At 34.0% G+C, this 144,179-nt stretch overlaps 3 protein-coding genes across 3 annotated transcripts; 1 reads left to right on the forward strand and 2 right to left on the reverse strand.

Annotated features, from left to right (window-relative positions):
• Window positions 1-5,759: 5,759 nt before the first annotated feature.
• LOC137400564 (receptor-type tyrosine-protein phosphatase T-like) lies at window positions 5,760-74,018 on the reverse strand. Its single transcript, XM_068086891.1, has 34 exons — window positions 74,009-74,018; window positions 73,299-73,517; window positions 71,315-71,518; window positions 70,395-70,628; window positions 64,518-64,635; window positions 60,670-60,860; window positions 57,777-57,865; window positions 52,195-52,320; window positions 44,920-45,118; window positions 40,267-40,376; window positions 37,710-37,893; window positions 34,918-35,021; window positions 32,347-32,524; window positions 30,562-30,632; window positions 30,064-30,274; window positions 29,328-29,434; window positions 28,812-28,980; window positions 27,811-27,922; window positions 27,259-27,484; window positions 27,027-27,075; window positions 25,083-25,222; window positions 24,742-24,829; window positions 24,553-24,626; window positions 24,072-24,108; window positions 22,567-22,667; window positions 21,935-22,060; window positions 18,088-18,234; window positions 17,896-17,992; window positions 17,219-17,286; window positions 16,128-16,250; window positions 14,127-14,255; window positions 11,574-11,716; window positions 8,141-8,276; window positions 5,760-5,834 (listed from the first exon to the last, which is right to left on the reverse strand). The coding sequence occupies exons 1-34, from the start codon at window positions 74,016-74,018 to the stop codon at window positions 5,760-5,762; spliced, it is 4,395 nt and encodes a 1,464-aa protein (XP_067942992.1).
• A 2,543-nt stretch (window positions 74,019-76,561) lies between these two features.
• On the forward strand, window positions 76,562-77,602 carry LOC137400565 (protein GVQW3-like). The gene has a single exon (XM_068086893.1). It carries the CDS (start codon window positions 76,562-76,564, stop codon window positions 77,600-77,602), a length of 1,041 nt encoding a protein of 346 aa, XP_067942994.1.
• A 22,731-nt stretch (window positions 77,603-100,333) lies between these two features.
• Window positions 100,334-101,113, reverse strand: LOC137400567 (uncharacterized). Its single transcript, XM_068086894.1, has one exon. It carries the CDS (start codon window positions 101,111-101,113, stop codon window positions 100,334-100,336), a length of 780 nt encoding a protein of 259 aa, XP_067942995.1.
• Window positions 101,114-144,179: the final 43,066 nt, after the last annotated feature.

Consider the following 144,179-nt stretch of genomic DNA (forward strand, 5'->3'; position numbering starts at 1 on the left):
ACAATACGGGCGCCTCCCTCCCATTTATTTTTGATCTCCAACTATGTTGTCATGAAATCAATTTTTACTTTTTCGTATCGGTCTCAGATTCTATAGCTAGCAAATTAAATATGGATACTTGTAGCTATATACGTATGCTGAATAAAAGTTTATAGTAAAAGGAAATGTAACGCAAAAAATGAATATTTGCTCTAGCTTAAGTACTTTTCGCAAAATTTCTCACGTTGAACGCTGACCTGAGAGAAGTCGGTCATCATGTCTGTTCTAAAAGTTGTGAGAATGTTTTTGGCTAACCGAATTTTAGAGTCTTTGTTAATTCGACGTACGTAAAAAGCACATCAACTGCCAAATTGGAACTCGGGCAAACATTTTCTTGAATTTGGATGGTGAAATAAAATTTGTACGATGAGGTGAAAATCTCACCACGTTCAACTTTTTAAGGTGAAAAGATCGTATACCAGGGTAATCATAACCTGAGGATGCACTGTCTTGTGAAACTTTGCATCGTCTGATATTTTTTACCAGTGGTGTACGCGACCCATGCACCTGTCAGCAGTAAGTACAATGTTCCGTTATTTACACATTTACTGTGATAAAGGCATATGTGGTGGTCATTCTAGTAGAGAAATAACTTTTATGCAGCTTTTAAATTTGAGTCTTCATAATTGCTTCAGCCCGTCAATGAAACATTGGTTGGTAATTATAGAAATATTAACAAGTTACGACAGACAGTCAGACATTTTTGTGAAATGTAGAAAAGTAGGCTGTACAAATGGGGGCATAAATTTTACTGTATTTTTAGTGAAATAGATGTTGAACTGTAAAGTCGGTAAGGCACTAAGTATAGCTACATTTCTCACTATCTATATCTTTTTCTTGGAGCAGTGCGTGGTGTAAACTATTTGGTGGCCAATTTTAGTTATGAGTTGCAACTAAGTTTATTAAATCAATGTCAAATAGCAAAGAGAAACAGTGTGCTCCTATATGCGACTAAATTTTTCTTTTGATAAAACAATATACTTTTAGTTAATTTTCGCAGATGCACCAGCAGTCAGCACACCGTCTCAATAAGTTTTTGTTTCTATTCAATTTCAATTCAATAGCAGCAGGTATAATCAAGCCAATCTAAACTTGGTAGACCTCTGTATACCAAGCGCGACGTCGGGTGAGATCCTCATTGATCTCTGCGTTTGACAGCGAGATCGTTGCATTGTTTTAACTGTAATTTGTGCCTGTAATTTTTCAGCTGTTTTTTATAATGAGAAATATCTGCAATTATTCCGCATGCTTTTTTTTCTGTAACACGCTACATTTTCTGTAAAAGCTGTAAATAGTTTCACTTGAAGATACTATATATCAATTGCTTCATCATAGTAAACAACTATTGCTCACTTTTATACATTCTATTATACACACTTAATCAGCTATTGTCGCTCTATGTCAATTTATGGCAACAGTTCAATTTTTATGTATATGTTTACCTTTTACTGACTTTTCAAACTTCAAACATATTTCAAAGCAATCTCTTTAGGGTAGCTCGTAAAACCTTGTTAATTGATTAATATTACTGCATACTAACATATTACTTATGAAGTAGCTTTTAAAACCCATATATAATTTGCTATAATGACTAAAACCGCTTTCTGATATTTTAATATTTGTATCCGTGTTAATGCCAGCAAAGTCTGGGTGACTCCTTCGCATTGTATGACATCAATCTTGAATAACCTGAAAAGTGTTAGATAAATACACACATTAAATACATCTATTTCAATTTGCATGTCAGCATTTAAAATAAAAGACGTACTGTATATTGTGAAGGTGCAAAGATGCTCTGCTTTTGTTTTGCAAGGCTTCTTTTCTTAATAGGCGATCCAGATAAGCAAGCTCTACCGCTTTTGTCTGAGTTCCAAGTCGATTCCTTCGTTCTTTTGTGTTGATTTGCTTGGAAAAATTGGGCCAGTAACTAGTTGCTCTAGAGGGGATCCACCGAAGTAAAATTTTAAAGCCAAGGGTTTTAGCAGCTCCTGTCATGCACTGTCTCGTTATTATTACTTGAGAAAATTATATCATGTTTAGAGACTGACCAGGACAATGGAAGTGGACAATTTTTGCAAATTAGCTTCTGCATTAGGAGTGATTTTTTTAATTACTAGAACTTTATCTCATGCATGATTTGTGAACAGTTTTAAAGCTACATTTGTTCTATAACTGCAAACCGAAGTTTTGCTACATTTTAATGGTTCGTTTTGAGGTTAATTTGCAGGTGCTTGTGACCTAGTAGCTGTAATTTGATTCACAGCATTTTCTGAGATTACTCAGCGGTTTGTTTGGCTGTGAATCTGTTCATAGACTAGCATATCATGTCTAAACCTTTTTTGGTTGAGAAGCACACAAGAACAGCCATTAATGCTAATGGTTCCTAAGATTGAATGTTTGAGTACAGCGCTTGGTTGTTAGTTGCGTTTGTCTCAAAGATAAAACAAGATGTACTTTTTTGGTATGGTGAACCGAAAAGTATAAAAAAACAATCTGAATTTGCTTCAGCAAAATTCACACAAGCCTCACAAGGCTTTGCTTGCTTGACTTGTGAATTTGGTTGCTGCCATCTTTCAAATTATGATTTTATTTTTCTGCCTAAAATTACTATTATAGAGAGCATTGTCTTCTTACAAAGGGTTCATAAGCTAATTCAACATCAATACTAGAAAATTCAAAATATTTATCACATTTTAGGAAGCAACCAGTACTTCTCTCTTTTTGGTCATAACTTTTGATCCATATGTTAGAAAGCATTCCAGCAATTATTGTGCCACAGTTTTGTTTTCAAAATGATCATAAAGCATTGCAAGTGAAGAAATTTGCTTAAAGGATGCTTGTTTATTTTGGATAATATGGAAAGCTTCCGATGGCCAGTAGTTCTTAGTTGCCTGCCAACTCGCGATTAAAGACACACCTAGTGAAAAAAGAAAGGAGGAGTACATTGGAAACTAAAACAATTATTGTGTTTTCTATAATGGCTTTTTAAAGTTCTGGTAGAACTAGAGACTTGCATGTATCTGAAAAGTTACCTATAAAACCGGCGTGAACCTGAAGCCAGTTTCATTGTTGCACTCATGTCAGATTTTATTCAACATGTGATGAAGTTGTGTCTTTTAGACTTGTTAATTGAAGAAGAAATTGATGATAAAAAAAGTTGAATTGTCTGACAAGACCGACAGCAAGATTATGCCGTGGGTTTTTATTATTATTTTATTATTGCCATCTTTTAGGCAGATACAATAAAATTAGTCGAACATGACTGTACATACTGCCGAAAAATTGCCATGTCAGACTTAAATGGCATTAATATGTTTTCCTCATTACAGATAAAGAAACAACAAACATTAGTTTAGAAATTCAGGCACTAGTGACTATAAATAACTTTGCTGTCGTATGCTGAAACAAAAATGAGCTCATGTACTTTCAAAGAACTGGATCAGATCTATGTCATGTCTTAAAAGCAGCAAACTTACCTTCGAGATACAAAGCCTTGAGCTATAAAGTTTCTGCACAAGAATTTTGAAGCCAACAAGTACCGTATATGTTTTCAAAAAAGACATTTGATTTAATAGTATATATTTGTCATTAATCAATGCATACCTAAAATTTGTCAAGCACATGATAGCCAAAAGTCAAACAAAGACAATGGAATACCGAAGCCACCAAGTTTCAAGGTTATTGATGACTTAATGCAACAACATGTTTGGTATATAGAGGCCTACTAACTAAAGATCAATTTTATTATATTTGATATTATTTGTGACCTTTATACTTTTACATAAACTGATGATTTTCTTGCTTAAATTTTGTTAGATGAGGACAAGTAAACAGCTATGGAAAGTGTGTGTAGCTGTTGCTGCCAATAATTAAGAAAATGTGAAATTTGCCATCAAAATATATGGGTGATGGCATTTGATCACACAACAACATTTTTGCATTTTGCATTGACCGAATAAAGACTACTGCTTTATACATGCAGCCACAAACTAGCCAAAAAAAATGAAAGGAAATTTGAGATGTAATAAAAACTTGACAGCCTTAAGAGTTTTACAGCTAATTTACCAGTAAAGATACTGCAGTAAAAATAATTTACCATTGGTACATGTTATTAGTCTATTGTTGCAAAAATCGGCTGACTGCAATTACCCAAAACACCAATTGGCCACAGCCTTACTCACTTGGTAGAAAGGCCACTGAGAGAGAGAGAGAGACAGAATATGAGAAAGATAGAGAAACAGCTTGGCTTTACCAGACAAGAGAAGCTATCCCTCTACAACTACTCTCTAAGACTCCTGCAAGTATATTAGAGTATTCACCACCTCTAGTGAAAAGAGTGTGGTTCAAGCTGGCTGACCAATATTTTGACTGACCAACAAAACACAGCTTGGTTGCAGCCTTACCCGGCTAATAGGAAAATAGCTCAGGCCTGTCGAACCAAGAGAAATGGCTCAGCTCTACTCGATCGAAAGAAAATATGAACGACTGACCAAAAGAGTGACCCACTGGGTGCCAGCCAGCCTGGGAAAAACCTTCACCATTCATACATTCACTTTTACAACCAGATGTCATCTAGTAGCAATCGGTCAGTCTGCAACTAGATGCCGGCCTCAAAAAGACCGCCAGGCTTCGGCTATTGCGTAGTGGGACCTGCTGCATATAAAATAGGCCAAACGTAAAAATAGTAAAGCATTGAGAGCAATCGATTTGCATTTTGAACTATTTTGCAAACTCTATTTTATATTTATGCATGATATATCATTATACTACTAGAACTAATGAGTGATTTTAAGTTGAAAGGTAAAATAATGCAGCAGATCTTTTACACCATTCTTCAAAAAGTCGTCTTCTGGTTTTTATTATTTTAGAATTTCTATCTAGCACCTAATGTTAACGAAGCTGACTGGAGCTGACTGGAGTTGCCTTATCTATACATGCAACTACTAAGATAATTAGAAGATGCGCCTAATCAGAAATAAATGCTTACAAAACAAAACTTTGCACTCCTTATTGCTGTTGCATGCCACTCAGGCAATTGTATCTGTTGCCTACCGCAATCTCAGAAAGAACTCGGTGGTGGTAAAATTTCATAATCTAATATGAATTGTGATAGTTTATTAAATGTAAAAGCCATACCATCAGCCACTAATATTGATAAATTTTGCAAGGACTGTGAGAAAAAGAGTTAATCATCCACATCCTTGCGAAATTTCAAGTGAAAGGTAAGCGCTGTAAGAACAACTTCTCCACTGTACCAAACACTGGGTGGAGCATTTCGGAGTTTCTTTCAACTCAAAAAGCTAGAGGCACTCTACAATTTATGAAATAAAGTGCTTTTACCACTAAGCTTTAAGAACTTGGGGCAGAATAGGCTCTGCATATTTTTATTTGGGTGTCAATATATTTATTTTAACATAAATGCATTTATACAGCAGCAGTTTACACAGGGAAACTTATTATATTGTTTGAAATATGCCACACTAGCAAAAATATCTGTTTGTGTTAACTTGATTTTGATAATGAGCTCAAGTCTGGAAAAAATCAACTATAGTTTACTAAATGTATAAAATATAAAAATATTGAGAAGTTAGTAAAGACAAACACACAAATGTTCTTTTCTTTAATCAGTGGTATAAACTAAAAGTACACAAACTAGTATTAGTAGAAAAGTTAGTTGTATATTCCGTCCAACGAAGTGCAGCCGAGATAACTTTGAAGGATTATGTGAAGTTTGCATACTCCCCAAAAGCATTCATGTAGTCCTTTAAAACTTGGTACAGGAAAATGTACTGCTCCTAAAAAACATGCCAATGTGTGGTGCACAATTTAGGAATAGTCATATCCGGCAAAAAATATTTAGAACTAAGCTCATAAGAGAGCCTCTAAATTTTTTAACCAATCAATACAATGGTGGGTAGAAAAAACAAGATATGCTTTAAAGGGTAGCTGGAAGTACCAAAATATTCTTACATTGAGGGTAGCACGTTGCACTTTGTGTGGTGGTTAGCACAATTTGTTGTGTTTTTTGCTAGAATAGCACAAATATCAATACTTTATAGCTGAAAAATTTGTTGAAAAATCACAAACTTTGCACAATTTGGACAAAAAACTGCAGCATTGCTAAATAGTTATAAGTAAACTGCAGTTTGTAACTATTTTATCTGAACACTTTGTGCTCGAAAATTTTTTTTATAAACGAGGAGTACTCGGTAAGAGGTTTCACACAAATGACTCTTGAGAACAGCTAACTTTTGACTGATTAAAACTTTATTTTCCATTTAATTGGAATTCACACACATAAGCATGCATGTCCACATGCACACACCGACGCACACACACACACACATGCACGCACACACACACACGCGCACAAACACACACACACGTGTACAAACATGCGCACACATGCACACACACACACGCACGCGCATGCACGCACACACACACATGCATGCATGCACACACACCACACCCACCAACACACATACACACACGGAAGCACACAGATACACATCCACAAACACAAACATACAAATGTGCACATGCACACACACATACGCACACACGCGCACATACACACACACAGACACACACACATACACACACACACCTACGCACGCACACACACACACACGCGCACGCACGCACGCACACACACGCACACACACGCACACACACACACGCGCACAAACACACACATGTGTACAAACACGCGAACACACGCACACACATGCGTACAAACACGCACACACACACACGCGTGTACACATGCACACACACGCATGCACACACATACACATGCACACACATACACATGCACACACACACACGCATGCACGCATGCACACACACCAAACCCACCAACACACATACACACGCGGAAGCACAAAGATACACATCCACAAACACAAACATACAAACGTGCACATGCACACACACACGCACATACGCACACACACACGTACATACATACACACAGACACCCCCACATACACCCATGTGCACACACACACACGCACACACACCCGCACACACACGCATGAGCACACACGTACACATGAACACACACACACACATACACACACCCACAGACACACCCACATACACCCATGTGCACACACACGCGCACACACACACACACGCACACACACGCACACGCACACACACGCACACACACGCACACACACATGAGCACACACGTACACACGAACACATGCACACACACACGCACAGGCATGCACAGGCACGCACACACAGGCACACACACGTGAGCACAGACATACACATGAACACATGCACACACACACGCACACAGGACACCTACCCACACACATTTACACACATGGAAGCACACGCATATACATCTACAAACATACAAACGTGCACACGCACACATACATGCATACACATATGGACATGCAGACGCGCACACGCATACGCAGATGCACATCGATCGATTGATGCAGTTCTATTAAAATAGTCTAAATTTGCATTAAAGCCTATAAATATGGCACAGACTTTTTATACATATATATTTCTAAAATCAGTTTCAAAGTTGTATTGTATCATCTATGATTTTGCACAACCGAAGGTTGTAGCACAACATTTAAGTGAAGAAAGTTCAATAGATTGGTTAACTGGTAGCCTTGACACCATATATCCTTGCTTTACATTTGCTGGAAAAATACCTCATGTCACAGCTTAGAGCTTGCATAAACGGTTTTTGTCACAATAGTTGTTTTTATGCTCTTTCAACATCGAAATCATAGATATAAAACAAAATTGCATAATTTTATCGCAATAAAAATATGTAGCCTTGCCAGCCTGTAAGTTAATTTCTTGCTATTTTCTGCCAGAGAACAATAAAGAGAAACAAACAGCCACATGTAGATGCATAGTTGGTGTACATACAGTATAACTATTTAGGCAAATTTGTTGTTCAGCAAACATACCTATCACAAACTATCACAATTTAACCAATTACCAATATTCTCTACAGAATAAAGCTTATGCTTAGAAGCACAAACTGTAGCTATTATTTAATACTAATCCAGGTACTTAGTCAAGTCAAGTGACAAACAGTGATGCTCATCAAACTCACCATAGTGGGGATGAACTGTGGTCTCCTCAGTTTTGCCATAATAGTAGAGTAGTAAATATCAACCATTTGCTCTGTCTTAAGCTTTTCTATGGCGTTGTAGGCACAGATAAATATCCCACATTTTGTACTTCCATCCCTAAGTACATGTAATTGAATGTCATTAGACCATAGATATATAAACCTAGATTGGCCAATAATAGCTATTCCTATCGGTTGCCTTGTCAGACTTAAATAGCATGACGTAACGTCATTGTATTGTACCTCACGCTTGACTGCACTGCTGGTAACAATGTAGCTTATGAGGAGAACTTGACAAAATCACATTTATTTTCACATAAAAACCTTCTTGGATACATAATCCAGTAAACTAAAGCAATTATGTGATAATATCTGATAACCACCTTAGATTAAAACTATAAAAGGTATGAATTGTTGCACACAAATCATGAGCCATCAGGGCTTTATTTGCCACCGTCTCCTATCCCTATTCTCTCCTTTCCCCTTCTCCAAAGAAGAAGTGAGAAGGGGAAAAGAGAGAAGGGGAAAAGGAAATGGGGGGGGGGGGCAAATAGCCCACTCACTCAAAGAGCCAGACCCTGGCTAGGTAAATAGACTAATATCATGCTGAACTAAACATGACTAAATATGATGAGTATGCAAGTATGTCTTAAGTCAAAAATGAGACAGAATGATTATTTTACAGCTAGCTATGTAGCTGGCTAGGTCACCAAAGCTGAAATGTAATGATTGTATCACTAGCATCGTAGATGTTACCAACTATGATGTAAACCAAGCAAAAAATTCCCTAATCACATTTAAGAATCGTGGTGGCTTGACTTTGTCTTCGCCTGTGGTGATTGAGGTTTGCAACCACAGTGAGAAAGCAATGAGAGTGTTGCTTAGTAGTGCTGGATTGGTGAAAAACTTTTCCAGGTTAGCACTAAGTGCTACCATGGAGAAGTTGCTGAGGTTGAACATCGTGCTATTGTTTAAAGGTTGACTTGCAATAAAATTCACATTACAGTTATTTGGTATCAAAAGATTCACCATGTCTTACTCTGTTGTGTTGTAGGTGCCAAATATGTGGAAATTTGATTACAAGCTCTTAAAAGTTAAAAAACGAACAGTTAATCGCAGCCACACGAGACCGCCGTAGTTTGGATTCGCTTTCCCAAACGGCTCAAATAGGACGTAGTTGTTACAGGATGGTTTCTGTTTACACTTTCATGCAACCTCATTCGGCAAAATATTTTTATAAATATACTTCACGCATTTAATAAAACCATGTCTATTGTTCTTACACGTCTATTTTATCGTCATTGTAATGCTGTCACTTTTAGCACTGATATCTTATAACTTACCGTAAAAAATCGTTAAACTTTTTAACCTTAACTCGAAGGAGTACATATTATTGTCTGATAATCATGACGAGCCTGTTGGTCACCTGTGATAACCGAAAAATGCTGCAAAAATTATTTTCGAAATATTGGGTCACGCGATCAGATGATGACTTGACGATTGAATAATGCCGAAACAAAACTGTAAAGTAGCGAGGATCTATATTTAATACGTGATATTCGGTAAAACCCGAAGTGTTTGTCATAAACTAGTGCTACGATAAGTTTTATATTTAGTTTTTTATTGGCTTTTCAATTCACATGAAAACATCACATGACAAGACGATAACCAAACTGTAATGTCTACGTCATCGAAATAAAGAGATTCCAATCTACGGCGGCTTTTCATTTTTGAGCTTTTAAATGCTTGCAATCATCTTTCCACGTATTTGACACCTACAACACAACAGAGTGAAACATGGTGAATATTTTGATACCAAATAACTGTAATTTGAATTTTGTTGCAAGTCAACCTTTAAGCTAAAAAGAACGATCCACCTCAATACTATTGAGGCATTTACAACGAGAGCATCCTGAGGAATTTAAAAGCGCGTCTAAGAACCTTCAATCCAGCAAAATTATTTTATTTTTAGTTTCTTTCACTAATACCAGAAGTTTTAGGGAAGTGATGGATTTTTGTTTTCCACTATGCAGGGTTATCTATTTCTATATTTGTAAAGTATTTCTTAACTAATCTCTTGTTGATTATAATAGCAGTTGAAAATAAAATTTGTAATAAAAACACTAGCCAAATCATGCCATTAATCTATCACCCATTGAATAGCATAGATCCACCAATGTCTAGCCATAAATTGTAGATTGCATCTATAAACCAAGCCACAAAATATAATGATTGGTGTGATAAGGGTTTCTTCTATCTCAGTTTATTGATGTAACAACATTAGGCTGTAATAGAACTATCTCTTAACCTTAAATGAATAAAAAATTGTGCTGACCCGGTCCGACCCGATCTTGGCCCTCAATGCTGACCCCGAGTCTGGTCCGACCCTGCATTCCTTGGTCTCGTTTCAGCTCTAGCTAAGAAAGCCATTGGTTCCATTTCCCTGATCAGATCAAAACTTCACAGGCTCATCATATTTCGTCATGTTTAGTTCAACATGATATTAGTCTATTCACCTAGCCAGGGTCTGGATCTTTGAGTGGGTGGGCTATTTGCCCCCCTTCTCTTTTCTCCCTTCTCTCTTTTCTCCTTCTCACTTCTTTTTTGGAGAAGGGGAAAAGAGAGAATGGGGATAGGAGAGGGTGGCAAATAAAGCCCTGATGGCTCATGACTTGTTCGCAACAATTCATAACTTTTATAGTTTTAATCTAAGGTGGTTATCAGATATTATCACAGAATTGCTTTAGTTTACTGGATTATGTATCCAAGAAGGTTTTCATGTAAAAATAAATGTAATTTCGTCAAATTCTCCTCATAAGATTCATTGTTACCAGCAGTGCAGTCAAGCGTGAGGTACAATACAATGACGTTACGTCATGCTATTTAAGTCTGACAGGCTTTTTCCCTATTGGCCAATCTACATGTAGGTATATATATCTATGCATTAGACAGGCTTATCAAAGTTTTAAACTATTGGTAGCAATGTAGGAGTGGTTGGCTGGTTTAGTAGAAATTGAACATGGTTTACCGTTTGTGTTGGATGGTCACGAAAAAATAAAGCAGTGACTAGCAAACTCTGTACAAGTGCATTTCAAAATATTTTAATGGTGGGTTTTTCCACTTGTCTGAGAAAAATAAATGTCAAGTAACAGTTTATTTTTTAAAAACAAGTTTAAATATTTTATCAGGAATTTATGGTACAACAGTTTTTGCACTATTGACATGGAGCCAGCTGAGCGGGATTTCCTTATTATCACCACATTGCATAATATCTGGTTGATGCTATTTTTTAAAATTTTGTTCCACCTGAATCATAAAATCATCAGGCATTAATTAATTAACTTTTTTATAACTTTGTGTGACAATTGATTTGTGTACTTCAAAAAAGTTTAAAAAAGACTAGTTACTTTCTTACAAGCAAGTCACACATATTTTCCCATTAGGCACTTTTTGTTGAGCAGTTTCAACTTCTCTCTGTAGAGAAAGAATCATGTTGGTAGTTGGTAGTGTCACAGATGTCCAGTTCTTCAGAACAATCACTTGAACATGCTTGGCATCCTGAAACACAGAATATTAATTAAAGTTACTGAACATAACCATCTAACAGTTTAAAAATATTATTCATGTTAGTATGTGGCATTATGTATGCAGTTTGCATAACTAATATTTCTAAAATTCAATGCTACTAAGTTATATAGGTTAGTTTTGTTAAAAATTTCTCAAATTTCGGTGCTTTTGCTTGTAAAACAAATTTTTATTAATTGAAAAAACAGAAAAGCAAACATTATGATCATAAAAAACCCTTTAAATCATGATAAGTACTTACAATCATAATTGATAGATTAATTCTTGGAAATAATAATAACCGACAATAAATAATTCAATAGTTTTTTAATATTCGTTTCAAGCGTTTCTAGTTTAATCTGTTGAGCATTGCACTGTTAACTCTTTCAAGATGGGTTTTTGTGATATTGCGGAGTCTATTCACGCACCCAAAACAAATCCTAACATTGCTGGTTTTTAGAAAGATTTTGGTAAAATCATCTTACTTATCATTTATGCAGCAATAGACTTTCAGCTTGGTTAGGAATTATATAGTCAGTAGGCCTACTACTATTTTAAATTTATACCATATTCTAATAGCTCTCTTTTGGCACTTGTAGTGGGTGCCAAAATGATTTAAATTTATTTCTGTGGAAACTATTCAAAATCGTCAAAATGAGTTCTACATAAAAATTAGTTTTCATGCTGATGTTAATTAGATTGGTGTTAAAATTTTGTTAGGTTATAGTAAAGCAAAGATAAAATTGCAAGCCTAGAAGGTGAAGTTAAAATAAATGAAAGTGAAAGTGAGGCCAAAACTCTTAACTAAGTAGGGTAAATATGTTTCTTCAATTGCTTTTATTTTGGTTTTTATAAGTTTTACCAACATTTCTTGCATCTGATTTTGTCTTTATTTTTAGCCTTTCATAAGTTCTCAGTACTATTTATCTCAAGAATTGTGCCAAAATGGTTTCATACCATTTAATAGAGTTAAACACTATCTTTATTTGGCTTCCAATGAATAGAAGTTCATAAATCATTTTCTATGGTATATAAAAAGTCATTTTTGTCAAAACCTGTATCAAACCTACACACACAAGATCAACAAAATTTTATATATAAAGATTTTTACACAAAATAAATTTTAAAAACTATTATAGCTTTATCAAAACAAATAAACTTTTTAATAGCTCAAACCACATGCAACTCAGATTATGAGGTCTTCAAATGTCAACTGCAAGCAAAATATATCAGCTAGAAAAAAAAATTTTTTTAGCAATCAAGTATACCATGTTTATAAACTTTGTGCCAATGTTATTTATTGGTCATTTACAAATTAGAGGTAAATTATTACAGATTCTTCGCATCACTGTTTGAGATACATTTTTGTTGCTAAGTAGCGCTGTCTATGCAGCACTTTCAGAGCTGTGTGTGCTCAGTCATCAAAGGGTTCAATGTTTCCTTGATATTGCAAAAAGTTACACTATTAAAAATGAATAATTAAAGTATATAAAGTAGTGTAAAAGTATTTACTTTTTATAGTTTTGGATACACAGTTACCTACAAATAATTTTGACCAGAAACATATTATCTTACTGCACGTCATATTTTCTCATCGACAAAATATTTAATACCCTGTTGTTGTTATTTTCAAATCATATTTTAGTTTTTAACAAAAAAGAATCCCAACTAGGCTTGCCCTAGTTTCTTTCTTTTTTAATTTAATTGAAATTCTGGTTGCAATAAAAAAAAGGAGCATATAATTGAAGAATTTAAATAAGTTCCAAATTAATGTCTACTACCAATACTCATTTGTTTAGTTTTTCTTTAGAAGATTAGTGATGCAGTAAAGTTTTTAGTCCTATTATCTGTAAATGGTTTTAAGTAATAGAGCGTCGTGTTTTTAAACTAACATATGATGTTTTTTAATGTTTTATTTTACACAACAAGCTATTTACAATTTAGTTTGATTATATGACAAAAACTAGGTTACTCTAGCCTATAAATCATTTATTAATAGTTGTGGCAACTGCTTATATTGGCGCATGGATCTGTCTGCATTTATTAACAGGTAACAAATTTTAACTTTTTCGGTTGTAAGAAATACTTATACACCTTATTAAAGGAAAATGCTACTGTAAATCTTTTACTGTTGTAAGTGCTACCTCAAAGGAAGTCAGATGCCACATACTTACACTATAAGCATGGAGAACTCAAAAGCACACCCAATCTTATAAAAATTAGAAACAACTCTACAAGTCATACTCTTACAGTATTCTACTAAATAAGAGATTTTTTTCTGAAGAGCAGAATATATAAAGAATAAACACAGAACCTTCACAAAAATATAAATAAAAGTACAGCAGTATGTCTGACAGCAGAAGCATCAAATGTGAAGTGTTTGTTATGCTCAATGAGTACATACTTCAAGTCCTTCCTTTTCAAAAGAGACATTGATAAGCTTGACTCCTTCCCTGTCAGCCGAAGTGAATCTTTTAATTAAGAATGGCTCCTCTTCTATTGCTGTCTCATCTTTCATTGGATAAAATGCATTCTGAAATAATAGTAAGTAAGACTAGATTGATATTTCACTTGAGTATAATGAGTGGAGTTCAAACAATGCTTTAATAACATTTTGAAAACCTGATAAAAATAACTTTTATAATTTATATTCAAAATGACTAGCTGAAATACTTTAGTATGTTTACATCTTTTCCGCAGAGTCACTGTACATGAAAGCTTACGCTAAGTTTATCTTGTGTTTAGTGAATGCTGGTACTGTTGCAACTCATATATTAATCTCTCTAATCAAAATGCCATATCACTCATAGCTGCCTCATTCTTATATTATTCATAATATAACAAAACTAAACTTGTAGAAACTTTCACCATTTTCTTAAAAGTATGCACTTGGTCTGCGACATGAAACGTCTGCAACTAGTAGTTGTTGTATTCTTGCACATGCATGCTACCAAAAACAAAAAACAATTCTAGCGGTCGGAACAAGTTAAAGTGGTGAATCAATACTCACCTATTTTTTAATTTTTTTCCTTGGAGTGAGAAAATTAGATGAGATATGTTTGAAATTGCCAATGAAGTAAAATTTTCAGAATAACGTTTTTTTTTATTTCAATGGATAAGCAAAACTCTTTGCTAGCTATTTATGATCAATAAATTGACTTATTATGATGCTTTATTTGCGACTGGTTACACACAAGAACTAATTTTGTCAGCATTTTAAGTGTAGAGCGTTAAAATTTTGCAAGCAGACAAGGTGACCAAAGTAAAATTGCAAATGTTACCTTGATTAAACACAAAACTGTTTAGGTATTTAATCCAACCTCTAAACTATAGATGAACAAAGAACTCCTAGCTATTTAACCTCACATTTGATTTTTACATATGCAAGTAACTGTTCTTAGTTTACTCATACCAGACTCATGATTAAAACATGATTTTATTAAAAGGAGTTCGGAATATTTTTAACACCATAAAATTTAATTAAAAGAAATTTGTTAGATAAAAACTGTTTACCATAATTGAAATCTTCAAAAATTTTAAGTCAATCATTATTTTATTTTACATAAGTAGAGTAGTAAAGTTAAGCACACCACTGATGCAATAAAATTATTTCAAAAAGCAATAAACTTGATAACCAGACAAAACACTTGATTTTATACCTTTCCAGCATCATAAGCAACGATTAAATAGTTTTTATTGCTGCTTTTACCTATTGATGCTAATATAAACCTATTATTCATTTTATGTTCCTCGTTGTTTGCCAGAGAGCAACTTTGTTGAATTTTAAACCGGTTCATATCACAATAGGATTAGCTTGAGCAGCAACCATTAATTCTACAGAAGTTTACAATACACCAAAATATAGTAATAGTAAAACACTTTGATACATAGCTTGTTGGTTTATTAAAAAGCTGTGAAGCCACAAAACCACAATTATTTTAAGCTTACTAAAAATGTGTATTTTTCTTGTTGCATCACATCATTTATTGTAGTCTGGTGAGATTATAGAGATATTTAACCTATGAACATGTAAGGACTTTTTATAACAATGATGATTTTAAAGATAAGCCGAAAGTAATACCGTCCAAACCAAAGAAATGATAATATTATACTTTTTCCAAAAACAATTGTCATAATCTATAAACATGAAATGAAAACTGAAAACAAACTTGGCTAACTAGTCAATCACATTATTTTGCAATATTACTATTGCATTTTTATGAATCTTATCCATAGACGAAAAATAAAAAAATGAAATGGCAATGGACTATGTCATAAATCTCTCTTTTAGATTGACTTATTATAGCTTGTTTCTTGCATTCCTTTTCTTAATACATATATTGCTGCTGTGAGTCAATGATAAATCGATTTTAACAGAACTTCACTCAGGTTTGTAATCCCTTACCGGACTTGTCTCTAGCTGAACAATAACCGAGATTTCCAGCTCTAGTATTAGCTGCCAAAAATCAGGAGTGGTGATAGATAGTGGCAGCTGACTGGCTATCCATTGTTTCTTCTCTTTGTAACCCTACAAAATTAAAATTATCTTCAAATATAAAGAAAAAATGAAATAAATAGATGCACTCAAACATGACTAAAATTTTGAGAAACTTTTTCAAAGCTGGCATAGCCAAACTTGCAGTCAATTCTGCTAGTTGCATTTTTAACGCTATATTACTGAGTTTTTAGCAGCATGTTGCAAATGGTATTATTTACTCAGTTTATAGCATAGCCAATAGAAAAAAGGAATGGCTGAGGATGCTTTGTGTCTGTTTAATGAATGGTTGTTTACCATAGTTAAATACAGATTTATTTAACTCATTAAGTTAAATAAAGATCTTCAATTGGTGTGATTTGATTTATGTTTGCCTAAATAACATTTAACTGATAACCACTAGAAACTTTATGGTGCAATATTTTAAAAATATGTTTCAAATTTCTGTTGGTCTACCTACTATAGCTTTGTAAGTAACAGAGTTGAATAAATCTCTAACATAGCATACCCATACAAACACATGTGCTTACAAAAGTATGCGCGTGAGTTGGATGCAGATGCATGGACATGCTCATGCTAGCTATATATACAGGTAGCTATTAAACTAGCATGCTATGTAGATTGTCTATACTGTTGTTTATGCATTATGCTAAAGATTCACTTAAACTTTAGCCACTGCCATGAGTAAACTAATTCAGATTTACACAAAATAAGTTTGCAAAACTGTTAACAAGTATGAGGTTTAATAATACATAATATAATTTCATCCAAAAATCACTAATGACACACATGTATGTATGTGCAGCTTGAAAATACTAAAAAACTTGTGCGTTTAAGCATTTTCAAACATGTATGGGGGCCTACCAATATTCCTGAATAGAAAATGCATGTAGTAAAAATCAAAATGTCAAAAAACTACCCCATCATTGGAATTATATAACTCAGTAACTATCAACTAAAGTGGCACCAGTAGTTAATAAGTTAATAACACTTCTACTTACATCAACAAGTACTGCGTTTACAAAATTTCCTTTGGAGTAATTCTTCAGATATGGCATGGATGAGTCAGCTATAAAAGATACAATGTACATTATAGCCTGCACTATTGTCTTGAAATGGAAAATATCAGGAACAACTAGCATTCTTTTTGTGCAGCTGAGTGCTACTATATCTGGTTTGGACTTCTAGCATAACAAATAAATCAAAACAAGTTTTCATATCTGTGTAATTTTACCAAATCAAATTTTAAACAGTTGCTTGCGGTATCATTAGTTAATTGATTGACATTTCACACCAAAGATTCAAATTAGGCTAATTAATTCTTTAACAACTACAGAAAAAAGCAAGATGTGATGACAGGTATAAACTGAGGTCATAGAGTTCCTAAAACATAAATTGCATTATTAGCGTATAAAACTTTAATGTAAAATTATTTGCCTTACTTCTACGTGTTTGTCATATTAAAAATGTTCAATTTACAGACTCACTGCTAGCTTACGCTTTACCAAGTCTCATGGGATCCATAGAAAAAAAGAAGCTACTAGGTCAAAATGAGATACCAAAGAGTTACAAAACTAGAAAAAAGTATAATGATTTGTGACCATTACAAGATTAATTCAATATTTACCTTTTGGAATGTTGATGACGATGTAGTACTATCTTAGAATAAAAAACTTACGTGGAAGTATCTCAGAGAATCTGCTTTTATCTTGATTTATTGGAAGCTTTGCAGTGTCATAGCTCAAGCAATGGGAAGCTGTTCTTTTCATAGCATGCTAAAAGTGCAAGACTAATATATGTGCATGACCATTGAGGAAGTGCTAGGTTGGTTTGCATAAAATTACTGACTTAAGACTAGCAATTGACATACCTCAAACTCTAAAGTAATGACATCTTTGCGTTCATCTTTCTGCTGCAGGTGTGCCTGGATCTTGGTTTCCAGGTCATAAGGCTGACAAATGAATTTCTCAGTTTCCAGTGATTCATAGAGAACGTGGTGTAGCAGCACATACTGTTCCTGAAACCAGTATTTTCAACTTTTCATCAAAGTTCGTTTTTCATCTCTGCTCAGCTTAAAAAAAATTAATGATGTTATGTGGGGTCTAATTTTTTATTTGCTCCAGTTAATTATTAACTTTCAAACATGCATACTTTGAGATCTACCAAAAACCCCAGACTGCATTAAAAGTAAGTTTTGAATCTCAACAAAATTCTGCTTTAACATTTCAACTTCAAAAAAACTACATAAACAACTTAACTTTATTAGTAACGACAGAGGAGTTAAAATAAGGATACATTGTTACAGTACTAAAAAACCGAGTTCGTTTTTAATCTTTTTGGTAATTTGAAACTTGAAACTGGTAACTTGAAAAACAACACATCTAAAATTATGAAAAACAATTTTTTACCGAAAATAAAAATGTAACCTACTGCTCACATGTCAAATGCACCCTCTTTTGGTATATTAACAATCAGATTGGACATTTCATAAAATTTATATTGTCTCGAGGTAAATAGCTATAACTTAGTATTATCCGCTTACCACAGTCTGTATCATGCAGGGTCTTCTCTCTCTCATCATTTTCACACACTCAAACATGTTAACAACACTTTCGGCTTTAGCTTGGTCAATCAGATAGTCCAAGGCAATGTAAGTACCGGATCTTCCTACTCCTGCACTGTAATGTTAATATCGCAAGTTTAAATTTTAGATGAGAAAACCTGCTGCTCAAGATATTTGGAGTATATATATCAAAGAAAGTAAATGAGAGGTTGTGGAATAAGTGTTTTAAATTCAAATTACCCTTGTTCGAAAGAAAATTACAAAAGTTTTGCACAGTTTCAGTGTCAAATAAGTGAATGACTAGTGCAAGTTACATTTGTTTACTGATAATATTTGCCAGAATTCAGAAAATTTTGAAAAGGTAAACAAAACTATAGATGTTTCCCCCTTAATCACAAGTTATCGGTGTGCAACGAGTGGAGAACTGTGTTTACTTGCTAAAAATTGATCAGAAAAGAAGTTTTGGAAAAAGATAGCTAGATCAGATATAATTTCTACATGAAATAGGTAATTAAAAGTACATATCAATCAGGAGGCTTTCATTTTGTAGAAAACAACCTCAAACTCGGAACACAATACTCAAAAATCAATTTCCTTACGTAATGGTATGTTTTATCAAAAAATGTAAGGGTCATTAGTGGGATGGGTTAAAACTTTTTAGAAACATTTCTAGCTGGCAGGTTTTGTTTTAGCAAATACTGGTCTGTAGCATAAAACTTCGAATGCAAATCAAGAGCGCATTAAAATTAAAAATACATTAAAAATGTGTCTTAAAATCCATTAAACTTACTTGCCATAAATTATTAATGCAAAAACAGAACCGGAAAGATTTGATGTTCATTTTAAACCTTAAAACATTTTTTTTTGTAGCTTGAAGACCAGTAAAAAGTAATATGTTTAGTTTTTAAGTTCGATTAGCTGTTAATTATAACTCAAAAGAAAATTTGTTTTGTAGTTGGTAGACTCCGTAGAAATCAAAATATTTATTTTTCAGGTATGATTAGCTGTTAAGTACGTAACAATAATTGCCTAACACTTATTTTTTACTCTCCTATAATTAAAACCATATGCTTTATATTACAAGCTTCAAGTGTAAATATTGAAATAAAAATCAAATAAAAACTAATCAAATAAGTTATTTGCAAAAGGGATTGAAGATTTTATAATCCAAAAATCGTTGCAATATAGTTTCATCAATTTAATTTAGTGCCGCTGCATGAAAACAAATTTTTATAAGTATTTGTTTGAGATTTGCTGTTTTTGTTTGTAAATATATATATATAAATATATATATATATAAATATATATATATAAAACATATGTTAAAGGTTGACTTGCAACAAAATTCACATTACAGTTATTTGGTATCAAAAGACTCACCATGTCTTACTATGCTGTGTTGTAGGTGGTGAATACGAGGAAATGTGATTACAAACTCCTAAAAGCTCAAAAACTCAAAAGCTCAAAAGCTTAAAGTCAACCTTTAAGAATCAATTCATGGCAATAACTCTCTACGTACTGCCTGTAATAAGATACCCAACACACATAATAAAGTGGACTGAGGAAGTCATCAAGGAAACAGATATAGTAATTCACAAACCGCTTACAATACATGGAGCGCCCCACCCAAAATCTGATACTAATAAGTTGTATCTCAATAAGAAATATGGAGTAATGTACTCAAAAGTGTGCAACAGACAGTAAAAAAGGATGAACAAAGCATTACAACTTATCCAGTCTCAAAGGCCACCGCAGATAAAATGCTAGCTGACATTCAATCGGCTGCTCTGACAATTGAGCTTCGCAGTGATGACGAGGAACTTCACTGGCACATGAAATATTTTCGTGGTGCTTACCACTGACAAATATCAAAGTTTAGCGATCTCTACCAGACATACATGTATATGTGGCTGAACAAAGGGAACCTAATGATCAATACAGAATTGCTATTCATGCAGCACAAGAGCAAGTGCTCTCAACAAGGCAATTTTAAACGAAGATCTATCACACTAGAAACAATCCTAGATGCAGACTGTGCCAAGATGCACCTGAGCCCATCCAACACATCCTCAGTGAATACAAGCAGTTAGCTGGAAACGCATGCCCTGAGCGGCATAATCATATTGCATGTGTTGTGTACAGAAGTCTATGTGATCAGCATGGTCTTAATAAACCACAAAACTGGTGGGAAGCTCCTGGTGGAAGCTTGTTTTTGGAAACCAAACTTGATAGCAAAAGCAAAAGCAAACTTAATATTAACGGAAAGAGAAACAAACTTAGCTAAAAATTTCTGCAAACTTTTCAAGCACAATATGCTCTATTTATGTAACATGCAGCAAATTCTGTGCAAATTATTTTTCCCCAAAAGTAATTTTTAATTAGCATATACTCAAAACGCAATTTTTAGCTAATGTTTTTGCATTACCTTGCTTTGTAAAATATGAAATTAGCATCACCGCTAAGGTCCATTTGAATGGCTCTTTAAAATGATGCTCGTGCTGAACTAAAATACAAAACAGTAAATCTATCAGTTTTAAAACTATTCTTGAGTCAGCAGAGAGTGAAAAAATCAAAGCACTGGTGAAAAACCAAAAGCCTAATTGATCTCATGTAATTACTGTGGTGGACTGTTCAATGAGAAACTTTGCAAATATATATTTTATGGAAAGTATAGGCTGTCAAAATGCTTGAGTGCAAGTGAATAAAAATCCCCTTGTATATATTATTTGTGAGAAAGAAGACTTTAACATATTGTTAATTATAATGTCAATGATTCTAAAATATCATTCCTAACTCAGACAAAGAATCAAATATGTGTATGCGCAAAAGATGATATGGGATATCAGAGTAATATCTGCGTCAGACCTGCAGTGAACAAGGAGAGGCCTGTCACTTGTACGATTGATAGTAGTTGTCACTAGCCGGTGGAAGGACACGAAAACTTCCATGTTTGGAACTCCATGGTCTGGCCAAGTTAGGTAGTTGAAATGTGGGATGACTCTTGACTTACCATTCTGAAAAAGTAAGAATAAATATTGTTTGAGCTGTGGGCAATAACTATAATATTAATTCTTATAATGATCTAATTTAAAAGAAAATAAATAAATATGCACCCACACAACTAAATTTTTAGGAGTTACTAAAACCTACTAACCAATGTAACTTTTAGTTGGCTCATAGCGAAATCTGAGTAGGTCTCACTCGCCTTTAGTTCCACCTGAAAATCTCCAAAGACCTTGACATGCCCTTTATGCAGTGGCCAATACTGCTTGCATTTCATCTATAATTAATAAAATTTTATAGTTGATGCATGAATGGAAAGCATACAAATCATTACCGCATAAAAAGAGTCTTGCAGCTACAAAAAACAATATATGTAAAGTCTACCAGTTTAAGGAGTTTTTCTTTGTGCACTTCACCAAATGAGTGAGTCCATAAATTAGTAGCTAGTCTCGCTGTCTATGTTATCATTAGAAACAAAAGCATTCTACATGAAAATTCAAGAACATATTTGAATTTAGTTAAATACAAAGCTGATAACTGAAATTTTGTTGCCACCGGCATGTGATGTTTCATTGGAACAGCCTATTTTGGTGTTGCCACTTTTAACAAAAGTTGCATCAGATCAGTTTCTAAAGAGTAGACCCACTGTTTTCATTCTTGTTAATCATGTTAAAACAATGGCTTTAGTTTATGCAAGTCCTATTCTATGTAGTCTCTTTTTCTTATTTAAAAAAAACTACATCATAAGTTCAGCAATTTAAAACAAATTAAAAAATATTGTACCTTTGTTTGTTCTATTGCTCGAGTAACCATGACAATAGCACTTGGTTGCTGCTGCCAAATCATTAGCCAGAAATCATTAACGACAGCGTCAGTAAACGGTCCTAAAAGTGAGAGAAAAATGATAAAAAGAACAATTTACATGAGGTATAAAGTAGTTTCACTACCTTTCCGACTATGGTTTAAATTTAATGCCACTATAAATCTTCAGTCATTGCACATTTTTTGTTGGTGATGTCCTCATTCTACTTGGAGTAAGAAAGTTGATAGCTTTGAAAGTTGTTTTAACCTTGAAAACTACCTCTACTAAGATTTTATGATTAAAATAGAAACCATGTTCATAAAGAAAGGTAGGGTTTTCAAACTAATAAGAACATACTAAAATAAAACATAAACGTTTCTACGCAGTTTTGGAATGAATACGAGTAAGAAAAAGTTTGAATATATACCTAGTATTATGGCTGAATGTATAATGTAGCTATGCAGATGGTAAGATATATGTAACTGCACATTAAGAAACAAGTCTGTCTATTCTAACAATAGCTTGAAATAGATAACACCATACCTAAATGTAGGTGTGTTATGGTAGCTTTAGTAAACACATCACTCAACACTAGAAAGGATACAGTTGTTGCTGTAAACTACTTAACTAGTACTAGAACATGTAATTAGGTATTTCTGTGAACAGCATTGCATCCTAAAATTATTAGAAAACTCTAAACATGCCTTCATGCTTTTTGTCAAAAAATACTCACAAAGATGCAGCCTTTAGCTCTAATTCCTTAAATACTTTCAGATTTAGAAAACAAATTTTTATGTAAATTGACTGACTTTATATTTTTATCAAAAAAATTAATTTTGTTAAGTCCAACCTTGCAAAAAGTCTACCCAAAATGCTGACAGAAATCTACATGCAAGACTACACTTCCGGGTAATTCTAAATCCTTGATTTTAGCATAGCATATCTTCCATTTGTTTACTTGTAATTGATATTGAATTAGTCGTTAAGCAATTTTATTGTAAGAGAAATGTTACAACATGGTTGTATGTATTATCATAGTAATAAACTACCAATCTACACATAAATATCAGTGTCTGTTTGTCTGTGATTTGGTCTGTCTATCTATAGCTATTAAAATCTTGGAATGAAGAATCCGTATCGCATAAGATTTGACTTCGGAAAATTCCTTTCACTAGCCAATAAGTTAACCAATCAAGCTATGCAAGATGCATTGGGTTTATTGGGCAAAAGGAGTGGTTATCTATATTAAAATATGCATAGCGACTCTGCATCATGTTACAGTACAATGTCACTAAATCTTGCTCTATATTATTAAGTTTGGCAATACAGATATTAGTTTGCTCAAATTAGCCATTGGCAATGTGCCAGGCTAATGGCAAGTTGCGGGCAACTACATTTCTGATACTGTTTATAAGCAGTTTTAACACCTGCGCAAAGTTGGGAATTCCGCTAGTATATTATAAAATATAGCCCTGGCAGTAATTACCTTGAGCAGCAATGTACTGTGCCTCTCTCCCATAGCCCTACAAAATGTCCATTTTTATTAGCAGATTGAAAAAACTTACTGAAGGATTGAGTTTTCAAATTTTCTATATTACAAATCAGCATTTATATATGTGTACATTTATCATTAGATATCATTGATATAAATGTAATATGAAGCAAGCTAAACTTATAAGGTTTCCAAAAATCAGAAATTTTTCTTGTTGCTCTGATAAAAATGTGAAATATGTTGACATCTGAAATTTTTTTGAGTATTTTTTTTATTGCAATTTTGTTAATGCTATTATACTGTTTTTTGCTATTTTCCATGTGCTCAGCCAAAAATGAAATAAAAGCTGCCTTTACAGGCATCAAAGGCTTTTAATCGCTGAATACAAAGGATTTGTAATAGGAGAAAATTTGAAAGATGATCGCGGGGCACAGCGTCATAACATATTTCTAATAAAAATTCATATTTAGCTAACCTTCATAATAGATGCATTTATGAAGTCCGACTCATTTGGATCAGTTCTCTCCAAGCAAACTCTGTATTTATCAGCTGAAACAATAAAAATTACATATTTTAAAACTATTAGTTTTATTTTTTCTTATGTGAAAATGTTTTATCTACTAGAAATACTACTAGAAATGACATCTTAAATCTCGATACTTACATGGATACAGTCCCTTGTATCTACACTTTCCTTTGTTCTCAGCTGTTAAAGCCACATTCATTGTAGGAGCAGGCAGTTTGTGAAGCTCCTAAAATATTCTGAGCTGCATGTTCAAATACTCCTTACCTGAGCTGCTGAGTCTTATCAGTATAATAACTGTTCACCACATCCTAGCTATATTAAAACTTATAAAAACTGAGATCAAATGCTTGAGGCTAAAACTAGAACCTGTTTCTCAATTATCAACCCTCAAACTTTCATGGTTAAGATATCTTTGGACGATCACTACAATTTCATGTGCAAAAATTATGCTAGAATAGTGCCTTAGTTTGTGAACCAACCAATTTATACTGTTCTTCAATAAGTTCAATATGAGTTTTGATGTGAAACTCCAGCTCATCAACAGCAATAACCTTAGTCCTATCTTCACTTCTTGTAGGGTTTTCATACAACATCTCATCATTTGCTTGGACTCCATCAGCTGTAAAACTATGTTATCAGTCAAGTGCAAAGTAACAAGTAATAGCATGAAAACAATGGCTAGAATTTGTTTGCCTGGTTCATGTCTTGGTTCCAGGTTAGGTTCTGCGCACGGTAAAGAATTTGATGGTGATGCTATTGGCTGATTCGCTATTTGACTAGGTGCAAAAGCTTCATCAGAAGGTGAACCTTCTCCTTGGTCCAGGCAATGAAGTTCTGTTGAACTTTTCAAATCACTTTGATCATTGTTTGCCGAATGTCTTCTATGCCTAGAAAAAGTGTTGATACATATTTATAATATTTTGTTCAGCGCTGAACTTTTTTGAATTTTTGACATTTCATGTATATCTACAATGATTGCACTTCATCAGGCTGTTAAAGATACTGTCTTCAAAAATGAATCCTAATTAATGCATTTATGCTCGATAATGAGCAAAATTTGTAATGACAAAACTTTTTTAAATTCCAACAAATTGCAACAACAGCAACATGAGCTAGCTTCTTAGAATTCATTATAAATAAAAATTAGTAAAAGAATTATTTTATGGTTCAAACTTAAATGATTAAAAATTTCATGAAGCGCTTTTAGTATTATAGGCTGAACTAATTTGGCAAAATGCTATAGCAAGAGCAAATACTGAAAGTTTTTATTTTACATAATTGTCACCCTTGAGTAGTTTTATATGTGACCGCTAAGCAAAATTACATTCCTATTCAAGTCAAATTAAAGCGATTGGGTTTTTCTTGACAAACCTTACAAAAATGTTTGAGTGATCTATTTAATTACAATGTGTTTTTACCTCCATATTAAAAAGATGGTTCCACCAATAGCAAGGGAACCTAAAGCTCCGACTATGGCTCCAACAATGGTTCCAGTTGAATTTGGTTCAGACGGCGCTGAAAAATAAATATTTTTTATTTTCAATAAAAACATTTGTTGGGTATTATTGTAGTACAATCTGTCTTATCAATATTTATCTTAAAAATAAACTTGGTTAAGAACGTTCAGTGTTGCCTTTGGTAGTTTGCTGGTTGTATCGATGATTTCAAAAAATGTAGATATAATTTTATGCGATTTGGCTAAATATTTTTGCAGTGGAAGTAGCACCAGTCTTCTTAATTGTTGGGGTGAAATCTTTTACATACTTCATTAGCTATGAACAATTGTTTAAAGTAATATATTTCGTTAGTATTGCTAAATTTTATCAGCGCCTTGCGATAATGTGCCACCAATAATTTCCACATATTTTTCAAGCTAGATATTTTTATAACTGAGATATTTTGTAACTGTTTGAAGATGTGAAAACTGTATATTGTTTAAAAATCATGTCACTTTTTTAATAGTCCTTAGATGACTGGTTAAAACTTGAATTATTGTTTGAGCTGAGCAGTTTAGCCAGTAACAAAAACACGATTTTACTAATTAGATCAAATTTAGTGGCTCTAAATACTAAATTCTGGTTAAGAATTTAGGTTAAACACATTTTTACTGTAAAACTGAACCAACAATATATTTAATGAACTTATAGCAAAATAATTTTAGCACTATTATTTTTCCATGCAAATTAATTCAAAAGTTAGTTGCAAACAAATGTTTTTTATATTATGATCGATGAAAAAACAAGTTGAAATTTTTATTGGTACAAAATTGTATGCAGTAAAATGTGTGATGGTTGGCGATTGTTGGACAGTTTTTTTCTCAAACCTACATAAAGTGCCAATACATGTAGTCAGATCAAAGTTAATGTCAAATAAAATTGCTTGATTAAGCTGAAACGAGTTCTAGCAGACGTAATTCAACATACCAGTAACTGTTTGTGGTTCAAGGACCATAATGAGTGGTTCATATCCTTCCTGCAATATTTATGCATATTATGTCCCAAAGTTTGAGTGATTTCAAAAAAATGCCTTTTTTAGATATGAGATATGATTATATATAGCATAGTTTTGCTGAGGTTTCTCAGATATATACTGAATACTGACCAAATTACATTAGACTTGAAGCCTTTTAAGAAAAATTCAACTTGAAGTACTTACCTCCACAAAAACTCGTACTGCCAAATACACGTCATAAGTTGCCCCAAAATTAAGAGAAGGATTTCCATCGGATCCGTCTCCTGCTATAAACTTGTATCCACTTCCAATTTCAGATGCAGGAATAGTTTTAGCAACATAACAATTTTTGGCTGAGACTTGGGGACAGGCAACTTCAGTAGAAGATCTTTTTTCTCGAGACTGTTCTGACAGCATAACTAGGTAGTCACTGCAAACAACATGCGCTTTAATTTTACGACTTTTCAAGTATCTGTTTTGCATGCACGATGTTTAGTACATCAGTAAAGGTTTACGACTATTAAGTTTTTAGTAAAGATGTGGTCAGTGTCGGAAGTCTATGCAAAAAAAGCACCAGTTGAACTAAAGGGGTTTCTGAAAGCTAAAAGTGTTTCCTAAATCCATGCTTCAATAAATTTGATGCTTGCTAAAATCAATATAGTTTTGACATAGTTTTGAAACATAATTGGCTTTACAAAATATTATATCTGCATTTAAATGATGCCAATCTAAGCATGTTACAAAAATGTTTCTTACCTGACCTCTACATTTTCCAACAGTACAGGTCTGATGGTTATTGTCACAGTTGGAAGCTTAACCTTTTTCGGAGGCTGATTGATAGTTGGTTGCATGTTTCCTGCATTTTTCACTGCAGTGAATCAACATACATAGACTGAAAGTGAGTTTTTTAATAGCCAATAATTAGGTTTCAATGTATAACTATCAACTTACGTAGTATGAAAGCATATTGCATGCAGCATCAAAAAAGGCAACAGAAATTAAATTAGTTTTGACTGCAACGCAAAGGCATTTCTATATTCAAAACTAGGACAAGTATACTCTATGTATCAATGCACTCTGGTTAACTTCAATAACATAGTTAATAACTCCCTTATAAGAATAAGCAGAACATAAGCACCAAGTATGGTAAATGGGTTGTGTCGTTATCCTGGCCCATTCAGCTCTTTACCTTACATTACAGTAACATTTGATAAAAGATATCAATTCTTAGACTTGGAACAAAAATTTACAAGTCATTTTAAAGTTTAATTTACAAAAACTGATGTGTTTTAAACCAAATCAATGGTTTAATAAAAAATTGATTTCATACAAATTGAAAGCAACTTCCAAGTAGTAGTAACCCTAAAAAAGTTGGCAAGTGGCAGCTTGCCTACCGGCTTTATCAGAGAATAAATATGCCAGCTTCAGAATCTAGGTATAATAATTTCTATGAAATTGAGAAGCAGTCTGAATTATAAAAATGTTCTAGTTAAATCTTTTTGCACTTCGTCAGTGTTGCTTGTTAATTTTTTTGATAAAAAATGTATGCAGAAAAGGATAATAAAAGACTTCAAAATTTACTAAGGAGCGAGGAGAGAAATTCACCCTTATTCTTCAACTAATAAAATGAAATTTTCCATTGAAACAGTACAGACAAAAACAAACCATCGATCACCTAAACAAGTTTAAGGATTCATCATGTTATTTATAAACTCTAACCAAAGTTTAAAATTTATAACTTGCTTCATAGAACTTACATTTTAACTGAGTGTAGCTGTAGGCAGTTGTAGCATTCCCTGGTCCAACTGAGTTTTCAGCCTTAGCTGAACAGCTTATTTTTGTTGCAGATGGTAACCCAGAAAAATGGCCAAATGCATTGCCATCTGACTGCATAACCAGTTTTTCTTGACCTGTGTAGCAGCTCAACTATAAAAATAAATAGGCATGTCTAAGTGACAGATGACAACTACTCTTAACATAAAGACAGAAATAATAAAAATTAATTACACTTATATTTATCATACAATAAAGTTTATCTACATTGTAGTAATTACATCTGAATGCAGTAAAGCATATTTGAGATCAATTCTAGTTATTGAGTGCTTGAAAAGATACACGTATGATTGTAATAAATAGGTTTTCCGGTTGTTATCTTATCGGGTTACACATATTGATGCTATTAGAATGCTTTGATCAATTGACGTGTTTTAGATGTAAAAACAATCAAAATTTGGAAGCAGTTAGAATACTAATTAAGCAATAGGCAAACTTACAAAATAACGTTTGATGATACCATTTGGAACTTCTGGTTGAGTAACATTGATAGAGACGCTATCTGAAGTTGATTGTATAGCAATGATATTTGGCTTTCCAGGGGGATCTAAATACAAATAAAAGACTATTCATAAGTAGCTGTGCAAATATATGTATAGTAGATTTGTAACTGTAACATTATATAAACTATATTTAATTATTTAAAATGTAACAAAGTATTTGGGACTTTTATATTATTGCACAAGTGTTAAACATATTGTGTCTATAATGAAGTTCAATTTAAAAATTAATTATTTTAACTATAGACACATATTTCAATTATTTTGATAACTAAAATTATCTATGACACTTTACAGCAATGTTGTTGCCCTCAACCAAAACACACATGTAGAAGCAAAATATTAAAACGTTGAGCATAAAATTGTACAGCTGCTAAAATAATGCAGTCTAATATATTTGACATTGTTTATCAGCCAACCAAAGGTAAGCAGCTCCTATTTTGTAGACTGAAGTGGTATCATTATATTTTAATACACACAATTAACATCTAGCCTTATTGACAGTGTGTAAAGCTTCTTAAATATTTTCTGAATATGTATTTTAAATTTGTATATATATATTTCCACTCTTTTGATAAATATGGTTTCTAAAAACTTGCTTATTCTCAATACTTCAAATTTTAGTTGCAAAAAGCATGAAGTTGTATAAATGTATGCATGAGAACAAAAATCTGACCTGTTTCACTTGTGAGAACATATTGGATGCTTTCTTTCTTTAGGTTGGCATTGTTAACAGCTGTTAAAATCACCGAGTAGCTGGTAAAACCTTTCAAATCATTAATGATGATAATCCCATGAGTCTCAGTAGTATCATTGTAAAGTAGTGACCCATCACGGCTAACAGTGATGACATAGTGAGTGATGCTATCACAATAAGGAGTTGACTCCTAGAATGTCAGGAAAGGACACAGTAAGCAATGTTGTAGTAAAAATCAATTTGCTTTTGCAGATGAACCTTCTTGAATATGAAATAAATTAAACTCGTTGCAATGTGACAGGTTTTACGACATGAAACTTATTAGTATGTAGTTTTAAGACAGCAAAATAACATGTTTCTGAATTAAAACCATTAAAAAGTAACTATTGAACTTCTAGCCATTTCCTAAATTATCTTAAAATTATCTCAAAATTATTTCATGTGTTACAAAAAAACCTTGATACAGTAATTTGTTACCTCAAAAGAAATGTTGAGAGATGCTGATGAGTTTTGAAATGGAGTAACGTTAAATTTGGGACTTTCAGGACCTAAAATAATTATAAAACAAATGATGTGCAGAATGCTGAAACGATGTAAACGACTGAAGCTGATGTGCTGTATGATCAGATATGCAAAGTTGTAAGTATCCAACTATTGTGAAAACTATATGCTGGCTAAACTATTGCAAAATTAACAAGCTTGTGATAATATTATATAAGAAAAAACTCGCTAAAATTTAAAGATTGTTTCTTACTGATTCCTATCAACAAATTATACCACATTAAATGCACACGCTTACAAGATTTCAAAATTGTTCACAGTTCATGTTTTCCGGCTACCGCCGCAACTATTTTGTTAATTTAAGGATTTGTACACAACAACCAAGCTTATTTGACTTTGCATTTTTTTTAAATTTATCGTGTGTTTAACTTAAGTAACTGTGGTGGAACACAAAGTTTCTATCCTTCTTGTACAGTTTCTAACTGGAGTTATGTTCCCTTTTTATCCATTTGTAGCCACGCCCCTAAGGGAGGCTGGTCTTAGCATCTAATTTGCATAATTTGATGTACTTAAGGCAGGGCCTCGGCTCTTTATTTTCGTTCAATACATGCAGTGCAATTGAATCATACTCTTTCTGCTACCTTAAGCGCTACCAGAACCACCCCGGCATATAGCTATCTCCAAAGACCTAGTCTATGGACTGTGCTGTGGAGATAGACTCATAAGAACACTGTCGACCCCTGTCAACCCTGTTGACCTCGTCGACCTCCGATCGACCTTGTCGACCTAGTATAAAACCTCTTTGGTGCAAATCTCTTGTGTAAGGTGGTTAATGTTGACCGGTGGAATAAGCTGACCTAGTCGCCTCTGCGTGTTGGTCACGGGAAACCAGTACACAGCCCTGTGAAGGGTGAATGCAGACCGGTAGAGTAAGCCTACCCAGTCGCCTCTACGTGTTGGTCGCAGGAACCAACACATAACTATGCAAATGTACTCATTAGAAAAGTTAACTATCTGAAAGTGTAAAACAGTGACTTGTTAATGTTTTGTTACATAAAAGTATGGGTTGCAAAATTATGTACGGGAAAGTCTGATTTGGACAGCTAAACAGCCTTCAAGAGTCAACTCTATATCCGTGAAGAAAATGTGACCATGACTTTAAGAGTTATCTTATCTTTCATTGATTAGGCTATAAAAAGGATGGTGTCGTAAAAAGCTCAACTAAGTATAAAGATTGAATGTAGTAAAATTGTACAAATCTATGCTGAATACTAGCAAAACCTTACTATGGATGCATCACTAACTACATATGGTTATCTACTAACATTCTGTTTAGAAACAGAGCTTAATATAGCTGGTCACTAATATTAACAATGTCAAAATTGGCATAGAAAAGTGTATAACAAACTTGAAAGTAACTAAGTGACACTGTTTTATAGCTAACGACGTTATAAGCAGTACATGTAGAAGCGGTTTTTACTGATGCGGATTTCTCTTGATGTTAAAACTTTTTTAGAAATTTTTTCATCATGTAGAGATATATTAAAGCTAAACACTCTGAGAGCTGAAGTTTTTATAATATGTAGCAAGGCTGCATCAGTTTACTCTAAAATCTTTTTGCTGACATGAATTGTTGATATTCGAATAGTTTTATATTTTGTACCAACTGTTAATTTTAAACATTAAATTTACTTGTTATCACTTTTTCTAGATATGATTCAAACTGGCTACAATTTGCCTAAATAAAATATAACAACTTACTGCCACAAGGCATTTGTAGGTCTACCAGTGCTCTAGGTCCTGTGCCTATAGAAGTTGATGCTTTAACTCTGCATTGCACTCGGTCTCCAGCATCATAATCACAGTATACTGCCTCATTGTCTTTTGTTTGAGTCCATTCTTTGTTTTGGTTGTCATTTTCAAATTTGTGGCAAAGGTGCTGTAATTACACAAAAAGCTTAGTTTTGTGCAACTAAATAAGTAAGTATGTAAGTTTGTTGAGAATGGTTTCAACAAACATTATTAGTTTAGATATATAAAATACATTTGTTTAAAATTTATTACCATTTGTCATTCAGCAAACAAAGTTAGCGAACGAGCATTTTACTATTTTCATAATTGTAGATTACTAAAATTAAGTAAATAAGGCTTTTAAGTGCTAGACAGACATTTTGTTAGCTATCAATATCCTAATCTTGTTTTAGGTGCAATTGGCTGTTCATTATTTTTTGTGAAGGCAACTATAGCAAATTTTAACAAATCAGTAATTTGTGCTTTGCACTACTTATCTTAATAAAAAATAAGCAATTGTATCATTGTTATTTAAAATGAAATTTTAGTTAGGTGAGAATGAATTCAACACATTATTAGTTTAGATGTATAAAATACATTTGTTTAAAATATGTTACCATTTGTCAATCATCAAACAAAATTGGGGAATGAGTGTTTAACTATTTTCATAATTGTAGATTACTAAAATGAAGCAAATTAGGCTCTTAAGCGCTAGACAGGCATTTTGTTAGATAAGAAAATCCTAATCTTGTTTTAGGTGCAATTGACTGTTCATTATTTTTTGTGAAAGCAACGATAGAAAATTTTAATAAATCGGTAATTTGTTCTTTGCACTACTTATCTTAATAGAAAAAATAAGCAATTGTGTCATTGTTATTTGATATTAAAAATTTCCAAAAAATTTTATTGAATACATTCTGTTGTTTTATTTGTTCAGAACACGTTTTTTAACTGATTTGGGGATAAAAAATACTGCATTTTACTTGCTTAGTTCAACCAGTGTTTTTACCTACAGGGCACAAACTTCTCAGCTTCGCTAGCAAATTTCAGTTTCATTTACTAACCAAATAAACTTTTTTACCCAATAGTTAGAGCATTATATTCTATTCGTAAACTTATTATGGCGTTATATAAAAATGGAGTGAAATAGTTTTCATATTTGTAATATAGAAACCATTTATACTTCTCACAGCAACTCTTTAATAATTAACTATTGTTTGCATGGCAGGTTTTCTGTAACTATATGTGATCTATAAACTCTAAAATAAAATCAGAACTACCGCTAACACAATTATACAAACTAAGATGAAAATCTGTTTTGATTATAAATTACAAACTGGCTACATGGCAGCTACTGCTATCACTCAGTTTTTTGTAAGTAAAATAAAAGTAGAATGAATTATCCAACGTAATATTCTATCTTACTGTCACTCATTTAAATCATAGCCACTACTCTCTTTATTGATGAGCTTTCGTGGCTGACAAATAAAAAATAATTTGTCTAAATTTCATTCTTTAAAATTGTTGGTTTTTATTGAACATTTAAAAAATCTGTAGTCGTTCCATCTCCTTGGAGTCAGTTTTATTTGAAACTTATTTATGATGGCTCAAAGAACTGTCGATTTTAATTACCCACTTTTAAATCTTTCTCAAATTTTTAAAAATTATAAAGTGCAATAAATATTTGTAAGCTTTTTATTTTAGGTTACACCACTACTTGTTTTAAATGTGCAAACTTCTACAGAATAACAAAATTGTGGAAAAGCCGTTATTGACACAATTAAAATCTTAAACACGAAATAGCTTAAGCCTATCGCACAGAGACAATTAAATTTGCACCACTCAGATACTAAACATTGCTTTGTGACAGTAAAAGAGAGCAGGCTGACAAAAAAGTCCATCGATAGTATAAACGTAGATATCTGAAATCAGCTTTGTTTGAAATGTGCTTTAGAAACTTACAAAAGACTTTAATATTTAGCATTTTTACACAAAAAATGTGACCTTCCAATCAATGTAAAATTTAAAAAAGCTAAAATGCAGTAAATGTAGTAGAAAGCCTTTTATGTTTAGTTAAAATTGCAGTTGTTTAAATCGTTCAAACTTTCAAGCAATCAAAAAATTATGTACATGCAATTATTAGGATAATTAGACTTTTGGTCGTTGTAGGGCTCAGACTCATCAAACTTAGCTTATTAAGTTGACATGGTGACCAGCTAAGCTAATCAGTGACATCAGCCTTCAATGGCTTTGCAAGGCCTCCAAATAGTTGCGCCAGTTTATAACCTTTGCCATTTGTAATTGAAAAAAGTGAACAAATCAATAGACAAGCCTACAGATGCATGGACTCATAGACAATTTTCAATAGTAATAAAGATTTATTAAGTATTCACTGCTACATGGAGCTGATGTAACTAGTGTATTTAGGTTACTTTACACCAGTATTTTTGTGAACTAAAAAAATTTCAGAAGTTTGACTGAACAGAGTAATTCATAGTTCTATAGACTAGATATAGTAGTCAAAAAGTAATTATCACTTACTGAATAGTTTGTAATAAATCCATTGGAAGTAAGAGGCTCCTCCCACATTATAGTGACACATGGTGTATCTTCTACATGTGTTAATTTGCTAGGTTTATCAGGCTCTGCAATACAACACTAGTTAATAAGAACTTTTTATAAAAAAGTGAACACATTTTAATTGATTACCTAATAAAATACAGATGCTTCTTTATTTTTAAACAAGGATATTTATAATGTTTAATAGCATTTTAGGCATCTTATCAAATGCTCCTAAAAATTTTGAAGCTGTACATCAAGCACTGTTATTCTTGAAAGAAAACAAAATTTTCTGAACTATCTGGAGCGTGTTATATTTAAAACTACGCTGTGATTGCCCTTCTGTTTTTAACAAGCTTATGCTATATCTGTTTAAAAGCCTTTACAAGATGCATGTGTATGAGAACATGTATCAATATTTTTTTTAGGTTATTGAAGTTGGTCACCGACCCTGCTGATAACTCACTATCAATCCAGTTCATTAAAACAGGAACAATTTGTCACCAAACTGTCTTATTGGCATCAAGTTGTGGATTGAACTCTTTTCCTGCTGCTCGGCAGCCCAAAGTGCCAACCACGATGAAAACCCAAAAAAAATAGAATATTACACCACTAGTATTCTGAATATGAAATAGTAACAAAAACATTTGTTCATCTAATTTTGAGCAATGATCACTGAGAACAGTTATATTTATGTAATAAGGTCAAACAGTACAGCTCAAGAGAGAAAAATTTGGCTGCACTTACATTGACAAAAATGTATAGTGTATTATACTCGGAGCAGTCAGAAAACTGGTAGATGGTTAGGTTTTAACATTAACTTTTCAGTGAATTTTTATTGTTCAATATCTGAAAATGGCTTTAAAAAAACTGAGAAAAATTGAAAACGTTTTATTCAATACAGTATACAAAATACATTCGTACATAAGAGAGCCTTTTCAACTATCATTGCTTATCATGCTTGCTCGAAATATATCACATTTAATATCAAATACTAATTGTGGTGAGCCAATTATTTTAGACAGAAGTAAATTTCGTAAAAGATCTGCATTGAGCATATAATTTAAGGTTTGGTGATTGTATATGAGTTTAGTTTCACATAACTTAGATTATTGTTAGTTGCATTAATTAGTTGTGATTGAATGCTAACTATTGTTTGCTGCTCACCTGATTAAAAGTGACAATCATGAAGGTAAAAAAACTACAATATCAAAATCTGGTTACATTACAAAAATTACTACGTTGAAATTCTTAAGAGTAGGTAGCAAATTTTTCTTTGCCTAATGCACCTATAATGTTTCACCTTAATGTTTAACTTTAGAGCTTTTCCTTTGATTTTAAAATTTTAATCTGTTAGGCATTTGTAATTAAACTGAAGTTTTTTATGAGCTTTGATTATATAAAAAAATTGCTGGCAAAAACTAAACTATCTTATTATAATACTACCAGGGCAAGTTAAGATAAAAAGAAAACTTTTCCTAAATCCAATTTTAGTACTGGTGAACTTTTTCAATGAAATGTCAAAAAACAAACAATAGCAGACACCAATTACATTGTAGGTAAGAACTGACAACTAAGTAAAAAATTATTAATTTTAGTGGCTGTGTTGGCTATTTTTCCATATAGTCAGTACTAACTCAGAGATTTTGCTGGTGAAAAAGCCGTTTAGATGACATATCTATAGTTATGAACATGAATAGATAAATAAATTAATTCTTACCTTATTCTTATTTTAATCAATATTTGTTCCAAATTTAATCATGTTCATACTTCTCATTACTGTACAGAGAGCTCAGAAATGAGTTTAGGTAGTTTATGTATAAGGCATGACAAGTAAATGACAATGTATTAAAACAATCTAGCATACTTTTACACTAAATTAGAGCATGACAGACAAAGTTAAATACAAACAAAGTTGATGAATTACTATATCAACAGACATTTCCATGATCAAAAGTGAAACTAAAAGGAAAAAAACTCTAAATATTGTTGTTACATTCATACTATTTTATCATCACTCAAATATTATAACTAGCTATGTGGAATAAATAAAAGAATCACGAAGAAATGCGGTAAGATTTGGTGAAGTATATATTTCACCACATTTGACTATAATGCAGCATAACTAGAAAATCTGTTTGGGCTTAGAAAGAGAAAAATTGCAATGTCAGCAGGACAACGCTGATCAACGTATTTTGCTTGAAGTGGTCTATGAGAATAAAAAAACTTACTAAATGTTTGCTTCATACATTTATATAAAAATAGTTTTCAATACATGCTGCAAAAATCAAGAGAGCTTGAAAATATATTTTCATATGCTTTATAACAAAGTAAATCTATTTAATGCTTTGTGTGTCAATGATTAGCTTAAGGTTTGATTTTTATTATATACTAAGAAAAGTTTATCCACTGACGTTTTAGATGAGAGAAAAGCAATTCCTAGGGCTGAAGGTAATTTTATTCAGTGAAAAATAATGATGTATTTGTGAGAAACATTTAGTCACTAAATTAAAATACCTGTTAAAAAGATTTAAAACAGTTATAAACCCATTTTGGAAGGATATGGCTTGACTATTGTTTGCGGTTTTAAGCTTGAAGTAAGTGATGTTTCGTATTTTTGCTAGTCGACTGCTATAGTTTTTCTTTGTTTCAAAAAGTTTATATCTGCTTAGATAAGTTTTATTTTAAAGTGTACCAAAATGAAACTGAATTAGTTCAATATTTAAAAAGTGACTAATTTTTTAAGGTGTATTCTTACTTCAGCCAATACTTACTTGCTTCTCCAGTAGTTATTGTATGTGATTGGAAGCTAACAAATCCTTTATCATTGGTTGTCTTAACAGTAAAGTTGTATGTGGTGACTGGCTTTAGATCATTAAATGCAGAATTTGCCTGGAAGTTTTCATTGTTAATCTTGTATCTAAGTTGGGTCAGGCTGTCGCAGTTGATAATTATTGTCTGAAATATATTACAGTAAGCAGTGTAAGAAATTGATGTAAATACAGTGATACTCACAAACATGATAATGAGATTCCTTTTTTTAATTATAACAGCTTTACTTTAAAAAGGAGATTAAATAAATACCTCGGTATTAACTTTAATATCAACGTCTCTGCTATTGGTATCAGTGTTGTAGTCATCAACAAAACTCAGCTCTTCTGTAAAACTTGGAGCTAAAAATTAAAGTGGTCTATGTTAACTGTTGAACAAATGTTTGAGGAAATTATTTGACATAAATTTGTACTGGTGAAGTGGTGGTCGCAGGCACTATATTTATAGAGCCATATCGTCAAGCATCAGGTGATAGATCATGAATTTTAAATCGAACTAAAGCACATCAGCTGAATGTTATGAAATATGATTTTTTAGCTGTGTGTGTAAAAACATCAGTGCTATTGATTTTCTAACAATTGCAAAATAATTTCATGTAATCGTGGTGAAATTTGACTAAAGTAAAAATTAAATCGCCAATAAACCTCATAACACTTTCTTATAATTGTAACAACATAGGTAGACATATTATTCAAATGCAAATAGTAAGATCCTAAATTATCAAATTCTTAGCAGTTTTAATGAAGACAATTAGAACATTTGCTTAATCGTTGTATATTAAACACAGTTGCAGGAGGAGCTGCAAGAATATTGAAGAAGTAAAAGTAGTGAAGAAATGTTTTAGCATGAAAATGCACAGCAAAGGGGACCTAACAAAAAAGTTCAAACTTTTTAATAAGATGAGTTAAATTGTGAAACATTCTTAGTAGGTTGCTATCAGCTAGCATATGAAATACTTTGCATTTTGCAATAGATTAAAAAATGAGTATATGCAATTTAATTTTAGTTTAAATGCTAAATAATTTTACAACAACACTCAAGAAAACCTAAGGTTGTCAAGCATTCAATGCCTTGTCTTAAATGTTTCATAATATGAATGAAACGACTATGCATATTGAATAATCTTTAAAACAATTAACATTAATTTTCATCATGAGGTGTATTTTTACACAGCCTATGACCCACACTGCTCCAAAAGCACCCGGTTATGATACAACAAGATGAAATAAAATAAATGTGATAGAATGAGAAATTTACTTGTGGAAACTTTTTTAAATCTTTTGGCATTAACCCCTTGTGTTATCTTTACAACTTTTAACACTTTGAAAACACGAATAGCCATTTTTCGTAACTTTCAACATTTATGTGAAAGCAAGATAGCCTGTGTTACAGATACAACAACTTAATGTTATTTCTTATACAGTTGTAGTCATACAAGCTTACAACTGTTTACAAGTGTTAAAATCATAGGTCAAAACTATTGAAAGGGCAAGTGCTGTGTTTTTTTGTGAGTTAACAGCTATTGCGCAATAACTAAAGAATCCAAAATTTAACTGTTTTTCAAAGATCATAAAACCTTTTAATTGTTTATCATAAAAATTAATAATACCACTAATGATGTTGAACTTCATTTGTTTGTTTGTTTTATTTAATTACACCACCTAGCAAAAATTCAGCTGAGCATGAAACTATGTATTGGGCTAAAGCATACAACCTATACAAGCAATTTATGTAGTGTACAAATCTCTACTTCATAAACTGTTACATGTAGATCAATTAAATTTACCAGCACAAAGTGTCTTGGTTGATGCAGATGCTTCACCATTTCCGGCACTGTTAGTAGCCCGTACTGTACAGGTAATATCAATGTATGGTCGATAACCACAGAATAAATAGCTCATTTGTCCATTAGCAGTTATAACAAACCCTTTGCTTCCACATTTGTACTGAAATATGCACAAAAAAGTATTTAAATGGTTATCAACACAATATTGTTGTTGCTATGCTGTTATTACTCAACAAAAATATAATGCTTCAAAAAAAGTTAACTTCACGAAAATTACAACAGTTCATCAGAATTAGTAATTAGAAATATTTTGTACAGAAAAACTAATTGAATAAAAATTTGTGTTGCCTGCTTAATTTTGAGAGTTCAAAGACTCTAATAAGAAAAATGCTGACAATGTGCCATATATTTAAAAGAAATACAAACTTGAATTCTGAACATTATAAGGTTGTTTTAGGATAGAGTGTGAATGTACAAAATCTTGAAAAAAAAATTATGAAGAGTTTGAGAGAAACTGAGGTGTGTTGTGTTTGTAGTTTTAATTAATAATTTTAAATTTTGATTGATGACATTAAAATGTTGGTAACAAACGTATATCAGATAATGAATATCTTAGTATGGATTGGTCACATAAATATTGGAAACAAAAGTAAAACAAAATGAGCAGAGATCAGTCAAAAAATATTTAATACAAATTAACTGTGCTTACTCACCTCGTAGGATGATATGTTACCTCCAGAGTATGTCGGGTTCGACCAAGACACTGTCACACAGCTAGAGTTGGTTGCTATGACATGTATATCATCAGAGACAAACTGTGGACCTAAAATTAAAAAAGTTATAGCGAGACTTACGGAGCAAATGTTATTGTGATTAAGCAATGCAAAGGTCAATCCTCGAGACAAGGGATATTTTATTAGAATATTGTGAAGGACGAGACTATACTAACCATATTTTTAACACTACTCTTTGTGCTTGTGCTTGGGACAACGTTATTCCTAGTTTACTTTATGTATATTTCTTTACCCAGTTACATAATAATCTGGTAAACCTGTTACGTAATACTACATTTTTGGGCCTGCTAGCACACCATTATACCTATTGTCTGGGCCTGCGAAGCAGGCCTGATATAACACAATGGATATTATATAATTGTGGGCGGAGTAAGTAGTATAAAAGGAGAAGGCATAGGCCAACTCTTTGGGATTCTGCTTACGGATTTGATACTGTCAAGACGAAGTTATACATGTACTGATATACGCTAAATACACTATACTTATTCTTACAAACTGCCTGCGTTTGATGCCTGCCTGGTCGGCTTAATAAGGATCCTTCTGCCAGAACTGATCTGGCTTCAGGCACGAACTGCTTTGGGGAGACACCTAAGGAAGGCTAGGGGTGGGCTGTGTTATGATTGGACCTAATCAGAAATGTGATAGCATTGGAGATCAGGCCCTCCAGTAAGCTAGCCGGGACCTGAATTAGCCAAGATAGGGTCTCAGAGAGCAGGCCGTGCTAGCCTTCCAAGTGAGCCTGAACTGAGAACAACCAGCCGCGGCCTGATTCGACCACTAGGTGTGTCAGGCAGGCCAACGAGGGGAAGGCCCAGTGTTCAGACTGCACTGCCATGCTAGGAAAAGTAAAGCTGGCTCAGCTACCGGGGCCAGACCTTTACAATATTGTAATTATAAATTGCAAAGCGTTATATACAATTAAGGTCTACCATGGGTTCAATAACAGCACTATCTACATGTTAGAAAATAATAGTTTTCAAACTCACATCATCTTTGACAAATAAAACAATTCTAAAGCTTTAGAATATAAATTCTAGTTTCAAAAACACTCAATAATCTAAAAAAAACTGCAGTATGTGCAGTTGGTAAGGTTTCTCTTTTTAATTGTACAATATATATTCATTAATGAACTAGGAACTCTACTATGCTTTATTTTGGCAGATCCCTGTGAGAAGACTCTTTACAGCTCTGCAGACAAACTAGTCAGTGATAACACACATTGTTTACATGAAAAATTGTGATTTTCTAAAAAAATTTAACTATGAGTTTAGTAATGAATTTGGTCCTATCTTCTGTAGCAATTGGTTAACTACTAAAACTCATCAATGTCTAGCTTTTCATCTAAATTTACCTAATCGAGCTCCTTAACAGCAAACTAAAATCACAACTACAGTATGTACTGTGGTATGCGCGTATTTAGGAGTCCTTCTAAGTGCAATGATTATACTGTTTAAAACAGCTAAGCTTATCATGTTAGTCATAAGTTTGACCCGCATACATACCTAACCATCAAAAATCTCGATTTTTAAATATGGAAAACGTTATAAAGACATTATTTTTCAGTGCATGTAAGCACTTGCCGCATTTGTGTATTTAGTGGATCTGTGAAAAATTGATTTGGAGGCCTAAAAATTATAGATTATCAGCCAAATTGCTACATAATCAGAAGTTATTTAGGAGTTGAGTAAGCGACAACCAAAGATATCCAAAAAATTAAATCAGGGTTGACTTTTGAATTTAATTAAAATTTATTTTCTGTTACTTTTACTTTTTGCTACTTTCTCTCAAACCTATTTTAATGATTACAATATAAAATTCATTTTAATGGTGAAGCATTGATTCCACACTTTAATAACCTTTGATTTCTATCTTCGCAAACTTAATGGCTACCTTTTTTGAACCGGTTAAGATCTGTAAATGCAGACAGTTGGAATGCTAACTCAAACATGAAGTGAAAAATGTCTTGTAAATAATATGAACTTAATCCCACGACCAAACAAGAGTGAAACGATTGATTGGTCCCATGATCAAACAAGAGTGAAACGATTGATTGGGAGAACTATGATAAATGCACATGTGCACACAACTCCCAAATTCCTAAAAGTAACCCATCTGATCGGATTATACAAAAATAGACAGATTTATTAAGACAAAAATCGTCACAAAACGCTTGAAAAGCTTCGTTTAATAAAAGTTAAGACCGGGAATTGAAACGCCGAGCGACAGAGAATAGAACGATAAAGTCTTGCCACAAATCGCCACAAAACGCTTGAACAGCTTGGTATATTAATAGTTTCGACCGACCTACGAAACGCCAATAAAGTCGTGCAACAGATAGTAGAACTGTTTACTGTGTACTGTTTGTGTACTGTTTGAGGCGTAGACCGATTTACAGGTACGAAAATGTGGTACACAGTTTATCAGCCTACGTTTTTGTCCAATTACCGAAGGTTTTTCAAATTATCTAGAACATCAGCCAGATTTCTTTACATCTTATCTACAAGGTAGGGCGTTACTACAACGCCCTTTTATGACAAAAATATTTCTTTATTTCACTCCAGTTTGCATAAAACTTCCAGACGCGTAAATGCCAACGCTTGCTCTCTGTTACATATCGCTGTCAAAACCATTCTACATTCATCACAACACAACCAACTTTCAAACTGTATATTACACATCAGTTTGCCGTTTAACTTTTAATATTGCATTTCAGAGATATAATAAACATATTTCTTTATTGTTGGCATTGTTGTTGTTAGTTAAATTACGTACAGTAGGTTAGGTCTACAGCTTGAATTAATATTTATTTTATTATTGTAAAACATAAGTTTGAGATAGTTAAGTATTTATTTTATTAATATTTATTTCTGTTACATATTGTTGTCAAAACTGTTCTGCATTTAACACAACTAACTTTCAAACTGTATATTACAATATATTTTACTTGTAATATTGCATTTCAGAGCTATAATAAACATATTTCATTATTGCTGTTGTTAGTTAAATTACTTACAGTAGTTTAGGTCTACAGCTTGAATTAATATTTATTTTAACCAGCAACCAACTTTCAAATTGTGTATTACACGGCAGCTTGCCATTTTACTTTTAATATTGCATTTCAATATAATAAGAGATTTAATAAACATATTTCATTATTGCTGTTGTTAGTTAAATTACGTACAGTAGGTTAGGTCTACAGCTTGAATTAATATTTATTTCATTATTGTAAAGCATAAGTTTGAGATAGTTAAATATTTATTTTATTAATATTTATCTCTGTTACATATCACTGTCAAAACCGTTCTACATTCAACACAACCAACTTTCAAACTGTATATTACAATATATTTTACTTTTAATATTGCATTTCAGAGATATAATAAATATATTTCATTATTGCTGTTGTCCCACGACCAAACAAGAGTGAAACGATTGATTGGGAGAATTATGATAAATGCACATGTACACACAACTCCCGAAAAATTATCCGTAAACGACCGTCACCAAACCCTTGCAACAAAATCCTATCAACAAATTTAACTATTTTTCAGTAAAGTCGTTAAATGATAATAATGATACAAAACGCATATAAACCTATTTAAATGTGTTACCAAGCCTTTGAAAGGTTACCACAAATTCCTAAAACTAACCCATCTGATCGGATTCTACGCAAACAGACAGATTTTTTTGGACGAAAGTGGCCACAAAACGCTTGAAAAGCTTGGATTAATAAAAGTTAAGACTGGAAATTGAAATGCCGGGTGACAGAGAATAGAACGATAAAGTATTGCGCGTTTCACAAAAAAACGTGCACTTTTCACCAGTCTATAGCATTGTCGAATTGCCGAAGGTTTCGGCAATTAACATAGGAGTACAGAAATCGTTTCATTCTTGCCGATTTCAATTTTTTCATTTTCAATTTCATTTGCCGACATATTTGAATACTTTTGCATTCTAACTGATGTCCAACGCAGTGTCAGTAAAGCAAATGACGATGATATTTTTTTAACATTTCTTATGAGATTATTACAATAATTAATTATAAGTTTGGATGACTACGGAACAATGACTATGTAGTACAGATTTTTTAAAAATCTATATAAATATCACAACTTCGTGATATTGTTAGCTATGCCATTTTGAAATGTAAAAAAAATTGTGCTTTGGTTTTATATTATTACTATATAAATAATATTGTTTATTCTAATAATATCAGTGCATTTTACTTCTAATATTGGCCAATATTGCATTTTTCTTTTTGCAGGAGAGATATAAACATATAATCTTTTCCTTTCATTATTGCTATTTGCTGTATATAATAACACCCACACCCAGTACATTACAGCTACCATTGCAGTTATCCTATTTGACTGCTAATATTGCATTTCTCAACCATCAGTACCCTTTCTTTTTCAAATATCTCTTTGGTCGTGGGCTGTATGACAGTGGAATTTCTAGTAAGCATTACTAGTGTATGACTAAGGAAAGTTCCACACATATTGTAAATAGTGTAGATAGTTCTGCTTTACTATTGCTATTAACATTCAAGTAATAAATTCAGTAAAAACTTACTCAGTGCATCAGATCTGCCTGTAGTAACAAGCCAATCTGAGCTGCCACCTCTGTTCCTAGCTCTAACACGGAAGGTATATGGTACATCTCCATCAAGGTAAAATAAACTAGTTAATTCTTTCTGCCATGATGATCCATAACCTGGAGTTATATTATATTTGTATTCTGGTTTTTCATTGCAGTTTATATTGTTTGGTACCTAAAATAGGAAAAGCACTGATTAGTAAAGACTTTTTGGATTAAAATTACTTCTTGTGTGTGTTTATTATTTGTCTTTAAATCTGTTTTCTGTTTGCATATCCGAGGTATTCACCTTTTAGCATGCATACCCGTTGGTTAGAAACATGATATTACTGGATTAATTCGTTATTCAGTTGTCTAAAAGTCTTTAGAATTTTAGCAATTTGATTTTATCAGTATTACTTCTTGATGTTTTATCTTTATATATCTTACTTTAGACCTAGTTACATATTTAAATACTCCTTTTATGTTGTATGTGCATTTCCAACATTAGTTAAACCTCAAACTGAAAGATATTGTCTTGTCTATGCTCATTCTGGTTTCACCTTTTCATTATTTTTATTGCAGCACAACCCGTGGTAACATGCGATATGTGTGCTAACTTTTCAAACATCACTATATGTACTGCTACATTCAAATTATAGAATATTTCTACTACTAGCATTCTTGAAAGCTAAGACAATGTAAAAATACACATACTAATTTGTTTGCATTTTCTTTTTCAATCTATCATTTGTGTTTCATTCTCCCTGTAAATATTTGCTTGTAATTTGGCTGCAATTTCATAGATTTCATTTTATTGAGTTGTTTGGTAGTTTTCACAGTCTGATGTCATAACAATTATTTAACAATAGGTCAATAAGAACACTATCGTTCTGGGCTCTTTAGTACCAACCTATAAGATCTAAGATATCACAGTGTTTTAAAAGCTATTTTCTTATAACATTTAGCAAATGAAAAGAGTAATATTTTGACAAGCATTTAACTAGAAGTCTGAAAGAAAATGCGCTGTTTTTGTCAGTGACCTTGGCAAAGAGTTTTGTGACACGATTAGAATGAAATATCTAAATCTTTATCAAGCTTGTTTCTGGAAAATAGTTTTGTAACTGGATTACAATGCAATATCTCAATCTTCATTAAGCTCACCAGGGCAAAAGTGTAAACAGTTTTACTTGTTTAATCCTTGCTACAAACTAAAATGACTACTGTAGTCATATGATATTTAACACAAAAAAACTTAAACAAAGAAAACTACAAAAATTAAATATTTTAGTGGCATGAAAATGTTTTTTTCCTGTGACTTTACGTGGTCAAACATAAAACTTTAAACTTTTCACAAGCACTTTGATGAGTAAGACAAATTGATCTAATATAATCTCTACCATGAGTTAAGAGACTTTGTTATCTTGAACAAAAATGAACCTTGGTAAGTTATGAGAAAGTACTGAACAAGGAACCAACAATTATTAAAAGAATCGTCATAATATAACTTTATTTCAGTCTTACATGACAAAAAACATTAGTGTGTTTTGAAAAAAATCCATGTCTAAACTAAGCGTAGATAAAGCTTTTACAGTGTTTCATATTCCAAGTTACTTCCAATAGATATCTGGAAATCTGAGAAAATTTTGTCGTAAACTTGAAAACATAGGCAATTTTTTAACTTCATTTGAAATACCAAAAGTAAACTCCTAAGATTAATCTTCTACATATCTTCTGATAAAATAATACTCGTGTTCATCAATATCCATACCCTACAGGATGAATTTATTCGCGGAGTTATATTTCGCGAAAATTTCCATTTCATGCATACTCGCGGATTAATTTATTCGCGGCTGAAAAATGTCACTTTCTATGAAGAGTTAATTCTATTACAATTAGCAATACAGTTAACCCTACGCATGCGCAGATTGCGTGTTTCATTTTCTATTTAGCTTACAACTACTGGTGGATCGTGCTAAGCTATAAATTTTTTGCTGCGTTCCGAGGTTTTCACGAATATTCATAGATTTGGAGGCCTTTGATGAACCAACTATTTGTGTTAACTAATGAGTTTTTCACATGTACTAAATTAGTTGAATTTTACTTTGGTTCTTCGGTAAAACACAATATTTATTTTTTCCATCCCTACCGCTTCATTATTTGTTTTAGTGTGAGAGAGAGAGATTTTTCATCATACGCAGAAGCACAATGATTGCAAGGGTGGTAGATGTCATTCTTAGAAGATCACCAATCATTCAGGGAGGTATTGAAATTGAAGTAGAAGTGACCGCAGCTGCTAACGAGGAGAATATATCTGTTTTAGAAAAAGAAACAAAAACGCCTTTACGAGCACAAATCTTTGGCCAACCGGCAGAACTTTGCAATAGTAAGCCACGAGGAGAGTTCTGATAATAACTTCGTTACCAGTCATGTAGTAGCAAGAGAATCGCCTTTAACATCTACCTAAGACAGTGACGATGACAGAGCTGCTATTACCAAAATAACTAGTCAGAGAGCACCATTACATGCTAGTAGTTAATTATTAAAAGTACCAGTTTAATTTTATTGCTAGAAACCCACCATTTGGACTAAACTGATTATATTTACTCCATTCATCGATTCTAAAATTTTATTTGTATTTGAAATATTTTATTTGTACACTCAAGTTTGTAATAAATTATAATATATCTATACATGAAATAAAATATATAATTTAATCATGTTGCTGCAGCGATGTCAATGAGTTGTTGTCGATGAAGGGGGTCTAGGTTGACTGGTTGCTTCTCTGCCAATATTCCTGCCTTGATGAATGTTACTACTTGTCTCTAGTTTTCGTAATCGAAGTAGGTTGTTTCATTCTCAATTTGCAGTAAACACAAAAACGAAAAAATATTAATAAGTGTTACGGTAGTACAAAAATAATAGCTGAAGTATTTAATGAAAGCGATCAGTTTTTAAACAAAAGAATTAACTAATGCTGTTAATTATGGAAAAACGTATCTGCACTGCAAATCAAATACATACCATAATGTCCAGATCAGAACATGATCATCCTCAACTTTGGTATTAGAGATTGATGGAGTTGATTTCAATGTAAAAATATTACGAGAAATTTTTTGCGATGACGAAGCCATGCCGAATAACTTGTGAAAACCTTGAATAATTTTGTAAAGTTTGTTGAAATGGCAAGAAAACTCGAAACCCGGCGACGATTTTAAAGAAGTTTTGGAACTCGGCTACGTTTAGTATGTCTGCCTAGCGGCTATTTTTGCAATGACGCCATTCTGCATATCTTGTGACAACCTTGAATAATTTAGTAAATAATTGTGATGCACTGGCAATGGTGTTAGCTCAAAGCCCAAGCAATGATTTTTAAAATGTTTTTGAACTCAACTACGTTTAGTTTTTATATTAAAAACTAGCCTAGTGACTAGTTATTAATTTGATGCAGTAGTTATTCTACCTTGAGATTAAATATAGAACTAATTATTCACGGATTTTAATATTTTGCAGAATTGGCTGTTGGCGTAATTGCGAATTTTTATAACCAACGAATATTTTCATCTTGTGGGGTAATATACTTTTCCCCACAATAAAGTGATTAGCAATTAGCCATTAATAGGTAATAACACATATGCATGTGTAGTTCTTTTTTTAAACTCTTTCTTTTCTCTACTGAATGGATGCGCAACCTGCCTTTTTGTAGCTACCGAGTCTAACTATTCTAACTGTTAAGGGCAAGACTATATTTGCCGTACAATGACCCCATCGAAGCCCAACTAGGTTATTTTACAATTTTCTCCCTTGCAGAGCCCTTGGGCTTAACTAACTGCCTTTGAGAAAGCATCATTTGGTGCTTTCTATAGGTGGTGCTCATAGGTGGTGCTGCTGAGCTCTGTGTCTAGATGCTGTATGTTGCATTGTAGAGCGCTTATCTACATGTACGTCATGCTCAAGTGTGTGTTGAATGCAATATCTCTGATGGCTCAAGCAGCATTGACCACCAGCTTTTTATCCTGTATCAGTTGACATGCCCACCGCTGCTGCTTCTCCCAAAGCACTTGGTTGGCCAATGGACAGGCCAAAATTATTTCTGAAGTCTTAGCTGGGTCTCTCGGGGTCCTTTAGTGTCATTAATCAAGATGACATTTACCGCACTAAATTCATTACCTTCAAAGCTACGCTATTTGGTTGGCTCCTTTGTAACTTTTTTTACCTAGGGATGGGTTACAGAGAAAGACATCTGTAACTTGAAATTACAGTCCCCATCTGTCAATAATAGCTCCACTTGCACCGGTGACAACATCATCAGATAGGTCCTCTATCAATTGATCGATTGCTGAGTGTTGATTCATTTGGTCTTTAGACTCATGTTGCTAGGTACAGTGACACCTAAAACTCTAGAGTGCTGCAAAAAAATGGTGACAGTTTCTTTGGTTGCTGATAGTGAAGCAACTAATTCAAATCTAGCATTTGGGGTCTTTCAAGGCTGTCATCACATTTTCACAGGGTTGTGGCAAAAAGTCAATGAAAGTATGTATGGTTCATTTTGCCATTTGTTTTGGCTGCTTGTTTATTTTACTAAGTACTAATCACAGGGTGTTGGTAGAAAGTGGCCTCACTGGGTGACTCGGAGCCTTCACCTTCTTTACTCTCTCGCAAACATCGCTAGTTAACTTGAACAGTTATATTGTAGTTTGGCTACCAACTTGAGTTATCTTGTCATGGAAATTCACCCATTCCAATTACAGTTATTTTTGAGTTATAGAAGAAAGTTTTTGATCAGTTTAAAAAAGAAATTCCTGGTTAAACAGAAAAAGTTACCATATGCCTCAAGGATATCCTTGGCAAAAGTTTTGACCAAAATACTAGACCCGTATCGACATCTACCTAAACCGGAAATAGATTGATTGAAATCGAAGTGGACCAGTGTGTAACTGCTCGGGTAGGATCATCTAACAAAAAAAAACATTTTATTCAAATATTAAGTGACATTTACTGCACAGCAGTAATGTCTTTCAGGATGGGACAAGTCCTGTCACTGAGTACAATAGTACGATAAAACAAGTACCAATTTGTTTCCTTCTAAAATCTTAGAAAAAAGGCCAACAAGATTTATGGCCACCTTCTGCCAAAGTTTTCTTGTAGATTTGATTCTCGTCGAATCATATGAAAATCCCTAGTGTTGTGTGTTTTTTTAAGACTCTGGCTGTCTAACTTCAGTGGTTATGGCAACGATTCGGTGTCGTTACTAAGCTGTGGGTGCAATGTGGTCTGATGAGCACCAGTTTGTGTTTCTATCAAGCCTTTTCTTCTTATGGTGTTTCTGGTTGTCACTTTGGTAGCGCGCAAAAAAGACAGCAAAATGTTTTAGTAGTTTGAACTTAGCCTCTTCACTGCGTGCATTTAAAGCTGGGACGTGTCTGGTCAACCGAGTATCGCTTCAAGGGTATCTAAAGCAAAGTCAAAATCTCAGTTATTGTTTTGCTTGCTTTCGTTCTTCCTTGGGTGACCCTTTCCTATTTGGTTCGCCATCTCTGACCTCTATAAGCTCGCATTTTTGACAGCCTTGGCAGCTTTGGTGGCTCAACCAATTGTCTTTTCCATGCATCTAGCTGGCTTTTGCTTTACGACATGTCAAAGCTTTGCCTGAATCTGCAACCATTTGGCCACTTGATTAGGTTGTTTTTATGCACAGCCAGAGGATTTTGTAGAAAAGATCAGTTTGTAGCGAATATTTCTGATTATACTTGTATAAGCAGGAATTTTTGCTACACACGGTTCAAATTTTGCAAATTACAAAAACAGTTTTACAAAATTTGATCAAATGTACAAACTTTTGATACAAGTGTAAGTATAGCTAGCAGTGTTCTATGGGTTTTCTTGCTCTCCGAAAGTTTTTCTGCGTGACACAATAGCTTCATTTTGATGGTGTCAAGGTTTTAGTGTAGTAGACAATGACCCTCTCTTTTCTCTCTTTCACCTGTTACAGGCCCATCTCGTACAACATTGGTTTGCATCCATTTCCAAAATATATTTTGGGCTAGATTTCAGTAACATTGAACAGGTCCTGTGTGGGTGCTTGTTTTAAGTTGCTCAAAGGCTGCTTGCCTTTTTTCTCAAAAAAACAGATACAAGCTGTTTTTTGTAAAATGTCATGATAGAAAACTAGGGATAGGTTGCCAGTATTATTTTACCATACCCAGAAACCTCTGCAGTTTCTCTTCGAATTGACCAATATTGTACTACTTATGCTTTTTGGGATCAATTGTCACTCTGTCTTTGCTAGCTATAGGTCCATAGTATAGTCACTTGAGCTGAATATAGTAGGTATTGGTCATATCTTCTATTAGCCTGTTGTAGCTACTAAAAGACTGTTGAAGCTACTGCGACTATTGAATGTGTGTTTTGAAACCAAGAGCTTTGACCATTATGCTGTTTGAGTACAACAAGACTGTCTGCCAGTAGAAGTTATGCAGGAAGCGCTCTGTTACTTTCTTCAAATTTTACGATGACTGAGGCTAGCCCAAATAGCAAGACTTAAATCTAAAAGACAAAGCCAGTAGCGCAAAATAGTTTTTTGGTGTTCTCATCTAGTGACACCTGCATGCAGCAATTGACCAGGTGTAAATAATCTACAGAAAACCTTTGCTGCTAGCCTTGAAACAATCCACTTACTTGAATAATATGATATTAGATTTTCACAGCCATATTGATACAACGTAAAGCATACAATGAGAAAACAACTTTCCGCTTTGATGCACTCCCTATATCCTGGTTGTACTCTTTTACAGTTTAGGCCCACCTAGTTTTTTTCAAAGCCAGCCAGTATTTTCAGTGCCAACCAATGTCTGACCAATTGCTCAGTTAACTTGGTCCGTTCACTTTTTCTCCGCCTACACAAATGAGTCATCTCCTTTTTGGCTGGGTAGTGCTGAGGCCAGCCAAACCATCTATGATTTGGCCAAGATGTGGTGCTAGGTTTCCTAGCACTCTTTTCCGTTTGAAGTAATGAGAAGCTCAAATATTTTGCCTGGGTGTGCACTCATCAGGGCCAAGAAGCAATGTTGACAGGCTCTTTGTGCCCTGTGTTGAATTTCTTGTTGCGCAACTTACCTATGACGTCGGTTCAATTATACGTCATATGCTAATGTCAGCTGTGATCTTGGCTATGCCTGCCCATAGGCTGCTTTTACACAGAAGCTAACTGCCCCTTTATTGTTGCTGTTCTTTGAAGATCTAGCTGATAGGTCGGCATCTCAAGATTTGCACTTGAGGGTTGGTCAGCAGAGTGGGTCCAGTCGGCTCATCTAGAGCTGGGTTTTTTTCTCTGAATACATTGATGGTCTCCTCTGTTGATCTGTGCTTGTCATCTCTGGTTTGACACTCTAGCTGACCCTTTTAAAGTTCTTCGATTGTGGTTAAGGATGGAGTACATAGCTACATCTTCAGACTGAGACTTCTGCATCTATTTTGCAGAAACTTGTTTCATTTGGGCAAGTTCACATAATAAACTATGATACCATGCATGCCACCCTCGTGTTTTTGGTGTTGCCTTACCTAATTATTTAACACACGTTCCCATGTAAATGAACACAGAAAAATAGCTTAGTAATAAAGTAATGTCGACCTCTGAGGTTGCTGGTAAAAGAGCTACAAATTCTGGACTGATATACACTGTTTTTTGGTGCAGCTATCATCGCATTCCAAGTCTTTTGAGAGATGTATAACTCTTTTTGTACTATTTTCATGGCTAGCTTGTTGTCTACACAGCCTAGCTCAACATTGAGTGTCTATCGGTTTGAGCTGCTAGCAGAAGACTTCCTTGTCCTCTTCTTGGTTGCAGTTTTGTTTTGGAGCCAATCTAGTTGATTCAGCATGTGTTCTTTTTGAGCTTCTTTTCTCCCTAAGCTCAATTTTGGTTGCCAGATAGAATTCTGAACCAATGTTCCCAGCTTGTCAGAGATTTAAATCTGGTTGGATGGGGTTAATCATTTTGGTTAGTACCATCCAGTCCAAAACAATGCGGTTTGTGTGCCACAATGAGTGCTGACTCAGATTGGCCTGGGTAAGGGTTCAAACGCTGGCATGGTGTAGCGCAATAGGAACATCTCCTAGGTATTTCAAGGAAGTATGATTTGTGTTTTTGAAACTAGCCTAGCATTTCCCATTTTCGGTTTCCATCTTTTTCCTGTGGAGGCCAAACTGCCCCATTTGAGTTAGGTGAGGCTTGCTATTACATTTAACACCAGACATATGGCAGCTTATTATCTAGAGCTAGTCACTAGGTGCAGAAAAGACTGGCTCTTCCTGACAGATGTCAATGGGTAGAGCATGTTGTGTGTTCCTTAAACTTTGTCTGCATTTCCATCACTTAATAGTGTGCCCGGCTAAAATTTGTAAGAATGGGTTAATATTCCAGCATTTCTGAAAGCGTTAATTTTTATCTTAGTTTGAGCATGTTTGCCATCTTTTTGGTGGCTGATTGTATCATATCCCCGAACAGCCTAATCAAGTGGAAAAAGATGAAAACCCATTCATTTTGCCACTGTTAGTAGCAGCGCCATGAGCAAGTCAACCAGATTCCAATGAATGTGTTCTACTATTCTGTTTACCTGAAACATAAGTAGGTGTTGTACAACTTTACTGTCACCACAGTTGCTGCAGCTTCCCTATTATTGGTTTTCAAACTGTGCTCCCAGTTTTTGTGGACATGCTCTAGCAAACCCATGTGAAAGAACACGTGTTCAACCAATGTGCTGGCGTGTATCAGAGCAATAGCTCTCGGAATGGTCCGTCTTTTCTGTCATCAAGTGATGTGGTTATTCAACACCATAATCAGTTTATTCCTTTTTTGTGTCATTGATAAGGCGCTTACCAAGTCTATCACCAGTTTCTGTCATTGTCGGCTTGTGTGTAGCCTCAGTCTTCTTCTGGCTGGCTTTGCCTTACTGTCTTTCACCGCTTGGAACATCTCGCTATTCCTGACCAGCCTTGCCACTCTTGCTAGTAGTCTTGGACAGTACTAAGTAAATTAAAGACAACCACTCAGCCTGTCTGTTCAAAGTAGGCCGATGCGTGAATTTTTCTTAACAGAGGTTCTAAAACAGCCGACGGGCACGGTTAATCATGGGAACATGTATAGTCTTTTAGCGCACATTCTCATCATACCCTAAAATACTGCCAGATTTCATGCAGTTTCTATAGCCTGTCTCCCAGTTTCAGCAGCAGTTAGTTTAGCTCGTCCTTATCTGAGATTGCCCAATACATGTTGGACACATTACCTCAGCTGATGGCTTGGGGCTCTGCTGGTTTTTTTGGTGTGTCATGCCAGGTCACAAAAAGACCATAAGGCAAGAACAGACCATAAGACAGCAGGGTGAAGACTAGTCAGCCTTGGCTAACAATCTCTAGGAGGTTTTGTCATCCCTCAGCTCGATGAGCTCGCATTGCCAGCGGTCTTCCCAAGTCGGCTGGTTTAGCTAATTGACACTGCAGCATTGCAAAATGGCCAGCACTTGCAGCAATTGAGCCATCTGGGAGAACGTCTCATTTTGCTTTCACATCATAAACAGTGAAGCTTGGTCTGTCCTGAGCTAGAGCTGATGCCCGTATAGGTGGGGCCAGCTAAGTTTGATGGTTTTTACTACTGCCATTAGCTTCCTGTTGGTTGAATAGTAATTCGTATTTGCAGATGCCGGGGTTTCTGTGAGGTAGAAAATATCTCTTTCGGCTTCCACTTGCATCTGAGACAACAGTGCCTTTCACCCGGTATACTTTAGCATGTGCATCTGGGATATAGAGCTAACTTGGTTCAAGATATCTTAGGATAAGTGCAGAGACGATATTGTCATTTACAGTAGGCTCTCAAAGGTTGTTTGCTAATTGTCTCCCTAAGCTCATGCTTCTCATTTCTCTGTCAGCTTGTGCAGAGGCTGTGCTGTAGTAGCAAAGTTTGGTATGTTCTGACGGTAGTGTACTCTTGTTCCTAGGACTTGTTGTAACACCCTGATATTGCAAAAACCAGCCAGTTCCAAGCTGTCCAGTTTTCTCAAGGTTAACTGACACCCCTTCTTTGCTAACCATGTGGCCAATTTAGCAAACTTTAACTGAACAAATTTACACTATGCTGGTTTGAATTTGGGTTGTGCTCTTTTTAACTATTGGAATCCTTCCTCTAGCCTGTGCTTGTTAGTGACCAAGTTTGATAAAATGACAATGATGTTGTTTAAATAGAGTATTACCAACTGCCAGTAAAGGCTATTCAGCACTCTTTCAATCAGCCTCTGTAAAGTACAGCAGCTAGAGCTGAAGTTAGTCCAAAGGACAGAAACTTTTGGTTTCAGAGGCCGGAATGTGTCACATTAGTGGATTTTGTTTGCGTACCAATTTCTAAGAAAACATGCCATTAGCTGCTGGCCAGGCCCAGCAAAATGAAGGGCTTGCTGCCAAGCATATATGTAGTTTGAAGGCTTTTAATGATTCCGGAAAAGGAGTAAGCATCTTGTTCAGTCACTGTGTTCAGGCCTTGATAGTTGACACAGAGCCTCTGCTTGCAAGCATTCTTTTGAACCACCACCACAGAGGAGTTCTAGTCATGTCACATTTTGCGAGGTCTTGCCCTGGTGCTTTGCTTCGGTTTCGTTTTTTGGGTTCCAGTCAATGAGGGTGAGGTGTTTCAGATAGGTCGAGATATTTTTTTTAGTGGAATGGATTGTTTCACCTTGAGTGCCTTATATTTGCCTGCTGCGGAGCAAGGTATGGTACTGCATCAAAAGCTTGGCCAATTGCACTCTTTGCAGTTCTGCAAGGCCGGGAAAATCGGTTATCAAGGTGAGTTTGAACCTCACCTAGAGTACCTATTTCAACCTACGTATAGATCAACAGCCTGGAATGGCTCCTATTTCACCTGTCTTCTTTGCTGTTGTAGTTCTTCATCAAGAGCAGTTCCTCATCAACTTAGTTGTCTTCTACTCCTGTGTATGTATCTACCGTGGTACTGGCACCAGAGCATCAGAGACTGTTCAGTGAGATAAGCTTAAAGACCCATACAACTACACTTCTCTTCAGTTAATACCAATTCAACTTAGCACCAAACTAGTTAGCTAAACTAGCAGCCAACCAACCAGTCATCTATCAGCCTTAGTGGACATTAAATTGGCGTGGTAACTTAGAGAACATAAAATGCTTATTATAGAATGCTCATCTCAGGTCAGGCTAGAGTTGCCAGGACTGTCACCCACTGCACCTTGGTCAGCAAGAAGTGCCTTTGTCTATCTTCGCATGACATCTGCCTTCCATAACCAGAAAAAAGGCTGCTGAAACTTCATTGTGCACTGGTGAACCAATAAAACTGGCACCCGAAAGATGGCATTCTTGCTGACTTCGCTCACCAAAAAGTATTCAGCAGTCGTAACATCTCGCAGTCGTGCAAATAGTTTGATCACCCGATAAATTAAAACAAAATTCAATTAGCCAAATTACAATTGCTATAACTCTCTTCTATTCAATCCTGTGCGGCTTTAGCAAGTCGGTCAGACACCTATTTGCTCCGTGGTTCTATTGCACACCTGGTGTCAAACTTTTCTGTCAACTGGTGTCTAAGGAGCAATATGGATCCAAGCTTGAGCTTTCCTAGGAGGAGATAGCTAATTGAGTAAGACTGGTCAAAAGTTTGCACCCAAATTGGCTCTGCACCATATCTGCCAATAAGGTTAAATCCAGCAGCTTTCAACTCTTTTGCTAGCCCATTAAATTCAGACCAAACGATTAATCTACCAAAAATTAATTCGAACGGTTTTTCGAAAAACCAAAATGCCGCTAGTGTTTAAGCAATATCTTGAGAATCGAAATGGATATTGTTTTACTGTAAAATGTGCCTCATTCAAAACATTATTTCCTACAATATGACTATAAAAATGTTTAGTGAATTCTACTTTCGCAAACTTTCTGAGGTTTTCTTTGCGTTGAAAGAACGCGGTGTGTTTTTTTATTGTCATGACAAAACCAATCTGGTTTTCCAGTTTTGAAAAATATTGAGAAATGGAACTGTAGAGCCAAAAACTTTCCTGTTGGATAAACGTGAATGGCAACAAGGTTGTTTCATTGAAAACAAAACTTGATTGGTCTAGCTAATAATAAAAATAATAATAATGAAAATCAAAGTGAAACCTTATTGATAAGCCGATGCATCGGCTCACAGTCAGTACTTATATTACTCTGAAAGCCGATACACCCACTTGTGGTTGCAAAAGAGTTGAACTTACAACTTTTTAGGCAAGTGAATGGTTTGCCTTCTAGTTGCCCAGAAGTGATTAGTGCAGCCGCTGTTTTTTTTAAAGCTAGTGTCTGGTACGCTGCCAGTTTAGCTTACATTTTTGTATTTTGTTGCATGGTATACTTTATAATTCATATTTATATGCAAATATTTTGTTATATTACTTTAACAAATTGTATTTAACATTGTAACACCATGTATTTAACAAAACCTATTGAAGCCATAAATAAAAATAATTGCAAAATTAAAGTAACATCTGCAGCAAATCGTTGTTCCAAAATTGTTCATATCTTAGCTTTTTTTGCACAAAAGCGCTCTAGACAAATTTATACTGTTTCATCCAAAAAGTCATTTAGAATAATCTATTGCTATCTTTTTTTTATTTTAATTTTAGAAACTTTCTATACTTCGCTGCTTGGAAGCTACATTGTTGTAAAATTTATAAACATATCACAGTTAAAATAAGAATATTCAATTTTTTTTGCTTACCCGACAGATTTTTAGGCAGAACTTACAATCACAATTTTAGGTTTTTTGTTACATGAGCATGGATAAAATTATTTTTTAGGATTCTTACCTGCCAAGTCGCTGTGTATTTCCATCTTTGTCTGCCATCATTGGTAATGTTAACAGCAGATAATTTTGGGTTCTGCGGCACACTTGGAGCTGGCAAAATATATACCGCTTACAAAATACTAGCTTTGACAAAACTTGATAATTGCTCATTAGTAATATTGTTCATTTTTAAAAAAACTATCAATGATGCAAGAAATATTAAAAATGGTCACACTTCAAGAGATCGATAATCTAGCACACTGAATATTGCAAACAGTATACACATGAATAATGGTAGTAAGCAGTAAATGATACAGTGTATTTGTTGAAACTACCTTAAACAAGTTTTGCAATTTCAATTTGTTTTTGTACCCAAAGAAGTAATTTCTAATTACAAAAAATTTATATTCACGTTAAATTCTTGTGATATTTGCTTGCTAGACTAAAACTACACATGCTATGTTTCTATTGTTTTTTATACAGCTATATCAATGTGTATGCAGTACAGCGCACCCTCAGGATATCATTACCCTGATATACATTTGTTTGACCTTATGATGTTGAACATGGTTAGATTTTCATCTCACCATACGAGCGTCATTTCACCATACTAATTCAAAAAAGTTTTCGTTAGAGTTCAAATTTGGCAGTCGGACTGCTTATTACGTACATCGAAATAACAAAGACGCCGAATTACAGTTGGTCGAAAAACATTTGCCCAACGTTTAAAAGAAACGCGATGACCGACATTTCTCAGGTTGGCATTCCACATGGGAAATTTTGTGAAGAGCGCATAAGCAAGAGCTAATGTTCATTTTTAGCGTTATGTTCCATTCTGCTATAAACTTCAGTTCAGGAAGTGTCCAGCTTTTCCATTAAACTACAGTGCTCCAATGATCATAGTGATCAATAATAAAGTGAAGATATTTTTTACATGAATTAGACCACACATAACGGCGCTGCAGCATATGTAATGACCAACAACTTTTCTCCCTAAGTGAATGCTCGCTGTTGTACTGGTAATAAAAACAGCTTATCAACAGTTGCAGGTCTTTTAGCGTAAAGGCACTGTGGCAGGTAATGTACTGTTTATAAGTTGTTTTTATTGCCTGTGTGTGGCGCAGCTCATTAACCTAGTACTATAATAAAAACTGTTTTTGTCTGTATGAGGCCATGCCAAGAGCGTTAGGAATAAAATTACCTCTTGCGAGAATCGAACTTGCGTACTCTAATTTGCACTCCAACACTAACCACTGCACTCATAAACTACCCTATCATACCTGTGCTTCAACAAAATAAAACAATCATCTGCATGCGTAGAGCCAATAAAATATGTTAGACATCAATCTTGAGAGTATTTTTGGATTGCAAAATCTTTTTACTTTTTATTCCAATTCATTATTAACAATGGCCAGTTGTGCTTAACACATTCCAGCTACAAACTTTTACCAATTTCAGATCAGTGAACTTTGACAAATTGTTTGGAAAATACCATATTACTAAAAGTTGTTATTTATGTTTATCAGTAACAATAATGCAGTAAACTGTAACAGTTTTGATAAATTGTTTGACTCGGACAAGCTCAAGGTTTTTTCGTAAGTGGCAGGAAGAGTGTTGGTTCTCATTCTGCCAAAATAATTTGTGGTCGTTTTCATAACATCAGCTGATGGAAAATCTTATGATAATTAATTTGGTGTCACAATATTTTTATAGACTGGTTTGTTCAAAGTTCATAATGATTCATACGCCTCCTGAGAAATATTAGGTTTTATCAAATATGTAATTATGTCTTACAAAAGAAATCGATACGGTAGTAAAAGAATTTATTATGCGCATACCGAACATTCATGACGATCTCTCACAGGTATGCTGAGCATACTGCTATCAATAATGAAGCAGACAAAAACCGCGTTACTAGTGAAATCATCTCATCCCATATTTTTCTTGAAACATTTTAACTGTGATCAGGTTTCATCAAATTTTATTTTTGACGCATCCTTATAGTCAGATCAATGCAAACATTAAAAGCAATTGCAAATGTTATAAAAATTTCCATACTCAATCTACTAAAAAATTTTGTGTCTAAGTTTATGTTTAGCATTCTGAAGATGTTATAGTGGTTTGTATTCAAAATGAAAAAGGTGAGATGTAGAGTAGTTCTCAGTGTTATATCAGGGCTATTAATAAAGTAACAGAGTTGCGTAAAAAATCAATTTTTATGTAAAAAGTTTTGAAATTAAAATAGGTATTGCTACTTCAAGCATAATATGGTTTAACAGCTCACATTTTCTTATAGCCTATTTCTATTTTATCACTACATTTAAACTTCAAACTTCCGATATCACTATTTTTCTGGCAACATAATGAAGTTAATTTTTAGTAGTTATTAATCAAATATGAACTCTGCAATATGTCCCCACTTTTTAGCAAAAAATATTTGCCATTTAAACAAACTAAATATGGAAAATTAAATTTTTCTGTTAGACTTGTAAACTGCTATTAGAGATGGCAACCAGAATAAAAATGATGTTTGACGCCAAAATACATTTTAGGAGAACTTGCATGCTTGAAAAGCTGCTGCTAATCCAAACAGTTTTGCTTTGAGTAATGTTTTGTTCACTAAATTTTAATAATCGATTATTAATTACGCCTTAAAAAACTTTTTCCAATAGATAGACGAAACATGTTTTTGACTAGAAATGAAAATTTACGTAGATTATTTTCCTTACTCAAACTTTATAACCTTAGTCCACATTATATTCTTGCTTCATAACTAAAGTTATTTAGTCATTATTTGATATAAACACTAAAAACTGAAACAAATGCTTTCCATTATTTTGGGTTAAAAAAAAAGTGAATTGTCAAAAGATCCCCTTGGCAAAGCATTGCTTTGTGTACAATCAAAATTCCATTACGTTTGCAGAGTGTTGTAGATGTTAGGGTTTGCTGGTTTCCAGGGCAATTTTCTCCTTGAATTGAGCAGGAAATAGTCAAAGTATACGTCTCCCCTGCACTGAGCCCATCAAACTCTAAACTTATTCTTGAAAGTTCTGGATTGTGACTTAGTACTTTAGGTTCCTCTGTGGTACTGAGTGTAACAATGTAACTACAAGAAAATAAATTTTAGCATGCAATCAGATAAAACAAATACTGTCGGAGTTTTCTTGAGAAAAAAATTGCAACTGGTGCAATTCAAAAAATGGGTCTTTTGATGGACAATGAATGTTTTTCAAAATAGAACATAGACAGTGATGAAGTTTATATCTAATTGTAGGAAACTTTTTATCGAATACTGTTTTACTCCTATTTGAAATAAGCAATACACAAGGTTGAAAAACGTATGGTTAAAAGTTATATTCTTCTAGAAGACTTGAAGGTTTCATGAGCTTCTTCTTTTGTCATTGATGGTCAATACAAAATTGTGGTTTTAATAATTTTATTTAATTTAATAATCCTTTAATTTGAAGAACTGCGATCTGTAGACTTGAAGATATTTATTAATCTAACTGAGAGTAAATTAAAAAAAACATTTTGTGGTTGCACATAATAAACCATTGTAAACTTAAATAATACTACCATTGCAACTTTGCTTGGTTATTTTCAAAGTTGTTAAAGTCCTATTTTCAATTTTGCATGTGCGGATTACTAGTGATAAGATAAAAAATGGTTTTTAAGCAGCAACAAACTTTAGGTAAGAATGTTTAAATTTACAGTTTGATGAAGGTTAGGCGGACCAAATTAATAGACAAATATAGCAAAAACTATTCAAGGTCTTCATAGTAATTGTAAATTAGCTTTAAATTGAATGTTACCAGTAGCCTGGAATGTAGCAACAAGCGGTTAATAGTTTTAATACCAGGGAACAATAATTTATTTAATGTGGACTTTGTTCTAGAACATGCCTGTTATAGTAAAAGACTTTAGAGATTATGACAGTAATATTTTTGAAATATTTTTAGAAATTAAAATCATCCAATATGCTACTAGTCTTTGGGTAAAATGAAAACTTGATAAACATGTAGATTAAATTATACTACTCAAAATTATTTTCTATCCAATAAAATTACTCAAATTTTATTACGTAGAATTTTTTTTAGAAAAAAGACACAATTTTGAAATCAGCATTTTTATTATTTCATGCTTGACAGCTAGCTCAAAAAAGGTGTGTAACAAATCACATAAAGATTCTCAATATATGAAACAAGGAGAAACTTGTCATGGAGTTTTATAAGCTATAGCAAAAATCATCAATAAGAAATATTACAAATACATTTGAATAAACTAAAAGTTTATATTTTTATTAAATAAATACTAGATCAATGCAGACTATAATCAAATAAATTAAATGCAACAAATGTTTCCACAATGTATAATATAATCTGTTCCAGGAGTATTCAATTATAGTTCCATTTCAAGATTTTCTGCACTCCTCAGCTTGAGTTTTAAAACAGGAAAAAAATTAGACAACTTAAGCATTGAAGGCATGCGCCTCCTTTTATTTGAAATAACTAACCAAAAGTTTGGAAAAAAACTGATCATAAGTGATAAAAATTTGCTACTAGCATTCAATCAAAAATTTTTAATTGAAGGGCAGTAGCCAATTTTTATCACTTTCAATCAGTTTTGTTTCAAACTTTTGGTTATTTATTTTGAATAAAAGGAAGCGCATGCCTTCAATGCTTTTTAAGCAGCAAGCACTAATCTACAAAAAGTTTTCTTTTAGATACTGACTGTAGACACAAAAATGTTTTCATGTCTAATATATAAAAGTGCAGTAAAATACCACTTTACTATCATATCGTACAATCTGTTGGGCAATTTATCAGTTGCAGGATTCAAACTAAGGGTAAAATATAGCCTTTGACAATACTCCAACTTGTGAGCTTCAACTTATGACACTTATATTTGTTACTAATATAAATGTCACAAGTTGGACTGACACTCTAACACCTGTGCCAATTACTTGCCTTCAATTAAAGCCAGATAATTGTGCAGCTACTGATTCTCCGTGTCTTATCAAGACACTAGACTACATCTAAGAGCAAATGAAACTGTAATGATACCAGTTCAATTGGTGTAAAACTCTATTTGAATGCCACGGAGTTGCATTTTTAACCCTTTCTCTATAGTGGCCCTACAATAGTAGACGAGCCCATCAATATTTTGATAAAATAATCTTTCCATTTATGAGTAAAGAAATTCTAATGTTCGGAAAGAGCAATACTATTGCTGTCGACCTTGGCAATTTTTTTAAACTGTTTTTAAAATTTGTCGAAGCATTAGACAGAGTTAAGCAACAAACTTTTTTTGATTAAAAAGTATTAGTGAAATTAAAAAAGTTATTAAATTTTTGATGGTCTTAATTTCAAAATTGTAAAAAGTAGCGCAAAGCTTTAAAGTTGTAAAACAGATTTTGATATGCCATAAAAATGGCTGATATTGCAGGATACACTATTTCTAAAAATATTCTTATCACTCAACAGTTTTTAGGACAGATTGTAAACCGCATTATAAACAAATCTGAATACAATGGATCAGATTTTGACCTTAGTGACTTCAAATCAGAGTGTAATTATGATGACTGTAGCAGTCTTTTTTCTCAGGTGACCTGGTGCTAACACCATGACAACCACTACATAAACAATTGAATAATAATTCAAAGTATAACCTAGTCATTATTATCATAAGTTAGTGGACAATTTTCTACTCATATGTTTTTGTTATGGGTTAATAAATATCAAATAGTGCCAAAGTTTTAGTCAAATACAGACGGTGTTTAATTGAAGAGTTTCACTGTGTTTTTTAACCTATATCATATAGTGACATTTTATTAGAAATGGTCTTCAAACAGAGGTTTTACAGAAATAGAGATAATCCTATGCGTCGTTTTTTACCAAGGACGGCAAGAGACAAAAATATATTTCAAGGTCAACTACAAAATTTCTATAATTCAAGTCAAACTTAAAAACTTGCATCAAATTTACCCCTCAAGTTATAAAATATTGTGACATAATACAAAACAAAAAATTAATGTAAATTTTTACTAATATGTGGAATTTACATTATAGAACGTATATATTATAAGAGAGTCTTCTGTATTACTAGGTCAGTAAACCAAACTATATTATTTTGGCTCTAGGATTTTATGACAATAAACAAAATAAATAAAAACTATTTATGACACATAACTCTTGATGTTGATAAAAAGCAGAATCTACTGTACAGAATGCTCATCGCATTATTTAACCAATATACTTGAGAGTAGAACATCAGTAAATCGGTGTCAGATTGGGTGAATTAGTGCAAGGAAACTGAGCAAGAATGAGTAATCTTGAGTAATGAGTAATATTTTCATGCTGCATATGGTTACAAGACTCATGTTCCCATTTGCTTCAAGCCTAAACACTTTCCTCACTTGAATTATATGGGAAGTTTTACTAATGCTATTTAATGACTTTGTTATTAAACCTAAATCACTGATTGTGTTACATAAGAAAACCGCATTGCAATTATGCATAAAGTTCAAAATTTCTCAAACAACTAGTTATTAGTACCATCAAAATTATAAAATTGCACAAATAGTTATCCTTCAACTCAGTTTAAACTATGAGGTTTAAAAAAAATAAAAGAAATAGTTGCTTTCACATAGGTATAGCAAAATCAATTTTAGAGAAACAGAGTAGCAGAAGCTGAAAATTTCTTTTTTCCCTCATAAATAACAAGCTTAGCTGCCTCAAAAAGCAAATAATATGATTTAACTTACTTTGTTGGTGGTAGACCCCCAGGCATTGTCTGGTTCCATTGTAGAATTGATACTGTGAATGATGAGGAAGTTAAATTGTCAATTTTAGTATCTATGTCACTATTAAGCTGTGGCAGCTCTAAAACAATAGAGAAAGTTGTTAAATTTACTGGTGAGTTTTCCTCTCAAAATCAACAATGAAAACAAACACTAGAAATGATATCCTGTTTTGTAACAGATTTACGAATGTCTGTAGCAGTTGTACATAATTTGATTCTAAAGCACATCTATGCGATGAAAAACAATAAAGCTGTCACATACTTTATATTCTTACTAGCTGCATTACCCGTGTTTGGGAACAGATTTACGTAAAGCAATAGTTTTATTGAGAGTTGTCTTTCATACTGTAAAACAACTCCAAATATGCAATCTACTGAAATTTTTTGTGCTGATCTGAATGCATACACATATGCAGTTGTACATGTCAATAATGTTGGAGAGACCAATGAAAATATGCAATGTGTTTTACAGCTAGTCTACAATGCATCAGTCTCGAACCATTCAAATCGGAATTGTCCTAATTTTGTTGAGAACTGATAATGAAATTGACATTGCTAGGCAAACTGAAGTTCTTCAAACTGGCAGTATTGAAAAGTTTTACATATTTAAAGAAATTATAGAAAAATTTTGCTATTGAACTGCTAAGCTATCGCCAGCATTTATTGAATTGAGACTTCTATATGCTTGAAACACTAATCATGACTCACCAATTCTTCGTCTATAGCCTGTGTTTTGACACGGTATATACAAACTGTGCAGCAGTAATGTGGTCGTGTTGATAAAATTTATTACCAATAAAATCTACTATATGAACTACATATATGGCCTCTCAACTTTCCAACGTAAGGCATTACATCTGGAGCCTTTTTGGACATTCGTCCCATAGAAAAATTTGGCCCTACACTTTGTTGCAGGACTGTAGTCAAGTGCGAAGTTTTCTGTCCATACACGGCGCCTGGTAGCAGCTGCTGTAGTTGGTGCATCTTGCTGTTGGCGCCGTTTCATCTGCTCTGAAAATTCAGCTCGCCGAGCAGCTGTTGTAGCTAGTGTATCATGTTCTTGTGGCAGCTGCATCTGCTCGGAGGTTTCTGCACGTCTGGCCGAAGTAGCGGCTGCTCTGAGCCGTTTGAGTCGCTGCTGGGTCGGCTCAGTAGTCTCTGCACTTCTAGCGGCTGCAGCATCTATTCTGGCCTGCTCTCGATGTACCTGTGTTTGTTCAGCGGCTTCTGCTCTTCTAGCAGCTGCTATTCTGTTTCGTTGTAGGCGTAGCTGTGTTTGCTCTGCAGTTTCTGCACTTCTAGCAGATGCAGTAGCTATCCCTTTTTTTCATAGGCGTAGCTGTGTTTGCTCTGCAGTTTCTGCACTTCTAGCTGCTGCTTTGCGAATTTGGTCTCTTTCTCTACGGGAATCAATCTGTTCTTGCGTTTGGGCAGTAGAATTTTTGGGAGGCATTGTACTGCTTCAAGCATTTCTAAAATTGAATGAGACGGTGTGCTTTTTTTGTAATATACGCTGCTTGCTTTTTTCTCACCGTCGCCTATCGCAACGCTCGGAGTGCCGTGCAAGTTCTGTAATAGCTGTAGTTCTGTAGTTCTCGTAGATGGAAAAAAGTAAAAGTAACTCAGCTGCGGAAGGAAATGAACATGTTTACTATCACAAATAGTGGCAATTCCAACGTTTTCAACCCTTTCACTGAAGTAGACTTATTCATGCAATTTTTATGGTCGACCCGGTAGACACATTTTTGCGACTTTCCCAGCAATTGCTAGTAACTGAATTTTATTATTCAATGATAACATAACCAACGATCTTCAAGACTTTTATGGTAGTGACAGTGTTGTCCAAAGATTTCTGTATAAAATTAGCCTGAAATTTAATTTTAAATCTCTGTTTGAGAATTTCCAACTTAACCACTTTGGGGACATGCCTGCTATAGCGGCTTAGAGTATATTCCTTTCAAGTTCATCAGCCGGTTTTTAGGCTTTGGGTAGTCGCATTACTCACCCATCTACAGTATATTTAGAGCCTGCTTACAGTTACACTCTATCTACAAAGCTAAGCATGACCTTCAGACATGTTTGCAGACATTGGACTGGTCAAACAGCTATGGTCAAAGGAAAGATTTTCGAATGATTTGCGTTCAAAGTTCAACATTGCGATTAGTTAGTAACAATGTGTAGTAGCTAGTAGTGGATGAGTATTATAGGCTTCAACTCAGCGATAGAAATGGCAGACTTCCAGTGGAGTGGTGACGAAGATAAGTTAACAGCTATGGAAGAGACTGTAGATTGCATATTATACACAGTACAATGTTTTAATTGATGGCTATCAGATATACTTTTATACATTTATATGCTACGCTTATCAGTCAAATACCACACAGGATGAAAATATTCGTTGGTTATAAAAATTTGCGATTTCGCGAACAGGCAACTCCGCGAATTATAAAATTCCGTGAATAATTAGTTCTATTTTTAATCACAAGGGAGAATAACTACTGCATCAAATTAAAAACTAGCCGCTAGGCTGGTTTTCAATATAAATACTAAACATAGTTGAGTTTCAAAACATTCTTAAAATCATTGGCTGGGCTCTGAGCTAACACCATTGCCAATGCATCACATTTCTTTACAAAATAATTCAAGGTTGTCACAAGAAATGCAGAATGGCGTCATCGCAAGAATAGCCACTAGTCAGAAGTACTAAAGGTAGCCGAGTTCCAAAACTTCTTTAAAATCATCGCCGGACTTCGAGTTTTATTGCCATTGCATCAAACTTCACAAAATTATTCAAGGTTTTCACAAGTTATTCGGCATGGCTTCGTCATCGCAAAAATCTCTCCTAGTCTTTTTACATTGAAATCAACTCTATCAATCTCTAATATGGAAGTTGAGGACGATCATGATTCTGATCTGGACATTATGGTATGTATTTGGTTTGCAGTGCAGATACGTTTTTCCATAATTAACTTCATTAGTTAATTCTTTTGTTTAAAAACTGATCGCTTTCATTAAATACTTCAGCTATTGTTTTTGTACTTCTTTAACACTTATTAATATTTTTCTTTTTTGTGTTTACTGCAGATTGACAATGAAACAACCTACTCCGATTACGAAAACTAGAGACAAGTAGTAATTTTCACCGTGGCTGAAATATTGGCAGAGAAGCAATCAGTCAACCTAGACTCCTTCATCGACAACAACTCATTGATATGGCTGCAGCAAACATGATTAAATAATATATTTTATTTCATGTATAGATATATTATAATTTATTACAAACTTGAGTGTACAAATAAAATGTTTCAAATACAAATACAATTTTACAAACGATAAATGGAGTAAATGTAAACAGTTTAGTCTATGTGGCGGTTGTCTAGAGCAATAAAATTTAACTGATACTGTTGATAAGTGAATACTAGCGTGTAATGGTGCTCTCTGACTAGTTATTTTGGTAATAGCAGCTCTATATCGCTGTCACTGTCTTGGGTAGATGTTAAAGGCAATTCTCTCACTACTACGTGGCTGGTAAATCAGTTATCATCAGAAATCTCCTCATGGCTTACTATTGCAACGTTCTGCTGGTTGGCCAAAAATTTGTGATAGTAAAGACGTTCTTTTATTTTTTTAAAACATATATATTCTCCTCGTTAGCAGCTGCAGTCACTTCAATTTCAAAACATCCTTGAATGATTGGTGATCTTCTAGGCATAACATCCACCACCCTTGCAGTCATTGTACCTCCGGATATGATGAAAAAGCTGCTTACTATACTTATTTCACGGGGTAGGTGACCAACCGTTGCGCAGTCTGCGTTTATTAGCTTTACTGCCAATGGTTCGTGTAGATTATTGGGCTCTTTCTCACACTAAAACAAATAACAAAGCGGTAGAGATGGAGAAAATAAATATTGCGTTTTACAAAAATTAAAATCAATTATTAATTTAGTAAATGGTTTAAAAAAAACTCATTACTTACCACAAGTTGTTGGCTTATCAAAGGCCTCCAAAGCGATGAATATTAGTGAAAACCTCTGGACGCAGCAAAAAATGTTTACCGTAGCTAAGCCTGATCCCTCACAGTTGTAAACTAAATATAAACCAGAACACGCGGTGTGCGCATGAGTAGGGATAACTCTATTACTAGCCGTAATGGTGTTAACTTTTCCTAGAGAGTGGCAGTTTTCAGCCGCGAATAAATTCATCCGCGAATATTCATGAAAAGAGAAATTTTGCGAAATATTACTCCGCGAATAAATTAATCCTGTACGGTATGTTCGTAGAACACAAATTTTAATAAAATGGCTAATTCATGCTACTTTCAATATTTATTATTTTTAATTTTTGCAATAAGGATAATATGATCAGATACAGAATTGTATCTGCTTTCCAAAAAGTATAGGTATTCTTTGTGAAAATGTGAGTGCTTTTATGGTTAAAACGACATTTTGTTGACCCATGTCATAATCTGTAGACTGTAGAGCATCATGATTTAATTGTACCTTAACGCGAAATTGGATTATGCAACTGTACCCGAAGTTCTTAAATAGCAGCACTGACTCTGATGGCGATGAAAGTAATGGTTTTGTAAGAATAAGGAACATTGTAGAGGATCGTTTTGCTTTGTAGCTTCACATCGCTTTATCAATGCACAAAGTATAGACACAATGCATTTTTTGAATAGCAATGCTTGTTAACGTGTTGGCAAAAGGAAATAAATAACCAAAACAAATGTTCTAGATGGAGTTTGAAATATATAAAAAAAATATCATGAAGCAATGTCGGCAAAATGGCTGGCAGTAGGCCGATAGCTAAATTTGTACATGGACGCAAGTGAAAGGGTTATGTATTGAAAGTGTGGCAATTCATAGACAATACAACATTGAATAAAAAGCTCTTACATTTTTAATGTGGAAATTTAGTAAGTGAGAATTGCGTTTTTCCAGTGGCCGCAAGAAACAAACGTTTACGCGATCTTCTCGGTACACGTTGGCACTAAGTATTAATTGCGTGTAAAGTACTACGCGCTAATCGGAGATGACGTGTTTTTGTGTAAAAACGATGAATAGGTTACGTATAGAGGCATGTACTAACCGGAGATTCCCGTTAACGCGCCCTAGATACCTAGTAGCGACTAACAGTCAGAAAGGTACGGTACTCTATAAGGCGGACACTCAATCACACAGACAACGATTGCCGTTTATATAGTAGATAAGAGTATACACGTCTTTAGCAGAAATCGTTCAGAAATATCAGTCATCAACTTCCACCTTATATTCAAAAATTAAAGTTTAGCAATAAAGTTGCAATTGTTAACTTTATAAATAAAAATAGTGAGCTCTTATTTGCTTTTTTAAGCTTTTAATAAGGTAGCATTTTGTTACAGCACTTATGCAAAATAATTCAATGCCTAAGCAGTTTTCAAATATTATTAAATCTAAAGCATTAACACAGAAAACTTTCTAGCTACCATAGCAAGCCATATTGAAAACTTATAAAAATGAAAAAATCATAACCTTACAATAAAACACTAAATTAAATTTGCTTGTTGCATTTTTACCAATATCAAAACTACAGGCTTTAATTCATTCAAACCTACAGGTTGGTTTGTGGGCTAACCAGGTTCACAATAAAAACCAGCCTCAAAATCATAACTATTCGAGTAGAAGCATTTTTTTTTAAATGCCGAAATAAAACAACATAAATATTGTAAAGGTAATACTAGAAAGACCTGTGTTAAGCCATTTGAGCCTTAAAGTGCACAAGATATTTAAAAAATGAATCAACTTCAAAAAGTCAATCATAGCTGGTTCTCTCGTCCGTTTGGCATAGCAACTTACCATGTCCATAGACTTCTGCTTCTCTAAGTTCTATTCTGGTAGTTGCTGAACTGTAAATGCTAAACAATCTAGTTAGAGGGTTGATGATGCCAGTATCACATATTATTGTGTACTTCGCTCCTAATGCAAATCTACTATTGGAACAAATAGACCATCCATTTGCTCCTTCTGTGCTGGGTGCACCTGAGGGATGACGCTTGTTTGTCAGGAAGTAGACCTCGCGTAATAGATTATCTGTACAAATATTAGCTGTGTGAATTAACCAAAACTTGACCTGATGTTATAATGCAATTAGAAATGTATAATACTTATTCCAGAGCTGGCATTGCAATCTGGCTCATTAAAATATAAAGGTATTTCTAGTAGATTGTGCCGAAACTTTGAAATTCATCCACTGAATAGTTTAATTTGAACTAAAAACCATTTAAAATTAAGCCATGAAAGATGATTTTTCAATATATTCAGACATAGTTGTTTAATTTAATAGATCAGGTTTTTGAGCAATAAACTAGTATACATATTAAACTATTTAAGACAAACTAGAACTTTATTTATAGTAATATTTCTCATTGATTGGTTTCTGAGCAGAGCATTGCAGCAAATATTTAATACAAGTTTGTGTTAGGCTACTGATATGTTAACCAAAATATTACTATATGTTTTTATAACTGGTAGAAGATGAAACTCAGTTTAGAAAATCAAATTAATGATACATATGTTTATTTTTAGGATAGGTTTTCATGGAGCCAACATTTTTTTGCCAATGTATCACTTCATCAAAATTTTAATATTGTGATAGATTCTGAAACCAACACAAAATACAAGTCACATTATCAAGAGCAAACCAGGTAATTCATTTTTAAGCATTAACGAATTATTTGCAGTAGGCTTCGCAACTTGTACATGCAAACAAAACATACCACATTGTTCGCCAGAACAGGTTCCATTTCTCACATAAACAAGAACTTCTTTAAAGATTATATTTTGTCCAAGATCAACTCTCCACCAAGGTCCTGCCTTTTTCATCGTGCCAGATCTACTGTTCAAGTCTCCATCAAATGCTCTACCAGCATTATTCACATTGCTCGACTGATCAGTCACTTTACTCATAGCATAGTTGTATTCTACAAACATTAGAGTTGAATATGTGCTGCAGTAGTTGTCATGCAGTAAAATAAGTTAAATGTTTACTTGCAACAAAATTCAGTTACAGTTATTTAGTATCCAAAGATTCACCATGTTTTACTCTGTTGTGTTGTCAGTGCAAAATGTGTGGGAATGTGATTACAAGCTCTTAAAGGCTAAAAAACAGTTAACTGTAGCCATCACAAAAATGCCGTAGTTTGGAATCTCTTTCCAAAACAGCTCAAACAGGACATAGCTGAACACGAGCTTTTAAACACATTTTCACACATTTTGCACCTACAACAGAGTAAAGTAAAATATAGTAAATCTTTTGAGACCAATTAACTGTAATGTGAATTTTTTTGCAAGCCAACCTTTAACTATTTTTTCCATTATCTATAATCAATGCTTACATAATCTACTGCATCACTAAAATGATTCTGGAGCAAATTCATGAGCAATTTTTGCTTGGTTGAACTGCCTTTGAATCGAGTTGGCTCAATTATTTGGTATATTGAAAGCTATTTATAAGATGGTGCTTACGTTATTGGGAAGTAATAAATTTGTTATTGGAAGTTTTAGTAGAGATTTATAAAACTTTTTACAAGTGATTATATTCTGTCCCACAAACTAGCAAGTCTTTTATTTTATCTGATTGAATATTTTACCATTATCCTTCTTTTAATTTGCAATGAACTAGCATTTCCATTGGATTTTTCGGTATCCTCTAAGAATTTTTAAGTGTTTTATAGTAAAAAGAAAATATTAATATTCATGAGAAGAAGAAATTTTGATAGTTTTTAAGCCTAGCTTGGTAAGTTTTTAAAATGGCTTACAATTATAACTGAAAAACTGGTTTTTTTTCAAAACTGTTGCAGCATGAACACGCAGTTCACATACTAAAACAGCTAATTAAGGCAAATCATCTTTTATTGAAAATATCTTTTTGATTCATACTTGCAAATTGAAACGCAAATTAAAAAAAGTAAACATTTGATTTTGTTACAGGTGACTTTTTTTGAAAAATGGGCTTTGAGTTCTGGATTTGAAGGAAAAAAATTTAGAAAATGTGCAACATATATAATGAAGGGTAAAAAATACTAAGTACCATTGAAAGCTTAGCAGTGATGACTTTATGTGATGAAGCTAATCAGTAACCCAGCTATTCCTTGATCAATGATGATTAAATTTTGCTATTTCAACACCTAATAGAAAAGAACTCCTTTCATGCAAATAACAAATCACAAAAATGGTTTTATTTTAGCTGCTGAAAGTTTAGGTTTCATATTCTATAATTTTTGATGAACAGATTTAGCCTGAAAATTAAAAAATGAAACATTATTTCATTGTGAAAAAATATTTACTTTGTATGTACAAATGTATATTAAGTTAGTATGCCTACTAATTTCAATTTAACAGCAGTCTTATCAAACAAAAAATACAATGTTTGCTTACAATTTGTGTGAGTTTAAGTATTAAAGTTTAAATTGTTAATTATTTTTTTACCAAGTGTTAAAAGCCCTCTTTAAATGCAGCTAACTTGACACAAATTTTGTTTAGCAAAGTATTATGCATGTACATTAAGCTCCTAGCCAATAATGTGAATTTATTGGCTATTCTTTTCTATCGATGTGAGCGACAAAAAAATTATATTTCTCATCAGTTGTCAAAGCAAAAACTCTGCAATCTCAAATATGAATAGAAATAATTTGATTAACAAGTTAAGTGGGGTCAACCTTGAAAAAAAGATAATTTTTGAGATTAACTTTTACAACATACCATAAACTTCTACCTCAGCCAATGTAAGAGAACTGTTTTTTAGTTGACTGTAAACAGCCAGATGCTGTAGTTCAAGTGGAGTGTCAAACTTCTTATTGTAAGTTGCAGTAAATGCTGCCGCTCTGTAGTCTATTTGAGTCCACTGAATAGAGCTCAGAGACGGGTCTCCTGGTGACTGGTTAGTAGATATCAAAAGATATTGATCAGCTGAACGGTAATCTGAATGAGAAATTTAATGATCACAAATAAGCTCTTGTAACAACTTTTGTAAAGAGTTCAGTTCAATTAAACAGGCTCATAAAAGAGTTTATCAGTAGTTCAAGGTGTTGAGAAACTGACAATTGTTTTGTAGACAATTTTGTTATGTACAGATGCGAAGCCAATTTTACTACTGCTAAACCATGCAGCCACTTTGTCATGCTTTGAAGCATGCAATCGTTCTTGCGTATTTCTGAGTGTTTATGGTTGGACCTGTACAGTGCGCATTTTAAACCAATAATTGCTAACAACTGGAGATACAACGACAGACAGACACTTAGATTTATAGATATATAAAATTAGGACAACACAAGTTTAAGTTTAGTTTGAAACCATTTTATTACTAGTAGTTTCATTTTGCAAAGCCAAAATCATCAAATAAAATTGCTAAAACTAAAAGAGTAATGTACATGTATATATAGGCTAAAATAAAAGCATAGTTGTTTTAATACCTGAATGCATTGTTGATAAGTAAGATTGAATGAATAAGCAATGGGATGATGTACAATGTAGCGAGACAAAACTTAACAATTTAGGTGCTAAAAAGTTAAGCTTTAAAACTAATCAAAAGGAGTTCACCCACATGTCCACATGCTGATACAAGTTCCCACCTTTTGTTCAAATAACAGTTCCACATCTGCATATGATGTAGAATTTTTCATATAGACATAGGCTACATATGTCCGTTGTCTTATTATACAGTGTTGTTCTCACTATCTCCAACTTGATGTTAAAATTTATGCTTTTGTCCATTATCTCCATATATACTTACATGTACTTAGCTCAGTACTCGATATTTTGCACTTGTTTTTAAAGATTGACATAGGTTTGTGATATTGTTGTTTAAAGTAGTAGCTGTCAAACCTATATTATGCTCACCTATTCTCGATAGTGACTATCGCTATGTATATGATCGACTTGCTCAAGCACTTTCCTTTTAGTGGGCAGCTACCACTATCTCGCCAGTTGCAGTTTCTTGATTCTGTATTTATTGGTGTATTATTACGGCGTTGCAGTAGTCTAGTGTTGTGAGCACTGATAATATTGCCCACATTGATCATGCAGCTTTAACTAATTTTAACCGATTTCCATTGATAATTTTATGTAGGATAGGAGATTTTGGGAACTCTATGACTTGAATGTAGAAAAAATGTGTTACCGATGTTAGTTGCTACATTATTGTTGAAAAGTTGATTATAGCAAAGTACTTTTCTTTGCAAACACATATATATATATATAATATATATATATATAATATATATATAATATATATATATGTTTGTAAAAATGTTGAATATATAATATATATATATTATATATATAATATATATATACATGTATATATATTCAACCTTTTTACAAACATATGTGAAAGTACAATAGTTAAGTAGTTTTTCGATTCATTATTATTCAGTTTATCCCGTGTTAAGTGGTAGGCCAATAAAAAAACAACATTTTCTTAGGTTGCAAGTAGCTGAAGTAAAAGCATTATCTTATATCTATTCTTGCTTTTTGGAATAGAAGAGAGTAAAAGAGCATAATATCATTAACTAACTTATTTTATAATCCAAGTTAAATATTTGGTTTGAAGATAAATTGTAACTGAGATTTTTAGCATAAAGTAGGGAACTGTTTTTTCTAATTCTACAATTTAAAACCATACAATCTAGAAGTAGATGATAGTCTGAAAGTGTGGGCACACTGGTGTGTTCATTTAAAGTTCTCAACAATAGATGTTATCTAAGTTATCAAAGCTATATAACTCACTCTACTTTTAGAAAAAAAATGTTGATATAAATCATGCTAAACGGCTACCTTATTGTAAATTTATTCTACTAAAATTTCTACTCAACGGAGACATTTATGTTGAACATCATGTATGTTTTAACATTAACTGAGCAGTTTACGTTGAGAGAGTTATAAATATGGTAAAAGAGCTAATAGTTTTGCGCAATCTGAAGCAATCAAGCAGCAAAACTGAAAACTGTTTATAAACTGAACTTTAAAAAAAAACTAAACAGTTATGAATCCTTGTTGTATCAAACACCAAAGCAATTTTTAAATAATTGATATTAATTTTGTAATTTTTATTTTGATTTAGCATTTTTGCAGCAACTCAAAAAATTGCCAAAAAACATTGTTTTTGAATTTTTTATTGTAACCATTTTAAAGTGAATTTTTAGCTGAGTAAATGTCTGAGAATAAAATCTTTTCACAAGCTGTCTTCAACAGGTTTATTTTAATATGACGTTGCACTAGTTTTTGTAGATTTTATTAGAAATAATCGGTATTTATTTATCATTTGCAATTGTTGCCTATGTTTCAAATATTCTCATGGCAATTATGTTTTTGTATTAAAATTGATAAAACTTCCTTGTAATTAAAACGCTCAAAAGAAAAATACAAGCTGAATGATGTTGCTAATTATTATTGTTGCGATGGTTTACTTAAAGGTTGACTTGCAACAAAATTCACATTACAGTTATATGGTATCAAAGGATTCATCATGGGTTACTCTGCTGTGTTGTAGGTGCCAAATATGTTGAAATGTGATTACAAGCTCTAAAAAGCTCAAAAACGAAAAGCGGCCGTAGATTGGAATCTCTCTATTTCGATGAAGTAACCCGAAATTTGGTTACCGTCTTGTCACGTATGTTCTCACGTGAATTGAAAGGCCAATACAAAGCTCAATATAAAACTTATCGATGTACTAGCTTATGACAAACACTTCGGGTTTTATCGAAGATTCCGTATCGAATATAGAGCTAGATATATATATATATATATATATATATATATATATATACGAGGGGTGATCATAAAGTTCCCGGAATCGTTTTCCTAGTCAAATATAAGACCATGTGCAGTTTTTTTGATTGTTCCATGTTGCTAAGCAGCACGGGATTTCCCCATAGCCAAAGTTTTACGCTTGTCAGAGCACCCGCAATGAAGTTATAGTAGGTAATGTCAAGGTCATTTTTTATCGTTCGTCGGATTTTTCGAAAATGAATGAAGTAGAAGAGCAACGCGTTTGTGTAAAATTTTGTGTAAAACTTGGAAAGTCCGGTGCTGAGACGCTCCAAATGTTACGGACAGCTTATGGAGACTCTGCCCTTAAGAAAACAGCCTGTTATGAATGGCACAAAAAAATTAGAGAGGGAAGAACAAGTACTAAAGATGATGACCGCATGGGCAGACCGGCAACTTCAAGGACAACAACTGCCACAGACCTTGTGAGGCAGCAGGTGATGGGAAATAGGCGATTGACTATACGGGAAATATCAGCAGAAAGTGGGCTTTCTTATGGTACATGTCATCTTATTCTCACTAAAGATTTAGGCATGAGAAGGATCTCTGCAAAGATGGTACCCAAACTGCTCACTGATGACCAAAAAGAAAAAAGAGTTAGCTGTTGTATCAAACTAAAAGATGCTTTAACACAAGATCCTGACTTTATTTCAAAAGTTGTGACTGGGGATGAAAGTTGGGTCTATGGTTATGACCCAGAGACCAAATCACAAAGTTCTCATTGGAAATCCCCTGGCTCTCCAAGGCCTAAAAAAGCTAGAATGTCTCGCTCAAATGTAAAAACGCTGCTGATAACATTTTTCGACATTAGAGGAGTGGTACACTCTGAATTTCTGCCACATGGTCAAACTGTGAATCAGCATGTGTACAAAGACATTCTGATAAGACTTAGAGACAGTATCAGAAGGAAACGTCGAGATTTGTGGCTCTCAGGTGACTGGTACCTACACCATGACAATGCTCCGGCTCACACCTCATTGATGGTACGTCAGTATTTGGCAAAAAATAAGGTGACTGTGCTTAACCATCCTCCTTATTCACCTGATTTAGCACCATGTGACTTCTACCTATTCCCCAAAGTCAAATTGACAATGAAAGGTGAAAGATTTGACGACATACCAACTATTCAAGAAAATGTGACGAGACAACTCCGAAGCTTTATGGAAAGTGATTTCCAGCATTGCATGGATCAGTGGAAACGCAGATGGGACAAGTGCATAGCAAGCTCAGGCGATTAATTTGAAGGGGACAGTTTAAATTAAGTGATTACGGTTAACGGTTTTTTGTGTACTGAGACAATTCCTGGAACTTTACGATCGCCCCTCGTATATATATATATATATATATATATATATATATATATATATATATAACTTTACAACTTTACCACCAAACCTAGCTTCCAAGTAGTTGGATTACAAGAGTGCACCACCACTTCCAGCTCCCATATAGATAACTCTACAGTTTTGTTTCGGCATTATTTAATCGTCAAGTCGTAATCTGATCACGCAACCCATAACTTCGCAAAAAATTTTTGCAGCACTTTTCGATTATCCCAGGTGACCAACAGGCTCGTCATGATTATCAGACAATGATGTGTACTCCTTTGAGCTAAGATTAAAAAGTTTAACGATTTTCTATGGTAAGTTATAAGATATCAGTGCTAAAAGTGACAGCAGAAAATAGAAAGTAGAAAATATTTTGACGAATAAGGTTGCAAGAAAGTGTAAACAGAAACCATCTCTCACAACTACATCACATTTGGCCGTTTTGGAAAGAGAATCCGGCGGTCTCGTGTGGCTGCGATTTTCTGTTCGTTTTTGAGCTTTTAAGAGCTTGTAATCACCTTTCCACATAATTTGCACCTACAACACAACAGAGTAAAACATGGTGAATCTTTTCACATCAATTAACGGTAATGTGAATTTTGTTGCAAGTCAACCTTTAAGCAATTACGTTCAAGTTGAAGCAGTACGTGTCTTTATTCTTTTCGTCTTTTTGCAATAATAGATCTGCAATCACGCTTTCAATTGATCATCAATTGAAAGCGTAATTGCAGATTACGCTTTCAATTGATGATTGATGATACGTAAAGCGACAATTGAAAGGTAATTCAATTGTCATCAAGTTTTGTTGATTTAATGTTAAAACATCCTGGCAACCCGATCACTTCAAAAATTAAAAACAATAGCAAGCAATAGAAAAATATTTTTCTGATAAGTCTACAAAAATGTTGTGAAAGTTCATTTTTATATGAATTTTTTTCTTTTTATTTTGCACTTAATAAATTCAAAAGGTGCAATAAGAACTTTCTGGTGGGTCTATATTTATAAGTAGCCTTCAGCGTATACACGAGGATGCTGATAGATGGAAGGTTTTTGTGTGATTCAAAATTTCATAAAATTGAAAATATGTGACCAGAATAGAATTTTAAATTAAGGAAATAGTAGTCTAATTTTATGTCATTCAATAAAAGTCTCATACACAATCAAGTAGTACAGGTGGTTTGAAATTGCAAAGTTCCATTAAGCACATTTCTTTCATTGAAGGACCCATCTACCAAATTGCTGCAAAAATGAATTCTATTTCGTAAGAGTGCTAAACAAACTAATAATAGAAAATTTTCTTGTTAGATAGATATCACAGATACTATTAACTATTAAACCATTTTCATGAACCTGAATAGTTAGTAGTGGTTAGAAGTAATTTTTTAAAGATGAAATAAAATTGAAGGCCATATATACCAAATTTCTACAAAAATGAATGCTAGAATATGTAATAGACAAACCAAAGCAATGAAATTTACATTAAGTAGATATTTAAATGGCATCACATAAAACTATTAACTATTGGGTCCATTTTTTAACCATAATAGTGAGTGATTCGAGGTGACCATGTAACATGAAATAACTTGCTTTTTATGATTTTTGATCGAGATGTTTAATTTTTAGAACTACTTACAGTATTTAGCCTCATTTCTGTTGTAAAGTAATATTCTACCAACAGAATACTTAGCCTGAAGATTAACCATCCACCACTTGTCTTCATCTGTTGATAATGTGTGTGTGAAGTCTCCTGTTCCTCCATTGACAGCTAAGTCTGCTGTGTAGCCGCCGATGGTGCTACTTTGTTGTGTTGGTTGGTTTAGAGCTAAATTAACTGCGGCTGTAATATATGAGACTAACTAACTAAAACCACTTGATGAAATATTATTTGCTACCTGCCTATAAAACAATTATGTTGAAACCATATTCAGAAACAATTTACTAAAAAACAAAAATAGGTTTTCTGATATGAACAGTTAGGTAAAGACTGATCAACTATAACTTGAAGCGACAAGTGTGTATGCTACGCCTGAAGAAATTGTGCTCTGCAAACTGTAGTCCACCAGCTAAAAAGCTTTCAAGAGAATAGTTAGACGCTAAGTATATTGCCATGAAATCTTTTTTTATTCACCATTAGTTTTTTATTATTAAGTTGAATCATAGGTCAGACAAAATATTTGCAAAACAAAACCAAACAATACATTACTTTATCTTCTGAGAGAAGATAAAATGTTCAACCAACTTTTGTAATTGTTGTTATTGATATGAATAAGATCATAGCTGTAACAAAAAATCAAAATCATTTATGAACACCATAGCGATACTAAAGTGGTTAAAATTTGAATGGTGGTATAGCGTGTAAAAAACAACAATTTTTTCTTACAGTACTAAAACTGTCATGATTTTTAGCTTTTAAAGCAAATCTTGTTCCAGTTTTCTACCTGTCATAGTAGGGTGCTGGTGGGTTAGGGTACCTTTCAGTAATTTTTTAAAGACAAAGTTTACAAAGGAGAGTATTTAATTTTTGCTTGCTTTATGTGATGAAACCAACTAGCAACATTTTTTGCTGAGAGTCAGAAAGAATGTAAAAGTGATCATCTGAAGTGACAAAGCTAGTTGAGGCAATCAACATCAGTCAGAGTAATTAAACTGTATGAAGTGTTTCCATTACGTTATTGTAAATGGTAACAATGATTCTATTGTAAAAAAGAGTGAATTTTTAAGTAGTTACATAATCAAACAATGTGAGTTGCACAGTTATTAAATACTGTGACTACATATAAAATGGCTACAACTTATTATATTTTGTATTAAATAATCCGTAAAACGTTACAAAGGCAATGCAACATGGTTTATAATAGGACAATCTTACTATAACTGCATATCATAGCTTGGAATTTAAAGTAAATTATGAAGATTTTTGGCTAGCCGTTTCAGCTGGGTCTTTAATGTGATGAATTTGTAAAGCAGTTACACAGATTTCTCTGATAACTTTCGGAAAGACACAAAAAATTAAGAATTTTATTTAAGTTAAAGCTGCTAATGATGAACCTTGCTTGAATGGTTTATATCAACCAAATTAGCATATAATTATCTGTAACTTTACACTACAAAGAGTCATCTTCTGCTACGATTCAGTATGCAATTACACTTGTAGAATGTTACAATGAAATTTTAAAAAAGTATGATTAATGTCTGCTTTGGCAGTGTGGTCCAACCCGGCAATAAATTTACATATTTAATTGTCAGATAAATCAAAACGTTTCACATAATTAAGCTATTTCTTATTTTTAGTGATTGACAATTGTTCATGTAACAGAACAATTACCTTAGTTGTTTATAGCCAATAAATAATGTCCATCTCACATCTTTAACTGAGTTAGAGTTAGTTGATAAAAGCAAATATAGGTCAATAGACGATTGTTAAAAAACTTTGGGCATTTTGAATGCCTGTATATATAAAATGTACATTAATTCAATAGATTATTGAATAGTATTCTTTAGATCTAGACAGTACAGCACTGTTTGATTAAAAACTTATTTTGTATTAATATCATGTCATTTATTTTGTAAACAGGGCACTTTGGTCTGTTTTTGCGTTGCGATAGCTATTTCACTTCTATTAGCACAGAAGCAATCATGAATAAATTAACCAGCACTACGTTCCTTTTTAAAGTTCATTATGTTAAACTTTTGCGGTTTTTATTTAGAACTATACACTAGATACGCTAGATACACAAGATACACTAACTCTCAGACTCCCGTTACTAATAATTTATTATAAATTCAACTAGTGCAGCTTCAAAGTCGGTAATCTCAACTTCGTAATTTGCGACTTTACCATGGTTTCTGAGATCGCGACCTATTTGATTAATGAATTTTAAGTACCTCACTATCAGGTAACTATGTTTAATATGTTAGGAGGCAAAAAGTATACTTATATTGTCTTTTGTTTAACTCTATCACTGCTGTCCATGTACAAATTTAGCTATCGGCCTACTGACAACCATTTTACTGAAAATTGGAGATTTTGCTTTATGATATGTATACAATCCTTTTTAGCTTCAAAATCTATCTGAAACGCTTTTTTTACATATTTTGTTTAGTTAACATGTTAAAAAATAGTGTTATGTAAAATTTCCATGTGTCTATACTTTGTTGCTAAAACTGTGGGAAGCTGCAATCACTACGAAGCTAAAACAATTCTTCACAATGTTCCTTAGTATTACAAAACTATTACTTTCACCATCATCAAAGTCAGTGCTGCTATTTTAATTTTCTGTGTAAATACAAAAAAATTATATCTGCATTGGCAATAATGTATGCAACATAAGTAATTATCAGTTTTTAACTCGGGAAAAACTTAAATGAAAACTGTTAATTTCCGAGTTGTAAAGTATGAAACAAAAGTTTGAAACTGCTTTGTTATTTTGGGATATATTTATAGAGAAACCATTGGACAGCACAGTAAATACCTTAAAAGTCCTAAAAATTGTTGGTTATGTTGTCAATGAATATTAAAATTAAGTTAATACGCAATAGCTGGGAAAGTCGTAATAATGCCTCTATGGCAGTCGACCATAGAAGACGCATTAATGTGGCTTTGGCAAGGAAAGGGTTAACAGTTTTGTTTTACCTTTTATTTATTAGTTATAGGTAGACACTTATTAGTAATTAAATATGGTTGTCTGCTATTCAGAAAGTGTTTCAATATTAAAAAAGACTAAGTATTCCAAACAATTACCAATTTACTAATTCATTTACAGACTCCTGCTGCATATTCATGTATATTATTGCAGCTCGATATGACCTATTTTAGAAAACATTTTAACTGCTTCTTTAGCTATAACATGTAGCAATGTTTACACAATGCTTAGAAGCTGCCATGTTGGTTTAACGGTATAAGAGAAACAATAAAGTAGACTTGCATTTACCACGGTACAAATAAAACAAGTGTGCAATATATACTAAAAGGTTAATACATCAACTTTTGAATCTTAATTGTTTTAATAGCCCCTGCAACTTTGAATAAGATTTACTTTTGCTATAACAGCAAGTAGCTAAGTCTACAGCCTTCCACTTCTCTTCATGGTTTCGCATGTCAGAATTCTGTTGTCTGTTGACCACATTGTGCTGCGATAGCTACTACAGAGCCCAATGAACAAGCACCTGAAGTTATCATGAAAAAAGAGTGAGATGATTGACTCTTAAAAACTGACCTTGTAAAGGTGCTGCAGAAGCTAGCATTAGCATGATAACAGCAAAGATATACATGCTGAATGCCGGTCTCTAACTTAAGCAAGCATTTGCCTGATAAAAGAGTAAGTAAGTAATAGATCCTACTAATTACGTCGCGTGGCACTCCTAGCATAACTTCCTCTTTAATAGGCTGCAAGCTTGCATACTGCAGTTGGTCATAGCTTGACTAATGGAATAGTGCTAATTGATTAGAATTAAGATATGAATGTATCACATAGCATTGACAGATGAATGTTTTAAACAACATGGATAGATGAATGAGTACAATAGCATTGATAAATGGAAATGTACAATTACATAATAGATGAATGCGTAGAATAGTTTGGATAAATGAAAGGGTAAAATAACACAGATAAATTAAAGGGTACAATATATTGGATGCATGAAAGGGTCCTATAACACTTATAGGTGAATATGTTGAATTTCATTTGAAATCAGGGTGCACTTATGCATCTCACCAAATAAAAGGACGCAGATCACCTTACCACAGCAAAATATTTATATTGCAGGTCCGGTAAATAATATTCAGCACTTAGAACAATGTTTTTCTTTTAAGCCTAGAATTGCAAATTCATATATACAAAATACACATTTGCAAGTAAATATTGCTATATGTATATTATATATATATATATATATATATGTATATATATATATATACATGTATATAGATATGTTATATATATACGTATATAAACGCCAAACAGCGGGATAACAACAGAATGAATAAACTGTTCACCAATAATCCATTGAGGGTGTATTCCCAGTTCAAAATTGAATTACGGAGGCTAATGTCCAAGTCTTCTAAATCCAGCTCCAAAAAGTTCTGAAATGACATAGGAAAAAAGGCTATCCTTAACACCACTGCGAACTGGCTGAAACTACTTAAAGAGAGCCACTAGCACACTGTGACTCAGCAAGGACTCACCATCAGCAAAGTGGGAATCAAGTGCAGAGTATAAATAAGTGGGTTGCGCCTGGACCTGACATGCTTCAAGACTTCTGGTGGAAGAAATTGATGTCACTTCATACTAGAAAGGCAAAGCAGATGAAGGTGAGAGGTGACCATTCAGAATAGTTAGCTAAAGAATGAACTGTGCACCTAATGAGAGATCAATAACATGCTTGCTCACAACCTAGAAGGTGCTCTCAGGAATAGTTTTAGACAAACTAAAAGAGAACCTGCGTCACTATTTGACCAGTGCTCAACAAAGCATTGAACGCAACACCTGAATAGTCAAACATCAGTTGCCGGCAGATGGTAAGGTCTGTCAAGACAGCAGGAGAAGGCGTGCAAATCTTGCCATGATGTGGATTGACTACAGAAACACCTATGACGCAATTGTCTATAGTTGGATACTTGAGTGTCTAATGCTGTACAGTGTTCACCCTGCTCTTGTGGCAGTATTCAAGATGTCAATGACTAAATGGAAAATGGAACTGTAGGCTCATGGTAAAAATTGGTGCTTGTCAAGATCAATGGAGGCATCTATCAAGGTGACTCCTTATCGCCGCTGCTCTTCTGCATATGCCTAAACCCCTGAGGCAATATGCTGGATAAAACTCAATATGGGCACCAGTTTAAAAGTAGTACCAAGATAAACCACTTCTTCTACATGGATGACATCAAGCTGTATGCTAAAGAAAGATTGATTTGCTAATATATCTTACTCTAGTATATAGCAAAGACAACTGAATGGCCTTTGGTATTGAAAAATTTGGAAGGCTAATTCTCGAGAAAGACTATTCTGTGCTCAAAAAAGGCCTATAAATACCCATTGGTACCATCAAAATAATTGGACAAAAGTGCAAGTACCTGGAGATTGTGCAAAGCAACATCAACCATTAAGCCAAATTAAGTCAAAAAGTCATTATTAAATACAAGAAACGCGATTGGCAGGTCTTACAAAGCCAGCTCAATGCCAAAAGTCAAATCCTGACAAGAAGTATTTATGTACTGCCAGTAAAAAGATACTCAGAAAGCATAGGAAAATGGATTGATTAAGCCATCGAAGAAGCAGATATAGCAACTCGCAAACTGGTTACGGTACATTGAGCACTCCACCCAAAATCTGATACTACTACATTGTATCTCAACAGAAAAGATGGAGCAGACGACTCAAAATTGTACAACAAAAAGTTGGAGAAGTAGAACAAAGCATTAAAGCCTATGCAGCCTCCATGGCTACCACCAATAAGTTGCTAGGTCAATTTTAATCAGCTGCTTTGACAATAAAGCTTTGCAGTGATGATGAAGAACTTGACTAGCTCATGAAACATCTTCATGGCGCTTACTACCAACAAATAAGTGAAGTTGGCAATTTCCACTAGACATATATGTAGCTGACCAAAAGTAAACTAACGGCCAATACAGTGGTGCTACTCATGGCAGCCCAGGAAAAAGTGCCCGACAAGACAACTCCAAACAAAGGTCTGTAATACTAGAAACGATTCTAGATGCCGACTGTGCAAATATTCACATGAGACCGTCCAACACAACATCAGTGGATGTAAGCATCTAGCCGGAAACACACACTGAGCGACATAATCGTGTTTCGGATGTTGTGTACAGAAGTCTATGTGATGAGTATGGCTTTAATAAACTACATCACTGGTGGGAAGCTCCTGTTAAGGTCAATGAGAATCACTGGGCTAAATTCCTCTGGGACTTGTACATATGTACTAAAAAACATCTCCTAGCAAACAAAACAGATATAGTGGTGGTGGACAAGTAGAACAAGAAGGCTACTATAATAGATATAGCAGTATCCAATGGTCACAATTTAGCCAGCAAAGAAAGATAAAAGGTATAGAAATATCTCCTTCTTGGAGAAAAGATTGAAAAATGCTGGGATGTAAGAACTATTGTAATTCCAGTAGTCATCGGGGCAGTGGTCGCAACAACACCGGCGCATAAAATGTGGCTTGCCCAGATACCGACAGCAATGAACACAGGTGAGTTGCAGAAAAGTGCGCTATTGGGTGCAGCTAAGATATTGAAGTGAGTGCTCAAACTCCCAGTTCTCTGGTAAGACACCCGAGTTAGAGCAGAAATTACCACCCATATGGGTTAACCAGATTGAGGAAACAATTTATATATATATATATATATATATGTAATTTATCCCACAACCAAACACGAGGAAAGCGATTGTTTTGGAGAATAAGGATAAATGCATATGTGCATACAACTCCTTAAAGATTATCCGATAACGGCTGTGACCAAACCCTTGTACCGAAATCTCTTCAACAAATTTAACCATTTTTGTGTAGAGTCGTTTAAGTATAATAATTATACAAAACACATGTGAACCTATTTAAATATGTTACCAAGTCTTTCAAAGGTTTCCGAAATATCTTAAAACTAACCCGTCTGATCGGATTATACATAAATATAGAGATTAATTCGGCTTAAATTCGAAATAAAAACCTGACAAGCCTATTTTAATCAAAATTACGAATGGCCAACAAAACGCTGATAAGGCAGTGCGACAAGGAGTAGAACTAAAAAGTCGTACGCATTTCACAAAAAGAAGTGTGCACATTTCACCAGTCTATCACATTTTTCGAGTGCCAAATATTTGGGTAATTAACATTGAAGTACTGAAACGTCATCATTTTATTGCCAATTCTACTGGAGTTTAACATTTTGGATACTTACAATGAATACTTTGGTATTCCAACCGATGTCCAAAGCAGTGAAAATGAAAGAAATAGTGATGATATTTTTTAACGATTCTTATAAGGTTATTACAATTTTTAATTGTGAGAATAATTATTCGATTTTATAAGATTTAGTTATAAGACTAATCATTCGAATTTACAAGTTCGAAGTGAATAGTGGTCAATGGTGTGCACTATGTCACTGTGTCTTTTTTATGAAGTATTTGTCAATGGTACTACGACTGTGCCAAAGTTTGTGGTATTGCCAAGCCGTTTTTCATATCTGCAAATATAAGTAACAGGCCTACATTTTCTTATAGATATGCATCTATTTCTATGACAACCAGCTAAAACCTGTTTAGAATTTCAAATTCAGCATAATTTTATTGGATATAAATACAGAAATTTAGATAAATACCACAACCTCTTGATATTGGTTACTATGACCTCATATGCTATGGTTGCTATATACAGCCCCCAGCCTATATACATACATAGGTATATATATATATATATATATATATATATATTCTGGAAGGACATCTGGGAGAAAGAGACTACTCATAACACCACTGCAAATTGGTTGAAGAGGTTTAAAGAGAGCCACCAACACACTGTGGCTCAGCAAGGACTCTCCATCAGCAAAGTGGACATCAAGTGCAGAGTGCAGCGTATGAAGAACTGGGCGGCACCTGACCATGACATGATTCAAGCCTTTTGGTTGAAGAAATTTACATCACTTCACACTAGAATTGCTAAGCAGATGTAATGCCTAATAGAAGAAGGCGACCATCCGGAATGGCTGACCAAAGGACGAACTGTACTTCTAATAAAAGATCCAAAGCAGGGGCCGATTCCCAAGAACTATCGACCAATAACGTGCTTGCCCACCACCTGGAAACTGCTCTCAGGAATAGTTGCAGACAATCTGGAAGAGCATATGAGTCACTATAAGACCAGTGCTCAAAAAGGAATTGGGCGCAACACCCGAGGAGCCAAACATCAGTTACTGGTGGATCGGACGGTCGGTCAAGACAGCCGGAAAAGGCATACCAATCTTGCCATGGCTTGAATCGACTACAAAAAGGCCTATGACTCAATTCCCCATAGTTGGATACTTGAGTGCCTCAGTATGTACAATTTTCACCCTGCTCTTGTGGCATTCATCAAGATGTCAATGACCAAATGGAAGACGGAACTGGAGGCTAATGGCAAAAAGCTAGGAAGTGTAAAAATTAAGCGAGACATTAATCAAGGTGACTCCTTATTACCGCTGCTCTTTTGCATATGCCTGAACCACTAAGCAATATGCTGGAGAAGACTCACTATGAGTACCAGTTTAAGAGTGGCACCAAGATAAACCACCTCTTCTACATGGATGACATCAAGCTGTACGCTAACAAAGAAAGGGACATTGATTCGCTAATACACCTCACTCTGGTATACAGCAAGGACATCGGAATGACCTTCGGTATTGAAAAATTTGGAAGGCCAATTCTTAAGAAAAACCATTCTATGCTCAAAGATGGCCTAAGAATGCCAAATGGTACCATCAAAGATATAGAAAAAGGGTAAAAGTACTTGGGGATTATGCAAAGCAACATCAACTACAAAGCCGAGGTATGTCACAAAGCCATTACTGAATACAAGAAACGCCTTCGGGAGGTTCTACAGAGCCAGCTCAACGCCAAGAACCAAATCATGGCAATAAATACCTTCGCACCGCCAGTAATAAGATATCCAGCAGGCATAATAAAGTGGACGGAGGAAGCCATCAAGGAAACAGATACAGCAACTCGTAAACTGCTGACCACACATGGGGCACTCTACCCAAAATCTGATACTACTAGATTGTATCTCGATAGGAAAGATGGCGGTAGGGGACTCAAAAGTGTACAGCAGACAGTGAAGGAGGAAGAGCAAAGCATCAAAGCCTATGCAGCGTCCATATCCACTTCAGATAAGTTGCTAGCTGAATTTCAATCGGCTGCTCTTACAATGGACCTTCGCCCTGATGATGAGGAAATTGACTGGCACATGAAGCCTCTTTATGGTGCTTACCACTGACTAATATCTAAGGTTGGCGATCTTCACCAGACATATATGTGGCTGAACAAAGGAAACCTAATGGCCAATACAGTGTCGCTAATCATGGCAGCGCAGGAGCAAGTGCTCCCAACAAGGCAACTCCAAACAAAAATCTATCACACTAGCGACGATCTTAGATGCAGACTGTGCAAAGATGCACCTGAGACCATCCGACACATCATCAGTGGATGAAAGCAGTTAGCGGGAAATGCATACACTTAGCGGCATAACCATGTCGCAGGTGTTGTGTATAGAAGTCTATGTAATGAGTATGGCCTTAATAACCCATAACACTGGTGGGAAGCTCCTGGTAAGGTGAATGAAAATGACCCCGCTAAGATCCTCTGGGACTTCTACATCCAGACTGACAAGCATGTCCTAGCAAACCAACCAGATATAGTGGTGGTGGACAAGGAGAACAAGAGAGCTACTATAATAGATATAGCTGTACCCAATGACTACAATATAGCCAGCAAAAAAAAAGAAAAGGTAGAGAAATATCTCCCTCTTGGAGAAGAGATTGAAAAATGCTGGGATGAAAGAACAACTGTGATCCCAGTAGTCATTGGGGCACTGGACGCAATAACACCAGCACATAAAATGTGGCTTGCCCAAATACCAACAGCAATCAAATCAGATGAGTTGCAGAAAAGTGCGCTATTGGGTACAGCTAAGATCTTGAGGAAAGTGCTCAAACTCCCAGGTCTCTGGTAGGAGACCCGAGTTAGAGCATAAATTACCACCCATATGGGGTATCCGGGGTGAGGAAACAATGTATATATATTTATATACATATAAATATATATGTATATAAATATATATACAAATGTATATGAATAAATATATATGTATATAAATATATATATATATATATATATATATATATATGTATATTACACATCAGCTTACCATTTTACTTTTAATATTGCATTTCTCCTATTGCAGGGAGAGATATAACCATATCATATTTTCCTTTCATTATGGTTTTTAGTTGTACATAATAACGTCCAGTACACTACAGCTTCTATTGCAGCTAACGTTGCAGTTTTCCTATTGCACTGCACTGCCATTTGACTGCTAATATTGCATTTTTCAACCAGCAGTACCCTTTCCTTTTCCATTATCACGTTTGTCGTGGGTTCTATGACGAGGGAATTTCTAGTATATATGTATATAAAGTTTAATCATCCGTATATACCTATAATGATGAAGAAGAAAGTTGCAGTTCACTAGAAGAGATTGCTCAATATTACAATAGAGCATTTATATAAAATACATTAGGAATTGAAAACTCTAAAAACTTTTTCCTACTTAAAGTTTCATGGTTGTTACTATTCATCAGGTAAAACTGAAATGATATGGAACTAATGTAACTGTATGCAAAACAAATCAAGTAGCCTAAAGATTAGCCTGTCTTGACAAACTGTTGTTTTTACGGAGTTGTCCCCACGTCGCGCGGCTGAGCAACGCAACAGCTTGTCACGAGACGTACTGCACCTGATGCATCAGCTGCACTGAAAGAGAGTTGTTCTCTTTCGTCTAATCGGCTTGGCTGCGATGTTATGGCGGTCATTCCATTGGTAATCATAACGGATTTTGCGCAAAACTTCATGTAGAAAAACCAAAATTACAACGTTTTACCAAAGACCAGTTTCTGTCGTAGACTTTAGCGGAACTTAAGAATAAAATAAATTGAAAATAAAATCCATGAGAACAAATAAAACTGACTGATACAAAAATAAAACTGACTGAGCATAATATTAACGACATGTTTAGTCACTGTTGTTGCCTAAATTCTCAAGTTCTATTAAAGTTTACCACAGAGACTGGTGACTGGTTAAAGGTTGTTCAGTAATCTTATTTTTTTCTACATAAATTTTTGCGCAAAATTCGTTACGATTACCAATGGAACGACCAACATAACATTGCAACCAAGCCGCATAGACGGAAGAGAACAATTCCCCATGAGTGCAGCTGATGCATCAGGTGCGGTACATCTTGTGACAAGCGGTTGTGTTGCTTGGCTGCTCAACGAGGGGACAACTCCGCAAAAACAACATTTTGTCTAGACAGGCTACCTAAAGATTAAAGCTAACATTATATAATATGCTGTAATTTGTTCATGTCACAGCATTGCAAATCAAGGGTTTATTAGAATGCCTGCACTTTGACACAAGCTCGTTTTGTGAGTTTAAACTTGCAAGCTCGGATTTGTATAGAATGAAGTATTTTTCCCATTTGCACAAATTACAGCGTTTACTGGTCTTATTGTAAATACTCACTTTTTTCAATATTTTCCACTGAATAATGTATTGAATAGACCAATCTTCAAGCTGCCACATAAAACTACTTAGCTCTGTTGATGTTCATTTTGATTGATTGTCGAAGCCGCTATGATGGTTGTAATATCTTTTCTTGAATGGGCCATCTGTCAGGCCAACATACAGTATGTTTGTTTGGCAGCATCAGGTTTTTAGTCACACCTGTAGCCTGCTAGATAACAGAACTAGATGTGCAAGTATTTGGCAACAGGCATGTATTTTTGCCTTGACATTTGCACGTCGCGGTTGGCTTTTTGTTTGACAGCTGAGCTTTGTTGTTATTGGCAATAATATGTTCAATAATCTTCAAGCAGCTATAGCTAAGTTTTACATTGTTTCTATTGAATATCAAATATGGCTTTGGATTTTTTGGGAATTGTTTGGAAAATTTAGAAAATTTGCCCAAGATCACAAGCTTTATTTTATATTCGTAAAGAACAATGTTAAGCTTAGCTATAGCTCCATGAAGAATATTGGACATACTATGGCGAATAACAACAAAGCGCAGATAACAAACAAAATGCCAACAGCAACATGCAACTTTCAATAATTATACAATAATTATACAACAATTGGCATGTTGGCAAATGCATGCACATCCAGTTCTGTCATCTATCAGGCTACATTTATGACATATAAAACTGATGCTGTCAAATTAACATATGTTGGACTAACGGAGAGCCCATTCAAAAAAATCTGCTACAACCATCATAGCAGCTTCAACAATCCATCAAAAACAACATCAACCAAACTAAGTGGTTTTATATGGCAGCTTAAAGATTGGTAAATCCAGTACAACAATTATTTGAGAATATTAAAGAAAGCGAGTAGTTACAATAAGACCAGTAAACGCTGTAATTTGTGCATAGGAAAGAGATACTTCATTTTATACAAACCTGCGCTTGCAAGTTTAAACTCATGAAACGAGCTTGTGTCAAAGTGCAAGCATTTTGATAAGCACTTGATTTGAAATGCTGTGACATGAACAAATTAAAGTAATATATATACATGTATATATATTGGGCTTTAGTATTTTAGCTACTTGATGTGTTTTTGCATACAGTTACATGAGCCTCAGATCATTTCAGTTTTATCTGATGATTAGTAACAACCATGAAACTTCAAGTGGTAAACTTGTTTGAAGTTTTTAGTTCTCAATATATTTTACATATATATTTTTAATATGTTTTTAACGATAACAAAAGCTTGGCCGAGCCAAGTTTGCTTTATTTATGCTGTAGAAAAATAAACCAAATTTGGAATGGACTAATTTGATTGTTCCTTGCTTTCCTTTGACACCTGACTGAGCATTTCTCCGAGTGAGGGGTACCGTTACTCTAGACGATGACTGCCTGATCAGGACTCTTTAAACCTTTTTTGGCAGTATCGAGCACTTCACAGAGTAGAAGATGGTTGGCGTAGTGCCAGTCATCAACCCTTTTCTAAAAGTGCTGAATTACTTGTTTATTATAAAACACTGTTTTTTTTACAAATGGGGGGTGAGAGCTGTAAAGCTATTTTGACAAGATTCGGAAGCCGCAGTTTTTGCCATATGACTCAGTTTTTCCTCTACCAAGGCTGTTTTTGCAAGCGGGACAGGAGGTCTGCCGGAGTTGGATTTTTAGTTTTGTAGATGGTGCCTGTCTGGTTTGGCACAATCCCACTGTTGTCACCAGTGTAAAAGAGTTTACCAGCCTTACTAAAGCATCACCTAGATTGCTGCATAAAGAAGAGATAATAAGTATAGTTTTTCTTTTGTTTCATCTACAAAGGAAAATCCATTAGTCAATGTATAGCCAAAGAGCATGGAACTTCTGCTCTGCTCTCTTATTGAGAGCACTCCTTTTATATACATTAAGTTTACCCGCTCTGGATAAAAGAACCGAGTAAGAAAGCCGACAGCCAATGAAAATAAATGGAGTCGCTTTTGCGTTGACATAGTTATTATAAACTAACAATACAATAATAAAACAATATAAACGAAGGTAAAACTTAATAGTGATACAATGTAAAAAATAAATTATAATTGATGTGATATACTATAAAAATAACAAACACGGCATGTAAGATATATAGGAGTAAGTATAAGAATAATGTGTTAACAAAAAGTCATGGTCCGGCGTCAGTCAAAGTATTACGCTTATTACAAGCAGCAATCAGCAAGGAAAAAATCAACTGGTAAAATAATAAAAATAATTCTTAAAAAGTGCATTATAAAACACGATCGTAAAACGAAAACCGCAAAAAGCCTCCATGAAAGGGATACATGCAAATTTATAACATCTTCCTTACTAAATAAAGTGGCATGTGTTAGCAATGCATCTAGTAATTAGAACTTTCACGGTAGTCAGGTCGCTTTCTATTCCAATCTGGGTATTTGGTAACATTAGTTGTAGGTTCATCGAAGTTCAGATTTTTTTACACCTTTCACTACCGAGCGCTTACAGCCAGGTAATCCCCAGTGTATTGAGCCAATTGCAAGGGCGATTTGAGCCTTCAATATGACTGCATGGAAACCGCAGTAACTCACATCAAAATTGTGGTAGATACATAAATTATTATGCATAGGCATAGGAAAGTTGAAAACTTTTTTCTACAAGTTGTTAGTTTTTCTATGTAGATACATGTAGTATGGTGGTTTATGCAAAGTTCGTAGCTTGCGAGTGTCTAAAGGTGGAACTGAATCACTAGTTTGGAGATGACTTGTTGCTGTTATATTGAATCAACACCAAAACCGTGAAATCTACAATTTAACACATATTTACAACAAGTTATTCAACTGTAATACAAAAAAACAATGTTATAAAGTATGAAAAACTATCGACACAAACCGTTTGCTGCCTTTAAAAAAACTCACAGGGCTAATTCAAGTCGTTTAACAAAACTATTCAAAAGAGCATATATCAAAATGTTGTAGTCAGAAAAATTGTCTGCTAATCAACAGTTATGTGTTTCTCATCGGAATTCAAAAAACATAATGCCAAACTTGGACGGAGGATAATTATCAGAAGTGAAATAGTGTCGAGACACAGAACCGGCTACTGAACGCAGTCTGATTCTATTGCCAAACTACCAGCACAGCTGGCAAAATGCACAACACACAGAAACAACTCTCACCATGCTTTAGGCTTGAACACAACTATGCTTTAGTTACATTAGTTGTAGGTTCATCGAAGTTCAGATTTTTTTACACCTTTCACTACCGAGCGCTTACAGCCAGGTAATCCTGGCTGTAAGCCAGGTAATAGCTGAGACCTTAAATGATCATTTCGTAAATGTTGGTAATAAACTGGCCAATGAGTTGCCACTTTCCGATATTCACTTTTCTAAATTTATGGACAACTGTGTAAATGATATTGATTTTAGCTTCCAGATAATTGACCCCTACCAAACACTGCAAATAATTGATTCTTTCAGTCTTCCTAAAGCAACCGGCTATGATAGGATTTCTCTCCGTGCAATAAAAGAAAATAAACTAGTCCTAATTCCAGTTTTAACACATCTTATAAATCTTGTTATACAACAATCTAATTTCCCAAATTGTTTAAAAATAGCTCGCGTAACTCCATTATTTAAAAAAGGAAATAGAACAGATCCATCTAATTACCGGCCCATTTCCATTCTTCCTGCTTTATCAAAAATTTTAGAGAAATGTTTGTCTTTGCAAATACGTGATTTTTTAGAAACCAATAACATCTTGTCGCCTAAACAATTTGGTTTTAGAAAAGGTAAAAGCACCACTACAGCAATAAACAGTCTAATGGAATTTTTATATACTAATTTAGATCAAAGTAATATAACTCAGGGCGTATTTTTGGATTTTTCAAAGGCATTCGATACGATTAATCACAAAATTTTAATTGACAAACTTTTTTACTACAATTTTAGTGTAAAGTCTTCCTCTCTTATTCAAAGTTATCTCCAAAATAGATTTCAATTTACCAAAACAGATACTGATTGTTCGCAAATGAGGGCAATTACGATTGGTGTTCCACAAGGATCAATTTTAGGACCCCTCTTATTTTTAATTTTTATAAATGACTTAGTAAATGCTGCACCTGCTTTGGATTGTATTTTATTCGCAGATGACACCAATATATTTTCAACAGATAATTCTAAACTCCAAGAGGAATTAAATATTATTAATGAATGGTGCCTATCAAACAGACTCATTTTAAACAACAGTAAAACATTTCAAGTAGTTTTCAAAAATCCGTCTAAAAACACTCAAAATTATAATCTAAGCCTTTCTTTAAACAATTCTCAACTACAAATCAAAGATTCGACTCAATTTTTAGGTATCACGTTAGACAACAACTTGACTTTTAAAAAACACATCCAAAGTCTCATCAAAAAACTTAATTACATATTACTAATATTACGTTTCATTCGCCCCTACCTAGACAAATCAACCATGATCAATTTGTACTACAGTTTTTTCTATTCTCTTTTAATTTATGGAATCGAGTTTTGGGGCCACGGCAACAAAACTGATTTAAACAAACTTTTAATCATGCAAAAAAAGGCAATCAGAATAATACTCAATTTTAAACCAAATCAAACAGTTTCCAAAAATTTTAAAATTTTAAAAATAATGCCAATTGAAATTTTATTCCAGTATCGCCTGCTAATGTTTTTAACAAATTCTTTCCCCATGGAAGAGTTGCAAGATTTTATGATAGATCATTGTCAAGATACCCGTTTAAAAAGTAAAAATCAATTAAAGTTGAAAAAGTGTTTGTCTTCTAAGGGACAGAGATCGATATTTTTTAGTGCAATGAAATTATATAATAAATTTTTGAGTGATTGTGCGGGCTCTGCTCCGGGTCAGCTGAAGGCGAAGTTGGTGGAGCGCCTGTGGGCGTCCTGGGACTGTCTTTCCTGACTCTGGTGCTCCGGAGTGTGCGCTTATCGCTGATTCTGTTTCTTTTCCTACTGCTTGCTGGGGCTGCCTTGACTCTAGCCTCTGGCTATCTGGCATGTCCTATTGCTACTCTGTGTATTTTTTTACTCATACTGTCATGTTATTATTACGCAATAAAAATCAAATCAAATCAAATCAAAATTAACAAAAGACAATAAATTTGGTAAGTGAGTAATAGAAAAAAGAGGCTATTTGGACTCTCTTGCATTACGACCAGATATAAGTTTAATATTTTTGCTGCATCATGTTAGCAAGGACACTCGACAGTTTTTTTGTATGTTATAATATTATTACTGTTAGATATTTCTCTACCTTGGTAACTGATGGAGAGTTTCTTGCTCTCCATCCAATCTTTGTTAAGCCATGTTAATCTAGGAAGGAAATTAGTCAGTGCAATTAGTATGTTTTCACCAGTTGGTTACCATTTCTCAAAACGACAACCTCATCTTGGAAATAATTTGCCTGTGTAATTTTTAATACTAGTCTTTCAGCAGCTTCAATATTTTGAAGTGATGGATGCATCAGAGGAATTTTTAAGACTTGTTTTTCACTATCTGGGGTAGAGAAGCAAAGGCTTTTAGCAGCCTCTTAGGGTTGCCATACTTTTTCAACTTGTGCATATTCCTGAGTGTTAATCTCTTATTTGCTCTGACAACTTGAGCTCTCTTAACTTTTGGATGAAATTTTGCCACTTATCTTTGCGTTAACCTGTCTCACCGCAATCTATTTTGAATTTTTGGCTGTAGTTGTAAAAGCTTGGACCCTGAAAACCATACAGTGTGTTTAAATCTTTTAGTGTATATCTATCGCAAAGATATGTCAGTGCGGTTCTCTGCCCTGGGTAAGTAATGCCATTGTTCAGAGTTCAATGCTTGTCTAATCCGAGAAATTCTGTTTGCCACAAACGGGTTATATTTCCTTCTCTCGTAGCAGATATAGCCAAAAACGATAGTTGAGCTACACCAAAAAAATGTGTTGCCTATAACCATTTGCAGTTCCCTTTGGATTGTATTGTTGAGTAGTGGGGTTAGCACCTGGCAGTTCTAGTCTGGGAATGGTTTGGTACCCCTTTTCTGGGTACGGCTTTTGCTTTGGCCAATACAAGGTTAGGGCAAACATTTTTTGACCGTCAATAGAGCGCAAATATGAGCAGGCTCCAATGCCTTCAAGCGATGCCTCTGAAAATGAGTGCAACTCATACATGCAGTGCTTTTGCAACCCATTTAGGCACTTGGGTATTTCTAGTTGGAATTGTGATAGTTGAGTAGTCCATCTGCTCCCCTCTTGTTTTATTTCCTCATTGTGAGGTTCAACCAATTTAACTACGGTCTTATTGAACTTCTGCAATATGTTTTCCATGATATGGTAAAGGTCCATAGAGACCAATTGGATCAAAGAGTTGACCAACTACTGACAGTATGCCATTTGATGCAACACGTAAATGTGGTCACTGTCTAAATAGCAAAGTCATGTCATAAGACCCTGATTGTAACACGTTAGTTGTCGGCTCCACGATATTGAGAAGTTTTATGTAATCTTGAGATATAAGGAGATTATCGTTGAGTTTGATGCATGTATAATGTGTAATGTGCCTCGTATCTCTAATGATACCATGTATCGGATCCCTGTCGTCTGTTTCCTGCTCCAAAAACGGTCCAACCCAACATAGGTTTACCGGCATACGGCAAGCCTTTGGCTTGAACGAGTGCTTCTAGAAGGGCAAAGTATTGGAATGGTTAGCCCTCAATAGCAACCCTGTGGAAATGTCCATCAAAGGTTGCAATTTACCTGCAAACTCTTTCAGTTTTTGAGTTGAAAGAGTTTTTCAACATTATTGCTGCGCTGCAAGGAATGAGGTCGCAATTTCGTGCAATCTTATCTCAACCATTGGCATCTAGATAAGTGAAGTCTGCTTGTGCATATATTTTTATTATAATATTTAGATATAAAGTGACCCATTCTGTTGATTATCATGTAAGATTTTCTAATGTAACTAGATCTCTTGTGTTATCTGGTTGGAGATATGTCGCCAAGTCTGTATCAATATAGGAGTGGTCTAAAACTGAAACAAGGAGTGTCTATACAATTAGTGTTTTGCATGTGACTTGCCAGAAGTTATATGTGCTGGCAAAATTATACTGAGAGAGTTTCATGTTGTACCAGTTTTATTTGAAGATATTCGTTTAAGTTCTGCACTTGGTTCTTTGTTCGTCTGAATATTAATATCGCGCATTGATGTGGACGAGCTTCTTTCACTTGGTGCTGTTGGGATAGCAGCTTGTCTTCGGTTCCTCTCATCGTTGGATGTTGAGGAAAAGTCGATGTTTAGGTCCTTTGGTAGTTTTATCCCACACTCTGTCTGGGAGCATAAAGTTCTATTTGGGCACTGTCTTAGTAGGTGTTACTTTTTTATTTTTAGCACAGCCAAAACTGAGACCATTTTAGCAGTAAAATACAGTTTTTGGTTCTTTTAGTAACATAGCAAGGGCTCAACATTCACTGGGTAAATGGGTTTTTACAGTAAAGACATTCAGTAGTTTGAGGGGTTCCTGTCGTATTGTTTCATAACATCATTGGATTGGCTAGGGCATAGCCCCTTCTTTTTTTTATCAAAATCTGGCTCATGTTGGCAGTTCGAACTTGCTCCTTTTTGCTGATCTTCGTTTTTTCTTCCATATCTTTAGCTTGCTCTTTGACAAATTGGGTAAATTTACATAAAGAGGGATATCTGCAGTATTCTTTTACCCCATGCTCTTACTTTTTTGGTCCTAGCTTTCCACATCCATTTTGGTGATTTCCTAGCAAGAATCACATTTTGGTTTATGTTATGCGATAGGCACAACTAACCACGACCTCGCATCACATATTTGATATGACCTACAATATTTGTATATTTTCTCACAGAGTCAGCATCCCTTGGCCAATCTTTGGAAATTCCTCAAGCTGTTTTCTTAATTCAATGGCAGCTTCATAATTTCGCCCAATATTTCTTTAAAACCTTTCCTGGCATCCTCATAAGCATCAATTGTGTTTGCAAGAAAATACTAACTGTCGGCATAAAATGCTTTGCCAGAAACAAACTCCTGAAGTGTCTTAGTGTTTGTAGTTCTGTTAATCCTTATGATTTGATGTAGGTTTCAAATCGTATTTTCCTATCCCTGAACATGGTAATAGCGCTCTCAAAAAACTGAGCTCGAGAGTTTAGCGCTTTGTGAACTTCATTGCTGCAATCAAGGCTTTGGTGAATGCTTATATTTTTCTTGAATCAAAGTTATTAATCTTTGTCTCAGAATCTGAAGCTACAGATCTCGCCACTTGTTTTTGGAGGGCGAATTTTCCTGTTATTCATAGTAGAGCTCCAAAAATTTTGTGCCTTCTTTTTAGCCATTAGTTACTGAAACTTTGCAGCTGCATTTTCAAGCGCTTTCTCGGTGTCACTGTCTACTGATGAGCCGATCCTGCTTAACTTTGCTATTCTCTCTGTTAAATGCTAAAGCTCTTTAGCTATCATCAAAAGTTGACCCATAATACCCAAACATATTATGTAGCGCAATGAACATTTCCGTATTGTTAGTCAATTCACACAATTCGACTCAATTCTCCTGTATTTTGCCAATCATTTTTTGATAACAAAAGGAAAATTTTGCATTTCTGTTTTGGTATGCATATTTGTCAAAAAAATTTTTATTTTGTTGAACTCAGCATTTAACAAATTTTAAATATCTTTAAGCAATGTACCATTTTTGATACAATTTGATGTTCTTAATGTAGGTGGGCTATTGATTCGGTGGCCACTACCCGTTTGTGACATGTGCTCATTTAACCTGACATCCTCCTCCGAATTTATAGTGATGTTCAAAAGTACAATAATGATAATACCCTTAGTTTGTTTATAATTATAGAAAATCGGAGTAAGTACCCTGCCTATTTGATAATAACGGGATACTTAATATCAACACACAAAATTTTCACTTTCTCGTATCCTGAGACAAGTAATAAATGTTTTAATGCAAGCTGGTATATGTCTATTTTATATACTCAAAGCCTCATTGCAGTTGTTTATTATGATATTGAAAATTTTTGGGGTTTTATAAATTAGTCCAATTTTCCGTTTTACCCCAACAGTGTGGGTAAAACGGTACGCTACACTAATATCAGTAGAAAAATATGGATAATTCGAAATCATGCTTTTATTAAGTATTATTCCTTCTAATAATTCAAAAAGAACCAAGTAAATTACATAGCTTTAGAAATAATATATTGTGAGCCCAATCATTTGCATAATTCCCACATAAAGTCATCATCCTCATCTTCAAGGCCAGCACAAAGCTCGTGAGCCCAGCTACTACAATGCATGCATTTTACCCATCCACTGTCAGCGTTACCTTTCTAGTAGGAATCATTGCAGTATAGACAGCTAACATCTCCGTCGTCGTTGTCGCTACTTACTGGTGTAGGAGTTTTCCTTCTCTTAGCCTGTTTAGTTCTTTTCTTTTTAGATGTTATTGGACCACTTGTTGAGGGCTTCTTTGCCAAATGAGCTAAATAAACTTCATTAGTAAGTATAGCGGTTCTCCCTCTGTTAGTTTTACGTTTTTTGAGTGTGTCAGTTGATTTCTTAGGAAAGGGTGCTATTTCCTCTGGACTTTTATGAGAAGATGTGCCTTCAGTAGTTAGGGCAAATGTTGATGGTTCGCTTAGAACAGGTGAAGGAATAGGATTATTACCTTGAAGATTTTCATACACTTCTGTATTGTCAGTAGGTGCTGCTGCCTCAAACATGTCATCAGTAAAAACCCGACGGTCTGTTGGGAAAATCACACTCTTCCTAAATCCGCCAAAGGCATTTGCTGGAACTGACGCTTTGATGTAGGCCTTACCAAATAAGGTTGCTACTTGGTCCAATGACACTACATGGCCGGGATTATTTCGAAGCCATCTCTCAACTTCCTTAGCATAGTAGGTGCTGAGTGGACCCATCACAGACACATCCAGGGGTTGCATGCGGTGGCTACAGTGTGGTGGCAAGCATAATATGGTAACTCCATTGTCTTTTGCCTTTTGTATCGCAGGGATATTCTGTGTGTGAGTTTTGTGGCCATCAAGTATCAGCAGAGCTGGTTTGCTCAAGGTAGACCCAGTGTGTTTGAGAATGTGGTCAAACCACATTTCAAACAGGTGGCTTTGCATTCATCCAGAAGGGTGTGTGACACAAAGGAATCTGGCGGGGCCCCTAACTTGAAATGAGGCTTCATGCGAACACGAGGAAAAATTATCATGGGAGGGACAAACATTCCAGCTGCATTCATAATGTATGAAAACAGGTTAGTAGTTAGATATGAAACTTTATGCAGTTTAGTGGCAATGATAGTTGAGATAAAAGTGTGCAAAAATTTAAGTAGGTGTGGTGGCAAAATTATATATGAGTCACAAAAGCTGCTAATTAATAAACTTTCTATTTTACCACTACTTTTTTTAATATCACACAGTCTTGCCATAAAAAAAATTTGCTCAGTTAGTGTGCTATATAATAATTTTTTCTGGCTGTAACAACTCAATTCACAATATTGATGGAATATGTATATTTGCTGTACTTTCTGTCATTGATGGAAGGTTTCTGTAAGATTGACACACGGAACTGAGGTGTTTCTACCTGCCAATGCTTCCGAGATCATGTCATACAGAAACGCATATTGATTTTAGCAGAGAAACAAAAGTTAAAATTGCTTTAATTATTTTTGCGGTATGTTTGCTGTTTGGTTTTAGATGAAAACTTTAAAGAGTTTTCTGTTGAAGACATACAGAGCAAACCTGAAGCTGCTGCAGAGAGACTAAATATTTTTAGCACATTTCCCTTGATGCTTGAGTTCAATGATATACAGCCCCAAGGATAGCCAACGGCTGCCATGTGGGCGAGGGTTAATGATCGAGCTCCATTGGGATGCACCCGAACATGGCACCGGAACAAACAAATATGCGGAATAAAGCCCCTTGTAAATTTAAAAATATTATGAACTATAATAGTTATTTTACAGATCTATTGAATTCATTTTGTTGTAAAATATATATAGTCTTACACTATTGTCACTGTTATGATCAGTCAGTTGCCATTCACAAGCATTCGTGATATTAATAGTCACAATCGGAAAATAGCCAAAATTCGGTTTTATATTTAGATTTTGAGTATAAAGACTACACTGCACAGCTTTACCTGCTGTCCCATCTTATTGGCTAGGTAAAACAATGTGAAAACGATGAAAGACTTTGTCATTTTATATTAAGAGTGGCAAAATATTAACCAAAAACTATGGAAAAAAGGCCATTGTTCAGGTAATTTAGGGTAAATTGTATTCAATTTTAAGCATATGCTACGGCCTTTACCAATTTAAAAATTAGTAAAATTAGGTAGGCCTAATTTGAAATGTTTTATTTTGTATGGATTCATTATTTTGGTTAGGTATTACCTTTACATTGTAGAAAATCAAGGTTTGCTATTTTGAAACGCCGGGTCTACTGACTAAATGAGCTAATGAAACGATAACAGCGAGTTGTGTTTTCCAAAACCTAACAAGGGAACGCGACTGCTCCGCGAGAATTGTGTTAGCTCAGAAACCCAGGCTAACACAATCCCAACGGAGCTCGATTATTAAACCCTGCCCATATAATAGCTGTGGCCTATCCTTGGGGAGCGGTATATCATTGATGAGTTGAAGAAAACTGAAAATCTTTTAATTTATGTAGCACAGCAGTATAGATAGTTATTCAGGGTTCAACTTTAAAGTAATACAAAAACTTTGCGTTTATTTGTTTTGCTACATTTCTATAACTTTTTTAACAGCCTTTAAAATCATGCTCAAAAACTTTATATTTAAATCAAACTATTTAATGTTTTATTGTTAAATTTTACCAACTTTTTGCTTTCACTTACAGGATTGTAGCACTTTGAGAAAGATTTGGGATTTAACTTTTTGCCATAGGTCAACATAAAATTATACTTACTAGCCATTTCTAACCTGTAAATTGTTGTAAAAATAATAATATTAAAATAATAATTATTCTTATTATTGTTGTAAAATCTGTAACCAATTTGTGTAATTTTATGGATTTTTTGCAATAGTAGCAATAGAAACAGGTTTATTTTTATTTGTTGAAAGTTATTGCTTTTTAGCAAAGAAACTCCAAAAACGCACCAGCTTGTTGCTCATTGGTCAGGGTGCTTTTATTATTAGCTGAACAAAATATGAGAACAATTAATATATAATTAGTCATCTCATAGTCATTCGCTGTTACTGACCAGCAGGCTATAGCTCGTTTTTCATCACTTTAAAGGTAAGGTGGATGTTCTGCTATTTTTACATGACAATGAGCCTATATTTCCATTAATGGCTAAAAAAAGGTTGCCTGTAGGTGCAATAATCTGAAGTCAAGATTGCATTCAGTTTGTTTATTTTAACTTCTCAAGTAAAAAGGTGATATAACCTTTTTGGATTCAGGAATTTTGGTAAAATACAAATGTCTGATATAAACTAAGAGCTCACTATAACGGTGTTAGTTTTGGTTCACTTTACCAATAGTATCAGAACGCAAAATACCAAACATTCAGTAATTGTCTGCTCCTGTCACATGTGTTCTGTACATTTAGACTTACCATAACTTGCAACTTGCAAATTCTTTGGTTCCTCAGCTCATTTACAATCGCTAAGACATCGACTGATTTTCAGCTTTCTTTGAGTCATTAGTATAAGAATCTCTATAGTTATGTAAGTATCCATATTGCCTACCCCCGCACTAAAATATATACGCATCAAAAACGTGGTTGACCAAAGGCTGCTTTTGAGTTTGACTGGAGTTAGAAAGTGGTGAAGATGAAGAATCTCTAGGGTAAAAACATTTGACCTTGTTTATTATCTAGGTTATAACATTTAGCCAAGTGAAATAATCAATGTTTATGTTTAAGCATATTCAACAGCATTCACCATCCAAGTAACAACATCGGAACAAAGTTTTGAAGCAAGGAAATTAAGCTGTATTTTAAGAATCTTTATGATAATAAGAGTCATTTCCAACCATTCATGTCAATCAAGTAAGAACTTGGAAGTTGCAAAATATTACATCGCAGATAAATTGAACGTCGATACATACTTATCAGCCAAGCGCAGTACCAAATGTAAGACTCGACAACCTTGCTGTGTTGCTAAATACTGTAATTGGGCAGTACCTATACCGCATGAGGCTCTCTCACTATGTGCGGGACTGACAGAGTACTAATGAAGATAATATAGTGTAAAACCAAATTACTGTAAATCATCATATATAGCTACCGTCATGTATAGGCCGTACCCAAACTTTGACGGCTGTTTTCGAGTATACTCTATAGCATTTATTGTGTACAATCTGCAAATTCGACTGTCTCTGTCTGCTGTTATATGCACATGTCTATTGATGAGGTCGCCATTGACAAGTGAGTGTTTTTAACTTTGAGAACAATTTGTTACAGCTTCAGCAAATTACTGTATAGTAAACATTTATCAAATCAGCAAGAACATGTTGTAACACATGTCTCCAACAAGGGCAAATCTGACGCCGCATTTATACTTACATTTGTGAATTTAGCTTTAGAAACTACAGTGCTGAATGCTGAAGTACTCCAGCACAAATCCTAGAGATGTGGCATAAGAGTGACAACTTTTGATGACCTTATTATATTAGTGCAGGTGGTAGACATTTTTTGTAGCTCATCGTTCAATAAATTATTTTTTGCCTCTGCAAATTTTAAAAGGTACCTTAACCCTAAAAGTATTGAAAAGTTTACAGATATAATTTTTAGACTGAGTTTTTAAGTTGCACCCAAAACTTTAAAATCAAATTCAAAGCTATCAGACATGCTTTAAATGTGAAAGTTTACGGTATTACTAAAAAATCCAAAATACACAACACTCAGTAATCCCCCAAGTATTTACAGTTTGGAACAGCTCTTTAAACCTTTTTCACATCTGAATCTAAAAGATTGGGTTTCGAAATATACATACATGTTTTATAAATAACATGTTATGATATAAACATGAGAGTTTTATACAGTGAGAGTTCTTTATAAAGTCATGTTTAAATAGTATAAAAAATATATTGAATGTTGATAATAGAATACAAAGGAATAGACCACCATTTTATTTAAATGTTTGTTCTGAGCACCAGATGAATAAAGAGAGGTTAAAAAGATAAACAAACTTTGATAAAAAATAACTCATTAAGTAGTTTTTTCATCAAAACTCGTCATAGACCTCTAGAAAAATATGCAATAAGAAGCCAAAAAGCATATTTACTTGTTAATGTCTATTTCTTAAAACTAACCTGCATATATATTTTAGTTTGGTGGCCAGCTTTGCAGTTTGTTACAGCTTTCAAATTTTTTTATTTCATTCTAAAATTGAAGATTTATCTTATAGCTATATTTAAACATGTTGCATAAAAGTTCATTGCACTCAATAATGCTTGTTACAGCTTGCAAAATCAGAATTTTTACGCGGAATAGAAAAAGAGTAGCGGGTGTCGATCCACTGTACGCCAAGTTACATGTGCAATAACTGCAAGGATGCTATCTAATAACATGCTGTAAATTGGAAAATTTATAGATTATATAACAATTAATATCTATCAAATACTACCAATATAATTTCATAAAAAGTGACACAAACAAAGCATACTTATAATACTTGCAATAAAACCAAAACCTACAATACAGGTTTTGTGTTAAATCCCTTTCAACATGTCCTCCAATACCGAATGGATGTTGGTCAGAGGTTCTGTACATAAAGTGGTAGTTAATTTATTTTCTTGTTGATTTGTTACAATCCTTCCACTTTTGAAGAAGTTTGCTAATTTGAGAACAAAATGAGCTCTCCACTTAGAGCTATATAGCCACTTAATCATATTTTTTCAGTTTTGCGAAAAACGAAGGAGTAAGTTTTTTTGTTCTTTACTTTTACTCAGCCTTGAGCTTCCGCAAACTATTAGAGTGAGTTATAGCAATTGCAGTCATTACATCGGGCAACCGGGCAGCAATTAACTAAAGACAATAGCACTGGCAATCTAAGTTAGTAAAAGGGTAGCGAGGATGCAAAATATTATTGTAAGGAGTTGTCTATATACAAAATCTATATAAAATATAGATATATATTATATATATGATATATATATAAAATATATATCAAAATTATCCAATGATAAACCATTTTGGAGAACTTTTACTGAGTTTTTTATCTGAGTTTTGCTTAAATTTTCAAAAAAAAATTTAAGTCACACAAGCAGATTAGAGTCTATTAACTCAGTGCATAGCACAAGCTCTGCAATGCAGCTCGACACAATGTATGCTTATATAGCCAAGAAACGCATTGTATGGTTCTTACAAAAAGCTTCTTACAAAACGCTTATAATTAGTGAGTAGGTATTAGGTAATTAGCCTATTATATTTGTTCTTAAATTGAAGGAAACTGTCATCTGCCTTCATGGAACAAATAGAACACATGTTAACAGTTAACACCTACATTAGTTTCTTCACTTCACAGATGCGTCATTTTTGTTCTCACAATTTCTTGCTCGCAAATACCAGCCATGTCAAAAAGTTTCGCAGCTAAGAATGTTTAAGAAATGGCAGCGAGATGGACTTCTGATTGATGATATTTTTTCTCATTGTAGTCACAGAAAGAGCTGAGACGATGTCCGAGCTCAAACTAAAAAACCTTTCTAGTTTTTTTGTGACGCCATTGGATGATAATTTTTTGCTGATTGCTTTTGTAAATACAAAATTTCATAATTGGTGGGTTTCTAAAACCAATACAATAGACACTTCCATTACATAAACTATGCTTTTTTGAAGTGTTTGAAACTTTTTATGAATTTTTATTTTCACTTGTGGCCAAAAATTTGAAAAAAAGTTTGGGTTTTTTGTACCCTGAGTTTAAATAAATGTAATATATTTTATTTATTGTTTGAATTAAAGTGGGCGTTGGTAAATATGAATTAAAAAATGTAATTCTAAACCATTTTGGCAACCAAATAAAGCTATGCAAGCTAGTTTTTAAAAACCAGCATTTTAAAATTGCTTCTATGCATTGCATGCGTGTAAAATTGTGCTGCGTAGTAGACCTCCGTCAAATGATTCTAATTTGTTCCAGTGTTGTCATCTCAAGTTGACAATTCCCAATAAAAAGAAATAAAAACCCCTAGTGAATATATCTACTGCAAACACTCCTGATAAAATCATCAAAAGCTCATATACGCCTTGCACATGTTAAAAATTATTAATAAAATATGTTAACCTTTGTAACTATAGTTACCTACCGTAACTTTAGACTATTCAGTTGTTATTATTTGCCATGAAATGTAATTTTAGAACATACTAAGCGCAGTACGTACTATAGATGGCTCTTAACCTTTGAGACAGATATATAAGATGAACAGGGAAATTAACTTGAATTAATTTAGTTTTATAAACACATACTTGAAGCTACATTTTAGTGTCCATTGTTCACTATTTTACTGAAATTCAACTTGCTCATTGTTAAAATATTGTCACTTATCTGTTTCCGATTTTGTTTTAGCTTTACCTTATAATGAATTAAGCCAACTGACACAAATCGAGCATTGCATTTATTTCCTTTTCATTGGAGGGATTTTGACAGATATCATGTTGACATATTTGGTATCTTTATGTAATCAGCACATCGATAACCAAATTTGAATTTTGAGAAAAACCTTTGTTGATATCGTTTAGAGAAAATTATTTTCTATGCGGAGCGCAAAAAAATCCTTGTGTTCTAAATTGTAGAGCAAAACAATCATATATCAGGGTCATCATAACCTGAGGGCGTGCTGTTAGTGGTTGTAAAATTAAGGTTTGTAACTTGAGCCATTAAATATAAATTAAATATATTTTATAAACCAAAATCAATTTTATTCTAATCAAAATTGTACTGCTTTATTAAATATAATAGTTGTATCGCTATTAGTCACAATAGCTTTTGAACTATTACTACGAACCGATCCGTATTAACCCTTTTTATGCCTATACCTTTCTTGCTCAAATTTTGTAGTTGTCTGCCATGTAATACAATGTTCTGTGTAATAGTTGTTGACATCAATGAAACACACCTTTTCGAATCCTGGCAATCATTTTGTTTGGCTAAATTGTTATTTGTAGCATCAAAAAGCACTCAAAAGTTTACACTTTTCCAACAGCATCCTGATTATTTTAACATATCTTTTTGCATTTCGTAACATATTGGAGGACAAATTAATGATTGGTTCAACAATCATGAACTTATGGTATGGCTTTTATTTAAAAAATCAAGTTGGTTTAAAGAACTGTTGTCAAAAGTCAGTTGCATTTAAACTACGCATTAATTGTCTAAAATTTATTTTTGGATTCCAGTTTGATTAATATTAAAGCTTAAGAGATTATTTGCACTGCAGCATTTTTTTTTATAAATCACATGTGTATGCAGTATTATTTTTGAATACAAAAAAACACAAAGTGAGGGTAATATAAAGCAATGTTCACACTGATAATTTCTTAAGTTTTCTTTTGATGTTGCTGGTTCAGTGTAGATCAAATAGCTTAACTCTTGAGCTCCCATGATCCACGTTGAACGAATCGGCAAGTAATTTTTGAATGGCTAATATTAGAATGATGCGGCTGTAACAGGTTATCAAGAATCAATAGAAAAAAACAATGTTTACATCCTGAGTGTATATTCGCTTTTCAAAAACTTTTACTTTGATCACACTTTCTTCTTAGCAAGACCAGTCGTGTCAAAACCATTTACTACAGTAGTTTTACTGATTTTAGATGTATTTACTTTGGATGATAAATATTGAACAACAGTATTAAGGAGAGCGATTATTAGTATTTTTATTAAGAATAAAAATACCGCAAACTGTAGTGAGATAGATAAATCATCTGATTTAGACAAGCTCACCTTCCTTTCAAAAAAACCTGAAAAAAGGTAGGCCTACTCTTTTATTCTGCGACTCATTTGTGATACTTTTTCCGGCATCAGCTGATTAACAATTTTATGCTGGTTCAGTTGTTATAAAGTATTTTTGATAGACTGTGTGGTTTTAAAATTATGAAATTCTATAAGTGCCATGTCCAATCCTTGTCCAACCCATGTCAAAAGCCTTAGTTTCATAGAATACCTATGTTGCGGTAAATAAATTAATTTGGTAGTAAAAGATTCAAAGGTATCAGTAAGTACAGCATGTAGTTACTGCATTGTTTAGAGCAAATAGTGCTGTTGTAGAACTACAATGGGAAAAAATCATCACTAACAAAAATTTCCTAAAAACTTTTTTCAATAGGGTTATTGTTTTTTAATACAAGTTTCTAACTGTTTTGAATGAAAAATAAAGCAACTGCATATATGGTTTCATCAAGATAGTGTTTAACTTTATGGTAGTACAATAGATAATTCTGCAGCAAATAGTCATTTTGCAACTTGTACTTAGCACCTTTATCCGTTTCAGACCAAGATAATTCAAACAAATCTAGTTGGTTTCACTTCTACCACCTGCCACCAACATGGTGCAATTAGTCATCAGATATTTGCTATTCAGTGCAGCTAAAAATCGTACATTAAAGAAAATGCTATATGATAAGAGCCCAACTATTACTGAATTAGTCGCCTAGTCAAAATACTGTTAAGGAATCAACTGAATGACTTGTTCGGCTGAGCTGCTCAGCTGGTTAATGTATGGTTCTGGTGTTTATTATCCCATTGCTTGTTAGTGGTTAGTAATTTTTTGAGAGAGAACAAAGGTATAGACTTTTTTCTGCAAACTTACCACTCCAGCAGTAAGGATGTCTCAGTGCTACTGTACACTATTTCTGATTAATATACACACCTTTGATAAGTGTGATTAGTATTGATTAAGTATCGCTGCTTTTTAGTTTTTTTGTCTTTATAGTACACATGTATAGTAACAATTGTATATCACATTTTTAGCTGAAGCTCATGCAGAATTGTCATTAACAACAATTTGGTTGCAGAGCATTTACTAGCTATTCTAAAATTAAAATTGGACTAATCTTTACAAATAGCTGCATATTTCAATTGTGTTTACAGCTGCTATTCACTCTTGCACATTTATAGTTGTTGTGTTTTTTGCATTCCTGTTGCCTGTTCACCAGCGATGACACTCATAAAAACCATAAGTTAGCTGTACTACCTAAGACAGGAGCAGAAGCTTTCAAATAACACCTGGAGTGACCAGCTTTAAACTTGACCTCAAATTTATATGTATAAAAACTAAGTCAAAGTCCGGGTTGGACAACTAACAACTGATTTCATGAATTATTGGTCGCTTGAGAAATACAACCTAAATATTTAAGATCAATTTTTTTGTTTTTCAATTTCATAAATAGTGCTTGACTATATTTTTATTACCTAACCAGCGCTTTTCTTTTGCTGATATTTTTTACTGTTGATAAATGTAAAAGCTTGAGATATTTATGTTATGCGATATGAAAACTGGATATGATTGACAAACGCTAACACTGTAGTTGCTCACTATGAATAAGAGTCAGATAGAATATTCAATGTGCTTCAGCTTGGTCAGTTTTTGTTTTTCATGTAGCAACCATTGAGCTTGCAGAAGATTAACTGAAATTTAGTTTAGTGTAGGACATAAAAGAACCTTTTCAAACATTCTGTACTTCAATTTTGTAATTAATCTTTACAAGTTGATGCCATAGAATATTCTGCAATTACTTTGATGTAGGCTGAAATAACTAAATAATTTGTGAATCCAAAATTTCTAATGCTCGCATACACATTTGAAAGGTTTGCGGACATAGGAAAACTGATGCACTTAGTTGGGATGGTCAATAATGGCGTTAATACACTGAAATTTTGTGTAAAGTAAAATGAATCTTTGTGAAAAACTAAGCTTTCTAAGAGACATTCTACATATATTGAGATAAAACATTCAGTACCAGTTATTGCATCTAGTCGCTACAGACCATGAGCTGTTTTGACAAAGCATAGAAAATAACTAGCTTCACAATATTTCAAAAGTACTAGAAGTATATCTATTGGTTCAAGTATGGGAGTGTGGCCATACCAAACCAAACATCACGAGTTTTAGCTTCGTGGAAAGCTATCTTTTATCCTCATTTCACCTTGACTATGAAAAGACGAACAGTCAGACAAACACCATTCTTACTGGGTATAGTAAATATATAATTTTGTTTTTTTCAGTTAAGACAAATAAGCTTTTTTTTAGCGGAGTAAATCTTGCTGTCTAGAAACATTGAAAAGTACTGATATGAATTGACATTGAAAATGTCTACTAGGTAGCCATTGCCGTAATATTACAGCAAGTAAAATTAAAATAGCCATAAACCATGAATTGAAGGCAATTGACAAGGAACAGTAAAAAACTAGTCGATACAAACTGTTAACACTACAGTTATTTGCCATTAACGGAATTAAAACAGTTCAAATTTTTTTCCTTTGTTTTGGAATCAGATTAACCAATTTACATATTTTTTACTGTTTAAATTATACTCTTCAAATAATCCACTCCATGAATGGAATATTAATTTTTCCAAAGAAAGTCGTACTATGTTATAGTTTCTCTCATGTTTGAAAAAATGAGATAGGTTATAGCTCTTGTTTGTCAGAATGCATATGTAGCTCATGTATGTCCATGTAATTTATGAACAGCTTCATCAAAGAAATTGACATCATATGTATCAGTGCATGTATGTTCATATAAAAATGAAAGTGTTCGAGCTAATACAACTGAGCAGAGCTCTTTTCAGCTGAGGTAGAGAGGGCGACCATCTCAACTGTTTTGGCCCGCTCTAACTAGCAAATACTTTATCACAATGAATGAACTGAACATATGAGCCATTTTGGCAGACTAGTTGTATTACAGATATTTATTATATGTGCATTTAGACGGTAAAAATTTTTCTCCAAGACGATTTGTTTTGCTAGCATGTAACATATATATACATTACTTATAATTTGAAATGAAATAGTTTGGAGCTGGAGGTTTTTTCAAGTTGTATAAAATATGTGGTATAGGAGTTTATAGGTTGATTCAAATACGCTACAGTTTTTATCAATAGTAACATTTCATATACGATAGAAGTTGAGTAATGAGCTTCTACCAATTTTGAGCTCAGTTTTGATAACAAACTTTGTATTATCAAGCAGTATGTTAAACATCTGGAAGTTTTATAAAATAAACAATGATGATTTATCCAATATTGAAAATTAATATACAAGAGCAAGTGGCATGTAATAAACTCATTTTAATAATAGTTGGTTTAATGTCAGGAAATAAAACAAAACTATTTGAATAAATTTATATCATATTGTTAGTACCTTTACCCCCACATCAAGTATCAGTAAGTATTGTTAGTATCACATGTGTGCTAATCGCACAAAATATTTTTTTATAGTGACACAGTCTAAATCGTATTAACCAAATCTGAAACTCCTTTGTCATAATGAAAGTTTTTGAACTACTCAAATGATTTTAATAAAGTCTATAAAACACCATTATTTGGGATTCATCTACAATCTATGAAAGCAAAACTCAATTTTTGTTCTAGCCTAGAGCCTTCCTCACCTAGATCACAACTTCTGGAAAAAATCCTGTCACACAGCAACTAAAGGTTATGTTTTAAGTTGAAATGATAATGTAATAATTTAGTGTTAATTATGTTTTGTTGCTGGACAGTGTGTATTGAAAGCTCTGTACATATCCAGTAAAATCATTAGATGGTAAGATATATGTTCTGGTCCTTTATTAATCTTAACCCATTGCGCTGTCAATCACATTAACACAATTCACATGTGAGTTGAAAGAAAAGTTTTAATTATAATAAATTTCACCGCTAGATAAAAATAAGTAATTTAATTTGTACTTTTACAAAAATTACTGGTCTTTTTAGAGTTCAATCTAATTACGAAAACTGACCAACAGCTACTGACTAAGGCTTGACTGTTTTAGAACTGAACAATGTGCGTTAGTCGGGCTTTTCTTCATGCTTTAGCATAGCGTTGCTTCACGATGCTTGATTTGCGCACACAATGAAGTCCTTATCCAATGAGAATGCTTGCTAGCCACCAACTCAATCGTGTTGCTAGATGATGAGAACTCTGTCAACTGTGGATATTACTTGTGATAGATGTAGTGAAAATGGTATGCTTTGTAATAGATTACAGTGAACAAACTAAACAAAGCCCATGTTTGGCCTACTAAAATTTCTTCCCAATACACAGGGCATGTCATGGAACTAAATTTTGAACACGAAAAGAGTAATTGAATTTGGGCACAAAAATATTTTGTTATAAAACGAACTTCGCTCTCTCTCCTGCTTCTAAATTAAAATACAGAAAATGTGTTGCTGCAAAAATAACATTGGCAAGTAACAGTAAGCATATTCGTTAAAAATAAATACTCTTATAAAATCTAATGGTTTAAATTTTATTAAATTTACCTATTATGCCTATCAGATAATTTAGTTAGACACTAAATAAAATAATCTTTTTAAGTTTGTTGAGAATTAATGTAACTGCAGCAGCACATTAGAAATATTTAATATCTTTTTAACCGGAAAGCTCAGTGTTCTAAGGCTCCAAGAACTAAAGCCACTGACAAGCAACGTATTTTGAATATGATATACTATAAAGCCACAGCCATGCTGGTCAAAAGTTAAAAGTTAAAGCAATGCTCAGCAGTTTGAAAGTGTGCAAGCATTGTAACTTTTTTATTTTTTTATTTTCAAGGAAGAAAAGTTTAAAATGATGTAACAATCGTCTTTGCAATGAGGTAGTTTATTGCTGTCATTTCTGTACATTGTAAACAGTTTTATTATTGCAGGCTGCTTTATTTTTTTGTTTTTGAAAAATTTTTGAGATACTGTGTTACATTTTGAAAGTCAGATAGCGGAATAACTTAGCAAGTTGAAAATGACTGTTCACTATTAGGTAGCATTTTACTACTTTTACATTTTTGTTATAGGCTTAAGTGCAAATAAGTTATTCTTTTCAACTTTGAGGTGTCACTATAAATAGGAGGTGAAGCATTTTTTACCTCCTATTTACCTTCACCTCTTTACCTCAATCTAGAGCAATTGCGAAAAGTTGATAAAACCCCAAGAGATAATGGAACTTTTTGCAGACTATGGAACTATAGTGATAGCAAAAATAGTGTTTTTTCTGATAGACAGCACACACGCGATTAGATTAAAAGCCCATAGTGGTACATCGCTTAAAAAGCATCAGGCATTACATCTACGTACCATTGTAATACTGTAGGCCTCATCTTTATGACAAATGTTGCAATGTTTTAAAACGCGTACTTTTAAATGCATGATTTACATTAAAACATGGGATAACAATGCATTGATTCCTGTCAGATAGCTGAGAGAATAGTAGATCATAAAACTATGCCGACATAACAGTAACAAATCACTTTTCATGATTAATTGAGATTAACTGCCAGCGATAATACAAAGTTCCAACGCAACATAGACTCCTTACAAGCTTGGTCATCCAAATGGTGTATGTCATTTAATGTAAGCAAATGCTCGATAATGGTATTTAACCCTACTGCGGCACCTCCTTCGCCAAACTACCACCTGGACAGCAATCTTCTTGATATTGTTGCTGAAACTCAATTCTTGGCGTGATACTACAATCAGACCTAAATTTTAACTCGCATGTACAGGATGAAATATCCAAAGCAAATCGTCAACTTGGCATGATCAAACGCGCGCTCCACCATGCTCCAGAGAAAGCCAGAATTTTAGCGTATACAAGCCTTTGTAGAACCCATGTTGAATATGTCAGCTCAGTTTGGGACACGCCATTCAACAAGTTTGTTCAAAATATTGAGATTTTGCAGAACAAAGCCATAAGATATATTGCCAACATCAAGAGAAGAGAAAGCATGACTGCTGCTCGAAAAAAGCTCGAGATTGACACACTTGCAGATAAACGTATGAAAATAAGACATACTCATTGATACCGCATTTTCTCTAATGAAGAAAACCATAATTCTTTGTCAAGTTCATATGATGAACTTATACAAGACCACCTTACTGAAATCGCGACACCTAGGGTTGCGGCAAGAAGACAACCTCCTACAATATTTGCCAACAAATCAGTGTACCATAACAGCTTCCTACCACAAACTGTCAGAGAACTTAAATCAAAGATTGCTTGCTAAATGCTCTTGTAACATACTGATGCTTCTAACATGCTGCTCTATAACATATAGTCGTGACATGGTATAACACTACTGATAAATGCTGGCTAATGACTTTAATTTATGAGACGCACCACTTGTTCCCGCTCTAGTGTGTCCAAAAGAAGAAGAGAAGAGATGGGTATGAAATGAAAACTAACACGCCCATATCTAATAAAGTTTATTTTGTGTTAATGTTAAGTTTTCACCTCTTCTTTGAAGTAAATTAAAAAAATTGAGGGTTTAGGGCATTTAAGGAACATAATGAAACATTTCACAAGAACTTCGCACTTTTAAACTACACAAAAAGTAACAAAAGACAGCCACAAGCAGAGTCTGGTTTCACAATGATGCTTGCTGAGGGACCGTACTAGTCCAGACTGTGATAGAAATTTATATATTTTATTCTTATTAGTTTTTCTTTTATTAGTTTTCAATATTTAATGCATTTTTATGTTACAAAGTACTGAAGCAAAAGAAAAATCACAAATTACTGTCCTGAGGTATTATTGTATTGTCATGGTCTTTACACCAACTACTCATCATGTGGAAGGATGAGTAACAATACATAAAGTTACCCAGAACATCAATTTTGATCAAGATTCTGTTATATAGAGCTGCACAAAGTTTATTGATTGCAACTTTTTGAGAGCTTTGGCAATGAAAAAGGGTTTAAAAGTTCACTGACGGTTTAGAGAGAACTATTTAATTTTAGTGTAATCAGTAGTAATAGCACTAATAAAATCTGAACTGCTCAAAAAGTGTGCCTGAAGACCTGAACCGTTTACATTTGGCACTGGTATCATCCTCCTACAATATATAATCTTTACTTTGCACAGCTACTTAAACCTTTTTGCTATTCAAAAAAACCACTAATAAAACCACTCATAAAACCACTTATGTAGCATGAGCTACTTTTATTTCACTTGATCAGATAGTGTGAGAATTCTAATGACTCAATGTACCTATTTTAAATAGTCATCGCTGTATCACTAAACTTTCTTAAATAGCACTATAGGTCCTTCCGGCTCTACCAGGTTCAAAACAGTTCACGACTTTCCAACTAAAATAGTAATTTTTAGTATTGTATATTTTTGTTCTATATTGTGTAAATAAGCTTACAGTACAATATTTGAAAAGTTGAACATAACTTGTTTAAAAAGAATTTGAATAACATAAATTTCATTTTTGCTTTGCATCAGCTCTCTCAAAAAATCTTGGCTTCAACATTGGTATGGTACTCACTGATTAATTGTCAGCCAATTTTTTCATTTCCGAGTTTCAGGTCAAAACTAGCATTTGGAGATAGTAGAAGTATTTAGAAGGTTTATCATTTAATACAATAAAACGAGTATTTTAAGACATTCTAATGCTATAGACTACAACCCTAGTCTAGTGTTTCAAACTATTACCAGTTAATATTGTGGTGAGTAGCGGCTAAAGCTACGCGATTCAATCATTTAAAGTATTTAAATACTGGCAAGGCAAAAATGAATAGAAAAATGTAAACAGAGAAACTGCACATTGCAAGATACACAAACTTACTAACCTTAGAGTGCCAAGTGACAAATGAATAAAATGAGTTGTTTTTACATTTACATACTCAACTGAACTGTTAGACAGTTAATCATTTGCTTAGTTAGAAAGCCTTGCTAAGTGTACCTTGAGCTAAAAAGTGTCATAGTGGTCTATTGTGCTGTGGGAGATTTTCAATGGTAATAACTAATAACTAAACATATGATTCTTGAAAATGTTAGAACGTGGTCAATTGACACAATTGTTACAGCTACAGTTTTGTAAGCTGAATGTTCTGAGCTCAAATCCACAGTTAGGCAAGTTTTTTTTCTGACTTCTAACTGTGGATTCAAGTGCTTGGATACTGCTCTCATTATAGCACAAGTTGTCTGTGTAGATTTAGTTTGTGCATTTTGATTAAAAAGGAATGATGTAGCAGCCATTATTGGTTTTCAAGAGAAAGTTATTTTTAAACCAAATATTTAATACATCTTACATTTCAATGATATAATTCTTAACTACCATTTTAATAAGAAATGTAAAGCCCAAATGAAGCTCTCATAGTAACCTTTTTTGTTTTTAAATATATTGTACTGAATGACTTGTGCTGACGACCATGTCAAAACAAGAAGTTTCAAACAAGGACTTACTAGATTAGATTTTTATTCTTATCCAGAAAATAAACGTTATATTATTATTTGGAATTGCAATATTTTCAATAAAAACATTTTTGTTTAAGGTTTCAGTATAAAAAAAACATATTCTGTGTCAGCAACAGGTGGTAGAGCTGCCAATATAAGTTGCTGGAAAACCATCTTCTGGTCTAAAGGTCCATCCTCTTCAAAGGTCTGGTTAATTTATAAAACTGTTCAAAACGACTTCAAAGATTAAACTGTTTAGTAAACATTATTTAAAAAGCTTATTAATATTTTGGAAAAATCTGCAATCTTGGTGGTGTTAAGCATTCTTCTAATTTACCACAGTTTAAACCTGGTAATAAATGATTGCATTGCAAGTAGAGCAGCATTGCTACTAATAGAATAATAGCGGTCTAGAATGTATGACCCCTAGACAACAAGTTGAAAAAAAAGCCTCCTGTGACAGAAACGACATCCAAACTTAAAGTTTTCTCCGCAACTGGACATGCTTTCAGTCATCCAAACTCTCTTTCCAATGAATTTAGAGATGACCAGCCCAAGTCAAATTTCTAAAGACATGCATAGCTTTAGGTACAGTAACTATAACCTTTTGCATTACATTTGATCTGCAAGGGATTGCTCAAACGCATTGCAAAGCAATTATGGTAGTAGCTAGGATTTGAAGTTACAGAACTTTCTTCAACAACAATAAATTATTCCATCTATTTTTATTGATAGAAGTTTTATGCTATGCTTTGAAATGCTTTGAATTTTAATCTTTTTTGTAATGCAATAACTACTGGGGCTGCATCGGATAGCTTGTTCCATTTGCACTAAACATCCTTCCACTACACAGGAAAAGAGGGTGGCTTACCAGTTTTATGCTGGAAGTGATTCATTCTTTTGAAGATGCATTGCAGTAGCTAGTAGTACCTAATACTTGGTGATTTCTATTATTAGTGGAATGGAACAAAAAAATTGATATGGAATAAGATTTTTAGATTGTTTGCATAGGTTTATGCAACAAGCATTGTGTTTCAAAAATATTTAATTTGTTACTTACTTATCGCCTATATATAAACATATATACACTTTTTTTTGTTTATGACAGGAAGTAAACTCTCTTTGGCATTTGAGTTTATCTCCCTTTCTAGTTCTGAGCTGCACTGGTTAGGCTTAGATAGTCAAATATATATATATATATATATATATATATATATATATATATATATATATACATATTCATTTTGATAATAATTGGTTCGATTGCAGGAACTTATTGCAGGAAGTTATTTCATATTGTTAGAGTCTTCATGGCCACCACATGTATCAACCCTTTGTATCGTTAGTATCACATGCATGATAATCGCGAATAATAGCTTTATTATAGTAACACAGTCTAAATTGTGTTAATCAAAGCTGAAAATCAGTTCACACAATGAAAAAATCCAAACTATTTAAAGCCATGTAATAAAGTCACTGTGTAATCAATAGTCTGTTGATTGCAAATGACTGCTCAACGCTAAATTTAACTTCAGTTGATCAGTTGAAAAATTTTAACATTGATCTTTTTCAGAGATTGAAGTTTAATAAGACAGAACACAGTAGTTATATAGAAAACAAAAAACTTATCAGCTCTCAAAAAGTTTACCAGTAGATAAATTGAAAATAGGAACAAGTCAATAGCAATCTTTTTTTTGTTTTAGCATTTCACTGTTACATGAAAGGTCCTAATTATTAAAAATTGTGTGACTTCAGCTACCGAATTAGTTTTCAAGACTTTGCTCACCAACATGAATAGATTGTTCAAGTCAGTTTTCTAATTGTGCATAGAATGCTCTATTTTTTGTCTTAATATATTCTAAAGATTTTTATTAGATTCTTATTGTCTAAAATATTTTTACCACAATTAATTGTTTGGTCTGCTCAGAAGGAACACAATTAATAAAAGGTTATCTGTTTCTCTCTTTTAGACTTGATGATTTAATAAACACCTTCAGTTCTGCTGAAAACTAATTGAAAGTAGTTTAGCCTAATAGAAACTTTTTTATTTATATCGCAATGATAATTGTTCAATTTGCAACCTTTGATTTGATGCAAAAGTTAAATGTTAGTCTAAGTTCTTAGCAATTCAGAATAGCATAAAATGCAAACAAAATGAAATTGAAAGAACAAGTGCAAAGTTTAACATTTTTAACAAGCAGTAAAAATACAAATTGCAGAAGGTTAGTGTAGTTTGGATACAAACAGCTGTACCAGTTGGTTAAGATGCCATAGGTTTATGTGATAAAAATACCAAAAAAGGTTTCTATACTATTTGACATACATTTAAATTTAAAGTGGTAGTTAATGGTTTAGCATGTAAGAATATATAAAATATGTTTCATCCGCCTAACTATCAGACAGTGATTCATAACACCCATCTTCCATTTGACTTTCTCTAACGGTTTCATATTCATTACCATTGTGGATCAGCAAACCTACACCAGGCTCAAGTGCAGAATAATGAGATTGCTCGGCAGTTATAAGCTCTGTGTAATTATCACTGCTTTGGTTTTGTGTAGAATGAAAATTTTCTCTTCCACTAGGTTGCTTCTTAAATCTCAGGTAGGTAGCTATTCCACCAGCAGCCACAATAATTACTAGGAAACCTCCTCCGGATCCAATTCCAATACTGAGAACTTCAATGAAAAGAGTTTCAGATGACTAACTTTTTTATAAAAAATATTTTTAAGACTATAATATTATATATGTTTTAATTTTATATGTCTTAGTGAACTAGTATGTAAAAAAGTTTAATATTGCCGAATATTACGTAGTATAAAATGTTGCAACAACAAAGAATATATTATACTCTAACACATCATATTATAACGATAAATAATATTATTTTCAGTATGGTCTAATAAAAATGAATAAGGTATAAGGTAAAATATTAAGCAGTAGAATAGAATTTTTAAAAAGATGAAATGCATGTTTTATAAACTGATAGAAGGCTCATATATTTGTGTAACACTGGTGGAGGTAATGTCAGGAGCCAACCTGAAGACTGCCAATGTGTACATATATACAATATTCTGGTTATATTGTCTTAGTTCAAAGAAGCTTAGAAATAGGCTTAAAATATTTACAATCAGACCAGCTCTAGTTTTTACAAATGTTTTGGCCACGAAACATTGACAAAATACTTGTTGAGAGTGCAGTTTCCTGCGTATTAGCCTCAGAAACTTATCATTGCAATTAAGCATTTTTAAACAGAAAAACTTGGTGTATACAATGTAAGTGTGATATTTAACAAAAAGTGTGCTAATGAAACGCCTAATTATAAAATCCAAGGATGCCACAGCAAAAGTAACCACCAAATTATTTATTGCTTAGCGGATGACATACTATACATGTACATGTTTTAAGTTTACAACTAAAGTGTATACTAAAATAAAAATAGATTTAAACGCTAAGTAATTAAAAGGCTTGCATTTAATAGTATAATAATTTATCTATTATAATAATATTATTCTAATTGATATGCACTAGCACTCGGAATAAAAACATAACCATTCACTGTATGGCTTTTTATAACTGGACCAATAATAGCATAGTTTTTTTAATTTTAAGTTTAGTATAGTGTTCCAATTAGTTTATTAACTAAATTATAGCATAGTTTAACTCATTTTCTGAGCAATACAGACAAACCTCTAGTACACCACAGTGAACCTGCTAATTTCCAACAAAATCTAATTTCTATTGTTTGGTAAAACCAACCGCTAGAGCAGATAATATGTGCTCCAATCCATTGAGTCTCATACTGGTCTGTAATTGTGCATTCCAACTGAGAATCTCCTCTGATTCTGAGGTAACCATCCTTACATGCATAGACCATCTTTTCTCCAATTTTTATATCACTGCTGCTTCCTACTACTGTATTCTTGATAGTAGGAGGAGAGTCACATGATGTGGGAGGAGCTAAAGATTAGTTAATAATCAGCAATTGTTTAAATTTTAAACTATGTCAAACACAAACCAACAAAAATGTATTGATAAAAAATCAAACCTAATTATTTTTTCAAAAAGTGCAAAAATGATGAGGAAACTAGAAGTTTAGCTTAATGTTTCTTATCTCTCAATAAAGCCACACGGTTAAAATGTTCATTGTAATTAATTTTGCTACGGAAGACATAATAAAAAAGTGAAATAGGCTACTATTTCTTGCACTAATAAGAATTTTTGTTACCTGTAAATGCTGCAACTCCTGTTATTGTCTGATAATACAATTCGTCGCTCTACAGAATACATATACTACATCAGCGAGTACAAGGTTCTTTGCATTTTTATAAACAGTCTGATCTATGGTGACTTTTGACTGGTCGTTTTTTGTCATGTTTGTTTCAAGTCAGCTAAGGTATTAGCATTCTTCAGTCATTTCTGAAACTATCTGAAACTAATTATCTTGTAAGTTTTAGTCTCAACATTAGTTTAAAAAAGTTTAGCTGGAAAACTTCCGATTCAATAACCTTACTGAAGTTCTTTCTACTTTTAATTGGTTGCTTAAATGGCTCAGAAATTATTCAACTATCAGAATGAGATTGAAACATTTATGCTTCTTTGCATGAGCTATTTTCAGAAAAAAAGATTGTGATTGCCAAAAAAACACTTCTAAAACATTCAATTGGAAACAAATATTTTTGAATGATGCTTTAATGAAATACTCTCACTGAGTTTAAAAACGTATTAAATTAAGACGTTGATAAAATGAAATTAGCAACCAAAACAATCAACATATTCCATCCCTAAAAGTAAATTGAATTCAATACAACTTATTGACTGCAAAGTTTTTACAAAGCACACACGATCTCTACATAAATTGAAGTAAGTTAACTCAGGTTTAAAATAGCAATTGAATACTTTAAAAAATTGTTATAAAGTGCGGTGATTATGAGAGCCTACTAAATAATCCATAGTATACATATAGTTTGTTTCACTCACTGCAGGGATCTGCACACATATTGCTAGTTGCAATAAATATTCTTTTCCTGGTTTTAGAGGCTTGTTGAGGTATTCACCATACATCCTACCATCTCCAATGTAAAAAATATACCAGTCAACAGGGATCAGGTAACTTTCTAGCTCAGCTATAATATTGCAGTTTTCTCGTGCCACATCACATTTCTCCATTTCAGCTTCAGCTGCTGATTCAAAAACTTGCGCTTTCAGTAATACAACATATGACCTGCAAAAATCATAAAGCACAAACACTGATCATAAATACATTAGATAATTACAAGTTTATGTCTGTTACTCATTTGCTGTATTTTTTTTAATTATTTAAAAAATCAAAATGGTTAGCATAATGTGTTAATTAGAATATTTATTATATTCCAAACTGATTGCATGTTCAAATTACAAAAACAATGAATACGTAATCAGTCATTTATTCATTTTAGATTAAATGGACAATAAACGTAAGCACACACTTTGATCAGTCTTTTAAATTTATGCATGTACTAGACATATTTAATAAAATTACTCTCACACAAACACTAAAATCAAATTTTAAAAATTTCACATTCACGTAGGACATTATTACTACCCAATTAAAAAACTGCACAGAATTCTAAATGTCAAACCATTCAAGCTGCCCTTATTAGTTTAAACCAGCAGCTATCATCAAAAAACTACTTCCATTAGTAAAGTTTAGTTATTAGTTTGTTCAAAAAGATTGCCACAGCAGGTGTTGCTTTATTTTAGTTCACAAGCAAAAATTGTACTAGAATAAAGAATGTAAAAGAGGTTTGTCCTAGATTGAAGTCGTTTTATATATTTATCACTAGCTGTACTAAACGTTGTTGCTCGGGTAATAAAAATGTCTTTGGACAGAAACTTTATTTGTATTTAGCAAATAACAACATTTTTCTTTATAAATTTCTGACTACATATTATGAGAAAAGGGTTTTGCGTAGTTGAAACAAATTAGGAAAAAGAAAAAACGGTAAAGGTTTTCAAACTTAGTCAAACAAAGGTAACTTTTCAATTTCATGTCATAAGGAAATTGTTTTGGTTCAGGTCCCATAAACTAAAACCAAGATAAAGCAACTATATAAAGGTTTAAATGTAAATGTGAAATAACTAGTAAGTAATAGGTAAATTAAGACTGTTTTGCCACAATCACAATAAAAGATTATTTGGTAATGATACAACTAATACAAACTATTCAAACAAAAAAAATCATGAATAAGTTGAATTAATAATAACAATTATTGCATAAAAGTGTGTGTGCGTGTGTGTGCATGTGTGCGTCCATGCATACGTGTGTGTACTGCTCTAGCAGAAGCTATCTATCAAAACTTTGAATATGGCGATACCGGTAGCTCTCAATATTTTTGGAATGTAAAAAAAAGATATATCGCTCTGACTCTTTCTGACCGATCGAAGAGGAACTGGCAGTACAGCCTCTTCTTACGAAAATAATAAAATTGCCTTCAAGAAAAGAAATGACCTTGACCACGATTTAGCAAGTAAGCCTTACAAAACCAAAAATAGAAGTTCAAGAAAACACAAAAAATCATCCTGTTTTATAGAGTTAATAGAATTAATAGAGGTTCAAATAACAGGTCATTTAGTGAGAGCATACGCTATGCGGTAAATGATAACATCTATGACCAATACGTCTTATATAGCTCAGTGGTAGAACGCGTGGATTTAGTTCTTGTGGTTGCAATCTCCACGAGTTCTAATCAATCAGTACGCAAAATTTCAACTTCCAAAATTTTAATAGCTATAACTAGACATACGGAATGACAGACAAATGACCAAAAATAAGAACAGTGTATATAGACTAGCTGGATGCCCGGCGTTGCTCGGGTATTAAAAATCAATCAGATTTTTAAAAATACGAGATAATGTAGTTGCCTGTCATTTGCTATTAGCATGGTGCATTTCCAGTGGATAATTTAAGTAAACTCACTAATAAGAGCTAACCAATTGCTCTCACGATTGAGCAAGCATAAAATTACGCTACCGCTCTCCATGGTCTTGCATTGTAAAGGATAGTTGTAGCGTATTTGCTCTCATATAGCAGCCTACATTGCCTAAAGAGTCTATCAAGTTTGTGTGGCTCAAGTGTTAAAGCATTAGACTGGCAAACGGGAGTGCCTGAGATCAAATCCTCTGTGATACAAATTCTTCATTCCAAGATTTTATTAGCTATAGTTGAAAAAACACAAACATGGCCGAGAAATATATATATATATATTTCTCAACTATGTATATATGTATACAGGACAGACAGTGCAGTTGGTAAGGTACCGGAACAGTGATCATTAGGTCCTAGGTTCAAACCCCAACAACTGCACCCTTCTGGTGGTCCTTAGAAAAGACCTTTGTTTGTATAACGTCTACAACCTCTATGATGAGTGGAATAACCAAAGCCATGACGGCTGGGACGTTTTCAGGTCAAACAAGTTCTGCGCTGCCTGTAGTGGAACCAGGACAAGACAGCGAAAAATGGGCTACTGGTTCAAAATGGATGAAAAGGTCTCGAACTGATAACATGGACCTCATGCAGTGCTACTTTATAAGGGAACCTCAAAAGTGGGGCTATATGGGAATAATTCGTCAATTGTGGATAAACATGCGCCCTGAATTGCCACTAACCGCTAAGCAACTTGTAGCTCAGACAAGTAACATAATCAAGCGGCACCTCATATCAGAGCTTGAGGTAGAGGAAATGAGGGAACAGTTCACCAAAGTAACCTCGACCACCGAGGAGTGCATATCAACACACACCATCACAGATACACGATTTTGTGTTGATTCGCAAGTTGAAGAAGACATGCACTTTGACCTCGACCCAAAGGTGAAGGAGCTTGCAGAAAATATCATCAACAAGATGCCACCTGCTAATGAGTATGGAAGCAGGGTACCACTACAGAGAATTAGCAAGACCATACCCAAAAAGCTGTTAGAAGACATTAACTTGGCACTGGAGTCGATCTCAACTGAATCGATCAGTGAGACTAATGCCTCATCTGCAGTACAGCAACCGTCGTCTTAGAAGAGATGGGTATTAAGCCACTGTCAACAAGGCTTCAAGCAATTCTATTTTGGCAGCTGAGGCTACAAAATAAGATCAATGACTTGCGCGAGAAAGTTAGTAGGCTCAGTGAAAGATCCACCCGCAGTTTGGAGCGTCCAAAAAGAGAAGCCACAATAGAAACTCTAGAATCAGGCAAACAGCAGCTAGTAGCACTCTCAGCACGACTGAAGCGGTACACCAAAGAGCGGGATAACAAGAGAATGAACAAACTGTTCATCAATAATCCATCTAAAGTGTATTCTCAGTTCAAAGGTGAACTGCGGAGGCCAATGTCAGATCCTCCCTGATCCATCACCTCAAAGTTCTGGAAGGTCATCTGGGAGAAAGAGACTGCTCATAACATCACTGCAAATTGACTTAAGAGGCTTGAAGAAAGCCACCAACACACTGTGGCTCAGCAAGGACTCACCATAAGCGAAATGGACATCAAGTGCAGAGTGCAGTGTATGAAGAACTGGGCATCACCTGGCCATGACATGATTCAAGCCTTCTGGTTGAAGAAAGTGACATCACTTCACACTAAAATGGCTAAGCAGATAGAATGCCTAATAGAAAAAGGCGACCATCCGGAATGGCTGACCAAAGGACGAACTGTACTTCTGATAAAAGATCCAGACTAGGGGCCGACTCCCAAAAACTATTGACCAATAACATGCTTGCCCACCACCTGGAAACCGCTCTCAAGAATAGTTGCAGACAAAGTGGAAGAGCACATGAGTCACTATATGACCAGTGCTCAGAAAGGAATTGGGTGCAACACCCAAAGAGCCAAACATCACTTACTGGTGGATCGGACGGTCTGTCAAGACAGAAGGAGAAGGCATACCAATCTTGCCATGGCTTGGATCAACTACAAAAAGGCCTATGACTCAATTCTCCATAGTTGGATACTTGAGTGCCTCAGTATGTACAATGTTCACCCTGCTCTCGTGGCATTCATCAAAATGTCAATAACCAAATGGAAGACAGAACTGGAGGCTAATGGCAAAAAACTGTAGAGTGTAAAAATTAATCGAGGCATCTATCAAGGCGACTCCTTATCACCACTGCTCTTCTGCATATGCCTAAACCCTCTAAGCGATATGCTGGAGAAGAATCACTATGGGTACCATTTAAGAGTGGCACCAAGATATGCCAACTCTTCTACATGGATAACATCAAGCTGTATGCTAACAAAGAAAAAGACATTGATTCGCTAATACACCTCACTCAGGTATACAGCAAGGGCATTGGAATGACCTTCTGTATTGAGAAATGTGGAAAGCTAATTCTTAAGAAAGACCATTCTATGTTCACAGATCGCCTAAGAATGCCAAAGGGTATCATCAAAGACATAGAAGAAGGGTAAAAGTACTTAGGGATTATGCAAAGCAACATTAACCACGATGCCGAGGTACGCCACAAAGCCATTACTGAATACAAGAAATGCTTTTGGCAGGTCTTACCGAGCCAGCTCAATGCCAAAAACCAAGTATTGGCAATAAATATCTACGCACTGCCAGTAATAAGATATCCAGCAAGCATGATAAAATGGACTGAGGAAGCCATCAAGGAAACAGATATAGCAACTCGTACACTGCTGACCATGCATGGAGCACTTCACCCTAAATCTGATACTACTAGATTGTATCTCGATAGGAAAGATGGCGGTAGGGGACTCAAAATTGTATAGCAGACATTGAAGGAGGAAGAGCAAAGCATCAAAGCCTACGCAGCCTCTCTGGCCACTTCAGATAAGTTGCTAGCTGAACTTCAATCGGCTGCTCATACAACGGACCTACGCCCTGATGATGAGGAAAATGACTGGCACACGAAACTTCTTCATGGTGCTTACCACCAACAAATATCTAAGGTTGGCGATCTTCACCAGACATATATGTGGCTGAACAAAGGAAACCTGACGGCCAATACAGAGTTGCTAATCATGGCAGCCCAGGAGCAAGTGCTCCCAACAAGGCAACTCCAAACAAAAATCTATCACACTAGAGACGTTCCTAGATGCAGACTGTGCAAAGATGCATCTGAGACCATCCAACACATCATCAGTGGATGCAAGCAGCTAGCAGGAAATGCATGCACTGAGCGGCTTAATCATGTCGCATGTGTTGTGTATAAAAATCTATATGACTTATATGGCCTTAATAAACCACAACTCTGGTGGGAAACTCCTGGTAAGGTCAATGAAAATGACCGTGCTAAGATCCTCTCGGACTTTTAAATCCGGACTGACAAGCATGTCCTAGCAAACCAACCAGATATAGTGGTGGTGGACAATGAGAACAACAGGGCTACTATATTATATATAGCAGTACCCAATGACTACAATATAGCCAGCAAAGAAAAAGAAAAGGTAGAGAAAAATCTCCCTCTTAGAGAAGGGATTGAAAAATGCTGGGATGTAAGAACAACTGTAATCCCAGTAGTCATTGGGACATTGGGCGCAATAACACCGGCGCATAAAATTGGGCTTGCCCAATTACCAACAGCAATCAACTCAGGTGAGTTGCAGAAAGGTGCGCTACTGGGAACAGCTAAGATCTTGAGGTGAGTGCTCAAACTCCCAGGTCTCTGGTAGGAGACCCGAGTTAGAGCAGAAACTACCACCCATACGGTTTAATCGGGGTGAGGAAACAATTATATATATATATATATATATATATATCTTAAGATATGTACTATTTAGCTCCAAAGCTACAAAGCTCAACATTACGTTGCTATAAACAGCAAGGGTGCAGTAATCTGAAATAATTTAATTGTTGTGTTTATAACTCATGATAAAAAACAGGAGGTAAAGTTTGTAAATACCTGATATGCAGTTCTTCACTTTGTAGCTCAACTTTGGAGAGCTTCACTTGAATGAATGGTGTTTGTAAAAAGCCTGGTGGAAGAATCTTTGGTGGGCTACTCTGTGTTACTGTAAATAAGTATTATTTAACAGGTGGAAAAGTATTGTTTCAGATGCAGAGTTTGCCTGTTACACATGCTGGATTTCTTTTAAACAAGAATCAAATTTTTAATATCTTTCGGTGCCTCAATCGATTTTATGAACAATTATGAGTCATTGTCTTTCTAGCTTGATGTAAATTATAACTCAGCTAGCCCTTCAAAAGCAGTAAACAAGTATAAATAAATAGAAAATAAATGGGAAAACATGAGAATTAATATAAAATCAATCCCAACAAACTGGGTTGTGCCAGCATTTAAATAAAAAATACTTCTTGCTAGAACTGTTGAGTCATAGGATTGTATATAAAAGCAGTGGGATTGGTATAGGTACCATCACAAAAATGACTTAACTCTTACAGCGTTCCACTGCTACTCCCCACGTTTACAATAAATCACATTTTAAAATGGTCAAACTTACTTGTAACCTGACTGTAGACTGACACATCAGATGGTAGACCAATTCCAGCAGAGTTTTCCGCTCTAACAGAACAGTTGATTTGTGAAGCTGGAGGTATGCCACAAATTTCAGCTGCAGCACTAGTTGCTATGGGGTTACATATGTGGCTGTCTCTTTATTGGCTTCACAGACAAACTGCGACACACAACATAGATTGTAAATGTTTTTTTATAAAACTTTGAACTGTGTATAAACAACCATGCTTTGAAACACATTAGAAAGCAGACCTTTCATAAATTAATATATACGGTCAAAACAACATATCAAAGTAAACACACACCTTACTAACATTTGAACATACATTTGTATGTTTCTACCTAGGTATATTCGCTTATATATAAACAAAAGTATATATTTGTTATATAGACAAATATATCTGTGCTTGTATGTATGTATGTATATACATACAAACTTGTCCCTGAACACGGGTAATGCAGCTTGTTTATATATATTATTTACATTTTTCTTCAAAGAAGGAAGTCAACTTTCATATGCGGTGGGGTTTATCTACATTGCTAAATCTGGGCTGCCCTGATGAGGTTTGACTATTTGAAAAAGTAGTGTCGTTAGCATGAATAATCCAGTTTCTTACACCGATTTGGTATGTATCTATATTGTAAAGGTCTGGCCCCAGTAGCTGAGCCAGCTTTACTTTTCCTAGCAAGGCAGTGCAGTCTGAACACTGGGCCTTCCCCTCGTCGCCCTGCCTGACACACCTAGTGGTCGGATCAGGCCGCGGCTGGGTGTCCTCAGTTTAGGCTCACTTGGAAGGCTAGCACGGCCTGCTCTCTGAGACCCTATCTTGGCTAGTTTAGGTTCCTGGCTAACTTACTGGAGGGCCTGATCTCCAATGCTATCGCATTTCTGATCAGGTCCGATAGTAACGCAGCCCACCCCTAGCCTTCCTTAGGTGTCTCCCCAAAGCAGTTCGTGCTCAAAGCCAGAGCAGTTCTGGCAGAAGGATCCTTATTATGCCGACCAGGCAGGCAGTTTGTAAGAATAAGTATAGTGTATTTAGCGTATATCAGTACATGTACAACTTTGTCTTGACAGTATCAATTCCGTAAGCAAAGTCCCAGAGAGTTAGCCTATGCCTTCTCCTTTTATACTATTTGCTCCGCCCACAATTATATAATATCCATTGTGTTATATCAGGTCTGTGAGGCAGGCCCAGACAATAGGTATAATGGTGTGCTAGCAGGCCTGCGAAGCAGGCCCAAAAAATGTAGTATTACATAACAGGTTCACCAGAGTATTATATAACCGGTTAAGAAATATACATAAAGTAACTAGGAATAACGTTGTCTCAAGCACAAACATATGGTTTAGTATAGTCCCGTCCTCCACAATATATACATACACAACCGACATAGTACAGTGGAAAACTCATATCCTTATATATATTCACATATATGTATATATGTACATTGTACATATATATATATATATATTTATATAGATATATATATATATATAAATAAATATATATATATGTACAATGTTCACCCTGCTCTTGTGGCATTCATCAAGATGTCAATGATCAAATGGAAGACGGAACTGGAGGCTAATGGCAAAAAGCTGGTGAGTGTGCAAATTAAGCGAGGCATCTATCAAGGTGACTCCTTATCACCGCTGCTCTTCTGCATATGCCTAAACCATCTAAGCAGTATTCTGGAGAAGACTCACTATGGGTATCAGTTTAAGAGTGGCACCAAGATAAACCACCTCTTCTACATGGATGACATCAAGCTGTACGCTAACAAATAAAGGGACATTGATTCGCTAATAGACCTCACTCAGGTATACAGCAAGGACATCGGAATGGCCTTCGGTATTGAGAAATGTGGAAGGCTAATCCTTAAGAAAAACCATTCTATGCTAACAGATGGCCTAAGAATGCCAATTGGTACCATCAAAGATATAGAAGAAGGGTACAAGTACTTGGGGATTATGCAAAGCATCATCAACCATGAAGCCGAGGTACGTCACAAAGCCATTACTGAATACAAGAAATGCCTTCGGCAAGTCCTACTGAGCCAGCTCAATGCCAAAAACCAAGTCATGGCAATAAATACCTATGCACTGCCAGTAATAAGATATCTAGCAGGCATAATAAAGTGGACTGAGGAAGCCATCAAGGAAACAGATATAGCAACTCGTAAACTGCTGACCATGCATGGAGCACTCCACCCAAAATCTGATACTACTAGATTGTATCTCGATAGGAAAGATGGTGGTAGGGGACTCAAAAGTGTACAGCAGACAGTGAAGGAGGAAGAGCAAAGCATGAAAGCCTATGCAGCCTCTATGGCCACTTCAGATAAGTTGCTAGCTGAACTTCAATCGGCTGCTCTTACAATGGACCTACGCCCTGATGATGAGAAAATTGACTGGCACACGAAACCTCTTCATGGTGCTTACCACCAACAAATATCTAAGGTTGGCGATCTTCACCAGACATATATGTGGCTGAACAAAGGAAACCTGATGGCCAATACAGAGTCGCTAATCATGGCAGCCCAGGAGCAAGTGCTCCCAACAAGGCAACTCCAAACAAAAATCTATCACACTAGAGACGATCCTAGATGCAGACTGTGCAAAGATGCACCTGAGACCATCTAACACATCATCAGTGGATGCAAGCTGCTAGCAGGAAATGCATACACTGAGCGGCATAATCATGTCACAGGTGTTGTGTATAGAAGTCTATGTGACAAGTATGGCCTTAATAAACCACAACACTGGTGGGAAGTTCCTGGTAAGGTCAATGAAAATGATGCTAAGATGCTCTGGGACTTCTACATCCGGACTGACAAGCATGTCCTAGCAAACCAACCAGATATAGTGGTGGGGGAAAAGTAGAACAAGAGAGCTACTATAATAGATATCGCAGTACCCGACGACTGCAATATAGACAGCAAAGAAAAAGAAAAGGTAGAGAAATATCTCCCTCTTGGAGAGGAGATTGAAAAATGCTGGGATGTAAAAACAACTGTAATCCCAATAGTCATTGGGGCACTAGGGGCAATAACACCGGCGCATAAATGTGGCTTGCCCAAATACCAACAGCAATCAACTCAGGTGAGTTGCAAAAAAGTGCGCTATTGGGAACAGCTAAGATCTTGAGGCGAGTGCTCAAACTCCCAGGTCTCTGGTAGGAGACCCGAGATAGAGCAGAAAAACTACCACCCATACGGGTTAACCGGGGTGAGGAAACAATTTGTTTTTATATAGATAAATATATATATATATCTATATATATGAATATATATAAACATATATATGTATATATAAATATATATACACTATATATATGTATATAAATATCTACGGCTACATATATTACTTGTGAACATACCAGTTATAAACATTAAATAACATGCAAACAAAATTATTTTATTTAGATGATATGCATAACTGTATTCTATTGTTTTGTCAGCTTTTAGAGGAAAAAAATATAAATTAGCTTCATAAACATATTTAACTTACAATATACTTTATAATCACTCCATTCGGAATCAGAGGTTTTGAAGCATTCAAAGATATACATCTGTCAGTAGCTGTCACATGATTTATCGATGGAGCTCCAGGAACGTCTGCAGTTGAAAGATAGTGTTTAGTCTATACTCACCATATATTGTTATCTCCATACTTGTTTTTTAATACCTTTTATAAATATTTAAAAAATTATGTTTTTTGAACACGAAATAAATTTACCACAAAAAATTATTTTGTTATTTTCAAGCATAATTTAGAAATATGAGTTAATTGTCAGACAAGGTAGTTTGTAATCAAAGTTTTATTTTTGTGATTATCAAATTTCCTTAATCTCAATAAACCCCACATTAACTAATCATAACTAGTGAGAAATTGTGTCAAACTGAGCAATATTTTTTCTCTTGTTGAAGTATTCATTGTGTTCCAATTTTTTAAAAATATGAGTATTTGCAGTTCAAGCAGATAGCAAGTAGATAAAAAATTGGAAACTTAGAAAAGAGCCTGAATAGAAAAACACCGAAAAAGCTTTATTAAACTTAATATTGGGTATGATATTTTATAAGGATACTGCCATTATGTTAAACTTATAGCTCTTTGGTGTAGTAAGCCAACATTAGTTTGATACAGTTATGAGTTTTTTATTACAAAAGCAATTTGTTACATATTACAAGTGTTGCATAGTATTTTGCAAAAACACTTGTCAATTGCATTAATTTGATATCTTTGTTCTTGCAAATAATTTACTTCCAAGATGCAAATAATTTTTATCTAATTACAAATAAGATAAGTCTTAAGATTGTCTCTGCTCTCATCTTAACCAAAGGAAAGTCAATATTCTCTGTATCAGTTATTCAACCTAAGCAGTGTGGACCCTTATTCTCCCGGATTAAATGTCACAAACCGTCACTTAAAACCTTGATTATAAAACTGTCATTTTCAAAAAAATGGTTTTTATTGAGATTATTCGCTACAATTTTGTATTGATTCAAACTGTTAAAGATCTGTCAAGAATGTTTGGAATGTTCTTATACATATTGATTTGAGTTTTTTGTGGAAAGTGTGTATAGGGAAGTACACGTATTTTCTTACTTGCTTGCCGTTTAAGTAAATGCTAAAGTGTATGGATACTGATCTCAAGTGCAATGCACAAGTATGTTATAAGTGTTAAAAAAATTAGCATAATTCTTGCAAAGCATGAATATGAAGGTGTTGTTACAAACAATTGTTTATATCTAATTATTGATTTATTTTACTTGCATGCAATTTTAACTTGCTCTAGGAAAGAAGGCAATACTACAATATGCAAATGGTAACTTTTAATTCAAGGAATGGTGTGCTATGACCTAATAGTAGCATTTTGAAAGTCACTGATCCGTCACTTTACGCATCACATAGTTGTTTTCCTCAAATGTTAGAGTTAGAAATGGACTGCAATATTCTTCATGCAATCTAATTTTTTGCAGAATTTTATCAACAGTTGCATAATTGCTTTTTCAATCTACTACAGAAGTAATACAACTATTTTTTTCAAACTTGGGAACCAATATGATGGATTCAATTGTAATGCATTGTTGTCTACAGTATGTTAAATTTAGAAACTTTTCTTTCTTAGGCAACATAGATGTGGTTGAACAAAAAAATTTCTGTAAGTAGTTTTTATTGAAATAATAAAAATATTTGCTTAAACATGCCATCAGCTTCTGCGTAAGCGTAAATATTGAAAAGCGTGGGTGCTTTGAAATAAAGCGTTGTTTGCTGTCTGTAAATGCTGCAAGCCTAAAATTTGTTTGTATTTTGGTTTTTATGATTTGATATCTTAGCCATTAGTATGTATTCATTTTTATTGATGTAATATACATAAAAAATGTTTTTATGACTGTTTGCATAATGAAAAAGTCGATCGCCTCAATTAAATCTGAAAATAATATTATTAGCATTATTTAATTGCCATTCAAAGACCTCATCTATACATCTCAAAGAGGACTGGTGTCTACCAAAGACAGAGATTATTAATGAAATTAGTTTTAAAGACCTACTATAGAATTCCACCTCAGCTAAGGTGAGAGGACTTCTCTTTAGTTGGCTGTAAACAGCAAGATGTTGTACTTCTAGTGGTTGATAGAGCTCTTTGATGTAACTTGAATTAAATGCTTCTTTTCTATAGTCTATGATAGTCCACAGATTAGAGCTGAGCGATGGATCCCCCGGTGATAGATGTGCAGATATCAGAAGGAATTGGTCCGCTGACCGGTAATCTGAATAAAAAATCTAAAGATTCAAAATAAGTTCCGTGAAAAGTTTAGTAAGGTAATTGGTCTACTAAAAAAACTTATGAAAGTGCTTGATTAATAGCTAACATTGTGGAGAAATTTTGACATCTACATCATTTGGGTAGATTTGCATAACAACTCAAAATGACTAGTATAATGCTACAAATAATTTGTACCAACATTTGTTATTTGGAACTGGCACTATTTTAGTACAGACTGGCAATGTGAAAACAATTACAGAAACATTATTTTGCGTTCATAGCACTTATTTTGACCGGTTCCAATGGTATGTGGTAAATTTAAACACCCTTGCACTTCATTATTATGAAGTTTTCCACATGTCAAATACTGAAACAATTAAAAAATATGTTTCCTAATGTTGAAGCTAGGAAAAGTAAAAGCATTTTGCTATATTAGTTGTTTATTTCCTTATTTTTTTAGAAAGTGGACAAGCTACATACCAATCCTCGTCCAAGTTATGGTTTGACCAGAACATTAGATTTGAAGAAGCATGGCCACAAAATTCTGTTAGTTCACAAATAGTGTAGGCCTACTGCAGTTTTCTGAGACTAAAGCCTACATAATCTCATGACCGAACACGAGCGAATCGAGTGTTTGGCTGTGGGAGTATGTAGGCTTTAGATCATATCTTTTTTGATATGATTTAGTTACCTTGTACCGAAATCCTACCAAAAAATTTAACCATTTTTCTGTGAAGTTGTTCAAGTACAATAATGATACAAAACACAAATAAACCTGTTTAAATATGTTACCAAGTCTTTGAAACGTGTCGACAATATCCTAAAACTTACCCATCTGATCGGATTATACATAAATAAAACAGGTTATTTTGGCCTAAATTTGCCATTAAAACCTGACAAGCCCTTTTTAATCAAAACTAAGATTGGCCAACAAATTGCCAATAAAGCCGTGCAACGGATTGTAGAATCATCGTGAGAAAAACCAGCACATTTAACTAGTTTATGGCATTGTCAAATTATCGAAAGTTTCTGTAATAAACGTAGAACTACTGAAAAGTAATAGCTTTTTTTGGCCAATTTTAAAAATAGCTTTGACCTTTTGGATAGTTATAATGAGTACTTTGGTATTCCAACAGATGTCCAAAGCAGTAAAAGTAAAGGAAATGACGATGGTATTTTTCTAACAATTCTTATAAGATTATTGCATTATTTAATTATAAGAATAATTATTTGATTTTATAAGATTATTATGAGACTTGGTTATAAGAATAACCATTCTAATTTACAAGATTGAAGTATACAGTGACCGATGGTGTGCAATATGTTACGGTTATTATTTTTCTAAAGATTTGGTTGATGATACTACAGCTGCGCCCAGTCTTGTGGTACTGCCAAGCCGTTTTAGTATCTGCAAAATTAAGTAATAGGCCTACATCTTCTCATAGATATACAGCTATTTCTATGACAACTAGCTAAAATGTGTTTAGGTTTTTAATATCAGCATAATTATTTGGATATAAATAGAGAAGTCTAGATAAATATCACAACTTCTTGATATTGGTTGCTATGACACCTTGAAATGTAAATAACATTGTGCACTGGTTTTCGTTTCTCAAACTTTAACACCAGTTTTCTCAGAAGTATGTTTTCGCACTACTGGTAAACATGCATTCAGTTTATGGGCCATAAAATCTGCTGTAATTAAGCTGGAAGCATTTCTTTTGCAAGATATATGAGAATTTTCTCTTTCTACTAGTGTAGATAACTCTAAATCTAACACATCCGGCTTTACCTTTGTTTCTGTGACATGACCCATTTCTTTAATTTGCTCCAGTTTGCAAAGAACTTCCAGACACACCTGAAAGCTAATGCTTGCTTTCTGTTACAGATCGCCGTCAAAAGCATTTTACATTCGACACAACCAACTTTCAAACTGTGTATATCGCATATCAGTTTGCCATTTTACTTCTAATATTGCATTTCTTCTATTGCAGAGGACAGATACATTTTATAAACATATAATCTTTTCCTTTCATGATTGCTGTTTGTTGTACATAATAACACCCAGTACATTACAGCTACTATTGCAGCTACCATTGCAGTTCTCCTATTACACAGCTGTGCCATTTGACTGCTAATATTGCATTTCTTAACCAGCAATACCTTTTTTTTTTCCATCATCACTTTGGTCATGGGCAGTATGAAAAGGGAATTTCTAGTATAGTATAATTTGAAAAGTGCAAGAACGGTAGTTGGTAATGGCCTGAAAGTATAAGCACACCAGAAAGTTGTTTCGGCATTTCAAAGGGAACATTATCTAGGTTGATGTGAGTTAGTCTCACTAACTCTGGAATGCTTTCAGCAGTTGATTGTTGTTATAAAACTAGCTGAGCATTTAGATTGGTGCTAAAATAGTCTTTGGCAAACCTAGTCAATTATTTCAAAACTCAAAAATTTCAGGTTAAAAGATTTATCATGATAGTAAGAAAGCTAACAGTTTTTGAACATTTAATCAATAGAAAACTGCAAACAATTTAACAACTGAACTTATACTATTAAATGTTGAAAGTTCAACAAAGGAAAATTACTGCATTTTGTTTTACAGCGATATCGGAAATTTACTAACCCAAAAAAATTGTGCAATTCTGTTTCATCGTCGTACCACTTTTATTTCATCTGTAATTTTTTTTGTGTTTTTCCATTTAAATTGTGAGTTTCCATTAGTGCCTTTAGTGTTACTTTATAAACGTGGCTCAAATATTTAGCAGAAGCGACTTTTGTCTACATGATTATTTGCTAACACAATCATTTTGAAATAGATTAACAGCCGAATGATTGATCAACGATGGCTATAGTTTAGTCAGCGTCACCGGATAATTGCATCAAGGGAGCTCAAACGAGTTTTTTTGCTATTCTAAAGGCTCCAACTGAATATAAACTTCTCACCCTAAAATCATTATACATTCAAGCAGTTTGAAGACCATATTTTACATAGTTTAGAAGATTGATATATGTGATTTGAAAACTCTTAAATGATGATCAATTCACAAAGGGCAGTTCATACAAAAAATGAAAACAATAACTTCAATGTATTCTTATCTTATTCAATAGAAAGCCTCTCAGGTTAGATAAGCTGCTTAAAGTTTCCAAGTTTAGTCAAGCGTTTGGATTTTACATAAAAGTGTATCTTGCAGAATGCTACAAAAATAATTTAATGTCATATATGTTCAAAGCAAACAAAAATAAACTTTAGTAATAAAATAGATCACATAGTTTTTGATATGACCAAAAGCTGTTAGCTACTGAATCAATTTTGTAAACTTGAATAATCAAAGCTTTTATGTTGTTAGGCAAAAACATAAAGATATACTTGTTGGTCAATGTATGCTTTTTTAATAACCACTTACGAAATTTAGGGCTATTTCTGCTGTAGAGTATTATTCTAGTAACAAAGTATTTAGCCTGCAGATCCACCATCCACCACTTGTCTTCATCTGATTCAAATGTGTGTGTAAAATCTCCTGTTCTTCCATTGACAGCTAAGTCTGCTGTGTAGCTGGTTAAGGTGATACTTTGTTGTGTTGGTCTGTTCAAAGCTAGATTAACTGCAGCTGTAATAAATGAGGCATACATGTATTAGCTAAATGAACTGAAGTAGATATCACCTAATTTTCCTGAAGGTGAGAATAACATGCAGGAATTATTTACAGAAGAAATATTTAAAGCAATCATAAAATTAATATTTGATGATATGCAATTTAAATTTGGTGTTACTAGAAAATAAACGTAGATTTTTTGGCATTTATTTACATTTTCTGTTTAATTTTGGTTTTCACATATCTTAAATGGTTTTTACGAATCAAAGTTTATTTTACAAAAACACTCACACGCCCAAATGCGTGTCTGTACAACCACACACATGTACACACACACACACACTTGTACACGCATACGCACATGCACACGCACACACTCAAACACACAGCCAAGGTATGCAACAGCTTTCACTTCATTGTGAGTATTAACAAATAAGCTTTAGTTAAAATTGGTAGAGAACACACAGAAGAATTGTTGTCTTTTTTTAAATGTAACTTTAGTGAGAAAAAGTTGAAAATTGAATCAATTTTTAACACAGTTGCAATTAAAATAGTAAAGGTTTTAATTACAACAGCAATTCAAATTATTTCACAAACATTATAGCAGTCATTAAAATTTTAGAAGTGTCAACAACAGTATACCATATGTCCAAACAATGACTGTTTCCCACAAAACTAGAACTGTTAATGTTCTTTCTAAGGAGAAACATTTTTTAGTTCTTTATTTGTCATATTGAGTTGCGAGAATGCTAGAACACTTATTATTTCTTCCTGCTGTTAAAGATCTCTATATGACCGAGTTTTTGATTGTAGTCAATATCATGTCAAAACAGCTGATTAGCTATATTTATGATGATTAAAAATGCAGAGAAGACCAACTAATATCACCAAGTCAACTAAAACATCCATCAACAAAAATAGCAGTTATACTGTAGGGCATACATGTTAAATTACATTTAAATGATAACATATAAAAGTACATAATTGACAGAAATGAATTTACAAAACGTATTTACACATTGTCTAAAAATTTTAGCTACGCACTATAGTTTTACCACTGACTATATTTGATTGTAAATATACCCACAAACTTAAAAATAGCCATGGTAGTTGATTTAATAAAATGATTGGTGCTCTTTGTGACCTTATCTATATAACCGGGTCTGGTCATGACTATAGCTGCTTGTCATAGCCTAGAATATTTTGAAATTGTAACTTGAGTAAAAGAGCCAGCTCTTTAAACTTCTCTTTTAAATTGGGGTTATATGAAGCAATTACACAGTTTTAGCTGATTACGTTGAACATGAAAAACAAAAGATAAGTATCTCAATTAAGAAAAAATGTCGCTATTGGATCAGCCAGATAATAAAAGTATATATAATCTAGGTTAGCTTCTTCCAAAAGCTTTTATCTATACTATGGAAAATGTTTTTAATTTAAATTTAATACACTATTTTAAGTGCTTGGTAGAGTGGTGATGAACGCAGGCCGGGCCCAGGGCTAAGCAGAACAGTACCTGTGGTACCTAAGCCAAAATAATGATTTGACTACTTTGAGCTACAAGAAACTGATGTTTTTATTAGACCGGAACTATTACTATTGCAACTTCCAGAAGAGTGTTGGGAAAAAATTCTTGTTTGGTCATGTTATGTTGCTTGGGTGTTGCGAAGCTTTTTTAGTATTTTAATTTAAATAAAATCTTTGAAAGATAGCATTCTTATTTGTGTTAATATAATGTAGAAAAACTAAACTAGCTATGTTGACTGAAGTTGCAAACCTGCAGAAACCACTTTACCAACTGAAGACACAAAATTGGTTAAACCAGTCAGCAGCAGTCAGAGCAGTTATATTGCAACAAGTTTTTCTATTGTTTAATGGTACACTGTAAAATTAATCTGTAGCTAACTAATTGTAATTTTAAAAAGGTTTTGGGACCAAAAAAAATTTACACATTTACAAAAGTTTTGAATTATACACTAAAATGTTACCGCTGCTTATATTTGTTTAAAAAATCTCGCAAAAAGTTGGACAAAGGTTATGCCAGGTTATGGTTCATGATAAAATAATCTAGGTTGATAATTGATAATTGATAAATATCAATATCTAGGTTTTTGATCATGGATCTAGCTGCATGTCATTGTATTTGGAGGATTTTATTTGTTAGGCTAACATTGGATTTGACTGCTTCGCTAGAGTTGCTTATTTTGTTCACTGATGTTTTTACATAAGCGAATACCAAGCAAACCACATCCAAACCCACCTCAATTTGTACTATTGTCACTACATCTATCACGAGCAATATTTACATTTGACAGAATTGTCTTCGCTAGCAACACAATTAATTTGGAGGCAAGAGAACATTTGAATAAGATGTGAAATGTATTATGTGCGCCGAGCAAAAATATTGAATAGTAGGCCGTTGTCATCAATTGATGTGAACAAAAAGCGCATGCGTAGAAAAATCTGTAGAGAACGAGCATTTTGCAGTTTGAAATAATCAGGAATTTAGAAGATGCTGTATGTCAGTTTTTTAAGTTACGTGACGATTGCACAAAACAACTTTAAAAGGACCAGTGACTTTTGCGAGTTAAAACTGATTTTCTTAGTTTTATTAAATTTTGGAGTTTATATAAATGTAACTATTATGTCAAGGTATGTTCTCTTCTACTAATATGTATGACAGCATAATGCATTGTGATTAATAAAATACCGCAACATTAATCAGACCATCTTTTGAGCTTTTCTGGAGACTCTCGGAATGCCCAATAAAAATCATGTTTCTTAAGCTAAAAAGTGAATTAAAGTGTTTTTGGTCAGTCCTTCCAACTTCTCTTTTATTTTGTTGCAATGCAAAACAAGTTTACAGTTTTCTCTGACCACGTATAGCAGGAAATGTAAAAGCCAAATGTTACTAATTAACTAGCCAGCTAAAAATAACGTAACGTAATGCTTAACGTTTAAAGTAGTTTTTATCAGAAGCTTTGGACCCCACTATGAATTCTTACTCTACAATCCAGTTCATCTGCATTAAAATCTATTACACTTTTCTGAGGGTTCAATAGTTATGTAAGAGGAAAATAATTAGTGTAGGGAAGATTAGTGTATGACAATTATAAAATGCATATCTTAGGTTCCTACCAATTTAAAAATAAAATGTGATGTCAGCAGTTTTGAATTTTTAGACTATATATCTATGTCCTAGAGTTTTGGGTCTCTCAAATGTTTTTAATTTTACCTTCAGTTCATAAATTATATCATAGGGTTCTTTATATTTGGGAAACACTGAACCCCTTCCGTAAGAAATTATAAAAGTTTTATGAAACGGTATTTGCTTCAGAAACAATTTTATGTTCTTTGTTTTCTTTGGAAACAGTATTTTGCTTGCTTTTTAGAACATATAATATTTCCTATAAAAAATTTGGACGCAGTGTGCAACTACTTGCAAATCTGCAATTTTTGTCTTTTATGGTCTTTATTCAAATATGTACAAGCACTAGAGGCACCGACTCACAGCTACTTGTCATCTAAGCTTGATAAAACCAACCTTACCGCCTTTATGCTAGCAAAAAATCTTATATTCAGTGCCATTAGATGTTTCCATGGCTTTATATTGTGAATTGAATGATTTAGAAATTTCGATGAAATTGAAAAAGATTTTTGGTGTCGTTTCAGCTTTCATCGGATGGATTCGAACAAAAGTTTGGAAGTTTTCTCTGATCTCTAACAGCATGAAACACATGAGTAAATATTTTTACAAAATTACTGCTGAAAAGTAGCCAGCTAGCAAAAGTGCAAACAAGCCAGATTAGTTTTTATTAAAAACTTCCAACTACACCGTAAATAGTCGTTTTATACTAGCCTTTAGTATTCTATTCTAAAGACTTAGTAGTTTTAACATAAAACTGCATAAGGTTTCTGCTTATTTAGGGCAATTTAGTTCAATAGATTTGTATGCTTCTAACTCTTTCCACCAGCAAACAAAGACTTTTCAATTTGAGTAAGTAAAAAACTTTCCTACAGCTGCGAATCATGATGCGACAAACTTTGAATTTTTTTTCGTAAATGCATGTTTTCTGAACTGATATCAATATCATTAAGTATTAGTTAAAACAAGCCAATTTATCAATGCAACCCCATAAGCATAAGAGTTGGTAACAGCTCTCAAATTTACTAAGTTTTCAACTCTTCCGACCAATTCATCTCATTTAAATTGGTTAGCTTGAATTAAGAGCATTTAAATAATTAGAAACATGTTTAACTAATAACAGCCATACCAGAAATGGGAAACCTAGAAATCCTTAAGCAAAAATAAACAAGTGTTTAAGCACAGAAAGCTTTTGTAGGTATACCAATCTTTTGAGAATCTACAGGTATTAGCTAAATGGTATCATATCAATGATGTGGTGTTCACACTCAAAGAGCTAATATGCAAGCATAACAGTAGAGCAAAAACGATGTTGACATGGTCACTGGCTGTTTTTCTAATGTTTTTTTTTATAAAGTTTTTATCACATAATTGCGACTTTTTTGTACTAGGCTAGCTCAGATAGAATAACATAGCATAGCTATATTTTGATCAATTTTTTGTCATGTGGCAGAGTATAATGGGTTAGGAAGTAGATGTTTCAGTCAATGTACGTCCATTTAAATTGGCTCTTTGCCTTTTTTAGCGTTTGCATGAACAAATATTGATAATATTTTACTAGCATTTTTTGCAGCCTGTCAGTTTGAAAACAAATTAGAGTCTGAAATGTATTAAAAACACAAAGCGTGTTTGTTGATGTATTTACAGACTCGGTAGTGCTTACAAAATGCATATTACTGTATACGGAAAAAAGCTGGATACTAGTTTGAATCAAAAACCCATCCAATTGATTTTCTTAACTGTTGCATATTGCAATGTTCACATATAATAGACTTCAAATTTTGCACGACTGTTTAATAAAAGCTTTGCATATATTGTGATAGAAGAACATCGCAAATGAGGCTGGTGCCGGCTTGATGATCGGCTGCCGGGCCAAGCCAGGCCTATTCTTTATGCTCGGAGGTCCTTATACTCTATGAATCATGTAGACAGAACAAAGAATAAAACGCTTCGGCGGGTAGCAGATACCGCAGAGGGCGGAGCAAAAAAATGAGAAGATTATAAAAGGAAAAGCATTTTAGAGAAGCAGGCAGAGCAGGGCAGCTCCTTGCATACATACAATAGACATGGTGCATTGGTACTTGTTTATTTTTTATGTATGCATGCTTTGATCACTGTTATTATGATGCAAACATATTTGTTCTATAGTTATATGTTTATGCTCTGGTAATAAGTCAGTTTTATTTATTCATTCAGCTTGTGGATAAAGTGAAACTGGCGTGGTAACATCCTTTGTTTACACTTGTGGCAGCAGTGAGAATCTTAACACAGATCCACAAAAACCGAGTAAGCACCCCGATGAGCAAACCTGATATCGGCTGTTGACTTTACTTTTAAGCATCGATCGAGCACACCGGGGTTAGTTAGCACTCGGGCAGAGAAGCACACTTGATATGGCTGCCGACTTTGCTTTTGCTTCGATCGGACACACCGGATTGGAAAAGGCCTCCTAATAAGAAGACCCTACTGAGACGTTATTTCCTGCTACTGGCTGACCGTTCTGATGCACGCAGTAAATTCTCAGTAACTAGCACACTCTCGCCTAAAAACGCAAAGGAGAGGAAGGAGCGTTCCGCAATGCACCAACCGATTGGCCGAAGTGCTAGATTGTCTAGCAATGATCCCACGAACTGAGACTCCTCGACTACAGTTCAAAGCTCCTCAGCACAACCAGACCAGCGATGTGGAATACTTCATCCGCCGGTTCAGAGAGGTGGCAAAACCTGGCCAATGGACTGATGGGGCCAGCCTGTTGCGTTTGAGGAAGGCACTCCAAGAGGATGCCGAGAACTGTGGAGAGCCAGACACTCACCCCCATCAAAGCAATGGAACCC

Source organism: Watersipora subatra, chromosome 7 (genome assembly GCF_963576615.1).
Source record: "Watersipora subatra chromosome 7, tzWatSuba1.1, whole genome shotgun sequence".
Classification (NCBI taxonomy): domain Eukaryota; kingdom Metazoa; phylum Bryozoa; class Gymnolaemata; order Cheilostomatida; family Watersiporidae; genus Watersipora; species Watersipora subatra.

Coding starts and splice junctions, on each gene's coding strand:
- LOC137400564 (XM_068086891.1), bottom strand. Junction 29,435..30,063: donor TGTTCTCACAAGTGAAACAG/GTCAGATTTTTG, acceptor ATTTGTATTTAG/ATCCCCCTGGAAAGCCAAAT. Junction 28,981..29,327: donor GTATCATCAAACGTTATTTT/GTAAGTTTGCCT, acceptor TTATTTTTATAG/TTGAGCTGCTACACAGGTCA.
- LOC137400567 (XM_068086894.1), bottom strand. CDS start 101,113: ATGTGGTTTGACCACATTCTCAAACACACTGGGTCTACCTTGAGCAAA.
- LOC137400565 (XM_068086893.1), top strand. CDS start 76,562: ATGAATGAAGTAGAAGAGCAACGCGTTTGTGTAAAATTTTGTGTAAAA.